Source organism: Nerophis ophidion, linkage group LG23 (genome assembly GCF_033978795.1).
Source record: "Nerophis ophidion isolate RoL-2023_Sa linkage group LG23, RoL_Noph_v1.0, whole genome shotgun sequence".
NCBI lineage: Eukaryota > Metazoa > Chordata > Actinopteri > Syngnathiformes > Syngnathidae > Nerophis > Nerophis ophidion.
Window position 1 is genome coordinate 39,001,567 of NC_084633.1, and position 128,203 is coordinate 39,129,769.

A 128,203-nucleotide genomic window follows, 5' to 3' on the forward strand; every position below is an offset into this window, starting at 1 on the left:
CCTCACCTATGGTCATGAGCTTTGGGTCATGACCGAAAGGATAAGATCACGGGTACAAGCGGCCCAAATGAGTTTCCTCCGCCGTGTGGCGGGTCTCTCCCTTAGAGATAGGGTGAGAAGCTCTGCCATCCGGGAGGAACTCAAAGTAAAGCCGCTGCTCCTCCACATCGAGAGGAGCCAGATGAGGTGGTTCGGGCATCTGGTCAGGATGCCACCCGAACGCCTCCCTAGGGAGGGGTTTAGGGCACGTCCAGCTGGTAGTAGGCCATGGGGAAGACCCAGGACACGTTGGGAAGACTATGTCTCCCGGCTGGCCTGGGAACGCCTCGGGATCCCCCGGGAAGAGCTAGACGAAGTGGCTGGGGAGAGGGAAGTCTGGGTTTCCCTGCTTAGGCTGCTGCCCCCGCGACCCGACCTCGGATAAGCGGAAGATGATGGATGGATGGATGGTTAGTAACCTCAACAAGACTTTGATAGCACAATGACCTTTTATTCTACAAGACCTGAGTTCCATTCTTGGCAACGTCAGTTCCCAATTGTGTTTATTAATGGAAAACAATACACTTATTAAAGTAAAGCATTCCGTATTAATTATTTTTAAGCAGCTACCAGAAATCCACAGCTGGATAATGGAGAGGTTTTGTGAAAAAATATTAAGAAAAAAAGAATCGCATTAAACCAAAAATAAAAATGAACTAAATCTTCTGTGTTCCGTACATCATTGTCCAAGTGACATTTGTCACACCTGGGTTCATGAAGTAGTGTCTGGGTTTTGTTTGGTTTCATGTTGTCTTGTCATTTCCTGTTTTATTTTGAAAGGTTAACTCTCCCTCTCGTTTCAGGTCACTTGCTCTTCCTCCTGTTTCACTGGTCTGATGTCTCTCCTGATTGCCTGATTGTGCCCACCTGTGTCACCCTCCCTCATGTGTAGAAATGTCTGGTCTTCCTCTTGTCTTGTGCCAGAGTATATCGTCTCGCTATGTGTCTCCAGCCTTGTCCACAGCCTTGAACCAAGTTTTGCTAAGTACATTGTGCTATCAAAGTCTTGTTGAGGTTACTAACAACAATCAGTAATCTAACGTTTATGAAATGGACATCAAGTTTGTTGTTTTGATTCAGTTTGTCATCCTTTAATTCTAGTGGCGTCTGCCTCACAATACGAAGTTCCTGCAGTCCTGGGTTCAAATCCAGGCTCGGGATCTTTCTGTGTGGAGTTTGCATGTTCTCCCCGTGAATGCGTGGGTTCCCTCCGGGTACTCCGGCTTCCTCCCACTTCCAAAGACATGCACCTGGGGATAGGCCCCTCCCACTTCCAAAGACATGCACCTGGGGATAGGCCCCTCCCACCTCCAAAGACATGCACCTGGGGATAGGCCCCTCCCACTTCCAAAGACATGCACCTGGGGATAGGCCCCTCCCACCTCCAAAGACATGCACCTGGGGATAGGTTGATTGGCAACACTAAATTGGCCCTAGTGTGTGAATGTGAGTGTGAATGTTGTCTGTCTATCTGTGTTGGCCCTGCGATGAGGTGGCGACTTGTCCAGGGTGTACCCTGCCTTCCGCCCGATTGTAGCTGAGATAGGCGCCAGCGCCCCCCGCGACCCCGAAAGGGAATAAGCGGTAGAAAATGGATGGATGGATGGATGCCTTGCCTTATTTATTGATTTCTTAGTTTCCTCTCAGAAAGTGATTTTGTTTGTTAAAGTTTTTGGTCAAGAATTTTGTGTCTAATTTCAGTGCTTTGCCTTCTTTTTTCCCCTCCTCTTGGAGCGCTTTAGTTTGTAGTTTTTCTCAGCTTTTTATAGCCTACTTTCTGTTAAAAGTTTCTTGTCTCCTCTGCGTGAGTGATTTACCTTTTTTTTAGCTAATCATAAATTGTTGTTCTTTTGTTAGAAGATTTGTGTGTCATTTTGCTATTGCCTTTTTCCTCCCTATGGAGTGATTTTCTGTTTATTGCGTTTTGCCGATGTCTTTTATCATCATAGATTCCATACCCGCTTTGCTTTAATCACTCTGTTCAAAGAGATTTCAAAGTAAACTGTTAAATAAAGCCTGTGTCAATTGTCCCCCTTCTGCACCTGAGTCCTCACTCGCCAAAGTTTAACAACATTAAATTGTCATCTTCCTCTTTATGCCATTTCCTCAAGGTGACAGACAAACATGATACAACCTGTGTTAGGAGCAGAATTCGATGGAACCCAAGGATGCAGAGACGGATTGTTTGTAGACCAAAAAGTTCTTCCTTTATTCTGGGCGGAAGGAGGATGTAGCCACAAAAAAACATAAAGCGATGGTGGAGCCCAAAAACACACCATAAAAACTACTTCGATAAATACAAAAATAAACCAAAAGCGCTAGTAAAGACTAGGAATAATACAGACAGATATGATCAAAAACAAACTAGTAAAGTACAAAAATACATCTCTAGACGAGGCTAGGAAACATACTTCAAGAATGAAGTAAAACAGAAACACAAAATAGCTAAGGAAACGGGCAAACCTGTAAGATGCACGAGCAAAAACACGAGGGTTTAGCACAGGGGCGTTGCCAGACAGATTTCACTGGGGCACGTGCCCCACTGTTGATCTGCAGTGCCCCAGTAAAAATTTCACCAGTAAAAAAAAAACGCTTCAGAGTTTTAAGTCTACATAACATAGACAACAGCGCACATACTACTTAGTATGGTAATTGATCGCAACTGTATTCACTCCACGAAACAATGAGCACATGGCTAATTAATATGGTAATTTATTCAAGTGTGGATCGAGACTTCAGTTGAGAGAGAGAGAGACGATGAGAATAACTGTGTGAGGTAGGTAACGTTAGCCAACAATTTGTTAATTACATTATTTTGATTTTGATTTGACTCAAACTGTAACTCCTAGATGGATTTAAGAAAGTTATTTTCCCGCAGCAGAGAAGAAGCAGCAGGAATGAGAGATGTAAGTGAAGTCCTCGCTAGCTGGGCAACATCATTGTCTTAAGTTGATGCTAAGTTAGCTAACGTTATTCCTTGTATCAAGACAAACATATTCATTTGTTGTACGAGCTGTCGGGGGAATTTCCAATGAACATGAAACATCATGTTGGTTATTGTCTGCTGCTTCTGCATCAATGATGATTTGGAGTCAGCATGTGTGAGTTGAGTGCTTCTCAAATGGTTTATCTTCAGGAAGAAAAACATGTTTCCATATCATCAAGTCGTGAGCCACATTTTTAAATCATTCAAGTTTATTTCACAGAAAAATAGCACAGTAGACTTGTCTTGTTAATCGGTGTGACTTTGACTAAAATAATCTTGTTTTGTCACCAGAAAAATGGCTACAGCTAAAGCATCTGGTTTTGTTTCCAGAAAAAATAGTAACATTTCTGTATTTGTTTTCAGAAAGATGGCTGAAAATATCGGGTTTTGTTGCCCCATTTAGATTTTTTTTAAATACATTTCCATGTCTGTCCCGAGTCCTCCTCCAACTTGTTAGTCGCTTTGCCTTTTGCTAAAATACTCACTAATAGTCACTAGAAAAATGGCGAAAAATATCTGGTTTTGTTGCCACAATTTGATTTTTTTCTCCTTAAACTTTTTTTTTTTCCATGCACACATGTGACTGCGACTCACTGAAAATGACACACAATCCACTTTTATGTCGCGGCCCAGCAGTTGGGAACCACTGGTCAACTGTATAACACTTACTGTAATATTTCCATGTCTGTCCAGAGTGATTGACCACTTTGCAAAAATGAAAAGGAGACGTTACAGTTTACTTCTCAGAAAATGATTCCCTGAACAGACACACAACAGTTGTTCATTTATTCTACTACTGTGGCTTTATTGTTTTGTGTATATTTTATAGTTTTGTGTATCTGAAATAGGATTAGCCACATTGCCATAAACGGAAATTAATCAATCAATCAATCAATGTTTACTTATATAGCCCTAAATCACTAGTGTCTCAAAGGGCTGCACAAACCACCACGACATCCTCAGTAGGCCCACATAAGGGCAAGGAAAACTCACACCCAGTGGGACGTCGGTGACAATGATGACTATGAGAACCTTGGAGAGGAGGAAAGCAATGGATGTCGAGCGGGTCTAACATGATACTGTGAAAGTTCAATCCATAATGGATCCAACACAGTCGCGAGAGTCCAGTCCAAAGCGGATCCAACACAGCAGCGAGAGTCCCGTTCACAGCGGAGCCAGCAGGAAACCATCCCAAGCGTAGGCGGACCAGCAGCGCAGAGATGTCCCCAGCCGATACACAGGCGAGCAGTACATGGCCACCGGATCGGACCGGACCCCCTCCACACGGGAGAGTGGGACATAGAAGAAAAAGAAAAGAAACGGCAGATCAACTGGTCTAAAAAGGGAGTCTATTTAAAGGCTAGAGTATACAAATGAGTTTTAAGGTGAGACTTAAATGCTTCTACTGAGCTAGCATCTCGAACTGTTACCGGGAGGGCATTCCAGAGTACTGGAGCCCGAACGAAAATGCTCTATAGCCCGCAGACTTTTTTTGGGCTTTGGGAATCACTAATAAGCCGGAGTCCTTTGAACGCAGATTTCTTGCCGGGACATATGGTACAATACAATCGGCAAGATAGGATGGAGCTAGACTGTGTAGTATTTTATACGTAAGTAGTAAAACCTTAAAGTCACATCTTAAGTGCACAGGAAGCCAGTACAGGTATATATGTATGTATATATGTATGTATATATGTATATATGTATATACAGTACAGGCGTAATGTGATCAAACTTTCTTGTTCTTGTCAAAAGTCTAGCAGCCGCATTTTGTACCAACTGTAATCTTTTAATGCTAGACATGGGGAGACCCGAAAATAATACGTTACAGTAGTCGAGGCGAGACGTAACAAACGCATGGATAATGATCTCGGCGTCTTTAGTGGACAGAATGATCATGATCATTAAATAATATAAAAGAACCCAGAGATGTAGGGCTGCTTTATTTTTTGTTTTACTTTTGTAGATGTTAAATTTGCAGATGATTACTGCAATATATATTTCAAAAAGATTCATTGCTCTTCCTTTTTGCTTTTACCAGTAGCAGTTTAGAAGTCTGGAGTAAAAAAGTGCACAAGTAGGTCAAATGCATGAGTTAATTTCAGGTGGTTCATCAAAGATCCATACAACATCCTCTGATATGATTTCATAGTTTAAAGCACTATTTATGTATTTTTATGATAAATAAGAGCTAAAAATGTTTTTGCTTGCGCATCTTTGCATACTTACATGAATTATTTGTGCCCCAGGTGTGCCCCAGTATATTATTAGGTCTAGTGACGCCTCTGGTTTAGCAAGTGAAAGGAGAAACAGTCATGCGTGAGGAACAGCAGTTTCCACAAAGTACCGGCGCTTACGGGCCGTAAGCACCCAGTTAATAAAGGCTCTCTAATCAACCTCAGGTGTGTTGGATTGACCAGCGTCAGCTGCACTCCAGACTGTGGATGACAGAGAGAGTCTATCTGATGTGCAAATCCAGTACAACCAAGATCATGAAACTTAAGTTTACCACAACCTGCCTATCATGTCATTCTACCATGTTGGCAAAATACAAACACACAATATATTGACATATATAACACATAAAACATGGAATTAGAAGTGAACAGTACCCATGTTGTTGTACTGGAAACTCATTTCCAAACACAACTTCATCACACACAATACTCCACTATGGAATTGTTCTTATATTCAAATGAGAAACAAATCCATCTTTGTACAGCAATGGTTTGAAAAAAGCATTTGGTCGCTGATGCACGTATTGACTGATAAACATATTTTAATATTTGAAGATTTCATTAAGTACGACCTGCAAATAAAAAATATTACCAAATTTAAAATATTCTAGTTACTGCATCTTTTTTAATTATTTACTATTTCTTCTTCTTCTTCTTTTCTCTGGAAGAAAAAAATACTCATAACTTAAAAGTTTCCATCCTTTCTAAGGCAAAAGAGTTCATTTAAGAAAAAAAAAGAGGGAATTGACAACTTAAAATTATATTTAGGATGTTGTTTTGCAATTAGATACATTTGTTGGTTCTGTGACTGGGAACACAATTAACAGTTTTTTTTAAAGAATGTATGCAAAGTAAATCTCTGTGGGATGATGTACAATATTGGCTTTTGCTAGACATTCCAAACTTTGACTGATATTGATTTTTTTGTTTCGGGATGTTGAAAAAGAAAAAAACCCAAAAATGTTTAAAAGACAATACTGGATTTATTTGATATATCCACAAATGTAAGTTTGTAAAAACAAAATCAGCCTTTCACAAACAATTCAGCCATTTTCTCTCACTTTTATATGGCATAAAGGTCTGGGGACGTACATATAAAACAATCTCAACACAATCATCACATTACAAAAGAGAGTAATAAAAATAATTAATCAAATGGATTATAGAGACCCAACAAATAATTCATAGTCACACATTTTAAAATTGTATAAAAGACAACAGTTCAAATGATCTATAAAGTAAATAATAATATGCTTCCTGAAGTGGTCCAGAAGATGTTTCAGATGTGAAGCAGTACATATGTATATCATATAAAGGTGATAATCTATGGGATTATTAACAATTACAAATACAAACATGTAATACTTCAATATTTCATATGAATAAGTCTAAAATTGCATGACAATTATATATATATATATATACGTACATATATGTGTGTGTGGGTATACATACACACAAAATGTTTTTTGCGTGTAAAATATGTATTTTACTGTTTACTCTCACCTTTTTACTCAAATTGTTCTGTCCATTTTTTAATAAAAGAGCACAATGTTGCATATTAATGCATGTACTTGACTGAAAAAAGCACTAATGTAAAATATCTAATCTATAAATGTAGAAGCATATTAAACAGATTGTTAGACAAACAACAACAATGTCACACATGTTATATGTGCTGATGTTGTTAAAAAGTCCAAATGAAAGTCTGGACAGTTTATTTCAAATCCTGCGGTTTCATTTGCTGCTGCTGTTCTCACCAGCACACTTGTGTTTCTTACACTGGTACTTAGAAGACAATCTTTCACCACACACACTGCAACTCAACACTTTCTCACCTGTGTGTGTTCTCATGTGTGCTACAAGCTTTGATCGCTCACAAAAGCTTCTGTTGCAGATTGAACAGGAATGTCATTTTTCACCAGTGTGTGTTCTCTTGTGTCTTTTCAAACTCTGACTTTCTGTAAAACCTTTACCACAGGTTGAACAGGAAAAAGGTTTTTCACCAGTGTGTGTTCTCACATGTCTTTTCAAATGTTGATTTTGTGCAAAACCTTTACCACAGGTTGAACAGGAAAAAGGTTTTTCACCAGTGTGTGTTCTCATATGTAATTTCAAACATCGACTTTGTGCAAAACCTTTACCGCAGGTTGAACAAGAAAAAGGTTTTTCTCCAGTGTGTGTTGTCATGTGTGCTTTCATATTGTTACTTTTTGCAAAACTTTTACCACAGATTGAACAGACAAAAGGTTTTTCACCAGTGTGTGTTCTCATGTGTACTTTCAAATCATGACTTAGAACAAAACCTTTACCACATTCTGAGCAAGAAAAAGGTTTTTCTCCAGTGTGTGTTCTCATGTGTACTTTCAAACATTGACTTTGTGCAGAACCTTTACCACAGATTGAACAAGAAAAAGGTTTTTCCCCCGTGTGTGTTCTCATGTGTACATTCAAACCGTTACTTTGTGCGAATCCTTTACCACAGATTGAACAGACAAAAGGTTTTTCACCAGTGTGTGTTCTCATGTGTACTTTCAAATCATGACTTTGAAGAAAACCTTTACCACATTCTGAGCAAGAAAAAGGTTTTTCTCCAGTGTGTGTTCTCATGTGTACTTTCAAAAATTGACTTTGTACAGAACCTTTACCACAGATTGAACAAGAAAAAGGTTTTTCTCCAGTGTGTGTTCTCATGTGTACTTTCATACTTTGCCCTCGAGTAAAACATTTACCACAGATTGAACAAGAACAAGTTTTTTTCTCCAATGTGTGTTCTCATGTGTCTTTTCAAACTCTGACTTTCTGTAAAACCTTTACCACAGGTTGAACAAGAAAAAGGTTTTTCACCAGTGTGTGTTCTCATGTGTGCTTTCACATGTTCACTTTGTGTAAAACTTTTACCGCAGGTTGAACAGGAAAAAGGTTTTTCTCCAGTGTGTGTTCTCATGTGTACTTTCAAATAGCTAGGATATTTAAAAGTTTTGTCACAGTGAGAACATGTCAGGCGTGTGTTGTCAGTGTGACATGTTGCATCATCTTTAGAGTCTTCATCATCAGTGTGAGGAGAGTGTGAGGTTGTGTCCTCACTATCTGATAGTGGAGCTAAGAGCTGGTCTGCTTGTGATCCTCCACAGTGGTCTCCATCAGCTTCTGTTGTCATGTGTTGTGTTGAGCTGCTGCTTGGAGGCTCCCCCCCTCCCCTCTCCTCACTTTCACCTTTCACCTCATCATCTTCACTCTTCACAGGGACACCAGTCACTGGGAACTCCAGCAGTCCTTCAAGATGCCCTCCCTCCTGACTGATGCTGTGTTCCTCCTCTTCTTCTTTAATGTGGGGGGTCAGTGAGTCTCCCTCTTCCTTTTTACAGGGAAGGGTCTGTGTCAAAGAGGAAAAAAAGACACCAGAGGGTCTGTGGCGTCTGGTCTTCCTCTTTGATGGATCCTCCTTCACCATCCTGAAGCTACACTCCTGTTTTTCAGGCAGAAGTTGTTCTTCACAGACTTCTGCAGGATACAAAATGACAAACATGCTTGAGAAATGTCCAGATTTGCTCAGTAACATGAGGCATTCGATACGTTTCCATGTACTTAAAAAAAACAAGTTATTATATGAATTGGCCTGAAAACAAACAGACTGTTCTTTACAACATTTAAGACAGCGGCACGCACAATTGCAGCGGCTCATGGCTCTCCTCTTCAGTGTTATTTTTTATTGTTTTTCTACTTTTTTCTTACCTGTGCTTTCACTATCGGTTCTGTGTACACTCAGTACACCCGCTAGACCAGGGGTAGGGAACCTATGGCTCTATGACTGCATCTGGCTCTCAGATAAATCTTAGCTGACATTGCTTAACACGATAAGTAATGAATAATTCCGTTGGTAATCAGTGTCAAAAATAACGTTCAAATTATAAAACATTCTCATGCTTTTTAACCCATCCATCCACACCTGTTGAAGAAGTCGCATTAATGGTATGAAGTATTATATTTATTGTTGGTTAGCTTCAGAATAACAACGTTATTAAAAATACCAAGAGACTTATTATATTAAAAATGTTGGTCTTACTTAAAAATCCACACATTTAGTTGTATTCAGTCTTAAAAAAATAATATATGGCTCTCATGGAAATACTTTTGAAAATATTTGGCTTGTATGGCTCTCTCAGCCAAAAAGGTTCCCGACCCCCGCGCTAGACACTTTTGGATATCGGCGTCCAATACCAGATATCGGTCTCCGGAGACTTTCACTACACGCACAACATCCCAGAAGACATAGCGAGATCGCCGGGCTCTCCGTGGATCGTTATGGGGTCTAGGAGGCGGCGCAGTGGGAGAAGGGAGAGGAAGCAGAAAGGAGGCTGTAGGGCTACGGCTAAAGAAACAACCACACAAGCCACCACTACCGAGCCTGTTTCTCTGCAATGCCAGATCCCTGGTGCATAAAACAGACGGCCTGGAATTACAACTGGCTGGAAATCGCTATGTTCGTGACTGCTGTGTTTTGCTCATCACTGAAATGTGGCTTCACCTGAGGATCCCCGATGCCAGCCTGAAGCTAGCAGGCCGCACTTTGCTCCGCTGGGACAGGACTGTGAAGTCCGGTAAGAGCAGAGGAGCGGGTCTCTGTGTTTAATTGCATGATAACTGCTGTAACAACGGGACAATCATACACCAACACTGTTCCCCAGACCTCGAGTACGTCTGTAAGATGCTCGCCTTTTTTTCTACCGGGAGTGATAACTGTAGTGATCATCACGGCTGTTTACATCCCACCCAACGCCAACGTGAACACAGCGCTCTCTCTCCTGCTGAACACCGTAATTCAGGGGTCTCAAACATGCGGCCCGCGGCCCAATTGCGCCCCGCGAGACGTTATTTTGCGGCCCGCACTTTGATATAACAAGTTAATGTTGGTGCGGCCCAGCGTCATACTTGCCAACGTTCCCAATTTTCCCGGGAGTCCCCTGGATTTCAGGGCATTTATTCTCTCGAAATCCTTGCCGATTTTTACCCTATCTACAATATTCAGGGAGTGCCTTTAGCGCCCTCTACATCCTGTACTGACAGCGTGCAAGCCCAGTTACATGTTGCATCTGACTGTGCAGCACGCACGTATGTCAATGCAAGACATATTTGATCAACAGCTACACAGGTCACACAGAGTGGCTGTAAAAAAATTCCAACACTGCTACAAATATGTGCCAGACTGTGAACCCACACCAAACAAGAATGACAAACACATTTCAGGAGAACATCCGCACCGTAATACAACATAAACACAAGAGACCAAATACCCAGAATCCCATGCAGCCCTGACTCTTCCAGGCTACACTATACACACCCCTGCTACCACCAACCCCCCACGCCTCACCCTCCCTACTTGCGTCGGTTGAGGTGGCGTATATTGTAGCCCGGGAGATTGAAGGCTGCAAGGTGTTTTGGGTATTTGTTCTCTTGTGTTTAAGTAATGTTAGGGTGCGGATGTTCTCCCGAAATGTGTTTGTCATTCTTGTTTGGTGTGGGTTCACAGTGTGGCGCATATTTGTAACAGTGTAAAAGTTGTTTATACAGTCACCCTCAGTGTGACCTGTATGGCTGTTGAGCAAGTACGTCCTGCAGCCGCTAAAGTTGTTCTGCACAAATCTCTCTCAACATTATTCTGAGCTGAAGCTTTGGTTGTGAGATGTAAAACATTTGCGCGATGACAATTTGTAGGGTAGTAGTCCTCATATTGAAGGTGCGTGACTCCCTGGGGGTACGTGAAGGTATGTCAAGGGACAAGTAGGATTTATTAAATATGTGCTGTAAAATAGCAGCGATTCATAATTACTCAATAAATATATTTATTGAATAATACTTCAACAAAATATGAATGTAAGTTCATAAACTGTGGAAAGAAATACAACAATGCAATATTCAGTGTTGACAGCTAGATTCTTTGTGGACATGTTCCATAAATATTGATGTTAAAGATTTCTTTTTTTGTAAATAAATGCTTAGAAGTAAGTTGATGAATCCAGATGGATCTCTATTACAATCCCCAAAGAGGGCACTTTAAGTTGATGATTACTTCTATAAGTGTAGAAATCTTTATTTATTATTGAATTACTTGTTTATTTTTCAACAAGTTTTTTAGTTATTTTTATATCTTTTTTTCCAAATAGTTCAAGAAAGACCACTACAAATGAGCAATATTTTGCACTGTTATACAATTTAATAAATCAGAAACTGATGACATAGTGCTGTATTTTACTTCTTTATCTCTTTGTTTCAACCAAAAATGCTTTGCTCTGATTAGGCGGTACTTGAATTAAAAAAAGGTTCACAGGGGGTACATCAGTGAAAAAAGGTTGAGAACCACTGTTGTAGTTAAAGGCCTACTGAAATGAGATGTTCTTGTTTAAAGGGGGATAGCAGGTCCATGCTGTGTGTCATACTTGATCATTTTGCCATATTGCCATATTTTTGCTGAAAGGATTTAGTAGGGAAAATCGACGATAAAGTTCGCCACTTTTGGTACTTCCTGAAAAAGCCTCGCCTTTACCGGAAGTCGCAGACGATGACGTCACAAGTGTGGGGGCTCCTCACAATTTTCACATTGATTTTAATGGGAGCCTCCAACAAAAACAGCTATTCGGACCGAGAAAACGACAATTTCCCCATTAATTTGAGCGAGGATGAAAAATTTGTCTTTGAGGATATTGATAGCGACGGACTATGAGAAAAAAATAAAAAAACGTGTTAAAAAAAACCCAAACGCGATAGCATTGGGACGTATTCCGATGTTTTTAAACACATTTACTAGGATAATTCAGGGAAATCCCTTATCTTTCTATTGTGTTGCTAGTGTTTTAGTGAGTTTAATATTACCTGATAGTCGGAGGTGTTGTGTTGCCACCATGTCTCACGGGTGTCGACAGCAGCTGTACAGACGACACAAGCTTAGCTGATATCTGGTAAGTGGCGACTTTTTAACCACAATTTTCTTACCGAAACCTGCTGGTTGACATTGGGTTGGGATCCATGTCTGCTTGACCGCGCTCTGATCCATAGTAAAGTTTCAGCTCCGGGAATTTTAAATAAGGAATCACTGTGTGTTTGTGTGGCTAAAGGCTAAAGCTTCCCAACTCCATCTTTCTACTTTGACTTCTCCAATATTAATTGAACAAATGGCAAAAGATTCAGCAACACAGATGTCCAAAATACTGTGTAATTATGCCGTTAAAGCAGACGACTTTTAGCTGTGTGTGTGTGTGCAGCGCTCATATTCATAACAGCCCGCGTACATGTCATCATTACACGACGTTTTATAGACGAAACTCCCGGGAAATTTAAAATTGTAATTTAGTAAACTAAAAAGGCCGTATTGACATGTGTTGCAATGTTAATATTTCATCATTGATATATAAACTATCAGACTGTGTGGTGGCTAGTAGTGGCTTTCAGTAGGCATTTAAAGGCAGTGCAGTCACGGCAGCCCTTAATAATGTAAAAATTGGGACAAATCCGGGAGAATGGTTGCACCGGTAGATTTTCGGGAGGTGCACTGAAATTCAGGAGTCTGCCTGAAAAATGGTGAGGGTTGGCAAGTATGTTGCTAGGGCGGGAAAGCCATTCATAGAAGGTGAATTCATTAAAAAGTGCATGTTGGATTTTTTAAGAAATCTTTTCTTGCGGCCCAGCCTCACCCAGTTTCTGCATCCAGTGGCCCCCAGGTAAATTGAGTTTGAGACCCCTGCCGTAATTGAACAGCAGCGGGTCCACCCGGATGGTGTTCATTATTGCAGGGGACTTTCATAAGGCCGACTTAAAGACTGTACTGCCAAAGTTTTACCAACATGTAAAGTGTTGTAATAGGGGATAGAAAAACTCGGGATCATTTTTACACCAATATCAGGCACGCAAACAGAACCACACCTCTCCCCCATCTCGGCCAGACAGACCATCTTGTCCCTCCTACTCCCCCCTCAGACGCAGAGTCAGACCCACCATAAAGACAGTCACAACCTGGCCTGAAAATGCTCTGTCAGACCTACAGGGCTGTTTTAGCTGAACACACTGGGACTTACACAGGAACTGTACAGGACTATATCAAGTTCTGCATTGGCAATCTGACTGTCGATAAAATCATCCAGGTTTTGCCTAACCGGAAACCCTGGATGACCAGCCAGGTCCGCTCACTCCTCAGGGCCCGCGACGCTGCTTTCAGGTCAGGTGACAGAGCTCTGTACAGGGCTGCTCAAGCTGGCCTGAGGAAAGGAATCCAAAAAACTAAGGCAGACCACAGGATGAGTATAGAGTCCCACCTGTCTAGCAACAACTCACGAGAGGTGTGGAGGAACTTACACCACATCACCAACTCCAGAGCAGACCTGAGTGCGCCGCTAGCAGAGGAGCCAAATAGCTTCTTTGCTCTCTTCGAGACACCACAGCAGCACTCATCTGTTCCAGCCCTGCCCCCATCCCCACCAGGCTCTTCCACACCCCCCCATTGACTGTACAGGAGCATGATGTCAGAGAGGTGCTCCTGGCAGTGAACCCCAGGAAAGCTGCTGGCCCACACGGAGTTCCTGGCAGGGTGTTTAGAGCGTGCGCCCACCAGCTCACCTCCACCTTTATCAGGATCATCAATCTCTCCCTGGCCCAGGCAGTCATCCCGTCCTGCCTGAAATCAGCTATAATATTCCCGATGCCAAAGAAGTCTCCCGTCACCACCCTGAATGATTACCGGCCGGTGGCCCTCACCCCGGTAATCATGAAGTGCTTCGAGAGGTTGCTTATACAGCACATTAAGGACTATCTCTCCCAATATTTTGACCCCTAACAGTTTGCATATCAGGCAAACAGATCCCCTGAGGATGCAATCAATGTGGCTCTCCACTTTGCTCTACACCACCTGGAGCAACAGCAGAGCTACGTCCGGATGCTCTTTGTGGATTACAGTTCTGCCTTTAATACAATAATATTGGACATCCTTATTACAAAATTGGACACTCTCGGCCTCCCCCCCATCACTTGTGCCTGGATTAAACACTTTCTCTCCAAGTGACAAGAGGAATTCTATTCTATTTTATTCACAGGAAAAAAAGACCCCTTTTTATGGCCTAAAATCTATAGTGCGATGAATTCTCTCCCACCTGAGTGCAGCTGGGATAGGTTCCAGTGCCCCCTGTGATGTTAATGTCAGTTACTGATGTATAAACCTGGGGAAAGATTAGGTCGTTTACAGTGTAAATCTGTATTTTGTATTGTTGTCTCTGCTATGGCGCAATCAATGGAATTATTGAGAAATTTCTAGGATGCGTTTATGATTTTTATGAGATTTTGATAGAATTTAATACATTCAAGGGCCAGCGTGGCTCGGTTGGTAGAGCGGCCGTGCCAGCAACTCGACGGTCCCAGGTTCCATCCTAGTCACTACCGTGGAGTCCTTTGGCAAGGTACTTTACCCACCTGCTCCAAGTGTAACTTAGATCATAAGTTTCACTATGTAAAGCGCTCTGAGTCACTACAGAAAAGCACTAAATAAATATATTTCACTTAAAAAGGAACCACACTTTTTTTAATTCATTTTGCCTATCAAGAGCACATGTTTTTTTCTTTTTTATGCATTCAAAATAGTAAATAAATGCGATCAAAAGTAAGTAAGTGAGTTACTAACGTTAACTGTTGCCGGTTAATTTCCACATCTGCTCACTTGTAGCTTGTAGGTTTTCGTCCTGGTCGTGGAACTGTGGACCAGTTCTATACTCTCGGCAGGGTTCCTGAGGGTGCACGGGAGTTTGCCCAACCAGTCTACATGTGCTTTGTGGACTTGGAGAAGGCATTCGACCGTGTCCCTCGGGAAGTCCTGTGGGGAGTGCTCAGAGACTATGGGGTACCGGACTGTCTTATTGTGGCGGTCCGCTCCCTGTACGATCAGTGCCAGTGAGGGTTGGACTCCACCAAGGCTGCCCTTTGTTACCGATTCTGTTCATAACTTTTATGGACAGAATTTCTTGGCGCAGTCAAGGCGATGAGGGGTTCCGGTTTGGTGGCCGCGGGATTAGGTCTCTGCTTTTTGCAGATGATGCGATCCTGATGGCTTCATCTGGCCAGGATCTCCAGCTCTCACTGGATCGGTTAGCAGTCGAGTGTGAAGCGACCGGAATGATAATCAGCACCTGCTAGTCCGAGTCCATGGTTCTCGCCCGGAAAAGGGTGGAGTGCTATCTCCGGGTTGGGGAAGAGACCCTGCCCCAAGTGGAGGAGTTCAAGTACCTAGGAGTCTTGTTCACGAGTGGCTGAAGAGTGGATCGTGAGATCGACAGGCGGATCGGTGCGGCGTCTTCAGTAATGCGGACGTTGTACCGATCCGTTGTCGTGAAGACGGAGCTGAGCCGGAAGGCAAAGCTCTCAATTTATCGGTCGATCTACGTTCCTATCCTCAGCTATGGTCATGAGCTTTGGGTCATGACCGAAAAGATAAGATCACGGGTACAAGCGGCTAAAATGAGTTTCCTCCGCCGTGTGGCGGGTCTCTCCCTTAGAGATAGGGTGAGAAGCTCTGCCATCCGGGAGGAACTCAAAGTAAAGCCGCTGCTCCTCCACATCGAGAGGAGCCAGATGAGGTGGTTCGGGCATCTGGTCAGGATGCCACCTGAACGCCTCCCTACGGAGGTGTTTAGGGCACGTCCAACCGGTAGGAGGCCAGGGGAAGACCCAGGACACGTTGGGAAGACTATGTCACCCGGCTGGCCTGGGAACGGCTCGGGATCCCCCGGGAAGAGCTGGACGAAGTGGCTGGGGAGAGGGAAGTCTGGGCTTCCCTGCTTAGGCTGCTGCCCCCGCGACCCGACCTCGGATAAGCGGAAGAAGATGGATGGATGGGCTCACTTGTAGCCTTTACGCTAAAATAACGTTACCTCTTATGTCAACCAGAACTGCATTAATGTTAGCAAGACTAACGTTACCTAAGCATAGGCAGTGGCTAACGGTAACATTAACGTTAGCCTTTTTGTATGTGTGATAACGTTAACGGTATCTTGTAGCCTACACCACTACAGAGTTTGCAGGTCTATGTAATAAACTAGTGCTTGCAAGATGTGAATTAAGACAATGTTAACGTTATCCTATTTCAGGTGATGACATTCATGACAGCCGGAGTGACCAGGGCAGTGATAGCTCTGTAGCACAGAGCGTTAACAATTTACCATGGCGAGGTATAACCATTTACCATGGCGAGGTATAACAATTTACCATGGCGAGGTATAACCATTTCCCATGGCGAGGTATAACCATTTACCATGGCGAGGTATAACCATTTACCATGGCGAGGTATAACCCTTTACCATGGCGAGGTATAACCATGGCGATGTATAACCATGGCGAGGTATAACCATTTACCATGGCGAGGTATAACCATGGCGAGGTATAACCATTTACCATGGCGAGGTATAACGTTTTACCATGGCGAGGTATAACCATTTACCATGGCGAGGTATAACCATTTACCATGGCGAGGTATAACCATTTACCATGGCGAGGTATAACCATTTACCATGGCGAGGTATATCCATTTTCCATGGCGAGGTATAACCATTTACCATGGCGAGGTATAACCATTTACCACGGCGAGGTATAACCATTTACCATGGCGAGGTATAACCATTTACCATGGCGAGGTATAACCAGTTACCATGGCGAGGTATAACCATTTACCATGGCGAGGTATAACCATTTACCATGGCGAGGTATAACCATTTACCATGGCGAGGTATAACCATTTTCCATGGCGAGGTATAACCATTTACCATGGCGAGGTATAACCATTTACCATGGCGAGGTATAACCATTTACCATGACGAGGTATAACCATTTACCATGGCGAGGTATAACCATTTACCATGGCGAGGTATAACCATTTTCCATGGCGAGGTATAACCATTTACCACGGCGAGGTATAACCATTTACCATGGCGAGGTATAACCATTTACCATGGCGAGGTATAACCATTTACCATGGGGATATAACGCAGAGCGCAGCAAGATGAGTGAGGAGGAGAATAACAACATTGCACGCAAGCTAACAAGAATGATGGTGAAAAATCTCCTCCCCTTCAACTTTAAAACAGATGAAAACGAGTAGGTTAATAATTGTATTTTGCTGGCATGTGATGAATCAAAAAGTAAACACCATTACTCTGAGATTTGTTTTAAATGTAAAGTGCTGTACAATACAAATAAATGAATGCAGGATTTTCCCTGCATGTACTTTTCTTAGGTGGCCCACTTAAAGGGGCAATAACAGTCAATATTTATCGATTAAAAAAAAAAATAATAATAATAAATAAAAGTGAGCTTTTGTCAAACCAAGTAATGTGTGTTTTTTTCCATATAGAACAACCTATCTGGATTCGATGGGAATCGTTCCGATAAGAGGATTCGATAATGGCATCAAAATCGATAATTTCTTAACAAACATCATGCCTATCTATGAGGATGAAGTGATGAAGCCTACTTGGATGAGAGGACAAAGGTCTTGTAAGAGAAAGTGAAGAGTCCAGTTGTGATGGATTGAATGCCCTGAGAATAAAATGATGTGCTTACTTGGACTGTGATGAAGCTGTGAGGACTCAGCTGCTTTGTCTTCATGCTCTTCAGTCTTCACAGAGACAACAGTCAGTGGAAACTTGCTGACATCAGCCTCCTCCTGCCCTAGAAGACACTCTCCCTCCTGACTCATCCACACTTCCTCCTCTTCCTCTTTCATGTGGGGGGGCTGTGGATACTCCTCTTCCTCTTTAATGTGGGGTTGCTGCTGGAGGTCTGTTGGGTAAATAAGTCAATAAGATAAAGAGAGAATATAAATAGTTTTGTACTGACACTGTTAACACAATGACATTATTTGTGGTCTTCCGTGTGTTGTGTTAAAAGTGTGTAGCAAAACAACCAATAAAAAACACAGGAAATACCGCCCTTTTTCCTAAAATGAATTCAAAAGTGGTACAGTGAGTACAAAAATAGACTTGGAAATTTGATGGGTGGCAATTTGAAACGTTTTTATAAGTACGAGACAGTATTGATTGAGGCATTCTTAACTTTACACTCACTGTTTTCCATCCATCCATTTTCTAAGTGTGTAAATATTTTATTTTGTATATGGTCTATGACACCTACAATTTAACTGTTAACTTAACCGCGATCTTGTAATGACAGAGTCATTACCATTAACTTTAATATATTGGAAAACTTTTTTTTTTATTCCAAAATCAATTAAAAATCATTCATGGTATGTTTTTGTCATCATGCAAAGTACTTTGATTGTGGTCATTTTGTTGACTGGGCCAAAAGGAACTTTTACTAAAAACATGTTTTATTATGTGTTTTTTGGAGTATCTCCATCAACAATTCCTCTTTAGGAATTGGAGACCATCTACGACACGCTGAAGGAAAGTCAGTCACCTTTAAGTTCTTTTAATAAATCAAGTGTTGACTACTTTGGTTATTGAACATAAATGTTTACTTTCACCTATTGATGCATGTAGGTCAGAATCAGGAAGTGAAATTATCATTTTAATTAGATTTGATTACAGTATCAAATGTATTTAGTGAGTGTGTGGGTTTTGTGTAAAGATGTTGATACAGGTTTACATCTTCTTGGGGACTGGAACACAGATATGTCCCGAAAGGATGCACCCATTTTTAAAACCTTCACTAAGCTGTGCCACCAACATTGTCTCACTTAGCTCATTAAGCAAACTACCTGTCACACCGCGGTGAGGGATGTCTTGTCTTGCTTTTTTCTGTCTTATGATTTGCATGTTTTAGTATAAAAGTAACTCTCCTCTCATTTCAGGTCACTTGCCTTTCCTTTTGTGTCATCAGTCTGACGTCATCCCTGTTCCCTGATTGTTTCCTCCTGTTCCCTATTACCCTCATGTGTTTTATAAGCCTTGTCCTCCTTTTGTTCTGTGCCAGATTGTTTCATTTACTCGTGCTCTCCAACGTCCATGTCCATGCCTTGCCTTACCTGGCCTCGTCTCGTGTTTACGTTCCTTGATCCTGAATCCCTGTGTTACTATTTTGAGTTTTCCTTTCTTCCTCCTCAGCAGAGTGATTTTGGTTATTTTGTTTATTAAGCCAAAGTGCTAAGTTATCAGTTATTTTTATTCATTCTTCCCTCAAATTTTTGAGTGACATTTTTTGTTAAAATGTATTAGATTAGATAGTGTAGAATTTTTCATAGCTGTTGTTTTTTCATCCTGTTGGAGCGTTTTTTTGTTAATACTTTTTATAGCATATACGGCCAATTGTAGTTTTCCTCCGTTCGGAGTGATTTTCGGTTGTTCCTTTTTTTAGGAATCTTTTTCGCCGATTAGTTTTTGTGGTTATTATATATATTGTTATTCCTTGACTTTGGAGGTGAAAGGAAGTTATCAAAATAAAAGCCTGTCAAAATTCCCTACCCTGCATCTGAGTCCTATCCTTTTTACCAAGCCTTGACACTACCAGGGTGAGTTAGTCCTTTTAAACCATCATAGACCTCGTTGTTACTTCTGACCAGTCTAAGAACACCACAAGTGTGCGGCTTAAGTGATCATTCCATGATTTTCTGTACCTATAAAGAACATAGAACCGAGGATGACGGCTATACAACAACCAAAGCTACAATCTTCAAGACCTAGACTAGAAAGGCTTTTAATGACAAACAGCCAAATTAAGACTCGCCTTGGTGCTTGCAAGTACACATGTGTTTGTGTCAATTCATAACCTCAGAAAAGTAGATAACTTTCCAGCAGAGAAGTAACTAAATCCAAATAAACGTTGAATATATTTTTTAAAGATATCTGGCTTGTATCTTCAGTAGAGATGTTAATCGCTGAGAATTTATCGATAAGATACCCTAAATGATATTCCTTATTGATACCAGTATTTATCGGTACTACATGTAATTTGTGGAAATAAAAAAGTGGAAAAAAGGCTTTTTATATAGCATTTCTATTAGCACAAGAGGTTGAACACCTCAAACATGATGTTCTATAACAGCAGGGAAGTCTTTTATCAACAGCTGTTTATTTGACGTCTTAAAGAAGTCAACTATGTGTGCAGTGCAAGGTGAAATGCAGTTATGTCATCTTCTTGTCAATAACACACACATCAAACTTGTGTTGCTTCCTTATTTGTCATTATTCAAAGCTGATTGTAATGTGTAGCAGCGGCAGCTGAACTCAATGTGACAACGTGTCATAGTTACCTACGTCAGCTGGAATTAAAAATACAAATAGTAGTGCCGTTAGTCCAGAATCTTCACGGTCCTCATAGACAACATAATTTGGAGCCAGTATTAAAAAAAATGGTATTTGGTTTTACATCTCTTATCTTCACCACTAAACCTTTGAAATATGCGGACATATGTGCTGCTAAAGGTAAATAAACAGTAGCCATATTGAATGTTTGCCTTCATTTGACCACGTGAGGTTAGGAGGACGGCCTCTAGGTCACATGGTTACACCCCAGCAATTACACTGTTGATGATGGATTTTTAAATGGTGGTGTTAAAAAGCAAATATATCTCCATCTTTAGTCCTAAATGTGGCCCCCGGATGAACATGTGTCACAAACACTGTATTAGATGATATGTGGATGTTGTGCTTACTTGGACTGTGATGAAGCTTTGAGGACTCAGCTGGTTTGTCTTCATGCTCTTCAATCTTCACGGAGACAACAGTCAGTGGAAACTTGCTGACATCAGCCTCCTCCTGCCCTGCAGGACACTCTCCCTCCTCTTCCTCTTTAAAATAGGGGGGCTGTGGATGTGTGAAACTGTCCCCCTGCTGATGAGGGAGACATTCTTCTTGGTGTTCCATCAGCTGATGGATGTCTACAGGACACAAACAAAAGACATTTTAACTACTACAGGACTGTCTCAGAAAATTATAATATTGTGATAAACTCCTTTATTTTCTGTAATGCAACTAAAGCATGAAAATGTCATACATTCTGGATTCATTACACACCAACTGAAATATTGCAAGCCTTTTATTATTTTAATATTGCTGATAATGGCATACAACTTAAGAAAACTCAAAAATCCTATCTTAAAAAACTAGAATATTTCCTCAGACCAAGTAAAAAAAAAAGATTATTAAGAGCAATGCCTAATCAAACATTTGAAAATGTCAATTAATGGACTCAGTACTCAGTCCTTTTGCACGGATTACAGCATCAATGCGGCGTGGCATGGAGGCAATCAGCCTGTAACATAGCTGATAAATGGTTGTACTTGTAGAGCACTTTTCTACCCCTTTTTAGGGAGCCCAAAGCGCTTTGACACTATTTTCCACATTCACCCATACATTCACACACTGATGGAGGGAGCTGCCATGCAAGGCGCTAACCAGGGCCCATCTGGAGCAAGGGTGAAGTGTCTTGCTCAGGACACAACGGACGTGACTCGGATGGTAGTAGGTGGGGATTGAACCAGTAACCCTCAGATTGCTGGCACGGCCACTCTCCCAACTTCGCCACGCCATCAGCTGAGATGTTATGGATGCCCAGGATGCTTCAATAGCGGCCTTTAGCTCATTTGTATTATTGGGTCTGGTGTCTTTCAGCTTCTTCTTCTTCACAATACCCCACAAATTCTCTATGGGGTTCAGGTCAGGGGAGTTGGCAGGCTAATCGAGGACAGTAATGCCGTGGTCAATACACCAGTCACTGGTGGTTTTGGCACTATGGGCAGGCGCCAGATCATGCTGGAAAATTAAATTCTAATCATATAGCTTTTGCACACATAAATAACTTGTCAAACCTGCCAGCTATCAGGCTAGTTGTACAGCGTCAGTTACCATGGTAACTGACTCAAACTTTGTCTTACCTCTCTTGTTTTTGGAGGTAAAACTCCCGAGCTTTGCATACTCAGGACTTTGCACTTAACCTGCTCTCTGGAATATTCCCCCGGCAACTGTGTGAGTTTTGTGTAAACATGTTGATACACATTGTTACAAACAGCAACCTCTCATAAATATTGTGTGTCTGACAATGTCTCCTTCTTAACAATGTAAAACAATCAGTACATCATCTTCACCTGACAATTCATCTTCCTACAGACAATTTATTGAAGAATAGTGTTAATAATGAAATATAAAGTCAGTAAAGATGTGGGAGTAAGAAGTAAACAAACCTGTTCTGTGTAACACAACTTGATGTTTTTCATGTTGTCGCTCCTTCTCCTCTTTTGTTGGACAAAGTTCCTCATCGTACTTTGCTATGGTTCTTTGGCACATTTTCACACAATCACAACACTTTACACTCACACTTGATCTCTACTTAGTGATGTGTTTTGATCACTTGCGCCTCTCTTTGTTAGCAGCTAACAAGCTAAGCTAACTAGCAAGCTAAGCTAGCTCGAGAAGCATCAAAGTGCGCTCAGACTAATATAACCGGATGCAAACAGTAATTAACGATGTTTACTCTATTTACTAGAGTGTAATAAAGGACATATATGTGTACATGGAGGCACAGATTAAGAACATTGAACTGTGACGACTGCAATAACGTCTTCACCGTCAGACGCCATCTTGCCTCGCCGTGTTTGCTTCGCGCGCATTGATGTCAGATCTCGCGAGAGAAACAAGTAACCAGTCTTTTCCAAATCTCGCGAGAAGAATAAGTACAACCAGCTTTCCACCCCACTATTTACTTATTGAGAAAATAAAAGTAAACCTGTCCATTTCCAATTTTCAAAACAAAGACATAAAACGTATTTTCCTAATAATATTCAAATATTTAACTATGTATTGAAACAACAGTAGCATAAAGAAAGAAAAAAAGAAAAAAAAAAAATATTACACTCATGATATTATTTTTGTCTTGGATGCTAATCGTTTTTATAATATATTTTAGAATGTGGGAGGTTTTCAAGTTCTTTTTAAATTTCCTTTGGCATTATATCTATCTATCTATCTATCTATCTATCTATCTATCTATCTATCTATCTATCTATCTATCTATCTATCTATCTATCTATCTATCTATCTATCCATCCATCTATCCATCTATCTATCTATCTATCTATCCATCTATCTATCTATCTATCTATCTATCTATCTATCTATCTATCTATCTATCTATTTTTTTTTTGCTGCTTGCGCTGTGGAAGGTGGCTGCATCTCCAATAGCTCTGTAGTTGTACATCTTTTAAACCTATCTTTTATCTTTATCTTTTATCTTTAATTATTGTTATTATTTATTAGATCTTATAAACATATATTTTATCTTTTATGTTTTTTATGTTTTCCTTGAAGACAGTGAATCCCTGTACATATCCAATGGATACTTTTGGCAGTTTTAATAGACCAGGAAGCAGCTTTCTTTCTTATTCAAGAGAGGAGCTGCTCAGTCTGAAAACAATGGGACGTACTGGTGTTCGACACTCTATTCCAGCGGAGCTAAGGAAGAATCCTCGGGGCTTCAAAGCGGGAGCTAAGGTAAAGGCTAAGCGTGAGGAAAATCGACGGCGCTACAAACCATCCATTCCTTCCGTCATCATGGGAAATGTGAACTCGCTGCCGATCAAGATCGATGAGCTTCATGGACTGAAAAGCCAATGTGCGTATCTAGAGAGCAGCCTGCTCATCTTCACGGAAACATGGCTAAACCACCTGGTACCGGATGCTAATGTGGACCTGCAGGGATTCACCCTAGTGAGAGCTGACAGAGACACAAAATCATGTGGGAAAAGAAAAGGTGGGGGACTCATCATATATGTTAACAACCGCTGGTGTAACCCAGGACACATCTCTGTGAAGAAAGTCTTTTGTTGCCCGGACCTGTAGCTACTAGCTGTTAGCCTCCGGCCATACTATCTGCCGAGGGAGTTCAGTCACGTGATCTCCCTCTGTGTTTACATTCCCCGAGGGCAGATGCTGCCAATGCATGTGAGATGATCCACGCCATCACATCAAGGCTTTAGACAAAACATCCTGAGGCTTTTTTCATCATTTCTGGGGACTTCAATCATGCTACTTTGGACTCAACATTAGCTGCTTTTTACCAGGCTGTGGATTGTGCCACGAGAAACAACAGGACAATTGACCGACTGTATTCTAATGTCAGGGATGCATACAAGGTCACACCCTTCCCCCCACAAGGGAAGTCTGACCACAATCTTGTTCATTTGCGGCCAAAACACACCCCCATGGTCCAAAGACAGCCTGTTAACACTTGCTATGTGAGGAAGTGGTCCCCTGAATTGGAAGATGCCCTCAGAGACTACAACACCACAGACTGGGACGTGCTGCTTCCACAGGGTGAGGACATTGGTGGGCTGACTCATTGTCTCACAGATTACCTCAACTTCTGTGTGGACGTGATCTGCCCTGCCTCCCTAATAACAAACCCTGGGTAACACAAGAAGGTAAAGCTATCCTCAACAAGAAGAAAGCTGCCTGCAGGAGTGGAGACAGGGAGGCAATGAGAGCAGCACAGCGGGAGGTGAAACACCGCGTGAGGGAGGCTAAGGACAGCTACAAGAAGAAGCTGGAGCAGAAGCTGCAGCAGAACAACGTGAGGGAGGTCCGGGAAGGTGTGAAAACCATCACAGGCCACAAGACAAAGACCAGAGCTGTTGTGGGGACAATAGAGAGGGCCAATGAGATGAACAACTTCTTCAACCGGTTCAACCAGCCCGTGTCCTCCCCACCCCCCACTCCCCATCACAGCCACCCTCTCTTCTGCTCCCCTCAACGCACCCCCCTCCACCACCTCTACGCAGACACTAGTCATCTCTGCGGACCAGGTCAGAGGTCAACTGAGGAAGCTACAACCAAGGAAAGCAGCAGGCCCAGACAAGCTGTGCCTCCGACTCCTGAAGACCTGTGCTGCAGAACTGGGTGAACCACTTCAACAGATCTTCAACCTCAGCCTGCAGCTGGGGAGAGTGCCCACCCTCTGGAAGATGTCATGCATCGTTCCAGTTCCCAAAAAGAACTTCCCCAGTTAGCTGAACGACTACAGACCAGTGGCGTTCACCTTTCATCTAATGAAGACAATGGGGCGGCTCTTTCTCAGCCTCCTCAGACCACAGGTGCAACATGCCCAGGACAGCCTGCAGTTTGCGTACCAGGCAGGCGTTGGTGTGGAGGATGCTATCCTTTACCTGCTGAACCGAGCCCACTCACACCTGGATAAGGGAAATGGCACTGTGAGGATCCTGTTCCTGGACTTCTCGAGTGCCTTTAATACCATCCAGCCCCGCCTCCTTCAGGACAAGCTGGACAGAATGCGAGTGGACCCCTGCCTGGTTGCCTGGATTTCGAACTACCTCACCGACAGGCCACAGTACGTCAGACTGAAGGATTTCACGTCTGACACTGTGATCAGCAGCACCGGAGCACCGCGGGGAACGGTGCTGGCCCCTCTTCTCTTCACCCTGTACACCGCTGACTTCTGCTACAACTCAGAGCTGTGTCACGTCCAGAAGTACGCGGATGACACTGCTATCGTCGGGTGCATCAGGGACGGCAGAGAGGAGGAGTTTCGGAACCTGGTCAGGGACTTTGCTGTCTGGTGCCACACGAACCTCTTGCAGCTCAATCCGTCAAAGACCAAGGAGCTGGTCATTGACTTTGGGAGGTGGAGTCCACGGTCACAACCTATTGTGATCGAGGGAGTTGAGGTACAGACCGTGGACTCATTCAAGTACCTCGGTGTTTGGGTGGACAATAAGCTGGACTGGACTTTTAACACAGACCACCAGTACAAGAAAGAAGTATAGAGAAGTATAGAGCGTTTTCCGTTCGGGCTCCAGTACTCTGGAATGCCCTCCCGGTAACAGTTCGAGATGCTACCTCAGTAGAAGCATTTAAGTCTCATCTTAAAACTCATCTGTATACTCTAGCCTTTAAATAGACCTCCTTTTTAGACCAGTTGATCTGCCGCTTCTTTTCTTTCTCCTATGTCCCCCCCTCCCTTGTGGAGGGGGTCCGGTCCGATGACCATGGATGAAGTACTGACTGTCCAGAGTCGAGACCCAGGATGGACCGCTCGTCGGGACCCAGGATGGACCGCTCGCCTGTATCGGTTGGGGACATCTCTACGCTGCTGATCCGCTTGAGATGGTTTCCTGTGGACGGGACTCTCACTGCTGTCTTGGAGCCACTATGGATTGAACTTTCACAGTATCATGTTAGACCCGCTCGACATCCATTGCTTTCGGTCCCCTAGAGGGGGGGGGTTGCCCACATCTGAGGTCCTCTCCAAGGTTTCTCATAGTCAGCATTGTCACTGGCGTCCCACTGGATGTGAATTCTCCCTGCCCACTGGGTGTGAGTTTTCCTTGCCCTTTTGTGGGTTCTTCCGAGGATGTTGTAGTCGTAATGATTTGTGCAGTCCTTTGAGACATTTGTGATTTGGGGCTATATAAATAAACATTGATTGATTGATTGATTGATTGAAGAAAGGACAGAGCAGGCTGTACTTCCTCAGGAGGCTGCACTCTTTCAACATTTGTAGAAAACTCCTGTGGATGTACTACCAGTCTGTGTTTGCCAGCGTTCTGTTCTACATGGTAGTGTGCTGGGGGGGGGCGGTACATCTAAGAAGGACAGCTCCAGACTTGAGAAACTGATCAGGCGGGCCGGTTCTACAATCGGAATGAAACTGGACTCACTGGTGAGGGTGGCAGAGAAGAGGACTGTTGACAAACTAGTGAGCATCCTGGATGATGCCAGTCACCCTCTGCATAGCATTATCAGTAGCCAGAGGAGCCTGTTCAGTTCTAGACTGCTTCATCCCAAGTGCAGGACTAATAGACTCAAAAACTCCTTTGTCCCACACGCCATTAGACTGTACAACTCCTCTCTGGGGCAGGGGGTGGGGGGTACTAGGATGACAGGGGATGCAAAACAATAACAGTGCAATACATTTTTCATAACATGGTCACTACTGCCTACTTTGTCTTGTTATATTCTTATTTTACTGTTATATTGTTATTCCCATTGTTGCTTTTTTATTTTTTATTCTTATTGTAATATTTCTCTATTTTGTTTCCATTTAAACCCCCATTATTTACTTTTTACTTTTTTAAATTCATCTCAACTCTGTACACTGCTGCTAGAATTTTAATTTTCTCCTGAAGGAATCAATAAAGTACTATCTATCTATCTATCTATCTATCTATCTATCTATCCATCTATCTATCTATCTATCTATCTATCTATCTATCTTCCTGTGCACTTAAGATGTGACTTTAAGGTTTTACTACTTACGTATAAAATACTACACGGTCTAGCTCCATCCTATCTTGCCGATTGTATTGTACCATATGTCCCGGCAAGAAATCTGCGTTCAAAGGACTCCGGCTTGTTAGTGATTCCCAAAGCCCAAAAAAAGTCTGCGGGCTATAGAGCGTTTTCCGTTCGGGCTCCAGTACTCTGGAATGCCCTCCCGGTAACAGTTCGAGATGCCACCTCAGTAGAAGCATTTAAGTCTCACCTTAAAACTCATTTGTATACTCTAGCCTTTAAATAGACTCCCTTTTTAGACCAGTTGATCTGCTGTTTCTTTTCTTTTTCTTCTATGTCCCACTCTCCCCTGTGGAGGGGGTCCGGTCCGATCCGGTGGCCATGTACTGCTTGCCTGTGTATCGGCTGGGGACATCTCTGCGCTGCTGATCCGCCTCGACATCTCTGCGCTGCTGATCCGCCTCCGCTTGGGATGGTTTCCTGCTGGCTCCGCTGTGAACGGGACTCTCGCTGCTGAGTTGGACCCGCTTTGGACTGGACTCTCGCGACTGTGTTGGATCCATTGTGGATTGAACTTTCACAGTATCATGTTAGACCCGCTCGACATCCATTGCTTTCCTCCTCTCTAAGGTTCTCATAATCATTATTGTCACAGACGTCCCACTGGATCATTATTGTCACCGATGTCCCACTGGGTGTGAGTTTTCCTTGCCCTTATGTGGGCCTACCGAGGATGTCGTGGTGGTTTGTGCAGCCCTTTGAGACACTAGTGATCTAGGGCTATATAAGTAAACATTGATTGATTGATTGATTGATATATATATAAATGTATACATATATAATATAGATATATATGCATATTTATAATATATACTTATTTACTGTATATATATATATATATATATATATATATATATATATATATATATATATATATATATATATATATATATATGCATATGCATATACAGGCAGTTTTGTCTGAGTTTTCTTCCTAAGGGGCGCTAGAGCACAATTTTTAGTTTTGAGGTTAGGTTTTTTAATTAAATCGCAATGTTGGCCAGTCCTGATGTGTGTGTCAAATTTGGTGAGTTTTGAAGCATTTTAAGGGGGTCAAATTATAGCTCAAAGCTGCGGAATAATAATAAAGAAAGAAAGAAATAATGAAACACTAGAAATTCAATGGGGTCCTCTGTCCCAAAGGGACATTCGGTCCCTAACAATGTCAACTTCCCAAAGTTAGGTTATGGATATTTATTTATGCACCCCAAACAATGACTAACAATGCTTCATCTACTACACCACATGTATGCGTACATGTATGCACTAAATACAAATAGAGAAACAATAATGGCCAGTGGCCACGTTTAGGCCTTCCCTGTCAAACGCCATTTTGCTTTTTACCCCTTCGTCTTCTTTGGATTTCCAGCAGACTAGTAGAGCATCTTAGGCCTCCACAGCTTCTTAACGCAACTTCTTTGTCCTGTCCAATGGTCCATACTACTGTACATTCTACGTGAACGCCTCCACTTCTCCCAGGGTGGCGAGTCAGAGTACTGCTGAGGCATTGAACTGCAAGTTGACAAAATATCGCCCCCTACCTTGAGGCAGAGGTACTTTCTGCCTAATGGCCTGCCTTTTCCCTGAGGCAACAACCATGCGCCCCCTCGTACGCACACTGTGTGTAGCCGTGGAGGCACCGCCTGTGTCTGCCTCACTTCTCGTATGCTGCGTTGTTTTGATCAGGAAACATGGAATTTCCGCAATTTTGACCATGAAAAATATCGAAATATACAGGAACCACATCAAAATCACATAGAAATTATAAACCAAAAAAGAAGTATTAAAACTTATTTTATTTTATTATTTCGTTTTGGAACATCTCATGGTTAAGCCACCTGGCAGGTGAGGCACAGCCTCACTTGCCTCCCTGACAGCACGCCACTGCTAGAATGACAGTACATATAGTCGACTCAAATATAAAGTATAAAAGATAAAGTCTCTTTAAAATTGATTTGAAAGCAGGTTTATCCAGACTATTGTACCTGCAAAGCATTTGTTAAACAAAAGTAGCATGATCTTAAGCCTTTGCTCGGTTTGAAATGTGAAAGAGTTGGCCATTCCCGTGACATTAATGAGATTTTAAAGGACTTGTTGATGTTAATGTGTTACAAACCTCTTCCTTGTTTATAAGCTACATACAACATCAACTGTTCTTTGTTCATGCACATCATACATATCAAGAAAGTGTTTGGATGTATTCATTTAATCAATGAATTGTTGGTTGCCAAAAAGTGATGCAAAGTAATATTTTGATACAGACACATCTCATCTGTGCATAAATGACTAGAATAACCTGGGCAAACTTTTTAACTGGCAGGCCACATCCATCACACGTAGGCTCGACAGCTCTCTGAAAAAATAAGTAGGAGACATTTTGTTGGCAGGGCCGCCCCAGTTGTCTTCATCTCTACTGGCATGGTGATTTTTCTGTTTGTTTGCTTGTTTTTGCCTTCTTTATTTATGTGTCTCAGAAAAATTGTATGTAAATTATCAAAACAATTTTCCGTTCTCTGAATTCCCAGTGAACAGACGAAAGCTGTCTTTGTTGCGCAAAGCCAAAGGCTTGGAAAGTTACACTGTGTACGATGGGAGGAGACGGGAGAGGTTATTTATTGTCATCCGAGACTTGCCCAAGCTCGATCCAGGACCAGTCCAAGCCCAAGGCATCTTTTTCTTTTGTGTTTATGGCTGTTTACATTTCCCCCATTCCTTTAGAAACAGCTGTTGTTATGTAAACAGGGAATATCCAAATAAAAGAGGCGACGTGAGCCTTTTTCCGTAAGAGCGTGGGTGACACTGTAAGAGGTTACAGGTCAACACGTTTCTCCTCAAATTGAGCAAAATTGAATTCTGTCCCTGTTTATTTCCTTGCCTCCTGTCTTGTTTAGTAGATGTAATCGATGTTTGAACCTGACAATGTGAAAAACATGTTTTACTATTTAACTGAAACCTGTATTTAATTAGACACGTCTTGGAGTAATAAGAACACATGGTCATAAAAACATGATCAAATCATTCATGCTGGAGTGCAAAATCAAATCAGTAAATGTCTTTCATTTTTATCCCATGAGAGGTCGCCACAGCACAACATTCATAATCATTCTGTTGGGAACTCGCATGGCTGCAGTCGTGTGTCCCCGATGATGCAAGAATCCAGGAGAGAGGAGTGAAGGTAAGACGAATTTAATATGGAACTCATAAGAAAACAAATAAAAATAAAGCAGTTGTGCAAAGTAACGTTCTCAACATGATATTATCATCGAGCACTGAGGAGGGCTCGAGTGAAACATAACTAGACACTAGTGTGATTGACAGCAGGTGTGAACCGCTGCCAATCAACGAAAAGAGAAAAAACAACAGTGCTCTGTGAATAAAACAGGAAATACAACAAAATAAGAGCACCGAACAGGAAGTAATTACAAAAACACGAAAAACTAACAGAAATGAAGTGACAGGTTGTCACAGATTCAGATCAAAGTTGACCTTCCCATCCTGACCTGGAATCGTACCCACACCCACTGTCAAACATACCATTCCACTACTAGCATCAACAGAAGAACAGATGAATTATGTTATTTGATTCTCTTAAATTTGCTGTGATTTCCACTAAATATTGTATTTTAATAAAGAGCTCTGTCCTTCATTCATTCTCTTTGACAAACTATTTTTGATTGTCACTTTTCGGACACGGTTAAGGCTTAATTAAGATCATTTGATACTTGTTTTGCATGACTGCAAGCTAAAAGTGTTATCATGTGTGCAATGACAAAGCACCTCCAAAACAGAATTGTATTTGACACGTTTTTACTGAATAAAACACCCAGAATGTACATGAAACATTGTACTCATAAATCACTGAATATCAACAGTATATGAACGGCCTACCTTGTTTACTTCCCAAATGACATCCTCGGCATATCTGGCAATGAAGCAAAAATAGGACAATTGTTGCGTTCTGACCCGTTCTTCCTTCGGTCAACGCCCCCAGGTTCTTTTATGACTCATAAGCTGGTTTTGAATCAATCAGAGACAGAGGTTGCTCATTTTGATATTTTATAACCAAAGCGCCTTGGGAGCTCAATCTAGATACAACATTTCAAAGGCACGGTCCAAATTGGTCTAATCCTAAAATGGCAGTTTCTCCCTCCTCACTCCCTCTCACCCGCCCCTCTTCTTCTCCTCCCTATCTTGGACAGTTGAGATAACAGATTATTATGTTTTCATTCCAACATTCCAAATTCAAGGTCTATGTAAAAGGCTCACACTTTAGCTGTTCTAAAATCTGACAAGGAAATAAAAAGACAACCAAATCCAATACTATGCAAAAACAGCAAATATTTTCAAAAAATATCAATCAATCAATCAATCAATGTTTATTTATATAGCCCCAAATCACAAATGTCTCAAAGGACTGCACAAATCATTACGACTACAACATCCTCGGAAGAACCCACAAAAGGGCAAGGAAAACTCACACCCAGTGGGCAGGGAGAATTCACATCCAGTGGGACGCCAGTGACAATGCTGACTATGAGAAACCTTGGAGAGGACCTCAGATGTGGGCAACCCCCCCCCCCCCTCTAGGGGACCGAAAGCAATGGATGTCGAGCGGGTCTAACATGATACTGTGAAAGTTCAATCCATAGTGGCTCCAAGACAGCAGTGAGAGTCCCGTCCACAGGAAACCATCTCAAGCGGATCAGCAGCGTAGAGATGTCCCCAACCGATACAGGCGAGCGGTCCATCCTGGGTCCCGACGAGCGGTCCATCCTGGGTCTCGACTCTGGACAGTCAGTACTTCATCCATGGTCATCGGACCGGACCCCCTCCACAAGGGAGGGGGGGACATAGGAGAAAGAAAAGAAGCGGCAGATCAACTGGTCTAAAAAGGAGGTCTATTTAAAGGCTAGAGTATACAGATGAGTTTTAAGATGAGACTTAAATGCTTCTACTGAGGTAGCATCTCGAACTGTTACCGGGAGGGCATTCCAGAGTACTGGAGCCCGAACGGAAAACGCTCTATAGCCCGCAGACTTTTTTTGAGCTCTAGGAATCACTAATAAGCCGGAGTTTTTTGAACGCAGATTTCTTGCCGGGACATATGGTACAATACAATCGGCAAGATAGGCCTGAGCTAGACCGTGTAGTATTTTATACGTAAGTAGTAAAACCTTAAAGTCACATCTTAAGTGCACAGGCAGCCAGTGCAGGTGAGCCAGTACAGGTATATATGTATGTATATATGTATATAAAGGTATATACAGTACAGGCGTAATATGATCAAACTTTCTTGTTCTTGTCAAAAGTCTAGCAGCCGCATTTTGTACCAACTGTAATCTTTTAATGCTAGACATGGGGAGACCCGAAAATAATACGTTACAGTAATCGAGACGAGACGTAACAAACGCATGGATAATGATCTCGGCGTCTTTAGTGGACAAAATATATAATATATAAATGTTTTTCAACGCTTTGTCATAAAAATCTTGTCTCACTGTGCCCCTCTGTCAGACTACCAGGTAGGGTTGGCTACCGAATTCAGTACTTTTGTAGGTAATGACCGAAATCCCTCGGTACTATCAATTCACGTAAAATCAAAGGGTGCCATAGTTGGATACCTGTGTTGCATGTGACGTCGTGTCTGCTTTCAGACTAAACACGGGCTCACGTAAACAATCACTCAAGCAGCACTCAGGCCGGACTCAGCCAAACTCCCTCTAAGTCACCTTGCCATTTTCAACACCAACACAAGTGTTCATAAAAAAAACTCTCACACGTATTTCTATTTCAAAATGCGCTAGCTTAATGCTAATTGACATAGGATTTGCCATAGACAAGCTTCTGTTAGCATGAGCGATTTTAGATGGTGATTTAATAAGACTCCGGCTTATTAGTGATTCCTAGAGCTCAAAAAAAGTCTGCGGGCTATAGAGCGTTTTCCGTTCGGGCTCCAGTACTCTGGAATGCCCTCCCGGTAACAGTTCGAGATGCTACCTCAGTAGAAGCATTTAAGTCTCATCTTAAAACTCATCTGTATACTCTAGCCTTTAAATAGACCTCCTTTTTAGACCAGTTGATCTGCCGCTTCTTTTCTTTCTCCTATGTCCCCCCCTCCCTTGTGGAGGGGGTCCGGTCCGATGACCATGGATGAAGTACTGACTGTCCAGAGTCGAGACCCAGGATGGACCGCTCGTCGGGACCCAGGATGGACCGCTCGCCTGTATCGGTTGGGGACATCTCTACGCTGCTGATCCGCTTGAGATGGTTTCCTGTGGACGGGACTCTCACTGCTGTCTTGGAGCCACTATGGATTGAACTTTCACAGTATCATGTTAGACCCGCTCGACATCCATTGCTTTCGGCCCCCTAGAGGGGGGGGGTTGCCCACATCTGAGGTCCTCTCCAAGGTTTCTCATAGTCAGCATTGTCACTGGCGTCCCACTGGATGTGAATTCTCCCTGCCCACTGGGTGTGAGTTTTCCTTGCCCTTTTGTGGGTTCTTCCGAGGATGTTGTAGTCGTAATGATTTGTGCAGTCCTTTGAGACATTTGTGATTTGGGGCTATATAAATAAACATTGATTGATTGATTGATTGATTTCAACACCTTTGAATTTGATAAAGGAAACCACAACCAAGATTATATTTAGAATTTTACATTTTTGTGTAATGAGGACAATACTTACAGTATTGACACTTTGTAGGGCACAACCTAACACATTGATCTTCCTGAAAAAAGCTACTTTCCAGTTTGACAACGTAGCATAAATAGTTATACAGTGCTTGGAAGTGCAAGTGCATTGCAAAAGAGACTAATGTCATCAGAAAACAAGATCCAACAACTGGACAGCAGTTCTCGGTTGGGGACATCTCTACGCTGCTGATCCGCTTGAGATGGTTTCCTGTGGACGGGACTCTCACTGCTGTCTTGGAGCCACTATGGATTGAACTTTCACAGTATCATGTTAGACCCGCTCGACATCCATTGCTTTCGGTCCCCTAGAGGGGGGGGGGGGGGGGGGTTGCCCACATCTGAGGTCCTCTCCAAGGTTTCTCATAGTCAGCATTGTCACTGGCGTCCCACTGAATGTGAATTCTCCCTGCCCACTGGGTGTGAGTTTTCCTTGCCCTTTTGTGGGTTCTTCCGAGGATGTTGTAGTCGTAATGATTTGTGCAGTCCTTTGAGACATTTGTGATTTGGGGCTATATAAATAAACATTGATTGATTGATTGATTGATTTCAACACCTTTGAATTTGATAAAGGAAACCACAACTAAGATTATATTTAGAATTTTACATTTTTGTGTAATGAGGACAATACTTACAGTATTGACACTTTGTAGGGCACAACCTAACACATTGATCTTCCTGAAAAAAGCTACTTTCCAGTTTGACAACGTAGCATAAATAGTTATACAGTGCTTGGAAGGGCAAGTGCATTGCAAAAGAGACTAATGTCATCAGAAAACAAGATCTAACAACTGGACAGCAGTTCTCATAATCATCATTCTTTAAATGTTACATAAAAACAATTAACATCAACATACAAAAGTACTGAAAAATGGTACTAGTGGTTAGAGCAGGGGTAGGGAACCTATGGGTCTAGAGCCAGATGTGGCTCCTTTGATGACTGCATCTGGCTCTCAGATAAATCTGAGCTGACATTGCTTAACACGATACGTAATGAATAATTCCACTTGTAATCACAGTGTTAAAAATAATGTTCAAAATATAAAACATTCCCATGCATTTTTAATCCATCCATCTGTTTTCTACCACACCTGTTCAAGAAGTTGTGTTAATGGTAAGAAGTTATTTATTTATTATTGGTTAGTGTGGGGCTTGCCCTCCTGGGGGTTCTTCAGACCCCCAAGCACCGACATGAGAGCCTGTTTCAGGGTTACAATATTGTTTTATTTTTCAATAAGTCTCTCAGTTGCTTTCCAGCAATTGTATTTCCAGCCCCAACCCAGTCTCTCCTCCTGGCTGCTGCTTATAACAGAGCGACAGGTGATTAGATAACAAGGCCCAGGTGGGCCATCTACGCACCTGCCGCTGCAGGCCCGCAGGCCACGCCCCTCCACAGTTAGCTTCAGAATAAAAATGTTATTACAAAGAATAAGAGACCTATTATACTCTACAAATGTTGGTCTTACTTAAAAATGCAGGTGTTTAATTGTGTTCATTGTTAAAAAAAATATCATATGGCTCTTACGGTAATACATTTTAAAATATTTGGCTTTTTGGCTCTCTCAGCCAAAAAGGTTCCCGACCCCTGGGTTAGAGTGTCCGCCCTGAGATCAGTAGGTTGTGAGTTCAAACCCTGGTCGAGTCATACCAAAGACTATAAAAAAATGGGAGCCATTACCTCCCTGCTTGGCACTCAGCATCAAGGGTTGGCATTGGGGGTTAAATCACCATAAAATGATTCCCGGGCGCGGGACCGCTGCTGCTCACTGCTCCCCTCACCTCCCAGTGGGTGATCAAAGGGTGATGGGTCAAATGCAGAGAATAATTTCGCCACACCTAGTGTGTGTGTGACAATCATTGCTACTTTAACTTTACTTTAAAATATTTGCAAAAATGATGATGAGATGCGACACGAGGTGATATTCACTGATAAGCAGCTGTCCATTGGGTTGAAAAGGAAAGAAGAAATCCTTGTCAATGTGATGACACATGAGCCCTAAATGATGACATCACAACTACACGGACACAAAGATGAACATCAACATGATTCACTGGCAAAATATTGTTGGAAAATGCAGCTTGAAGTTGTTTTCTCAGCCACGAACAGCCAAAGAAGACACCATTTAAGACGAGGAGCAATTTGTGCAGATGTGAAAGAAATGTGCAAGTGTGATGAGGTCCCTCAGCGATGGAGACATCTCTCTGTGTTCCAGTGCACAAAGCATCCTGGAGGAAGAAGATGACTCAGCACATTCCCAACACAAGCAGGTGCGGATGTTAGCATGTGGCAGAGTCAACATCATCTTCACAGCAAGTCAGAAGAACATTTGGAAGTGCGGGAAAAAGCAAAGTCCTCGCTCAGCCTTCAGCCTTCAGGTCTCTCTGAGAGCTGCTTACCACCGTCACCTAGCTGGCGGAGCACAAAAGCTGCTCATGCTAAGCCAACACCTCACTCTGGTGAAGGACGTCCATCCAGAAGCTGCATCTTCACTCATATCACATCTTTTCAGCTGGGAATTCTGCTCTTTTACTTCCTGACTAGTCTAAGACTGAGTCTCCAAACAGGTTCAGCTTGGCTTCAAGGCTCATGTGCAAGCAGCCCTCCTGTGTCTTAGTCAGGTACATCCATCCATCCATCCATCATCTTCCGCTTATCCGAGGTCGGGTCGCGGGGGCAACAGCCTAAGCAGGGAAGCCCAGACTTCCCTCTCCCCAGCCACTTCGTCTAGCTCTTCCCGGGGGATCCCGAGGCGTTCCCAGGCCAGCCGGGAGACATAGTCTTCCCAACGTGTCCTTGGTCTTCCCCGTGGCCTCCTACCGGTTGGACGTGCCCTAAACACCTCCCTAGGGAGGCGTTCGGGTGGCATCCTGACCAGATGCCCGAACCACCTCATCTGGCTCCTCTCCATGTGGAGGAGCAGCGGCTTTACTTTGAGTTCCTCCCGGATGGCAGAGCTTCTCACCCTATCTCTAAGGGAGAGACCCGCCACACGGCGGAGGAAACTCATTTGGGCCGCTTGTACCCGTGATCTTATCCTTTCGGTCATGACCCAAAGCTCATGACCATAGGTGAGGATGGGAACGTAAATCGACCGGTAAATTGAGAGCTTTGCCTTCCGGCTCAGCTCCTTCTTCAATCAATCAATCAATCAATGTTTATTTATATAGCCCCAAATCACAAATGTCTCAAAGGACTGCACAAATCATTACGACTACAACATCCTCGGAAGAACCCACAAAAGGGCAAGGAAAACTCACACCCAGTGGGCAGGGAGAATTCACATTCAGTGGGACGCCAGTGACAATGCTGACTATGAGAAACCTTGGAGAGGACCTCAGATGTGGGCAACCCCCCCCCTCTAGGGGACCGAAAGCAATGGATGTCGAGCGGGTCTAACATGATACTGTGAAAGTTCAATCCATAGTGGCTCCAAGACAGCAGTGAGAGTCCCGTCCACAGGAAACCATCTCAAGCGGATCAGCAGCGTAGAGATGTCCCCAACCGATACAGGCGAGCGGTCCATCCTGGGTCCCGACGAGCGGTCCATCCTGGGTCTCGACTCTGGACAGTCAGTACTTCATCCATGGTCATCGGACCGGACCCCCTCCACAAGGGAGGGGGGGACATAGGAGAAAGAAAAGAAAAGAAGCGGCAGATCAACTGGTCTAAAAAGGAGGTCTATTTAAAGGCTAGAGTATACAGATGCACAACGGATCGGTACAACGTCCGCATTACTGAAGACGCCGCACCGATCCGCCTGTCGATCTCACCATCCACTCTTCCCTCACTCGTGAACAAGACTTGGGGCAGGGTCTCCTCCCCAACCCTAGTCAGGTACAGTCGTGGTCAAAAGTTTACATACACTTGTAAAGAACATCATGTCATGGCTGTCTTGAGTTTCCAATACTTTCTACAACTCTTGTTTTTTTTTGTGATGTAGTGATTGGAGCACATACTTGTTGCTCACAAAAAACGTTCATGAAATTTGGTTCTTTTATGAATGTATTATGGATCTACTGAAAATGTGAGCAAATGTGCTGCATGGGTCAAAAGTATACATACAGCGATGTTCATACTTGCTTACATGACCCTTGGTAAGTTTCACTGCAATAGGGCGCTTTTGGTAGCCATCCACAAGCTTATGGCAAGCTTCCGGTTGAATTGGTGCAGTTCATCTAAATTTGTTGGTTTTCTGACATAGACTTGTTTCTTCAGCATTGTCCACACATTTAAGTCTGGACTTTGGGAAAGCCATTCTAAAACCTTCATTCCAGCCTGATTTAGCCATTCCTTTACCACTTTTGACGTGTGTTAGGGGTCATTGTCCTGTTGGAACACCCAACTGCGCCCAAGACCCAACCTCCGGGCTGATGAGTTGCTTTTCTGACATGGACTTGTTTCTTCAGCATTGTCCACACCTTTAAGTCAGGACTTTGGGAAAGTCATTCTAAAACCTTCATTCTAGCCTGATTTAGCCATTCCTTTACCACTTTTGACGTGTGTTAGGGGTCATTATCCTGTTGGAACACCCAACTGTGCCCAAGACCAAACTGCAGGGCGCAATGTTTTAAGTTGTCCTGAATAATTTGTAGTAATCCTTCTTTTGCATTGTCCCATTTACTCTCTAAAATGCAGCAGTGCCATTGGCCGCAAAACAGGCCCAGAGCATAATACTACCACCACCATACTTTACGGTAGGAATGGTGTTTCTGGGATTAAAGGCCTCACTTTTTGTCTTCCAAACATATTGCTGGGTATTGTGGCCAAACAGCTTCATTTTTGTTTCATCTGACCACAGAACTTTCCTCCAGGAGGTCTTATCGTTGTCCATGTGATGTCAGTTGAATCAAAAATTGGCAACACAAACACAGCCGGTGTTTCTTTGTTTTTTGTGAAGCTTTAATATGGAGCAGAGCGGTCAAGCGAACATGTTTCTCTACCACTTGTCAACCAGCAAGTTTTTGGATGAGAAAATTGTGATATTAAGTCGGCTCTTACCGGACACTTGAGCGGAGTTTGCGTCCTCCTGCAGCTGTCAAAGAGGCAGCTACGACTGTTTTTGCTCCTCCATGGCTTCCCTCAGAAACACTGGCGGTCACCGCCGCCCTCCAACTTTAAGGTATGACTTTATAATCTCACTAAAACACTAGTATCAATCAATCAATCAATCAATGTTTACTTATATAGCCCTAAATCACTAGTGTCTCAAAGGGCTGCACAAACCACCACGACATCCTCGGTAGGCCCACATAAGGGCAAGGAAAACTCACACCCAGTGGGACATCGGTGACAATAATGACCCAGTGGGACGTATATTGACCCAGTGGGACGTCGGTGACAATGATGACTATGAGAACCTTGGAGAGGAGGAAAGCAATGGATGTCGAGCGGGTCTAACATGATAGTAACACAATAAGCAGATAAGGGATTTTCCAGAAATATCCTAGTAAATATGTCTAATAACATCTGAATAGCTACCACTGCCGTCGCCTTTTTTCTTTTCTTCTAGTGCTTCACTCCAACTTTCCTCATCCACGAATCTTTCATCATCGCTCAAATTAATGGAGAAATCGTTGTTTTATCGGTCCGAATCGCTCTTGCTGCTGGTGGCCATGATTATGAACAATGTTCAGATGTGAGGAGCTACACAACCCGTGACGTCACGTGCACATCGTCTGCTACTTCCGGTACAGGTAAGGCTTTTTTATTAGCGACCAAAAGTTGCGAACTTTATCGTGGATGTTCTCTACTAAATCCTTTCAGCAAAAATATGGCAATCATGCGAAATGATCAAGTATGACACATAGAATGGACCTGCTATCCCCGTTTAAATAAGAAAGTCTCATGTCAGTGGGGGTAGGGGGGGGGGGTTGTTTACATGTTTAGTGTATACAATTTAATTAAACAGCCGTTTAATGTATGAATATTAAATACCTGTTTGTTGTATGAATATTAAATATATATTTAATGTATAAATAGTAAAAACATATTTATAGTATTAATATTAAATACATGTTTGGTGTATAAATTAAATATATGTTCAGTGTATCATTATTTAATACATGTTTGGTGGATAAATATCAAATTTGTGTTTAGTGTATGAATATAAGTGTATGAGAAACCTAACTCATGTAAAACATAAATAAATAAAAATAAAAAAAGGAAAAAGGTCGATAGGGCTAGGTGATTAAATTATATTAATATGTATTCCAAAACATCAATAAAAAAAATTATTCTGAAAAAATCCCCAAAGGGCTGGGCCGTTAAACTATATCAATTTAATAGCATGACACATAGATAGAAAAAAATAGAAAAAAATTTGAAAAAAGCCGATAATGCTGGGCGATTAAACGATGTCACTATATATTGCAAAAGACATCAAACTGAAATCAATGAAAAAAAACAGTCATTTGAAAATAAAAACCCGTAGGGCTGGGCTGTAAAACAATATAATATATATAATGATAGACACATAACTGATGGGGGGGGGGGGGGGGGGGGGGGGTTGGTGGTGGGGGCGCGATAGCGAGAGAGAGAGAACCAGACTTATGAAAAGGGAACGTCCGCCCTCCTGTGGACTTCTGCCGCAACTGCACACATAAAGAAATACATTACTTCCAAGTGTGCCTTATTTAGTGTCCCAGACTTCCTTTACATGTTTCGTGTATAAATATTCATTAAACAACTGTTATATATATTAATATTAAATACTTGTTTAGTGTATAAATATTAAATACCTGATTAGTCTATAATATTAAATACATGTTTAGTGTATGAATATTAAATACTTGTTTAGTGTATAAATATTAAATACCTGATTAGTCTATAATATTAAATACATGTTTAGTGTATTAATATTAAATACATGTTTAGTGTATAAATATTAAATACATGTTTGTTGTATGAATATTAAATACATGTTTAGCGTATACATTAAATATGTGTTTATTGTATTATTATTTAATACATGTTTAGTGTATTATTATTCAATACATGTTTAGTGGATGAATATCAATTCATATTTAGTGTATGCAAGGGAGTAGGTCTGATTTTGAGATTGGTGGGGACACAAAAGTGCTCCAAGGCAGCACTCTGAAAGTTGACTTTTTTTTTTTTTTTTACATTAGCAATCATAATTTCACGTCATGCTTCCAAAAAAATATGTTGATGCATGACAGATGCATGAAGGACAATGACCATAGAACTTGATGGTACAGTTACTGCCTGAGCAAAAAGGCTTTTACTAAATATGAATATTACTTCATATTAATTAATTATATTTTAGCATTGTAAAATCACATGACCATCTAGTGAGGGTTTGTTGTATTTCCACCACTTTGGTATTTTCAAACCGTTGCTCACTTCTACACAAATACATGAAACTAAAAAATAATTTCAAAAATAAAACGGAAATGTGAAATCCGGCGATCTGATTGGCTGTTAACCGTGGTTTAAATATTCTAAAGCCGTATCACTGCGTAGGCTATCACTCCGCCTCAGGCATGAATGGAAGTTGTTGTCATGTATCCATGACAACGGACCGTTGCAGTCCGTAGTAAAAGACAGCTGATGTTTTTACGATGTTAAAAAACGGACTAAAGTAGTTGAATTCACATGTTTAAGGTTAACTTTCACCTCCGGGGAGGGTTAACAATGGTAAAGGGGACTAAGCATTGACTTTCACCTGAAAAAAAGCGGAGGAAAAGACGATAGGACGACATTTGAGGAAACGTGACGCCGGAAGTAAATGCGTCATCCCATAGCTTGTGTTTGTAAATTTAAAAAAATATATATATAATACAGCGTTAACAAAACGTCTGTATTTTTATAATACAGCGTTATATTTTTATAATATAACGTTAACAAAACGTCTGTATTAATCATGACGCCGGAAGTAAATGGGGGGGGGGAAGGTTTTTGTAGGGGGGAAGAAATTTGGCGTGACACACTGCCTCTCGTCCGCTCGCTAGCAACTAGCATGTAGGCTATAAATGTAAGTTTCTTAATGCCCGTCCTATCTTTTGTGCCTTTAAAAAAGCTCTGGAACTTTACATTAAAACGCTCTCTACCTCTAACAACAAAAAAAGCTGTGAAAACGATGATGCTGTGTTCCAAATTTAAGTTGTTTGATGAATCTGAATAAGCCTACGGCTTTGCATTTTGTTTATTATATATATATTTTTTTTGTATTCTATTTTTATTATTTTGAACATACAACCCCCTGGTGCTGTTTTGTACTGTTTTCATAATGTTTTATATTGTTGTTTGACTTACTGTTTGTAATTGTTGAAATTTATAAATAATCCTTTAAAAAAAAAACAGAAGGAGTGACAGCGGGTACAGCCAATCACACGTAAGTTAGCATGAAACCAGCAACCAATCAGGGAGCGATATTTAGGTTAGAGGCGGGACTTCTAGCAGAGACCGACATTTAACCCTTTCTGTGCTATAATCATTGACTAAACATTACGGGCAGCGCTTGTATTGATAGTGACTACACAGTAGCGGCTGGATATTGGTAGGGACGTGTCCTTAGCGTCCCTACCCAATTCTACGCCCTTGAGTGTATGAATGACCAGATTTACGGAAAGGGAACGTGCGCCCTCCTGTGGACTTCTGCCGCAATTGCACACAAAGAAATTAATTCTTTCCGAGTGCGCCTTATTTAGAGAATGATAGACACATGTTTACTGTATGAATATTAATTATGTGTTTAGTATATGAATATTAAATATATGTTTAGTGCATGAATATTAAATACATGTTTAGTGTATAAATATTAAATACATGGGTAGTATATGAAAATTAAATATATGTTTAGTGTACAAATATCAAAGGCCTACTGAAAGCCACTACTAGTTTATATATCAATGATGAAATATTAACATTGCAACACATGCCAATACTGCCTTTTTAGTTTACTAAATTGCAATTTTAAATTTCGCGCGATCCTGCTGAAAACGTGGCGGTATGATGACGCTTATGATGACGCTTATGATGACGTCACGGATTGTAGCGGACATTTTGATCCAGTACCGATCCCAGCTAAAAGTCGTCTGCTTTAATCGCATAATTACACAGTATTCTGGACATCAGTGTTGCTGAATCTTTTGCAATTTGTTCAATTAATAATGGAGACGTCTAAGAAGAAAGATGTAGGTGGGAAACGGTGTATTGCAGCTGCCTTCAGCAACACAAACACAGCCGGTGTTTCCTTGTTTACATTCCCGAAGGTGAAGCTTAACTATGGAACAGAGCGGTCAAGCGAACATGGTTCTCTACCACATATCAACCGGCATGTTTCGGTGGGAAAATGGTGGCAATAAGTCGGCTCTTACCGTAGACATGAGCAAAGAGTTTGCGTCATTCTTCCTGCAGCTGCGGACTATTTTGCCTCCTCCCAACGGTCGCCCCCGACCGTTGGATGCTCACACGGTGGAGGAGGGGGGAAAAAAATAATCTATGCCATGCTGCCTTGCCTCGTCGAGAAACGTGACTTCCCACGGAGACACTGGCGGTCACCACACCCGTGGCTGCACCCCTCCGACTTTCAGGTATGACCATATAATCTCACTAAAACACTAGTAACACAATAAGCAGATAAGGGATTTTCCAGAATGATCCTAGTGTAACAAAGAGTTCAGGGTGTCCCAAGTTAACAGAGAGTGTGAGGAGGAGGAGGGGGAGATTTGTCCCTTCAGCGTTACCGTGGGGCTGTGACGTAGGGTGTGTGGTTGAGGAGAGAGAGGTGTAAAGGACTTCACATTAAAGAAGTGGTGGCTACTGGACCTGCTCTAATGTCTCCCCTTTATTATTTTATTATAGAAGTACACTGTATAGGCCAACCCAGGACATTCGGCTACACTAGTAAATGTGTCTAATAACATCTGAATCGCTCCCACTGCCCTCGTCTTTTTTTTTTCTTTTCTAGTCCTTCACTCTCACTTTCCTCATCCACAAATCTTTCGTCCTCGCTCAAATTAATGGGGAAATCGTCGCTTTCTAGGTCCGAATCGCTCCTGCTGCTGGTGGTCATGATTATAAACAATGTTCAGATGTGAGGAGCTCTACAACCCGTGACATCACGCGCACATCGTCTGCTACTTCCGCTACAAGCAAGGCTTTTTTATTAGCCACCAAAAGTTGCAAACTTTATCGTGGATGTTCTCTACTAAATCCTTCCTGCAAAAATATGGCAATATGGTGAAATGATGAAGTATGACACATGGAATGGACCTGCTATCCCCCTTTAAATAAGAACATCTCATGTCAGTAGGCCTTTAAAGGAATTATTATTAAAGGGAGAGAGTATAAATTGGCCGGATGCGGATGACATTTTAGTCTTCCTCTGGCACCCAACATACTCTCGTCCTGAATTAATACAATCATTTGTTTGTTTGTTTTTTACATTTTGTTATATTTGGGGGGGGGGGCGCTCTTTGGGTCGTCATCTTTGGGAAATAAACAAACATATTTTTTTGACCTTTAGGCCAGACTATAGATGTATGATGTATGCAAACATGATGTCATGGATAACAATGTCTGATGCTGGATGTCAATAATAATAATAATTAAAGCTGCAAGCAGCGTTGGTCGGGTCCGCCTTTGGCTGCTGCCCCCGAGACCCACGGCCGGATAAGCGTTAGAAGACGCCTTGGAGCCACTATTTTGAGAATCTAATGCATTGTGAAAGTAATGCAGTTGTTGTATTGAAGTGAAAATATCAAACTTCCTGTTGATTTTTGCCAAAGTATGTTAATTATTAAAATGTAGGTCTAAGTGAGACCTACATAGTGTTTTTTGTTTCATGTCTCTCTGACATTCCTACCGGAAGTTACAAGCAGTTTTGGCTGTGTTTTCTTCCTAGGAGCAGTTTGTCCGTGTTGTATTCCTAGGGAGGCGGTAGAGCGCAATTTTGAGTTTTGAGGTTAGGTCTTTTCATCAAATCGCAATTTTTGCCAGACCTGATGTGTGTGTCAAGTTTGGTGAGTTTAGAAGCATTTTAAGGGGGTCAAATAACAGCTCAAAGAGGCAAAAATGACATTTTTTGGGAGACTTTGCACAGGGGTTCTTTGAAGGCGCGTAAAATCAAAACCTGAGAACTTATCAAAACTCTGTTCTATACTTTTAATCAGAAAGGTTCAATATCCCTCCTGTGCGAGTTTGAAGCCAAAACAACAAACGCACTCAGAGGAGATAATGTTTGAAGAAAGGTGACCGGTTTTTACAAAACTTTTGTTTTGAAGGGGGGATTGCAAACTTCATGTTGATTTTTTTGGGGGGTTGTCGATCTATGAAATGTAGGTCTAAGCGAGACCTACATAGAGGTTTTTTTTCATGTCTCTCCGACATTCTTACCGGAAGTTACAAGCAATTTTGTCTGTGTTTTCTTCCTAGGAGCAGTTTTTTCAGTGTTTTATTTAAAAATAGCGCTAGAGCGCAATTTTGAGTTTTGGGGTTTGGTTTTTTCATTAGATCGCAATATTCGCCAGTCCTTATGTGTGAGCCAAGTTTGGTGACTTTTGAAGCATTTTAAAAAGGGGTCGAATTACAGCGCAAAGAGGCAAAAATTGCATTTTTTGCGAAAATTTTATTTTGAAGGGGGTTTTGCCAACTTCCTGTAGATTTTTGCTGAAAGAAGTGAGTGTATGAAAATTGGGTCTAAGTCAGACCTACATAGGAGTTTTTGTTTCATGTCGCTATGACATTCCTAACAGAAGTTACATGCAGTTTTGTCTGTAATTTTTTCCTAGGGGGCGCTCGAGCGCAATTTTCATTTTGGGGGATTGGTTGCTTAATATGTTGGGAAGGTTTGCTATACCGACGTGTGTCAAATTTGGTGAGTTTTGAAGCATGTTAAGGGGGTCAAATTACAGCGCGTAGGTGCGGAATAATAATAAAACACAGCAGTTTCAATAGGGTCCTTGGCCCATGGCAAAGGACTCCACAGGAGTCCTTTGCCATGGGCCAAGGACCCTAATAATAATAATTTTTAGGTAAAAAAATGATGTAAATGAAATAGTAGTAGTTGTGTTGATAGAAGTAGTGGTGACTTCTCTCTCATGTGGAGGCTACACTCCACATGAGAGAAGTCAGAAGTGAGAAGAAGATATTGTCAATCCTGCTTTGGGGTGAAAGTGTGCTGACATGACACTAGATTGCTTCTCCCTCATTATCCAGCCTGTCAATCTTGGCTCAGCTCATTCCTCAAAGTCCATTTCTCACATCTGGTTACACCAGGCCGTTGTGTCAGTGTTCTCCGCTGTTTAGTGTTTTACTTCCTGTCCCGTGCTTTTATTTTGGCGGCTCTTCTGGTTTTGGTGGTGTTTTCCCATGGCTGCTTCACTTCTGTCCCCCAGCGTTTCCCCTCACCTTTTTTCCGCTTGCAATCAGGACTATTTAAATAATCCTCTTGCTACCTTCGTTGTTCACTTGGGACGATCGACTATACTTTTTGACAGCAAGCTCTGGTACGCACGTACTTTGTGGACGCCGTCTGCTCCACATTTTATGTGAGCCTTTTGCTATGTTTCAGCAGTTTTATTTTCTTCATAGGTCCCTGTTGCTTTCGGTTTTTGTTCTTTTATCAATAAATATCCCTTTTTTTACTGCACGCTGCCACCTCGTTCGTCTGCATCTTCAAAATCACTAAAGGATTTTAACTAGCATTCCCAGTTTCCAGGTTTTGGTGAACTCTTGTGAAATATCCACTGTCATGTTACTTTTTATCGTTAATCACTTAGTAAATAAAGAAAATATTTACTGGGTCCTGCTACTAGTTCACTTTTTGTGGTGTCATTTTTATACCTGTTAAGGAAAGTATTTGTTCTAATTATATAAGTAATCCTCCATATTGGCAGCCATAGTGATTCATTTATTGAGTGGAGCAATACAATTTGGATCTGACAAAAAAGTAAACAGAAATGCTGTCTTCCTCGCTGATAAAACATGATAACAACATGCATCTGCTAGCTCACCATCGCCCCCACTTCTCAGTGTGGCGAGTTGGAGTACTACAAGAGGAGCTCTAATACAGTGCTTAAAGCTGTATTTGTAGTCTAATTATCGAGGAATAATGAGGTCACACTTATATTAAAACATTAATGCTAAGGTTTCTTCCAGTAGTGGACCGATAACGTCTGATGATGATGTGTATGTGCAAGTGAACAAATGGATCCACAAGGGACAACAACCCTTTCCACAGACTACACACACATCATAAACATCAATCTTAGAAGCCTCCAACAATATATTTGAAGAAGACTTTAGGATTAAAAGTGAAGATGTGAGGTGAAATAAGTACAAATGCAGCAATAAAAACAAGCAAGTCCACTCACGATGGCTCTAAAGTTCAGTGATGTGTTGCTAACTTCAGCCTTTTTCTTCTTTGTTGATGTTTTGCAGTAGTTAACATCCATGATGCAACAATGCTGCTCATCTACCAGAGTACACGTTATGTTAATTTTATTCATTCATTCTTTCAATTGGATAATAATATCAACAAAATGCAATCGAAAAAATGTATGAATTTATAAGACCCAAAAGAAAAACAAATTTAAATAAGATGTCCTGTCTTTAAACAACAAAAAAATAAAATAAAATAGTAGCTACATATATAATATTTAATAAATGCACATAACTTAAAAAGTGATTCCAGGACAACATATAACAGTAGAAGATGAGCAGCACTACATACAACATCAAATATACATTCATATTAAACATGCTGTGTTTTTTAAGTACATTTAGCACAATCACTGTTTAAAGGCCTACTGAAATGAGATTTTCTTATTTAAACGGGGATAGCAGGTCCATTCTATGTGTCAAACTTGATCATTTCGCGACATTTTTTTCTGAAAGGATTTAGTAGAGAACATCCACGATAAAGTACGCAACTTTTGGTGCTGACAAAAAAGCTTTGCCTGTACCGGAAGTCGCAGACGATGACGTCACAAGTGTGAGGGCTCCTCACGTTCTCACATTGTTTATAATGGGAGCCTCCAACAAAAAGTGCTATTCGGACCGAAAAAACAGCAATTTCCCCATTAATTTGAGCGAGGATGAAAGATTCGCGTTTGAGGATATTGATAGCGACGGACTAGAAAAAAAAAGTAAAAAAAAACAAAAAAAAAACCCTGATTGCATTGGGACGGATTCAGATGTTTTTAGAGACATTTACTAGGGTAATTCTGGGAAATACCGTATCTTTCTATTGTGTTGCTAGTGTTTTAGTGAGTTTAACAGTACCTGATAGTCGGAGGTGTGTGTCCACGGGCGACTTTATGGACGACAAGCTCAGCTGATCTCCGGTAAGAAGCGACTTTTTACCACAATTTCCTCACCGAAAACTGCTGGTTGACATTTGGTCGGGATCCATGTTGGCTTGACCGCGCTCTGATCCATAGTAAAGTTTCATCTCCAGGAATTTTGAAAAAGGAATCACCGTGTGTTTGTGTGGCTAAAGGCTAAAGCTTCCCAACTCCATCTTTCTACTTTGACTTCTCCAATATTAATTGAACAAATTGCAAAAGATTCAGCAACACAGATGTCCAAAATACTGTCTAATTATGCCGTTAAAGCAGACGACTTTTAGCTGTGTGTGTGTGCAGCGCTCATATTCATAACAGCCCGTGACGTCAAGCGTACATGTCATCATTACGCGATGTTTTCAACAGGATACTTTGCAGGAAATTTAAAATTGCAATTTAGTAAACTAAAGCGGGCGTATTGGCATGTGTTGCAATGTTAATATTTCATCATTGATATATAAACTATCAGACTGTGTGGTGGCTAGTAGTGGCTTTCAGTAGGCCTTTAAGTGTCTTTAAATCCCTGCAGCTTTCGTCACTGTTACACACTTGTGTTTACTGACCTGACACTTAAACTTGAAAGTTTTATCACACACTGTGCAACTAAATGGTTTCTCTCCAGTGTGCATTCTCATGTGTAACATACTTTCATTCTTCGTGTTGAATCTTTTAACACACGCTGAGCAAGAAAAAGGTTTCTTTCCAGTGTGTGTTCTCATGTGTCTGGTCATGTTTTGCTTTTTGGAGAAACTCCTCTTACAAACAGAGCAAGTAAAAGGTTTATCACCAGTATGTGTTCTCATGTGTAATATCATTTCATTCTTAGTGTTGAATCTTTTAGCACAAGCTGAGCAAGGAAAAGGTTTTTCTCCAGTGTGTGTTCTCATGTGTGTGGTCATGTGATTATTTCTGGAGAAACTCTTCTTACAAACAGAGCAAGTAAAAGGTTTCTCTCCAGTGTGTGTGCTCATGTGTCTGGTCATGCATTGCTTTGTGGAGAAACTCTTCTTACAAACAGAGCAAGTAAAAGGTTTCTCTCCAGTATGTACTCTCATGTGTCTTGTAAAATTAGTCTTCAGTCTAAATGGTTTCCCACATTCAGAGCAGTCAAAGTGTTTTTTGTTAGTGTGATGTCTCGTATCACCTTTAGAGTCATTTTTCCTCTCCAAAGGTTTTTGGATGTGGTCACTGTGATCAGAAGAGTCTGACATCACGTGGTCCATGTCTGACAGTGGAGCAAAGATGCTGTCTGGTTCTGACTTGATATCTTCACAATGCTCTCCATCAGCTTCTGTGATGTGTTGACTTACAAGCTCCGCCCCTCTGTTCTCCTCACTTTGACTGTGAAGAAGCTGTAAGGACTGAGCTTCATATTCATCATGAAGCTGCTCCTCTTTAATGTGGGAGGGGGCCTGTAGCTCCTTCTGTCCCACACTGGAGCTCCACTCCTGCTGCTTGGAGGGAATATCTTCATGACTCTCTGCTGACACCTGCTGGACGTCTGCAGAACACACAACACAAATGAGGTGTTACTGTATTGAAGTTTGCAGTATTCAAACTATTCACATGTGAGCTAGGCCAAATAGACAGTGATAGGCAGGCAACCTGGAAAATGTAGTAAGCTAAGCTACAAGTTACTCTCCATTAAATGTAGCTAAGCTATCCTCAGAGAATTGTAGCTAGCTACACTACACGCTACACCGCAAAAGCAGCGTAAAAATACCTATCATCTCAAAAAGGTAAATTCCCAAACAAAATGAAAATAGCTAAAGTTGCACCAATTTAGAAAAATGGAGACAAACACCAATTTACAAATTATAGACCTGTTTCTTTACTTCCACAATTTTCTAAAATCATTACAAAACTGTCCAATAACAGATTGGAGAGTTATGACCAATGCAATAAATAGTGTGGGAAGCTGAATTTTCCTTGCTTATTTCTGTACTCCATGACACACCATATTTACTCTTCCTCTCGTCCACAGTATGGAGCGCAGTTGGCGCGAGGCAGGAGCACACACCTGAGGTTGATTAAGGGGGGGTCTATTTAACCTGGGTGCCGGCGCTCGCAACTTTGTGTCTCACTGCTGACTGCTCGCATGCGTACCTTTCTTCGGCTCACTAGCAAACTTTCGTTTGACTCGTGCTTCTCGCAGGTTTGCTTGTTTTTCTCTAGCCTTGTCTAGCTCCTTTAGTTTGTTTGTGTTACTTCTTTCAGGAAGTCTTTTTCCTAGCCTCGTCTAGCGTTTTATTTTGGTACTTAGCTCCTCTGTTTTACTTTTTCCAAACAGTATTTTTACCTGGCTGTGTCCAGCGCTTTTTGGTAGCAACTATTTCAGTTCTTTCATTGTGTGTTTTTGTGCTCCACCATCGCCTTGTGTTTTGTATACGGCAACCTTCTGTCCAAATAAAGGAAGAACTTTGCTTTGCTACCAAACATGTCTCTGCATCCTTGGGATCCACACTTTCTGCACATAACAGATAGTAAAAAAATATGCGGCAGCAGTGTTTATGGATCCAACTAAAGCATTTCACACACTTAAACACAAAATTGTGATAAAAAAACTAGAACGGTATGGCATCAGAGGGCTGGTCTTAAAATGGATTAGAAGTTATTTAACCAACAGGAAACAATACGTGAAACTAGGTGAACACACTTCTACAACACTAAATATATCCTGTGGTGTACCTCAGGGATCAATACTAGGACCAAAATGGTTCAATCATTATATAAATGACATTTGTAAAGTTATAAAATATTTGAAATTAGTATTATTTGCGGATGACACGACGGTCTTTTGTTCAGGAGAGAACACACAGAAGATAGTACAAATAATAACAGAAGAAATTATTAAATTAAAAATATGGTTTAAAAAAAACAGACTATCTTTGAATCTTAGTAAAACTAAAATAATGCTATTTGGTAACAATAGAAGAGAAAGTCAAACACAATTACAAATAGACGGAATAGAAATTGAAAGAGTAAATGAAACCAAATTTGTTGGTATAATGATTGATGATAAAATGAACTGGAAATCTCATATAAAAAATATACAACATAAAGTAGCAAGAAACACGTCAATAATGAATAAAGCAAAATATGTTCTGGACCAAAAATCCCTTCATATTCTCTACTGCTCACTAGTGTTACATATCTGAGTTGTTGTGCAGAAAAATGGGGAAATAACTACAAAAGTACACTTCATTCATTAACTGTGTTACAAAAAAGATCAGTTAGAATAATACATCATGTTGGATATAGAGAACATTCAAACACTTTATTTATTCAATCAAAAATACTGAAATTCCACAACATAGTGAATTTGCAAACAACTAAAACTATACACAAAGTAAACTATAACCTGCTAGCCAAGAATGTACAAAAAATATTCTAAAAAAAGAAGAGAAATATAATCCTCTAGACAAATGTAATTGAAAACATTTGTACGCACATACAACACTTCAGACCTTCAGTATATCAGGATGTGGAATTAAATGATGGAATGGATTAAGCAAAACAATCAAAGAATGTACTAATATGATCCACTTCAAGAAACTCTTCAAACTTCAAGTATTTACAAAATAGAAAGAAGAAGAACCATGATAATAAACTTTCTGAATTTATTTCATCCATCCATTTATTTTCTAGATGCTCTTACTCATCTCACCATATGAAATGTAACTTACTTCACAGAGAATTATTATTATTTATTTTTATTGTGATTACTTATGGAGTATATTGTCAATAAATTGAGAACAGGAAATGAACAAATGTTTTAGCAACTGTTATGTAAAAGAAAAGGGGTAGGATTAAATAAACTCTGCTTCTTCCTACTCCTTTTACAACATGTTGAAAAGACAAACTGCAAATTGTGATGTGTCATGTTTTATGTGTGATGTATCATGTTGTATACATGCATGTGTGATGTATCATGTTGTATGCATGCATGTGTGATGTATCATGTTGTATGTGTGATGTATCATGTTGTATGTGTGATGTATCATGTTGTATGCATGCATGTGTGATGTATCATGTTGTATGCATGCATGTGTGATGTATCATGTTGTATGCATGCATGTGTGATGTATCATGTTGTATGCATGCATGTGTGATGTATCATGTTGTATGTGTGATGTATCATGTTGTATGCATGCATGTGTGATGTATCATGTTGTATGCATGCATGTGTGATGTATCATGTTGTATGCATGCATGTGTGATGTATCATGTTGTATGCATGCATGTGTGATGTATCATGTTGTATGCATGCATGTGTGATGTATCATGTTGTATGCATGCATGTGTGATGTATCATGTTGTATGTATGCATGTGTGATGTATCATGTTGTATGCATGCATGTGTGATGTATCATGTTGTATGCATGCATGTGTGATGTATCATGTTGTATGTGTGATGTATCATGTTGTATGCATGCATGTGTGATGTATCATGTTGTATGCATGCATGTGTGATGTATCATGTTGTATGCATGCATGTGTGATGTATCATGTTGTATGCATGCATGTGTGATGTATCATGTTGTATGCATGCATGTGTGATGTATCATGTTGTATGCATGCATGTGTGATGTATCATGTTGTATGTATGCATGTGTGATGTATCATGTTGTATGCATGCATGTGTGATGTATCATGTTGTATGTGTGATGTATCATGTTGTATGCATGCATGTGTGATGTATCATGTTGTATGCATGCATGTGTGATGTATCATGTTGTATGCATGCATGTGTGATGTATCATGTTGTATGCATGCATGTGTGATATATCATGTTGTATGTGTGATGTATCATGTTGTATGCATGCATGTGTGATGTATCATGTTGTATGCACGCATGTGTGATGTATCATGTTGTATGCATGCATGTGTGATGGATCATGTTGTATGCATGCATGTGTTATGTATCATGTTGTATGCATGCATGTGTGATGTATTATGTTGTATGCATGCATGTGTGATGTATCATGTTGTATGCATGCATGTGTGATGTATCATGTTGTATGCATGCATGTGTGATGTATCATGTTGTATGCATGCATGTGTGATGTATCATGTTGTATGCATGCATGTGTGATGTATCATGTTGTATGCATGCATGTGTGATGTATCATGTTGTATGCATGCATGTGTGATGTATCATGTTGTATGCATGCATGTGTGATGTATCATGTTGTATGCATGCATGTGTGATGTATCATGTTGTATGCATGCATGTGTGATGTATCATGTTGTATGCATGCATGTGTGATGTATCATGTTGTATGTGTGATGTATCATGTTGTATGCATGCATGTGTGATGTGTCATGTTGTATGTGTGATGTATCATGTTGTATGTGTGATGTATCATGTTGTATGCGTGATGTATCATGTTGTATGCATGCATGTGTGATGTATCATGTTGTATGCATGCATGTGTGATGTATCATGTTGTATGCATGCATGTGTGATGTATCATGTTGTATGCATGCATGTGTGATGTATCATGTTGTATGCATGCATGTGTGATGTATCATGTTGTATGCATGCATGTGTTATGTATCATGTTGTATGCATGCATGTGTGATATATCATGTTGTATGCATGCATGTGTGATGTATCATGTTGTATGCATGCATGTGTGATGTATCATGTTGTATGTGTGATGTATCATGTTGTATGCATGCATGTGTGATGTGTCATGTTGTATGTGTGATGTATCATGTTGTATGCGTGATGTATCATGTTGTATGCATGCATGTGTGATGTATCATGTTGTATGCATGCATGTGTGATGTATCATGTTGTATGCATGCATGTGTGATGTATCATGTTGTATGCATGCATGTGTGATGTATCATGTTGTATGCATGCATGTGTGATGTATCATGTTGTATGCATGCATGTGTGATGTATCATGTTGTATGCATGCATGTGTGATATATCATGTTGTATGTGTGATGTATCATGTTGTATGCATGCATGTGTGATGTATCATGTTGTATGTGTGATGTATCATGTTGTATGCATGCATGTGTGATGTATCATGTTGTATGCATGCATGCATGTGTGATGTATCATGTAGTATGCATGCATGTGTGATGTATCATGTAGTATGCATGCATGTGTGATGTATCATGTTGTATGCATGCATGTGTGATGTATCATGTTGTATGCATGCATGGGTGATGTATCATGTTGTATGCTTGCATGTTCCAAATAAACTCAAACTCAACTCAACTAATACTTGGTCGATATTCAAGCCTCAAAATGCAAATAAAGTATTGTTGGCCTTTTTTGGATGGTTAGAGAGGACCTCCCATTGGCTCCATTGCAAGTGGACTTTTATTTACATTTATGAGTTAGAATTAGGATATATGGAATATACTCCATATATTGTGGGTTTGTCTCTGTGCGATATAGAAAATGACTATATTGTTAGTATGTAGTATAAGTTCTCACGCAGTTGCTTTTAGCCGCGGGCATTACACTACATCCTCTTCTCACTCTTTCTTGTCTCTCCTTCTCACAGAGACATAAAACAAGCGCACCTTCTTACGTACGTCACATACTGTCGCGCGTGCAACGTCATACGCCCTCGCAGAACAGACAGGTAGCGGCATGGTAACGTTAGCTGTGGTGCAAACGGAGTGGTGCTAGTGGTAATGTGAGAGAAAGAAGGTGCTAATCTGGTAACAAATGAAGGAATAATTAATTCCCAAGAAAACGGCACAGGGTCCATCGTCTGGCGGTGGTTTGGCTTCAAGCGGGAAGATGTTGAACAGACAACCGTAATATGTCAAGTATGCGGCAAAAGCGTTGCTACAAAAAGTAGCAGCACTGCTAATGTGTAGCATTAGTTGAAAAGAATGAGGAGTGCTTGAAACTCTGCATGTCAACATCTCAGTTTGGTGCCACACCTGCAAAATGCCCAAGCAACCTGTGGAGAGGCGGAGCCGGCAGTCAGACAGCGAGGCAGGGCACACCAGAGCCCGTTGCAAGATGGCAGCGAGGAGGCTTAGACGGCAAGCAAGTGGTGAGGCGGAAGGCGCCGGGATTTACGCTGCAAATATTATCAGGTGAGTAGATCGCCCAGCTGGGCACGATTAAACAATCCTGTCACGTTGTATCAAAGGGCGGCAGCTGTGGACGTGAGGATAAGAGGCGGAGAGAAAAGAAGGAGCTAGAGGGAAGCTGACGCTGAGCGAGAGAGACTGAGAGCTCAAGGAAGAAGACGACGCAAGAAGCTGAAAAGCCTGGGGGGACGAGCGAGCAGGGAAGGGGAAGGCTGAAAAGCAGCCCGGCAAGAGACGTTCTTATTGAAAAATAAAGAAGTCTAAACCTGCTCGACAGAATTTCCTTCCTTGGTGGTACGTGGAACCCGCATGACAGCAAGCAACTGTCACACAGTCATTTCCACATCAACAACATATGAAAAAAATAGTCAACAACAGAAGGAGATAACGTCCACAGGAACCTACCACATAGTGAAGGACGAACACTATTTGATTTCCTATCATGCAGCTCATTTTTATTTGACACTTATTGAAATATCTTGTGTGACATCATGCACAAAAGTGCACTTTATTTGTTTTCAACTATATTAGTGGCGTTCTGTACAAAACGTACACTTTAATTTAGTGTTGTTTTGATATGTCATCTTAGTGACATCATGCACAAAAGTGCACTCATAGCTTGTTTTAAAATGTCTCTGACAATCTTGCACTTTCTGTTTTGGAAATGACATGAATGTTTGTGCCACTGTGCCAATAACTGTTTCATAAATACACTTTTAGTTGTGGTTTCCCTCTCTGCATGAAAGTTTAAAAGTAGCATATATGAATGCAGTATGAAGAAGAATGTTTGAATGTAGACACATAGAATCATCATACTGCTGTCATTATATGCATCAAGTGTTCATTCAAGCCTAAGGCAAAATATCCACATATATATGCTGTATCGTGACATTGAGATATTAATAAAAAGCCATATCGCCCAGCCCTAGTTAGAATGTGATTTGTTTTATTTATATATATCCACCATCATGTCTTTTATAATGATTGTCAACGATGGAAAATTTTCCCCCAAAACTGCAGTTCCCCTCTAAATTCCAGTGATTATATTTAAGACTTGAAGTGTATGAGCATGAAGTGATGAAACCTACTTGGATGAGAGGACAAAGGTCTTGTAAGAGAAAGTGAAGAGTCCAGTTGTGATGGATTGAATGCCCTGAGAATAAAATGATGTGCTTACTTGGACTGTGATGAAGCTGTGAGGACTCAGCTGCTTTGTCTTCATGCTCTTCAGTCTTCACAGAGACAACAGTCAGTGGAAACTTGCTGACATCAGCCTCCTCCTGCCCTAGAAGACACTCTCCCTCCTGACTCATCCACACTTCCTCCTCTTCCTCTTTCATGTGGGGGTGCTGTGGATCCTCCTCTTCCTCTTTAATGTGGGGGGGCTGCTGGACGTCTGTTGGGTACATAAGTAAATAAGAGAGAATATAAATAGTTTTGGACTGACACTGTTAACACATTTACATTATTTGTGTTCTGAACGTATGTAGCAAAACAACCAATAAAAACATGGGAAATACCTACAGGATTCCTAAAAAATAATTCAAAAGTGGTACAGTGAGTACAAATACAGACTTGGAAATTTGATGAGGTGCAATTTGAAAAGTTTTTAAAAGTACGAGGCAGCATTGATTGAAGCATTCTTAACTTCACTGATTTAAGGTGTGTAAACATTTTATTCTGTATGCGGTCTATTACACCTACTCTTTATCTCTAAACTTAACCATAATATTATAATGACTTTGTCATTACCATAACTTCAATATCAAGAAAATTTAAAAAAAAACCTAATTCTAAAATCACTTAAAAAAAACATTTATGGTATGTTTTTGTCATTATATAAAATACATTTTGGTTGTCATTTTGTCTGCTGGGCCAAAAGGAACTTGTACCAAAACATGTTTTACTATGTGCTGTTTTATGTCTAATGATGATGTCTCGTTGACATTATCATTAGACATTTACAAGAAAATAAAAAAAGAACAATAGTGTCACAGTGGCTTACACTTGCATGGCATCTCATAAGCTAGACAACACACTGTGTCCAATGTTTTCACAAAGATAAAATAAGTCATATTTTTGGTTTGTTTAATAGTTAAAACAAATGTACATTATTGCAACCAGTTGATAAAACATTGTCCTTTACAATTATAAAGTTAAAGTTAAAGTACCAATGATTGTCACACACACACTAGGCATGGCGAAATTTGTCCTCTGCATTTGACCCATCACCCTTGCTCACCCCCTGGGAGGTGAGGGGAGCAGTGAGCAGCAGCGGTGCCGCGCCCGGGAATCGTTTGTGGCGATTTAACCCCCAATTCCAACCCTTGATGCTGAGTGCCAAGCAGGGAGGTAATGGCTCCCATTTTTATAGTCTTTGGTATGACTCGGCCGGGGTTTGAACTACCAACCTACCCATCTCAGGGAGGACACTCTAACCATATATAAAAGCTTTTTAAATAAAATCTACTACTCTGCTAGCATGTCAGCCGACTGGGGTAGATCCTGCTGAAATCTATGTATTGAATGAATACAGAATCCTTTTGAATCGGAAAAATATTGATTTTGAATGGAGAATCGCGTTGAATCGAAAAAATCGATTTGTAATCTAATCGCGACCCCAAGAATCGATATTGAATGGAATCGTGGGACACCCAAAGATTCGCAGCCCAAGTGTCATTATAGTCCTCACTTGAAACTGGGTCTGGAATCCTTTCCTCCAATTTTGGTCTTCCATGTTCTTCTTGTAGTTTCCATCATATATTGATGATCACTAATGTAGGTTATAAGTAGACCACTTGTAGTGTTATTATCTAAATCATTGGTAAAAATATAATCAATAAGCGTGGCTCAGTGTCCTGTGATTCTGCTTGGCTTTGTGATTTTAGGATACAAACAGATTTTACACAGTCATCAATGGACTTTTGTTAGTTAGGGTTCAAAAAGTCAATATTAAAGTCACCACATAAGAATATTATTTTTTGACCATTGTCCATGTAATTTGCATTGATCCAATCTTCAAATGTGTCTATACTTGACTTAAGTGATCTATATATACAACTGATTACTATATTTTTGCTTATTTCCTGACATATTTAATTGGTTATACATTCTACAAAACCCAAAACAGTGAAGTTGGCACGCTGTGTAAATGGTAAATAAAAACAGATTCCAATAATTTGCAAATCCTTTTCAACTTATATTCAATTGAATAGACTGCAAAAAACAGATATTTATATATATATATATATTCATATATATATATATATATATATATCAGTGACGTGCAGTGAGGTTCATGGCTGGTGAGGCACTGACTTCATCACAGTCAGATTTATAAACATATGAACCCTAAACAGTATGTTATTCACCATTTGATTGGCAGCAGTTATGTTTAAAGGCTCATTAGGGACGGTGTGGCGCAGTGGGAGAGTGGCCGTGCGGAACCCGAGGGTCACTGGTTCAATTCCCACCTAGTACCAACCTTGTCACGTCCGTTGTGTCCTTGAGCAAGACACTTCACCCTTGCTCCTGATGGGTGCTGGTTAGCACCTTGCATGGTAGCTCCCTCCATCAGTGTATGAATGTGTGTGAATGGGTAAATGTGGAAGTAGTGTCAAAGCGCTTTGAGTACCTTGAAGGTAGAAAAGCGCTATACAAGTACAACCCATTTATCATTTATCATTTATAATGTTCGAACTTGAAAACTTTGTTATTTTTTGCAAATATTAGCTCTTTTGAAATTTGATGCCTGCAACATGTTTCAAAAAAGCTGGTACAAGTAGCAATAAAGACTGATAAAGTTGAGGAATGCACATCAAACACTTATTTGGGACATCCCACAGGTGTGCAGGCTAATTGGGAACAGGTGGGTGCCATGATTGGCTATAAAAGCAGCTTCCATGAAATGCTCACTCATTCACAAACAAGGATGGAGCGAGGGTCACCACTTTGTAAAAAATGTGTGAGCAAATTGTCGACCAGCATAAGAACAACATTTCTCAACGAGCTATTACAAGGAATTAATGGATTTCACCATCTACAGTCGGTAATATCATCAGAAGGTTCAGAGAATCTGGAGAAATCACTGCACGTAAGCCATGATATTACCGACCTTCTATCCGTCAGGCTGTACTGCATTAAAAACATACATCAGTGTGTAAAGAATATCACCACATAGGCTCAGGAACACTTAAAAAAAAACACTGTCGGTAACTACAGTTTGGCGCTACATCTGTAAGTGCAAGTTAAAACTCTACTATGCAAAGCCAAAGTCATTTATCAACAACACCTAGAAACGTTCCCAGCTTCGCTGAGCCCGAACTCATCTAAGATGGACTGATGCAAAGTGGAAAAGTGGTCTGTATTCTGACGAGTCCACCTTTAAATTGTTTTTGGAAACTGTGGATTTTGTGTCCTCCGGACCAAAGAAGAAAAGAACCATCCAGACTGTTTCGCAGAAGTTGAAAAGCCAGCATGGTTGATGGTATGGGGGTGTATTAGTACCCTAGGCATGGGTAACTTACACATCTGTGAAGGCACAATAAATGCTGAAAGGTCCATACAGGTTTTGAAGCAACATATTTTGTCATCCAAGCAACGTTATGATGGACGCCCCTGCTTATTTCAGCAAGACAATGCCACACCACGTGCTATAACAGCGTGGCTTCTTAGTAAAATAGTGTGGGTACTAGACTGGCCTGCCTGTAGTCCAGACCTGTCTCCCATTGAAAATATGTGGTGCATTATGAAGCCTGAAATACCACAACAGAGACCCCGGACTGTTGAACGACTTAAGCTGTACATCAAGCAAGAATGGGAAAGAATTCCACCTGAAAAGCTTCAAAAATTGGTCTTATCAGTTCCCAAACGTTTACTGAGTGTTGTTAAAAGAAACACAGTGGTAAAAATGCCCCTGGGATAACTTTTTTGTGATGTGTTGCTGCAATTAAATTCTACGTTCATGATTATTTGCAAAAAAAAAAAAAAAAAAGTTTCTCGGTTCGGACATTAATAGAATATAATAGAATAGAATAGAAAGTACTTTATTGATCCCTGGGGGAAATTCAGCACCACTGTTCGCGCACAATAAACAATAATAATAATAAATAATCTATAACATATATTACAAACCCCGTTTCCATTTGAGTTGGGAAATTGTGTTAGATGTAAATATAAACAGAATACAATGATTTGCAAATCCTTTTCAACCCATATTCATTTGAATGCACTACAAAGACAACATATTTGATGTTCAAACTCATAAACTTTATTTGTTTTTGCAAATAATAATTAACTTAGAATTTCATGGCTGCAACACATGCCAAAGTAGTTGGGAAAGGGCATGTTCACCACTGTGTTACGTCACCTTTTCTTCGAACAACACTCAATAAATGTTTGGGAACTGAGGAAACTAATTGTTGAAGCTTTGAAAGTGGAATTCTTTCCCATTCTTGTTTTATGTAGAGCTTCAGTCCTTCAACAGTCCGGGGTCTCCGCTGTCATATTTTAGGCTTCATAATGCGCCACACATTTTCCATGGGAGACAAGTCTGGACCGCAGGCGGGCCAGGAAAGTACCCACACTCTTTTTTTATGAAGCCACGCTGTTGTTACACTTGTCTTGCTGAAATAAGCAGGGGCGTCCATGATAACGTTGCTTGGATGACAACATATGTTGCTCCAAAACCTGTATGGACCTTTCAGCATTAATGGTGCCTTCAGAGATGTGTAAGTTACCCATGCCTTGGGCACTAATGCATCCCCATACCATCACACATGCTGGCTTTTCAACTTTGCACCTATAACAATCCGAATGGTTATTTTCCTCTTTGTTCCGGAGGACACCACGTCCTCTGTTTCCAAATATAATTTGAAACGTGGACTCGTCAGACCACAGAACACCTTTCCACTTTGCATCAGTCCATCTTAGATGAGCTCGGCCCAGCCAAGTCGGCTGTGTTTCAGGATGTTGTTGATAAATGGCTTTGGCTTTGCATAGTAGAGTTTTAACTTGCACTTACAGATGTAGCGACCAACTGTAGTTACTGAAAGTGGTTTTATGAAGTATTCCTGAGCCCATGTGGTGATATCCTTTATACACTGATGTCGTTTTTTGATGCAGTACCGCCTGAGGGATCAAAGGTCTGTAATATCATCGCTTACGTGCAGTGATTTCTCCAGATTCTCTGAACTTTTTGATGATTTTACGGACCGTAGATGGTAAAATCCCTAAATTCCTTGCAATAGCTCGTTGAGAAATGTTGTTCTAAAACTGTTCGACAATTTGCTTACAAAGTGGTGACCCTCACCCCATCCTTGTTTGTGAATTACTTAGTATTTAATGGAAGCTGCTTTTATACCCCATCATGGCACCCACCTGTTCCAAATTAGCTTGCAAACCTGTGGGATGTTTCACATAAGTGTTTGATGAGCATTCCTCAACTTTATCAGTATTTATTGCCACCTTTACCAACTTCTTTGTCACGTGTTGCTGGCATCAAATTCTAAAGTTAATGATTATTTGCAAAAAAAAAAAAATGTTTATGAGTTTGAACATCAAATATGTTGTCTTTGTAGCATATTCAACTGAATATGGGTTGAAAAGGATTTGCAAATCATTGTATTCTGTTTATATTTACATTTAAAACAATTTCCCAACTCATATGGAAACGAGGTTTGTAAAAAAAAAAAAAGCACCTTACACAAGCATAATGTACTTATTGATGCATTTACACAATTATTATGCTTTGACCCAAAGTACGGGTCAAAATTGTCCAAAGATTTATTGCACAAATAAATGTGAGCAATTCTGCATTTAATGAACAAACTGGAAAATAACATTTGCCTTGATGCCCTTCTAACTTGCTGTGGTGCCCTTAAGTATGAGCCCTCCTTTAAGGCAACACTTGTCTTGACCTTAAAAAGTACAAATTTGAGGCCTGTCGATGATGTGCCTTTTTCCCCATCCATCCTCTACTGCTTGTCCCTTTTGGACTCACAGGCGGGCGGAAGGCGGGGCACACCCTGGAAATTTCCATAAAACCTTTACATTATTTATTTAAATCGTATCCTAATCAAAATTGTATCCTCAAGTTTGTGGCTATTATAAGACATATTTTCAGAGGATATGCATTTTTACAGCATGTTTTAAAGAGATAGCGATTAAAAAATGACTTCAGGTTATATAATATTGATCAACGGCGTGGCGCAGTGGGAGAGTGGCCGTGCGCAACCCGAGGGTCACTGGTTCAAATCCCACCTAGAACCAACCTCGTCACGTCCGTTGTGTCCTGAGCAAGACACTTCACCCTTGCTCCTGATGGGTGCTGGTTGGCGCCTTGCATGGCAGCTCCCTCCATCAGTGTGTGAATGTGTGTGTGAATGGGTAAATGTGGAAGTAGTGTCAAAGCGCTTTGAGTACCTTGAAGGTAGAAAAGCGCTATACAAGTACAACCCATTTATTATTATAACTAATTCTTATTTAGGGGGCTTAGTGAGCGGAATAGAGGCGCTCCCATTGACTCCAAAAATAAATGTAGGATAGTTAAGATTTTGCTGAGGTTTCTTTAGAACTTAGAATGCATAAAAAATAAAACAAAAAACATGTTATTGTCTTATATAAGTATTGTGAATGATAGGCAAAGTTAAAAAAAATCTGATCCCCTTTGATATGTTTTCTACATCCTGTGAACAGGTTCATGCTGTGGTAAAAGTAAGAAAATTAATGCATTTTGGGAATATGCAAATTTCAGCAAAAATGGCTGGCAAACGTTTTGAAACCTGGTTAAAGATACACGAGCCAGAAAGGCATGTGTATGTTGTCAAATGATGGTAGAATTAGCTTTATTATTTGGGTTTAGGGGGCCCCTTCATGGTGTCGGCCCCCGGCCCAACTCTGACTTGTTCCACCACTGACAGTTTATTGTACAAACGGACTGGGATATGTAACTCATCTTCAGTAGTTACATTCCACAGAACACCGACAACCACGTGGTTGCAAGTAGGAGATGGAATGCATCATCCTCACAAGACAAATAAATGATAAATGGGTTGTACTTGTATAGCGCTTTTCTACCTTCAAGGTACTCAAAGCGCTTTGACACTACTTCCACATTTACCCATTCACACACACATTCACACACTGATGGCGGGAGCTGCCATGCAAGGCGCCAACCAGCACCCATCAGGAGCAAGGGTGAAGTGTCTTGCTCAGGACACAACGGACGTGACGAGGTTGGTACTAGGTGGGATTTGAACCAGTGACCCTCGGGTTGCGCAAGGCCACTCTCCCACTGCGCCACAACACAACTTATTATACACAATAAGGTTAGTGTTATTAATGAGATATAAAGTTAGTAAAGATGTGAGAGTAAGAAGTCAACAAACCTCTTCTGTGTAACACAACTTGATGTTTCTTGAAAACAGCGTCCAGTAGTTGATGTTGTCGCTCCTTCTCCTCTTTTGTTGGACAAAGTTCCTCCTCATACTTTGCTATCGTTCTTTCGCACATTTTCACACAATCACAACACTTTACTCTCACACTTGATCTCTACTTAGCGATGTGTTGATAACGTCCGCGTCTCTTTGATAGCAGCTAACAAGCTAAGCTAACAAGCTAAGCTAACTAACAAGCAAAGATAGCACGAGAAGCGGCACAGTGCTTCTAGCGCACCCAGACGACTTTGTCCTAAAATGAAGAATCAAATATGTATTTTATACGCCGTAAATATTTCAAACTGAAGAACAAATAATAAGACTGACTTATTAGCGTCCTGCTCGCGGCTTTCTGCGTGGATGTGCTTTCACGACAGTTAGCACACTTGACGTTACAAGGCAGTAATGCTATGTTCTGCCGCCTTCCGTTTACGCCGGAAGCTGGGAATGACGTCACAGCCGAGTGGACGAAGAGAAAACACAGACGCTATTGCAACCTCATTGTTTTATTGGCTAAGTTTTATATTCATAAAAGTAAGTTTCTTAATACCCGTCCTATCTTTTGTGCCTTTAAAAAAGTTCTGGAACTTTACATTAAAACGCTCTCTACCTCTAACAACAAAAAAGCTGTGAAAACGATGATGCTGTGTTCCAAATTTAAGTTGTTTGATGAATCTGAATAAGCCTACGGCTTTGCATTTTGTTTATTATATATATATATTTTTGTATTCTATTTTTATTATTTTGAACTTACAACCCCCTGGCGCTGTTTTGTACTGTTTTCATAATGTTTTATAATGTTGTTTGACTTACTGTTTGTAATTGTTGAAATTTAGAAATAAACCTTTAAAAAAAAAAAAATAATAATAATAATAAAAAAAACAAAAAAAACACAGACGCTAATGCAAAAAAGCTGTGAAAACGATGATGCTGTGTTCCAAATTTAAGTTGTTTGATGAATCTGAATAAGCCTACGGCTTTGCATTTTGTTTATTATTTATATATATATATATATATATATATATATATATATATATATATATATATATATATATATTTTTGTATTCTATTTTTATTATTTTGAACTTACAACCCCCTGGCGCTGTTTTGTACTGTTTTCATAATGTTTTATAATGTTTTATATTGTTGTTTGACTTATTGTTTGTAATTTTTTAAATTTATAAACAAACCTTTGAAAAAAATGGTAAAACTTGGATGTTGTTTTTGAAACATATGTAACAATATGGCTGACAGTTGTTATAACTGTTATGCTGTAGGAAATGTGAAACATTTTATTTTTGGAATGTGGTACTATACATATATTTTCACAAGGTGTATGGATGTTATATTATTAAAGGTAGCAACCTATAAAAAAAAAAAAAAAAAAACACAGCTATTGCAAGCGATTTCCGGAGTATAGATATAATAAGAGTTCTAGATAGGCACCGTCAGTATACGACAATTCATTTTCACTGCATCACAGCTACATGAATGATGTTTACATTAAAACTGCGTGAAAATCAGTCAAGTATTGAGAACGTGATCCTGTCACGAGATGTAGATGGTGACCGCCGTAAGATGGCGGCCATGCGGCTCGTCAGTGGCATCTCTATAGAAGATATTGCCTGCTGTCACTGTCACCATGCTTTTATTTGCTGGAATATTTATTCGAATAACAATTTGACATAAAAGAGTGTCTTGTTTATCAAAATAAATTCAAAGTATATCAAACAAAGCTTTAATGATGGAGTTCAATGGCGCCCCCGTGCGACATTCATTGCAATTGTAACACAGGTCATTTATTATCTCAACTGCTTATTGTCTTACTACTCTTCTTATTTTTTATGTCTTTGTATTTTAATGTCATCTTATCTCATTTATTGCATTTACACATTATTTAATGTGGCTCTTTATTTTGATGATTTTATTATTCTAAGTTTAGTACTGTGATTTTTTTTTTTTTTTTATGGTTACTGAACGTCACATGTCACAGCAGACGTCCAGGCTGAGGCACGTGTGTGTAGTCCAAGGATGTCCAAAGTGCGGCCCGGAGGCCATTTGCGGCCCGCAGGTCATTTTTAACGGCCCCAAGGCACATTCTAAAAATATGATTAAATAAAATATTTTGCATGCAACCTGGGGATAGGCCCCTCCCACCTCCAAGGACATGCACCTGGGGATAGGCCCCTCCCACCTCCAAAGACACGCACCTGGGGATAGGCCCCTCCCACCTCCAAAGACATGCACCTGGGGATAGGCCCCTCCCACCTCCAAAGACATGCACCTGGGGATAGGCCCCTCCCACCTCCAAAGACATGCACCTGGGGATAGGTTGATTGGCAACACTAAATGGTCCCTAGTGTGTTTGTTGACTGTCTGTCTGTCTGTGTTGGCCCTGTGATGAGGTGGCAACTTGTCCAGGGTGTACGCTTCCTTACACGCGATTGTAGCTGAGATAGACTCCAGCGCCCCTGTCACCCCAAAGGGAATAAGCGGTAAAAAATGGATGGATGGATGGATGGATGTTGCATATTTTGCGTTTGCAGTATAAAAAAAACAAGCATTTTTTTTTTTAAGAAGAACTGAAACAAACAAACAAAAAACATAAACGACAATAACACTTAGAATTGACAAAGAGATCTGAAGTTGATCTCGAGACTATTGTGTTAAAAGTAAACAGTAAAAAAATATATAATTTATTGTCCAACAGTTTCGTGATAATCCTGTTGGATCCCCAATCATTTTTGTGTGATATATATATATTTTTTAAGTGTCACTGCTAAAAAAACAAAAAAAACAATTAATATCAATGTTGTTATGTGTTATTGACGTCTTTAAGGCTCCAATTATTATATAATCTAAAATGTTCCACATTTTATTGGATGAAAATATTGCATATTTTGTTTTTGTTTTCCACAAAAAACAGGGTTTTCTTTGACAACAATAGCATACAACTTAAAATTTTAAAAACCGTTATATTGAAAGAAAGACCTAATGTGGATCTAGAGATTTAAACCTTGAATAACAATAAAAAATAATACTACTGAATAATAACACATTTTTGATATTTTTTTGATCAAAATCATTTGTACTGAGTGGAGGCTTGAATGTGTATTTATTATACATATATTGCAGGGGTGTCCAAAGTGTTGCCCGGGGGCCATTTGCGGCCCGCTGCTAATCCTTTACCGGCCCGCCACACATTCTGCAAAAATTGCAAAATTGATAGCATTGCAAAAATAAAAATAAAAACATTTTAAAAAAAGTGTAATGAGGTGAAATCTAAAGAGAAAAAGTGGCAATGTTGACACAAAGCTGCCATGCAGGCAGTTTTTTTTCCTTTTGTCTTTGTTTTCTTTTTTTTCCATTGCTCAAAAAAAAGGGACAAAAAAATCAATGTTATAGAATTATTGCTTAAAAATTGACTGAATGTCTGACGACAAACAAAAATAGAACTTTTGTATTAGTACATGTTAGTACATTCTTTGTACAGCAGATGGCGCCCTTGTATTGTGCAAATAATCAAAGAGGAAGACAAACGACATGAAGTCTTGTGACTGACATCGTGGGGCAGTGGAGGAGTGGCCGTGCGCAACCTGAGGGTCCCTGGTTCAATCCCCACCTAGTGCCAACCTTGTGTTGTGTCCTGAGCAAGACACTTCACCCTTGCTCCTGACGGGTGCTGGTTAGCGCCTTGCATGGCAGCTCCCTCCATCAGTGGGTAAATGTGGAAGTAGTGTCAAAGCGCTTTGAGTACCTTGAAGTTAGAAAAGCGCTATACAAGTACAACCCATTCATCATTTATTTACTGGATCACACTTGGGAAAGTTCTGCATCATAATAAAGTACATTCAATACTTATTGGAATTCCCTTTTAAAAGATTTCAAAATGCAAAACTTGCCAAAAAGTAATTTTGAGTAATAAACAAAATGTAATGAACTTAAATATGATCTATTTAATTAAAATAACGGAGATGTATGTTTTTTTCATTCCAGAAAAGATGTGTCAGTAAGTAAATATTTTCCACATCACTTTATGTTAAGTGTCATAATGTTTAATTATGGGCTGATTCCAGCTTTTAAAAAAGATATTGCAACAAGTCAACGATACTGAATAAGTTGCAATATATTTTTTACATTTTTCCAATTTCGATGCAGCAACTATAAACCAGAAAATATGTGTCAATAATTTAGAAGATACTGCAAGTCACATTTTTGCTGGCATCATGTTGTAATTTAGGGGTTATATTTAACATAAAGTCTATTTTTTAACACGTTAAGAGTATTTAAAATGCTTGATTTACCGGACAAATATTTTTCACATATTTCTGAACAATATAACAATACATAATATAAGACTACTAGATATTGTAACAATATAAGCAATCAATACAATTTATTATATCGGTTTTTAAAAAAAATTTAAAGCACGAGACATCTCGCGAGAGCAGAGCAACGCTGTCTCGTAACGTCAAGTGTGCCAACTGTCGTAAAAGCAGACGGAAGAAGGACAAAGAAGTGAAGGCGGGCGCTAATAAGTCAGTGTTGTTATCTGTTCGCTATGATGTCAATATTTATGTTGTAAAGAGACATATTTGATTATTTATTTCAGATTAGAACGTCTCGGTCCGCGAGAATGTTTGCGTTGCTTAGCTAGTCAGGACTGTAAAGCTGAGAAGCGTCACGTGCTAGTTAGCTTGGCTTGTTAGCTTAGCGTGTTAGCTGCTAACAAAGAGTGAAGTGAAGTGAATTATATTTATATAGCGCTTTTTCTCTAGTGACTCAAAGCGCTCTACATAGTGAAACCCAATATCTAAGTTACATTTAAACAACATCGCTAAGTAGACATCAAATGTGAGTGTAAAATGTTGTGATTGTGTGAAAATGTGCCAAAGAACCATAGCAAAATTACGAGGAGGAACTTTCTAGAACAAAAGAGGAGGACAATCAACTACTGGACGCTGTTTCCAAGAAACATCAAGTTGTGTTACACAGAACAGGTTTGTTGACTTCTTACTCTCACATCTTTAATAACTTCATATGTGATTATTAACACTATTCTTAAACATATTGTGTACAAGAAGGTAAATTATCTTGTGGGGATGATGCACTGCCTACAACTAGTACTTTTTTAAATGTTTTATACTTTGAAATACATTGCCTCTCAATTTATAACGTGTAAATATTAAGAAGCTTACGGAATATGTTTTCTTGTTCTTATTATTATCCCACAGATATTATTACATGTCAAATTTAGAAGAAAATAGCCCAGCATGTTTAAAAGAGATCAAATAAAAAGACTACAGGGTATATTATGTTAATCAACTCATTCTAAATTGGATGTTATTTTAGAATAGAATAGAGTTTTATTGTCATTATTGCAATGAACAGGTTCAAAGAACAACGAAATTGGAGCAGCTCCTCCTAAGGTGCATATACAATATGGTAGAATAAATTAAAATAAATAAATAAAAAATAAAAAAAAAAAAAAAAAAAAGATAGAGATGACAGATGTATCTATGTATACATACATAAAACATTATTTCACATTGTAGTCCAAAAAAATAGAAAAACATTTAAACATTACACATGAGGACATGATGGACATATGGACACTCAGTGCCTGTTTAGTGCTACTATGGCTCTTGGGTAAAAGCTATTTTTTAGTCTATTGGTGCTCGCTTTTAGCACCCTGTAGCGTCTGCCTGAGGGTAGCAGTTCCAGGTGGCTGTGCCCGGGGTGGAATGGGTCTTTCAGGATGCTCTGTGCTTTCCTGAGACAGCGGGAGCTGTACAGGTCAGCCAGGGGGGAGAGGGGGCATCCGATTAACTTCTGGGCGGTCTTTATGACTCTCTGGAGCGCCGTTCTCTCTGCGGCCGTGCAGCTGCTGAACCACACGCAGATGCAGTAGGTCAGGATGCTCTCAATGGAGCACCGGTAGAAGGACACCAGCAGTTCCTGTGAGAGGTGGTTGTTCCTGAGTATTCTCAGGAAGTGCAGTCTCTGGTGTGCCTTCTTGATGGTAGCCGTGGTGTTGGTGCTCCAGGATAGGTCGTTGGCCAGGTGGACTCCCAGGGAGCGGAAGTCGGAGACCCTCTCCACACAGTCACCACTGATGATCAGGGGCAGGATGTCCATTTTTTTCCTCCTGAAGTCTATGACCAGCTCCTTGGTCTTGGAGGTGTTCAGGGCCAGGTTGTTGACTTTGCACCAATCCGACAGCTTCTCCACCTCATCCCGATATGCAGCCTCGTCTCCCTCCGAGATGAGCCCCACTACAGTGGTGTCATCCGCAAATTTGATGATGGAGTTGCTGGAGTGGGCAGGTGTGCAGTTGTATGTGTAGATGGAGTAGAGAAGGGGGCTCAGCACGCAGCCTTGTGGAGAGCCGGTACTGAGGTGCAGGCTTGATGACATGTGGCCACCCAACTGCACCCTCTGGGGGCGGTTGGATAAGAAGTCCTTAATCCACATGCAGATGGAGTTCGAGAGACCCAGGTCTGACAGTATTTTAGAATGCTTAAGGGCAGTTCCCCTCTAATAATTTTGATTGACGGAACAGTTTGATGATTGATAGGCGGGACCTTTTTAATTGGCTATTGTCTACTGACGTGCAGGAATTCAGAACACTCGATGTTACCACAGACAAATAAATATAAATTCTCAGATGAAACAGTCTTGAGAGCCAATTATAATTTAACTAGATAGTCCAAGTTAATGTAAACTTTTCAACTATTCAACATCATCATTGCCAAATGCTTACAGTTATATGTGTGTTTATATATCTTATATAGAATAACCATATGGGGTCAGACATGGGCATTATATATTTTGGGGCATTAAAAAAGCATTAAATTGTATTTGCTGATACTTGTAGAAACCCTGATGTAATGATGCTAACATTTTAAAAGGGCAATTTCGATTTATCAATCAATCAATCAATCAATGTTTATTTATATAGCCCCAAATCACAAATGTCTCAAAGGACTGCACAAATCATTACGACTACAACATCCTCGGAAGAACCCACAAAAGGGCAAGGAAAACTCACACCCAGTGGGCAGGGAGAATTCACATTCAGTGGGACGCCAGTGACAATGCTGACTATGAGAAACCTTAGAGAGGACCTCAGATGTGGGCAACCCCCCCCCCTCTAGGGGACCGAAAGCAATGGATGTCGAGCGGGTCTAACATGATACTGTGAAAGTTCAATCCATAGTGGCTCCAAGACAGCAGTGAGAGTCCCGTCCACAGGAAACCATCTCAAGCGGATCAGCAGCGTAGAGATGTCCCCAACCGATACAGGCGAGCGGTCCATCCTGGGTCCCGACGAGCGGTCCATCCTGGGTCTTGACTCTGGACAGTCAGTACTTCATCCATGGTCATCGGACCGGACCCCCTCCACAAGGGAGGGGGGGACATAGGAGAAAGAAAAGAAGCGGCAGATCAACTGGTCTAAAAAGGAGGTCTATTTAAAGGCTAGAGTATACAGATGAGTTTTAAGATGAGACTTAAATGCTTCTACTGAGGTAGCATCTCGAACTGTTACCGGGAGGGCATTCCAGAGTACTGGAGCCCGATGATTTGTAATTAAAAAAAAAAATCTCCAGAAATAAAATTTTGTATTTCAACTATTTTCCCTCAAAGAAGCTTTGAGGCTATAATGTGTGTGTTTTTATTACTCGATTATTTGAGCAAATAAATCAATGGATTACTTGATTACTAAGATAATGGATAGTTGCAGCACTAATTATATGTGATCATGTGGGATCTCTTTGTGCAGCCCTTTGAGACACTCGTGATTTAGGGCTGTATAAGTAAACATTGATTGATTGATTGATTGATTGATTGATTCATGAAAACGAGACCGTTTAGCCACACAATATTTATAAGAGGTTTATGTCAGTGGCATGTAGACTTTTTTGAAGCAGTGTAACATGTCATCTGGTCTGGTTTTATTATTTAAGTATGGAAAGTCTGGAATCTATACCAAAATGTGTGTCGATTCTTTTCGGTACTTTTTGATACTTTTCTAAATAAAGAGGACCATAAAAAAATGTATTACTGGCTTATTTAAACAAAAAAAATATTAGGGTACATTAAACATATGTTTATTATTGCAAGTTTGTCCTTAAATAAAATAGTGAACATATGAGACAACTTGTCTTTAGTAGTAAGTAAGCAAACAAAGACTCTTAATTAGTCTGCTGACATATGCAGTAACATATTGTCTTTTATATTCTATTATTTTGTCAAAATTATTAAGGACAACTGGTAGAAAATGAATTATTAATCTACTTGTTCATTTAATGTTAATATCTGCTTGCTTTATATTTTAATATGTTCTATCTACACTTCTGTTCGAATGTAATAATCACCTATTCTTCTGTTGCTTGATACTTTACATTAGTTTTGGATGATACCACAAATTAGTGTATCAATCCGATACCAAGTAGTTCCAGGATCATACATTGGTCATATTCAAAGTCCTCATGTGTCCAGGGATATATTTCCTGACTTTATAAACATAATATGAAATAAAAAAAACTATAGAAGATTTTTAGATGATAATAGTTATTGATGTAATCATAGTATCAACGAGATACATCCCTGTACTTGGTATCACTGCAGTGGATGTTAGGTGTAGATCCACCAATGGGCAGTTCAAATACCAGTTGAATACTTTAAAATATTACACAGTGTGCCTTTAAGAGTTTGCGTTTGTTTTTATTTGGAACATGCATGCATACAACATGATACATCACACATGCATGCATACAACATGATACATCACACATGCGTGCATACAACATGATACATCACACATGCGTGCTTACAACATGATACATCACACATGCATGCATACAACATGATACATCACACATGCGTGCATACAACATGATACATCACACATGCATGCATACAACATGATACATCACACATCACATGTACAATATGATACATCACACATGCATGCATACAACATGATACATCACACATGCATGCATACAACATGATACATCACACATGCATGCATACAACATGATACATCACACATGCACGCATACAACATGATACATCACACATGCATGCATACAACATGATACATCACACATGCATACAACATGATACATCACACATGCATGCATACAACATGATACATCACACATGCATGCATACAACATGATACATCACACATGCGTGCATACAACATGATACATCACACATACAACATGATACATCACACATGCATGCATACAACATGATACATCACACATGCATGCATACAACATGATACATCACACATGCATGCATACAACATGATACATCACACATGCGTGCATACAACATGATACATCACACATGCGTGCATACAACATGATACATCACACATGCGTGCATACAACATGATACATCACACATGCGTGCATACAACATGATACATCACACATGCGTTCATACAACATGATACATCACACATGCATGCATACAACATGATACATCACACATGCACGCATACAACATGATACATCACACATGCATGCATACAACATGATACATCACACATGCATGCATACAACATGATACATCACACATGCATGCATACAACATGATACATCACACATGCATGCATGCAACATGATACATCACACATGCATGCATACAACATGATACACCACACATGCATGCATACAACTTGATACATCACACATGCATGCATACAACATGATACATCACACATGCATGCATACAACATGATGCATCACACATGCGTGCATACAAGATGATACATCACACATGCATGCATACAACATGATACATCACACATGCATGCATACAACATGATACATCACACATGCATGCATACAACATGATACATCACACATGCATGCATACAACATGATACATCACACATGCATGCATACAACATGATACATCACACATGCGTGCATACAACATGATACATCACACATGCATGCATACAACATGATACATCACACATGCGTGCATACAACATGATACATCACACATGCATGCATACAACATGATACATCACACATGCATGCATACAACATGATATATCACACATGCATGCATACAACATGATACATCACACATGCATGCATACAACATGATACATCACACATGCATGCATACAACATGATACATCACACATGCATGCATACAACATGGTACATCACACATGCATGCATACAACATGATACATCACACATGCGTGCATACAACATGATACATCACACATGCATGCATACAACATGATATATCACACATGCATGCATACAACATGATACATCACACATGCAAGCATACAACATGATACATCACACATGCATGCATACAACATGATACATCACACATGCGTGCATACAACATGATACATCACACATGCATGCATACAACATGATACATCACACATGCGTGCATACAACATGATACATCACATATGCGTGCATACAACATGATACATCACACATACAACATGATACATCACACATGCATGCATACACCATGATACTTCACACATGCGTGCATGCAACATGATACATCACACATACAACATGATACATCACACATGCATGCATACAACATGATACATCACACATGCATGCATACAACATGATACATCACACATGCGTGCATACAGCATGATACATCACACATGCATGCATACAGCATGATACATCACACATGCATGCATACAACATGATACATCACACATGCGTGCATGCAACATGATACATCACACATACAACATGATACATCACACATGCATGCATAAAACATGATACATCACACATGCGTGCATACAACATGATACATCACAAATACAACGATACATCACACATGCATGCATACAACATGATACATCACACATGCATGCATACAACATGATACATCACATGATGATGCAAAATACTCCATAACTAATAACATTAAAAATAAAGTGAGTTACATTTCATATGGTGATATAAATAAGAGTATCTAGGAAATAAATGGATGGATGAAATAAATTCAGAATGTTTATCATGTTTCTTCTTCTTTCTACTTTGTAAACACTTGAAGTTTGAAGCGTTTCTTGAAGTGGATCATATTAGTACATTCTTTGATTGCTTTGCTTAATCCATTCCATCATTTAATTACACATCCTGATATACTGAAGGTCTGAAGTGTTGTACGTAGAAAATGTTTTAAATTAAATTTTTCTGGAATATTATATGTATCCTAAAAGTTTTTGCAGAACTACAAAAAATGACCTGGACTGAGTAGAACTAGAATACTACATAAACTTATAGTTAATAGGTTTCTTAACTAAACTGCCAACAAATTTAAAGTGCACATAAAAAACAGCTTCACCTCTTTAGTCATAATGTTTGCGCTTAAGAAACTTCTCTGACTTCTTGTGTTTGTTTGATGTTGTCGTAACTGCCACGATTGGTTTAAAAGTGTATTACAACTTGGTACCATACCGAGTGTATTACAACTTGGTACCATACCGAGTGTATTACAACTTAGTACCATACAGACCAAGGGTATTACAACTTAGTACCATACAGACCAAGTGTATTACAACTTGGTACCATACCGAGTGTATTACAACTTAGTACCATACAGACCAAGGGTATTACAACTTAGTACCATACCGAGTGTATTACAACGTAGTACCATACCAAGTGTATTACAACTTAGTACCATTCAGACCAAGTGTATTACAACTTAGTACCATACCAAGTGTATTACAACTTAATACCATACAGACCAAGTGTATTACAACTTAGTACCATACCGAGTGTATTACAACTTAGTACCATACAGACCAAGTGTATTACAACTTAGTACCATACCGAGTGTATTACAACGTAGTACCATACCAAGTGTATTACAACTTAGTACCATTCAGACCAAGTGTATTACAACTTAGTACCATACCAAGTGTATTACAACTTAATACCATACAGACCAAGTGTATTACAACTTAGTACCATACCAAGTGTATTACAAGTTAGTACCATACCAAGTGTATTACAACTTAGTACCATACAGACCAAGGGTATTACAACTTAGAACCATACAGACCAAGTGTATTACAACTTAGTACCATACCAAGTGTATTACAACTTAGTACCATACAGACCAAGGGTATTACAACTTAGAACCATACAGACCAAGTGTATTACAACTTAGTACCATACAGACCTAGTGTATTACAACTTAGTACCATACAGACCAAGTGTATTACAAGTTAGTACCATACAGACCAAGTGTATTACAACTTAGTACCATACAGACCAAGTGTATTACAAGTTAGTACCATACAGACCAAGGGTATTACAACTTAGTACCATACAGACCAAGGGTATTACAACTTAGTACCATACCAAGTGTATTACAAGTTAGTACCATACAGACCAAGTGTATTACAACTTAGTACCATACAGACCAAGTGTATTACAACTTAGTACCATACAGACCAAGTGTATTACAACTTAGTACCATACAGACCAAGTGTATTACAACTTAGTACCATACAGACCAAGTGTATTACAAGTTAGTACCATACAGACCAAGGGTATTACAACTTAGTACCATACAGACCAAGGGTATTACAACTTAGTACCATACAGACCAAGTGTATTACAACTTAGTACCATACAGACCAAGTGTATTACAACTTAGTACCATACAGACCAAGTGTATTACAAGTTAGTACCATACAGACCAAGTGTATTACAAGTTAGTACCATACAGACCAAGGGTATTACAACTTAGTACCATACAGACCAAGGGTATTACAACTTAGTACCATACAGACCAAGGGTATTACAACTTAGTACCATACAGACCAAGGGTATTACAACTTAGTACCATACAGACCAAGTGTATTACAACTTAGTACCATACCAAGTGTATTACAACTTAATACCATACAGACCAAGTGTATTACAACTTAGTACCATACCAAGTGTATTACAAGTTAGTACCATACCAAGTGTATTACAACTTAGTACCATACAGACCAAGGGTATTACAACTTAGAACCATACAGACCAAGTGTATTACAACTTAGTACCATACCAAGTGTATTACAACTTAGTACCATACAGACCAAGGGTATTACAACTTAGAACCATACAGACCAAGTGTATTACAACTTAGTACCATACAGACCTAGTGTATTACAACTTAGTACCATACAGACCAAGTGTATTACAAGTTAGTACCATACAGACCAAGTGTATTACAACTTAGTACCATACAGACCAAGTGTATTACAAGTTAGTACCATACAGACCAAGGGTATTACAACTTAGTACCATACAGACCAAGGGTATTACAACTTAGTACCATACCAAGTGTATTACAACTTAGTACCATACAGACCAAGTGTATTACAACTTAGTACCATACAGACCAAGTGTATTACAACTTAGTACCATACAGACCAAGTGTATTACAAGTTAGTACCATACAGACCAAGTGTATTACAACTTAGTACCATACAGACCAAGTGTATTACAACTTAGTACCATACAGACCAAGTGTATTACAAGTTAGTACCATACAGACCAAGGGTATTACAACTTAGTACCATACAGACCAAGGGTATTACAACTTAGTACCATACAGACCAAGTGTATTACAACTTAGTACCATACCAAGTGTATTACAACTTAGTACCATACAGACCACAGCTGGAAACAGATATTTTTTTAAACTTAGTATAATCATATGTGGCTGGACATGGGCATTGATTATTTGAAGTGGTATTAAAAATGGCATTAATTAATAGACAGAAACATTATATTTGCTGATACTTGTAGAAACCCAGCTGCTGCCCGTTAACAAAAAGTTCCACCTCCTCTCTGTAGTGCTTCTCCTTGTCGTCATGTTTGAGACCCACCACTGTTGTGTCTTCCACATACCTAACCAAGTGGTTTGTGTTGTACTGAGCACAACAGTCATGGGTCATCAGGGTGTAAAAAGTAGGAGGCTGAGCTCAGCATAATGGTGTCTGATCTGTTATTCCCTCTCCGTACAAATAATTAAAAAGTCCTTTATTTAGTTTTGCAGGGCTGTGTTCAGTCCTAGTGAGCCCATTCTGTTGATCAGGTGCTGTGGGATTATGGTATTATAGTCCAAACTGAAATCCACAAGCAGCTTTCGGACCAAATACTGATAAAGTTGAGGAATGCTCATCAAACACTTATATGGAACATCCCACAAGTGTGCAGGCTAATTGGGAACAGGTGGGTGCCATGATTGGGTATAAAAGCAGCTTCCATGAAATGCTAAGTGATTCACAAACAAGGATGGGGCGAGGGTCACCATTTTGTAAGCAAATTGTCGAACAGTTTTAGAACAACATTTCTCAACGAGCTATTGCAAGGAATTTAGGGATTTTGCCATCTACGGTCCGTAAAATCATCAAAAGGTTCAGAGAATCTGGAGAAACACTGCATGTAAGCAATGATATCACGGACCTTTGATCTCTCAGGCGGTACTGCATCAAAAACTGACATAGGTGTGTAAAGGATATCACCACATGGGCTCAGGAACACTTCATAAAACCACTGTCAGTAACTACAGTTGGTCGCTACATCTGTAAGTGCAAGTTAAAACTCTACTATGCAAAGCCAACCCCATTAGCTCACCTAAGATGGACTGATGGAAAGTGGAAAGGTGTTCTGTGGTCTGACGAGTCCACATTTCAAATTATATTTGGAAACAGAGGACGTGGACTCCTCCAAAACAAAGAGGAAAATAACCATCCGGATTGTTATAGGTGCAAAGTTGAAAAGCCAGCATGTGTGATGGTATGGGGGTGTATTAGTGCCCAAGGCATGGGTAACTTACACATCTGTGAAGGCACCATTAATGCTGAATGGTCCATACAGGTTTTGGAGCAACATGTGTTGTCATCCAAGCAACGTTATCGTGGACGCCCCTGCTTATTTAAGCAAAACAGGTGTTACAACAGCGTGGCTTCGTAAAAAAAAGAGTGCAGGTACTTTCCTGGCCCGCCTGCAGTCCAGACCTGTCTCCCATGAAAAATGTGTGGTGCATTATGAAGCATAAAATACGACAGCGGAGACCCCGGACTGTTGAAGGACTGAAGCTCTACATAAAACAAGAATGGGAAAGAATTCCACTTTCAAAACTTCAACAATTAGTTTCTTCAGTTCCCAAACGTTTATTGAGTGTTGTTAAAAGAAAAGATGATGTAACACAGTGGTGAACATGCCCTTTCCCAACTACTTTGGCACGTGTTGCAGTCATAAAATTCCACATATGTGGTCCTCTCCAAGGTTCTCATAGTCATCATTGTCACTGGCGTCCCACTGGGTGTGAGTTTTCCTTGCCCTTATGTGGGTTCTTCCGAAAAGATGTCGTAGTCCTCGTGGTTTGTACAGTCCTTTGAGACATTTGTGATTTAGGACTGTATAAATAAACATCGATTGATGACATCTAACACAATTTCCCCACTCATATGGAAACGGGGTTTGTAATATATGTTATATATTATTTTTTATTATTATTGTTTATTGTGAGCAAACAGTGGTGCTGAATTTCACCCAGGGATCAATAAAGAACTTTCTATTCTATTCTATTCTATTCATGTCCGAACAGAGAAACTTTTTTTTTGCAAATAATCATGAATTTAGAATTTAATTGCAGCAACACATCACAAAAAAGTTATCCCAGGGGCATTTTTACCACTGTGTTTCTTTTAACAACACTCAGTAAACGTTTGGGAACTGATAAGACCAATTTTTGAAGCTTTTCAGGTGGAATTCTTTCCCATTCTTGCTTGATGTACAGCTTAAGTCGTTCAACAGTCCGGGGTCTCTGTTGTGGTATTTCAGGCTTCATAATGCACCACATATTTTCAATGGGAGACAGGTCTGGACTACAGGCAGGCCAGTCTAGTACCCACACTATTTTACTAAGAAGCCACGCTGTTGTAGCACGTGGTGTGGCATTGTCTTGCTGAAATAAGCAGGGGCGTCCATCATAACGTTGCTTGGATGACAAAATATGTTGCTCCAAAACCTGTATGGACCTTTCAGCATTTATTGTGCCTTCACAGATGTGTAAGTTACCCATGCCTTGGGCACTAATACACCCCCATACCATCACACATGCTGGCTTTTCAACTTTGCGAAACAGTCTGGATGGTTCTTTTCTTCTTTGGTCCGAAAGACACAAAATCCACAGTTTTCAAAAACAATTTGAAAGGGGGACTCGTCAGAATACAGACCACTTTTCCACTTTGCATCAGTCCATCTTGGATGAGTTCGGGCCCAGGGAAGCTGGCAACGTTTCTGGGTGTTGTTGATGAATGACTTTCGCTTTGCATAGTAGAGTTTTAACTTGCACTTACAGATTTAGCGACTAACTGTAGTCACTGACAGTGTTTTTTTAAAGTGTTCCTGAGCCCATGTGGTGATATCCTTTACACACTGGTGTAGGTTTTTGATGCAGTACCGCCTGACGGATAATAAGTCGGTAATATCATGGCTTACGTGCAGTGATTTCTCCAGATTCTCTGAACCTTTTGATGATATTACCGACTGTAGATGGTGAAATCCATTAATTCCTTGTAATAGCTCGTTGAGAAATGTTGTTCTTATGCTGGTCGACAATTTGCTCACACATTTTTTACAAAGTGGTGACCCTCGCTCCATCCTTGTTTGTGAATGAGTGAGCATTTCATGGAAGCTGCTTTTATAGCCAATCATGGCACCCACCTGTTCCCAATTAGCCTGCACACCTGTGGGATGTTCCACATAAGTGTTTGATGAGCGTTCCTCAACTTTATCAGTCTTTATTGCCACTCGTGCCAGCTTTTTTGAAACATGTTGCAGGCATCAAATTTCAAAAGAGCTAATATTTACAAAAAATAACGTTTTCAAGTTTGAACATTAAATATCTTGTTTTTGCAGTCTATTCAATTGAATATAAGTTGAAAAGGATTTGCAAATAATTGTATTCTGTTTATATTTACCATTTACACAGCGTGCCAACTTCACTGTTTTGGGTTTTGTAGAATGTATAACCATTGAAATATGTCAGGAAATAAGCAAAAATATAGTAATCAGTTGTATATATAGATCACTTAAGTCAAGTATATAAAAATTTGAAGATTGGATCAATGCAAATTACATGGACAATGGTCAAAAAATAATGTTCTTATGTGGTGACTTTAATATTGACTTTTTGAACCCTAACCAACAAAAGTCCATTGATGACTGTGTAACATCTGTTTGTATCCTAAAATCACAAAGCCAAGCAGAATCACAGGACACTGAGCCACGCTTATTGATTATATTTTTACCAATGATTTAGATAACAACACTACAAGTGGTCTACTTATAACCTACATTAGTGATCATCAATATATGATGGAAACTACAAGAAGAAGAACATGGAAGACAAAGAGACATTTTGAAGACTCGGCACAGAGAAGAGAATGATTGCTTTAAAAATGAGCTGGAAAAGCAAAATTGGGACAATGTGTCCAATGACAATGATGTTGAAGAATATCAATATTTTTTTAAACACGTTCATAAAACTTTGACAAACATTGTCCATGGAAACTACTCAGTAGAAAGCAGGGTGAGAAGAATCTATAATGGATGACAAAAAGATAAAAACATGCTTGTATTACGAATACATTATAGTTTGTGGAAAATGTATAACACAAATAGCTACAGAGGCAGAAAATAAGTTCAAAAAGTATCAAAACAAGCTAACTAGCATACTACGAACATGTAGAACATAAAATTACAGTCAATTATTAGACAGAAACATAAACAATATGAGAACAACAAGAGGCATCCTCAATAGAATTATTAAAAAAGGCACTAAGAAGGGGCGGTTTAGCTCGGTTGGTAGAGCGGCCGTGCCAGCAACTTGAGGGTTGCAGGTTCGATTCCCGCATCCGCCATCCTAGTCACTGCCGTTGTGTCCTTGGGCAGGACACTTTGCCCACCTGCTCCCAGTGCCACCCACACTGGTTTGAATGTAACTTAGATATTGGGTTTCACTATGTAAAGCGCTTTGAGTCACTAGAGAAAAAGCGCTATATAAATATAATTCACTTCACTTCACTTCACTCATACTTCTCAGACAGAAACAAAAATAATGACAACATGAAGAAAGTGGTTGAAAGCATCAATAATTATTTTGTAAATACTGGACCAAAATTGGAGGAAAGGATTCCAGACCCAGTTTCAAGTGAGGACTATAACGACACTTGGGCTGCGAATCTTTGGGTGTCCCCCGATTCCATTCAATATCGATTTTTGGGGTCGCGATTAGATTACAAATCGATTTTTTCGATTCAACGCGATTCTCGATTCAAAATCAATATTTTTCCGATTCAAAAGGATTCTGTATTCATTCAGTACATAGATTTCAGCAGGATCTACCCCAGTCTGCTGACATGCTAGCAGAGTAGTAGATTTTATTTAAAAAAGCTTTTATATATGGTTAGAGTGTCTTCCCTGAGATGGGTAGGTTGGGAGTTCAAACCCGGGCCGAGTCATACCAAAGACTATAAAAATGGGAGCCATTACCTCCCTGCTTGGCACTCAGCATCAAGGGTTGGAATTGGGGGTTAGATCACCATAAATGATTCCCGGGCGCGGCACCGCTGCTGCTCACTGCTCCCCTCACCTCCCCGGGGGTGAGCAAGGGTGATGGGTCAAATGCAGAGGACAAATTTCGCCATGCCTAGTGTGTGTGTGACAATCATTGGTACTTTAACTTTAACTTTATAATTGTAAAGGACAATGTTTTATCAACTGGTTGCAATAATGTAAATTTGTTTTAACTATTAAAGGAACCAAAAATATGACTTATTTTATCTTTGTGAAAACATTGGACACAGTGTGTTGTCAAGCTTATGAGATGCCATGCAAGTGTAAGCCACTGTGACACTATTGTTCTTTTTTTATTTTTTTGTAAATGTCTAATGATATTGTCAATGAGACATCATCATTAGACATAAAACAGCACATGGTAAAACATGTTTTGGTACAAGTTCCTTTTGGCCCAGCAGACGAAATGACCACCAAAATGTATTTTGCATAATGACAAAAACATACCATAAATGTTTTTTAAGTGATTTTGGAATTAGTTTTTTTTTTTAATTTCCTTGATATTGAAGTTATGGTAATGAAAAAGTCATTATAATATTATGGTTAAGTTTAGAGATAAAGAGTAGGTGTAATAGACAGAATAAAATGTTTACACACTTTACATCAGTGAAGTCAAGAATGCCTCAATCAATGCTGCCTCGTACTTTTAAAAACTTTTCAAATTGCCCCTCATCAAATTTCCAAGTCTGTTTTTGTACTCACTGTACCACTTTTGAATTATTTTTTAGGAATCGAGTAGGTATTTCCTGTGTTTTTATTGGTTGTTTTGCTACACAGGTTCAGAACACAAATAATGTAAATGTGTTAAAAGTGTCAGTCCAAAACTATTTATATTCTCTCTTATATACTTATTTACCCAACAGACGTCCAGCAGCCCCCCCCACATTAAAGAGGAAGAGGAGGATCCACAGCCCCCCCACATGAAAGAGGAAGAGGAGGAAGTGTGGATGAGTCAGGAGGGAGAGTGTCTTCTAGGGCAGGAGGAGGCTGATGTCAGCAAGTTTCCACTGACTGTTGTCTCTGTGAAGACTGAAGAGCATGAAGACAAAGCAGCTGAGTCCTCACAGCTTCATCACAGTCCAAGTAAGCACATCATTTTATTCTCAGGGCATTCAATCCATCACAACTGGACTCTTCACTTTCTCTTACAAGACCTTTGTCCTCTCTAAAGATGCGCGGATTGCGGACACAATCGCGGAGTCTGCGGATAAACCGCGGGTCGGGCGGTTGACATGAGAAAAAAATTGATTTCAAATAGATTCGGGCGGGTGGCGGTTGAACCAATTCGGAAATATATATACATACATAGTTAAATGTTGTTACCCACATACGAAAAAGGAGCAGCACTCTTTGAAACAGTCAGTTGTTCATCAGGCACAGCAGCACAAAAAAACACAACACAGCAGAAGAAGAAGAAAAACAGAAAAAGACAAGTGGCGCAAGTGAGCGCTCCTTCAGCACAGCAGGCCACATTTTAGAGGCCAGGCGCTCTCGCCTGAATCCTGGCTCTGCAGATGACATTTTATTCCTGCATAGTGCTAACAAACACAAAAGTAAGTAGACATACGCTTGGATATGTTAAAGCAGGGGCGCTCACACTTTTTCTGCAGGCCAGCTACTTTTCAATTGACCAAGTCGAGGAGATCTACCTCATTCCTATTTATAATTTATATTTATTTATTTATGAAAGAGACATTTTTGTTAACAAGTTAATGGTGTTTAATGATAATACAAGCATGTTTAACACACATAGATTCCTTTCTTTCATGAAGACAAGAATATAAGTTGGTGTATTACCTGATTCTGATGACTTGCATTGATTGGAATCAGACAGTGGTGCTGATAACGTCCGCATTTTCAAATGGAGGGAAAAAAAAGTCCTCCTTTCTGTCCAATACCACATGAAAGTGGTTGGATTTGGCATCTCATTTGTCCAACTTGCATACTCGTTTTTAAACACTTTGTTATGAGAGTAGCATATGTGTGTGGCCCTTTAATGTCTGGCAGCAGGTGAGTGACGTCAGTGAGAGTGCGGGTGGGCAAGCAAGTGAGAAAGCGGTCGCTGAGGGCGGGGGAGAAATACATTGGCATCAAACTCCGTAGCTTGCTAGCTTGTGCACGCTAGCTTTCTGAGACTCTTATTTTGTTAGCACAGGCAGGATGAAACAGGTCTTTTATGGTGAAGACAGGAACTGTGCTGTCGGTCTTTAGAGTTTTGACAGTAGGTACGGAGTCTCTAGAAATAAAATGTGTTTCTCTGCGTCCGCCCTGTTAGTGATTTTTTTCTTAAATATGAGCTCGCAGCAGCCAGCGTCATCTCACAAGATCCTCGGGTGCCGAGAATGTCAAACAACTGACGAAAGTGAAGTCTTGGTATGATTGATGATTGTATATTTTTTAATGCCTGGCTTGAGATGGACTGACACACCCTCCGAGATCGACGTAATGCCCACCCCCGCGTTAAAGGAATTAGTCTACGTTACCTATACCAAAAAAGCCCATGTCCAACCCATTTTGAGTTCGGTCAGCTGAATAATTTTGATGGTTAGGTGTTGTTTGGGCGCACTACAATGCAAAGGAATTAAGGCAATTGCGTTGTTTATTGTTTTTTTATTATTTATTTGTGATATACTACAGTGTGTTAATTATTTGGCCTCGCTTTCCAGTGAAGCACATCTCCGATTGGCTACAATGTCATTAAGACTATTTAGCCTGCTTTGTTTGTCGCGACCGTCTAATTTCATTATAATTCAAGTTTGATGATAAAGTGCAGTCTGATGGGTTTGATTTAACCCCCTTCAGCTATTTGCCTTGGCCAATAAGTTGCAGGTAATTTATTATTATTATTTATTCAATGTATTTTTGTTTCAATAGGGATGACACATATGTGATTATATAATTTGAGTTTGTGCGCGTGATTGACAGCCTAAGGCTTATGAGGCACATTTTTTATTTAGTTTTTTATTTCAACTTAAAAACTTATGAGCCTATGTCTATGCCTACAACATAGGCGATGTGTTTATCTTTATTTTCCTGCCTGTCGTTGACTATGGAGATTGTCTGATATTTTGTCATGGCTGCAGATTAATCAATAAAAGTTCATCTTTGTCACAACATTGTTCACAGTTTCACTGTGCACCCCGCCCTCGTCCCTATTTCAGCATTATAACGTTAACAAGTTAATATTCTTTGAAATAAATTCAGAATTTTTTTTTTTTTACCAAACGAAAATATAAGCCTAGTCTTTCTAAAACATTTTTTTAACTTCTTAAAAGCATCGTTCTGCTTGCTGCAACTGCGCACACAAAGTTTGAGTTACATACTCCTGATCTGAGGTCATTGGCAACAATAGTCAACACTTTCTTAATGGAAATGACAATAATATTATAATAATGATAAGTAATATTATCACGCATTAATATCTCTTAGCCACTAAAGCGTGGCCAAGAGTTATTAATGCCTGACGCGCATTGAATGTCTACTGCTGCATTGGATCAGTCTCCTTTCTTTAACAGGCAAAAGCTTTCTGGCTTCACTAATGCCTTGCATCGTCTATATTAGATATATATCAACAGGCGGGTGGCGGGCGCGTGTGGTTTTTATTAAATGTTGGTTCGGGTGGCTGGCGGGTGGATGAGGACATCACACATGCATGCATACAACATGATACATCACACATGCATGCATACAACATGATACATCACACATGCATGCATACAACATGATACATCACACATGCATGCATACAACATGATACATCACACATGCATGCATACAACATGATACATCACACATACATGCATACAACATGATACATCACACATACAACATGATACATCACACATGCATGCATACAACATGATACATCACACATGCATGCATACAACATGATACATCACACATGCATGCATACAACATGATACATCACACATGCATGCATACAACATGATACATCACACATGCATGCATACAACATGATACATCACACATGCATGCATACAACATGATACATCACACATGCATGCATACAACATGATACATCACACATGCATGCATACAACATGATACATCACACATGCATGCATACAACATGATACATCACACATGCATGCATACAACATGATACATCACACATGCATGCATACAACATGATACATCACACATGCATGCATACAACATGATACATCACACATGCATGCATACAACATGATACATCACACATGCATGCATGCATACAACATGATACATCACACATACAACGTGATACATCACACATGCGTGCATACATCATGATACATCACACATGCATGCATACAACATGATACATCACACATACAACGTGATACATCACACATGCATGCATACCACATGATACATCACACATGCGTGCATACAACATGATACATCACATATGCATGCATACAACATGATACATCACACATACAACGTGATACATCACACATGCATGCATACAACATGATACATCACACATGCGGGCATACAACATGATACATCACACATGCATGCATACAACATGATACATCACACATGCATGCATACAACATGATACATCACACATGCATGCATACATCATGATACATCACACATGCATGCATACAACATGATACATCACACATACATGCATACAACATGATACATCACACATGCATGCATACAACATGATACATCACACATGCATGCATACAACATGATACATCACACATGCATGCATACAACATGATACATCACACATGCATGCATACAACATGATACATCACACATGCATGCATACAACATGATACATCACACATGCATGCATACATCATGATACATCACACATGCATGCATACATCATGATACATCACACATGCATGCATACAACATGATACATCACACATGCATGCATACAACATGATACATCACACATGCATACAACATGATACATCACATACAACGTGATACATCACACATACAACATGATACATCACACATACAACATGATACATCACACATACAACATGATACATCACACATGCATGCATACAACATGATACATCACACATACAACATGATACATCACACATACAACATGATACATCACACATACAACATGATACATCACACATGCATGCATACAACATGATACATCACACATACAACATGATACATCACACATACAACATGATACATCACACATACAACATGATACATCACACATGCATGCATACAACATGATACATCACACATACAACATGATACATCACACATGCATGCATACAACATGATACATCACACATACAACATGATACATCACACATGCATGCATACAACATGATACATCACACATACAACATGATACATCACACATACAACATGATACATCACACATACAACATGATACATCACACATGCATGCATACAACATGATACTTCACACATACAACATGATACATCACACATACAACATGATACATCACACATACAACATGACACATCACAATTTGCAGTTTGTCTTTTCAACATGTTGTAAAAGGAGTAGGAAGAAGCAGAGTTTATTTAATCCTACCCCTTTTCTTTTACATAACGGTTGCTAAAACTTTTGTTCACTTCCAGTTCTCAATTTATTGACAATATACTCCATAAGTAATCACAATGAAAATAAATAATAATAATTCTCTGTGAAGTAAGTTACATTTCATATGGTGAGATGAGTAAGAGCATCTAGAAAATGAATGGATGGATGAAATAAATTCAGAAAGTTTATTATCATGGTTCTTCTTCTTTCTATTTTGTAAACACTTGAAGTCTGAAGAGTTTCTTGAAGTGGATCATATTAGTACATTGTTTAATTGTTTTGCTTAATCCATTCCATCATTTAATTCCACATCCTGATATACTGAAGGTCTGAAGTGTTGTACGTGCGTACAAATGTTTTCAATTACATTTTTCAAGAAGATTATATTTCTCCCCTTTTGTTGACAATAATTTTTGTACATTCTTGGCTAGCAGGTTATAGTTTACTTTGTGTATAGTTTTAGTTGTTTGCAAATTCACTATGTTGTGGAATTTCAGTATTTTTGATTGAATAAATAAAGGGTTTGAATGTTCTCTATATCCAACATGATGTATTATTATAACTGATCTTTTTTGTAACACAGTTAATGAATGAAGTGTACTTTTGTAGTTATTTCCCCATTTTTCTGCACAACAACTCAGATATGTAACACTAGTGAGGAGTAGAGAATATGAAGGGATTTTTGGTCCAGAACATATTTTGCTTTATTCATTATTGACGTGTTTCTTGCTACTTTATGTTGTATATTTTTTATGTGAGATTTCCAGTGCATTTTATCATCAATCATTATACCTACAAATTTAGTTTCATTTACTCTTTCAATTTCTATTCCGTCTATTTGTAATTGTGTTTGACTTTCTCTTCTATTGTTACCAAATAGCATTATTTTAGTTTTACTAAGATTCAAAGATAGTCTGTTTTTTTTAAACCATATTTTTAATTTAATAATTTATTCTGTTATTATTTGTACTATCTTCTGTGTGTTCTCTCCTGAACAAAACACTATTGTATCATCCGCAAATAATACTAACTTTAAATCTTTTGTAACTTTACAAATTTCATTTATACAAAGATTGAACCATTTTGGTCCTAGTATTGATCCCTGAGGTACACCACAGGATATATTTAGTGTTGTAGAAGTGTGTTTGTCCAGCTTCACGTATTGTTTCCTGTTGGTCAAATAACTTCTTATCCAGTTTAAGACCAGCCCTCTGATGCCATACTATTCTTGTTTTTTGATTAAAATATTGTGATTAATTGTGTCAAATGCTTTAGTTAGATCCATAAACACTGCTGCCGCATATTTTTTACTATCTATTGCATTGGTAATTTCTTCTGTCATTTCAATTACAGCCATCGAAGTTGAAATATTAGCTCTGTATCCATATTGGTTCTCATCTAATATTCTATGTTGGTTTGTTGAACTCTAATCTGTTGTTGGACAGTTTTTCAATGATTTAAAAAAATTGTGGAAGTAAAGAAACAGGTCTATAATTTGTAAATTGGTGTTTGTCTACAGTCTTATAAATTGGTGCAACTTTAGCTATTTTCATTTTGTTTTTGAATTTCCCTGTTTGAGATGACAGGTATTTTTACGCTGCTTTTGCAGTGTAGCGTGTAGTGTAGCTAGCTACAATTCTCTGAGATAGCTTAGCTACATTTAATGGAGAGTAACTTGTAGCTTAGCTTACTACATTTTCCAGGTTGCCTGCCTATCACTGTCTATTTGGCCTAGCTCACATGTGAATAGTTTGAATACTGCAAACTTCAATACAGTAACACCTCATTTGTGTTGTATGTTCTGCAGACGTCCAGCAGGTGTCAGCAGAGAGTCATGAAGAGATTCCCTCCAAGCAGCAGGAGTGGAGCTCCAGTGTGGGACAGAAGGAGCTACAGACCCCCTCCCACATTAAAGAGGAGCAGCTTCATGATGAAGATGAAGCTCAGTCCTTACAGCTTCATCACAGTCAAAGTGAGGAGAACAGAGGGGCGGAGCTTGTAAGTCAACACATCACAGAAGCTGATGGAGAGCATTGTGAAGATATCAAGTCAGAACCAGACAGCATCTTTGCTCCACTGTCAGACATGGACCACATGATGTCAGACTCTTCTGATCACAGTGACCACATCCAAAAACCTTTGGAGAGGAAAAATGACTCTAAAGGTGATACGAGACATCACACTAACAACAAACACTTTGACTGCTCTCAATGTGGGAAGTCATTTAGATGGAAGAGTCATTTTACAAGACACATAATAATACATAATGAAGAGAAACCTTTTGCTTGCTCTGTTTGCAAGAAGAGTTTCGCCACAAAGCTTAACATGACCAGACACATGAGCACACACACTGGAGAGAAACCTTTTGCCTGCTCAGCTTGTGATAAAAGATTCAACACTCAGTATGAAGTTATAATACACATGAGAACACATACTGGAGAGAAACCTTTTACTTGCTCTGTTTGCAAGAAGAGTTTCTCCATAAAGCATCACATGACCACACACATGAGAACACATACTGGAGAGAAACATTTTGCTTGCTCATTTTGTGATAAAAGATTCAACACTAAGTTTGAAAGTATATCGCACATGAGAAGACATACTGGAGAGAAACCTTTTCTGTGTTCTGTTTGTAAGAAGAGTTTCTCCACAAAGCAAAACATGACCACACACATGAGAACACACACTGGAGAGAAACCGTTTGTGTGATAAAACACTCAGGTATCAGGTCAGTGAGCACAAGTGTGTAAGAGTCATGGAAGCTGCAGGGATTTAAAAACACTTAAACAGTGATTGTGCTAAATGTACTTAAAAACACAGCATGTTTAATATGAATGTATATTTAAATAATAAATAAATGGGTTGTACTTGTATAGCGCTTTTCTACCTTCAAGGTACTCAAAGCGCTTTGACACCACTTCCACATTTACCCATTCACACACACATTCACACACTGATGGAGGGAGCTGCCATGCAAGGCGCCAACCAGCACCCATCAGGAGCAAGGGTGAAGTGTCTTGCTCAGGACACAACGGACGTGACGAGGTTGGTTCTAGGTGGGATTTGAACCAGTGACCCTCGGGTTGCGCACGGCCACTCTCCCACTGCGCCACGCCGGTTGATGTTGTATGTAGTGCTTCTCATCTTCTACTGTTATATGTTGTCCAGAAATTACTTTTTAAGTTGTGCGCATTTATTAAATATTATATATGTAGGTACTAGTGTATTTGTTTCTCGTCTTTCAAGAAAGGACATCTTATTATTTTAATTTGGGTTTTCTTTGTCTCTTATAAATCCACACATTTTTTTCAATTGCATTTTGTTGATGTTATTGTCCAATTGAAAGAATGAATAAATAAAATTGTTAACTAAATGTGGACTTTGGTAGATGAGCAGCATTGTTGCATCATGGATGTTAACTACTGCAAAACATCAACAAAGAAGAAAAAGGCTGAAGTTAGCAACACATCACTGAACTTTAGAGCCATCGTGAGTGGACTTGCTTGTTTTTATTGCTGCATTTGTACTTATTTCACTTCACTTTTAGTCCTAAAGTCTTCTTCAAATATATTGTTGGAGGCTTCTAAGATTGATGTTTATGATGTGTGTGTAGTCTGTGGAAAGGGTTGTTGTCCCTTGTGGATCCATTTGTTCACTTGCACATACACATCTTCATCATCATCATCATCATCATCATCATCATCATCATCATCATCAGACGTTATCGGTCCACTACTGGATGAAACCTTAGCATTAATGTTTTAATATAAGTGTGACTTCATTATTTCTTGATAATCAGACTACGAATACAGATTTAAGCACTGTATTAGAGCTCCTCTTGTAGTACTCCAACTCGCTACACTGAGAAGTGGGGGCGATGGTGAGCTGGCAGATGCATGTTGCTATCATGTTTTATCAGCGAGGAAGACAGCATTTGTGTTTACTTTTTTGTCAGATCCAAGTTTTATTGCTCTGCTGAATAAATGAATCACTATGGCTGCCAATATGGAGGATTATTTATATATTTAAGAACAAATACTTTCCTTAAATGGGAACATTATCAGCAGCCCTATGCAAGTGTCAATATATACCTTGATGTTGCAGAAAAAAGACCGTATATTTTTTTAACCGATTTCCAAACTCTAAATTGGTGAATTTTGGCAAATTAAGCGCCTTTCTGTTTATCGCGCTGGAGGCGATGACGTCAGAATGTGACGTCGCCGAGGTAACACACCCGCCATATTCATTTTCACATTACAAACACCGGGTCTCAGCTCTGTTATTTTCCGTTTTTTCGACTATTTTCTGGAACCTTGGAGACATCATGCCTCGTCGGTGTGTTGTCGGAGGGTGTAACAACACTAACAGGGAGGGATTCAAGTTGCACCACTGGCCCGAAGATGCCAAAGTGTCTGCCGCCAGACCCCCATTGAATGTGCTGGAGTTTCTCCACATTTTACCGGCGATGACAGACATGGCACAGAGATGTATGGATAACCTGCGGATGCATTTGCAACGATAAAGTCAACGAAATCACAAAGGTATGTTTTGTTGATGTTAACTTATGTGCTAATCAGACATATTTGGTCGCGGCGTGACTGCCAGCTAATCGATGCTAACATGCTATTTAGGCTAGCTACATGTACATTTGAAACTATATTACATTTCCTCCCACCCACATTTAATGTGAAAAAAACACCAATCGACGGATTTAAGTTGCTCCAGTGTCACGAGATGCGAAAGTCCTGATCGTTTGGTCCGCACATTTTACCGGTGATGCTAACGCTGCTATTCGGCCATGCTATGGCCCACTTCATTAGGTACACCCATGCTATGGCCGAATAGCGTCAATAGCTATTCGTTCAATAGTTTCAGTTTCTTCTTCAACTTCATTTTCGCTATCTGCCTCCATACTCCGACCATCTGTTTAAATACATGCGTAATCTGATGAATCGCTTAAGTCGCTGAAATCCGAGTCTGAATCCGAGCTAATGTCGCTATATCTTGCTGTGCTATTCGCCATTGTTTGTTTACATTGGCAGCACTGTGTGACGTCACACTAGGAAAATAGACAGTAGCTTTGAGAGAGCGAAAATCAAGCACTTTAAAGCTTTTTTCAAGGATATTCCGGGACGGTTAAAATTTTGAAAAAAACTTCAACAAATAAAATAAGCCACTGAGAACTGATTTTTATTGGTTTTAACCCTTTTGAAATTGTGATAATGTTCCCCTTTAACAGGTAGCAAAATGACACCACAAAAAGTGAACTAGCAGCAGGACCCAGTAAATATTTTATTAATTTACCAATTAATTAACTATAAAGAGTAACATGACAGTGAATATTTCACAAGAGTTCACCAAAAACTGGAAATTCCAGCCCTGAAAAGTCCCCAACAGGGCAGACCTTGGTTACATTTGAAAAAGTGAGCCTCTAACAACTAGAGCTGAAATAACTCAGTTGGGAGAGCATCAGACTGAAGATCTCATGTTCCCCGGTTCAAAAGAAAGAAAGAGTAAACAAAATCAAATTTTTGGGTGTGATCTTGGACCAAAGGATCTGCTGGAAGTCACACATTACATACATCAAAGGGAAGTTGGCCAGAAGTATTGCTGTCCTGGGTAAAACAAGGCACATTCTTAATCAAAAAACATTACACACTCTTTATTGTACACTTGTTTTACCATATTTGAGTTACTGTCTAGAAGTTTGGGGAAATACATATAGGACGAACATCCAACCACTATTCATAATGCAAAAAAGGGCCATCAGACTGATACATAACACAGGACCCCGAGAACACACTAATGGATTATTTATAAAAACATTTGATTTAAAACTACCAGATCTCATCCAACTCAAGACTGCCCAAATGATTTATAAAGCAAGTAAAGATTTACTTCCAACAGGGTTACAGAGAAGATTTTTACAAAGAGAAGGGAATTATAATTTAAGAGGAGAACTACTTTTTAAGATCCAATATTGTAGAACAACGCAGAAACGAATGAGTATAACAATAGCAGGGGTTAAAATATGGAACTGTTTAAAGGATGAAATAAAACACAGCACCAACATAAACCAGTTTAAAAAGCTTTTTAAATCATTTATCATTAGTAAATATAAGAAAGAAGAGCAAACATTGTTTTAGAAAGACAATAATATATATGTATATAAATACAATGTATGATTTCATAATTATACATATAGGTTATATTAAAATGTATATATTACCACTTTATATGGAATTTAAATGAATTGTGTATGTATAATGTATGTATGTATGTGTGTATGTGTGTATGTATATGTATATATATATATATGTGTGTGTATGTATGTATGTGTATATGTATATATATATATGTGTGTATGTATGTATGTGTATATGTATATATATATATGTGTGTGTATGTATGTGTATATATATATATATATATAAGTGTACAAATGTATATGTTTGATTTAAATGTTAAACTATGTATATGAGACGTGTGCTACATATATGTTGCTTATATATTGTTTAAAAAAAAAAAAAAAAGTAATATAAGTGAAGCATGTTTTAGATTTTATATATTTTGAAGCTTGTTCTTGTTGTGATGGGGTAGGTTTATATAAGCGTTGCTTCAACCTACACCCTTTCGGCTCAATCATTGCTCAAATGAGTGTTTTTTTTTTTTTGTTTTTTTTTGTTTTTTGTTTTTCTTTTCTTGTTGTTGTTCTTTGTTTTATGTGAAATACATTGATTGATTGATTGATTGATAAACCTTGGTTTCAGCACAACTCTTCCCTGGTTTATGTTACTAATGTGGCTTCTGTGGTTCTTTCACTACTGAAATGGTCTCTCTGGAAAGTCAGCTTGCGGCCAGGAATCTTAGCATCAGTTGGCACACAACTCTCCGTCATTTTTAATTTGGACAACCGTTATGTTGTTTAACGGTGTATCTTTACTCCTGCCAATGTTTGGTATTTAAGTGACGCTTACATCGGGCTGTTTCAAACACAAATTTGTTGCCTTAAGGGTTTGTCTTGGACTGTATAAGTTGAAAGTGAGAGTAATAAAGCTGTGCTCAGTGTGATGTGAAGGTGCATCTAACACACTTACAGCAAAATATTAACCACAACCTTTTCATACAGATACACTGTCTAACAATTTGAGTTTAAAGTATTGCGTTTAATCCTTCAGATAATCGCATTAACGCTCTGCCACCTGAACTAAAGCGGATGTGAGGGATGTTTTTGGTTTCAGTTTTTTAAATGAAATAGAGAAAAAGCAATCACTGTTGAAAACTATTTGAATTTAATACAAGTTAAAAGGACTACTACCAGGGGTCAAAGGGATGTATTTTAAGAAGTGTAAGGAGATTAACATCAGCCATTAGGGACTTGAACCCTGGACCCTCAGATTTAAAGGCTGATACTCTGCCGACTGAGCTACCCAAGCCCCCGTCAATTCTGATTTGTCCAACGTCTGAGATAACATCCATATTGGCAATCTCAGGTGAAGGTGAATTAGTCAGCATGTTCAGTGACAAGCTGGGAACTGTCAAAGCTCCATCCATCCATCCATTTTCTACCGCTTATTACCTTTGGGGTGGCGGGGGGGGCGCTGGTGCCTATCTCAGCTACAATCGGGCGGGAGACGGGGTACACCCTGGACAAGTCGACTGTCAAAGCTCAAACTTGCCAATTGCTTGAACACAAAGCTCATTTTTGACAGTCAAGCCAGTTTTAAATCCTCATCAACAAAGAAGGTTTTGACCCAAAAAGAAGCTCCTCTCCCGAAGTTGCCAACTCTGAGCTGGATTTAACTTGGATGCTCCCCAGAATTTTGCCAGAAGCATTTTGCTTTAATTTTTAGTGGAGGTTAGCTGCAACAGGTAGAGCTGGTGAAGGCCCAGGCTGCAACAAATAGAAGGTCACCAGATTATAAAATGAGAATCAGCACCTCCAAGTCCGAGTCCATGGTTCTCGCCCGGAAAAGGGTGGAATGCCATCTCCGGGTTGGGGAGGAGACCCTGCCCCAAGTGGAGGAGTTCAAGTACCTAGGAGTCTTGTTCACGAGTGAGGGAAGAGTGGATCGTGAGATCGACAGGCGGATCGGTGCGGCGTCTTCAGTAATGCGGACGTTGTACCGATCCGTTGTGGTGAAGAAGGAGCTGAGCCGGAAGGCAAAGCTCTCAATTTACCGGTCGATCTACGTTCCCATCCTCACCTATGGTCATGAGCTTTGGGTCATGACCGAAAGGATAAGATCACGCGTACAAGCGGCCGAAATGAGTTTCCTCCGCCGTGTGGCGGGGCTCTCCCTTAGAGATAGGGTGAGAAGCTCTGCCATCCGGGAGGAACTCAACGTAAAGCCGCTGCTCCTCCACATGGAGAGGAGCCAGATGAGGTGGTTCGGGCATCTGGTCAGGATGCCACCCGAACGCCTCCCTAGGGAGGTGTTTAGGGCACGTCCAGCCGGTAGGAGGCCACGGGGAAGACCCAGGACACGTTGGGAAGACTATGTCTACCGGCTGGCCTGGGAACGCCTCGGGATCCCCCGGGAAGAGCTAGACGAAGTGGCTGGGGAGAGGGAAGTCTGGGTTTCCCTGCTTAGGCTGTTGCCCCCGCGACCCGACCTCGGATAAGCGGAAGATGATGGATGGATGGATGGAATACAATAACAGTCACTAGAAAGACAAGGCTTCCTAAACTGGAAGCAAATATAATTTTTTACAAGGTCTTATAAGAGATTTGATGAAGAGTGTTTTTTGATGAAATATCCCGTTTAAATTGGAAGGAGGTGTGCAGTGAGGAAGACCCTCAGGCTGCACTGGATTTATTTATGTTAATGTACATGAGTGTTGTGGATAAGCATGCCCCTTTGAAAAAGTTTTCAGTCAAAACTAAGTCTGCCCCATGGATTGATAATGGACTTGGGAGTTTAATGACAGAAAGAGACATGGCTAAGAAAGCTTTAGTCAACTCAGGTTTAATTGTTGACAGGCATGAGTATTGTTCCTCAAGAAAGCAGCTCACAAGGGAATATTACAAACAGAGGTTATAAGATGTAAGATATGATAGCAAAAACCTCTGGAATGTTTTGAATGAAATCATGGGTAGAAAGAACAAAGTCTGTACACCTTTTATGGAATCAAATGGGTTGGTACTCACTAAACCAAGTGACATTGCAAATCATTTAAATAGCTTGGCTCCTTCCTACTTCTTTTCGGACATGATGTAATGTTAAATGATATGAAATTGTCTGATGTATTATGTTGTAAGTTTGTTCCATCCTTCAATCTATTTCCATGCCGCGTATACCCTTTTGGGTCGCGAGGGGCGCTGGGGCCTATCTCAGCTATAAATGGGCGGAAGGCGGGGTACACCCTGGACAAGTCACCACCTCATCACAGGGCCAACACAGATGGACAGACAATATTCACACACTAGGGACCATTTAGTGTTGCCAATCAACCTATGCCCAGGTGCATGTCTTTGGAGGTGGGAGGGGCCTATCCCCAGGTGCATGACTTTGGAGGTGGGAGGAGCCTATCCCCAGGTGCATGCCTTTGGAGGTGGGAGGGGCCTATCCCCAGGTGCATGACTTTGGAGGTGGGAGGGGCCTATCCCCAGGTGCATGTCTTTGGAGGTGGGAGGGGCCTATCCCCAGGTGCATGTCTTTGGAGGTGGGAGGGGCCTATCCCCAGGTGCATGCCTTTGGAGGTGGGAGGGGCTTATCCCCAGGTGCATGTCTTTGGAGGTGGGAGGAAGCCGGAGTACCCAGAGGGAACCCACGCAGTCACGGGGAGAACATGCAAACTCCACACAGAATGATCCCGAGCCCAGGATTGAACCCAGGACTACTCAGGACCTTCGTATTGTGAGGCAGACGCACTAACCCCTCTGCCACCGTGAAGCCCGTAAGTATGTTCATGTTCGAAATAAACTAAAGAAAGAAAGTATTGATCGATTGACTGAGATTATAATGCAGTTTTACCAAGGGATAAAGTAACAGCACAAAGCACACATCAGTCATATTAAATGATGCATCAAGGACAATACTGTAATGACATCAAATAGATATTTTTAATTTCGCCAGAGTACCTGGTTGGTTTCACATCTTGTTCGACCACTTACCAGAGGGAACAAAACAACAATTTTTTTGTCGTAGTGGTTTGTGCAGCCCTTTGAGACACTCGTGATTTAGGGCTATATACTAAGTAAACATTGATTGATTGATTGAAAAATCATCATCAAAAAAGTACAGCTTGAAGAAAAGGTATGGGGCCATGACCCAGATTCAAACCGGGGTTGCTGCGGCCACAACACAGAGTACTAACCACTATACAACCACGGCTGTGACAAACTATCCTGACTGATGATGTTTTTCCTTCCCTGTTCATGTTCATAGACAGAATAGTCACATCTAGTTTGAATGCTAGTGACCAAGCCCCAACAATTTTTACTCTAACAAGAGGAAGGCGTGCTCAGGCAAGATTTGTATTATTTCACCTTTTTCCTCACACGTTTAATTCTGATTGAATATCCGGAGTATAACTACAGATACAACTTCCAGTTATCTATTCACAATAATAAAAAGACAAATAATGCATGTTCCAGTTAGTAGATATTTATTTTAACTGCAAAAAAACACTCCTGAAGAAATGGCACTGAATTTGGTTTCAGTTCAAATAACGAAAAACAGTGAGCTCGCCAAGAGTCTAAACTAGAATCTTCTGATCTGTAGTCAGACGTGTTATCCATTGTGCAACTAGCCCCATGTGAAGATGGGTTTTACTGTAGTACAGGTTGTATATTGTAAACATCTTACTCCAAAGGCACATACAGTTTACATGAGGCTTACCACCAACACAGGTCTTTACTGACTGCTTATGTTGGACTTTATAATCTATCCATCCATCCATCATCTTCCGCTTTTCCGAGGTCGGGTCGCGGGGGCAACAGCCTAAACAGGGAAACCCAGACTTCCCTATCTCCAGCCACTTCGTCTAGCTCTTCCCGGGGATCCCGAGGCCTTCCCAGGCCAGCCGGGAGACATAGTCTTCCCAACGTGTCCTGGGTCTTCCCCGTGGCCTCCTACCGGTTGGACGTGCCCTAAACACCTCCCTAGGGAGGCGTTCGGGTGGCATCCTGACCAGATGCCCGAGCCACCTCATCTGGCTCCTCTCCATGTGGAGGAGCAGCGGCTTTACTTTGAGTTCCTCCCGGATGACAGAGCTTCTCACCCTATCTCTAAGGGAGAGACCCAAACTCATTTGGGCCGCTTGTACCTGTGATCTTATCTTTTCGGTCATGACCCAAAGCTCATGACCATAGGTGAGGATGGGAACGTAGATCGACCGGTAAATTGAGAGCTTTGCCTTCCGGCTCAGCTCCTTCTTCACCACAACGGATCGGTACAACGTCCGCATTACTGAAGACGCCGCACCGATCCGCCTGTCGATCTCACGATCCACTCTTCCCTCACTCGTGAACAAGACTCCTAGGTACTTGAACTCCTCCACTTGGGGCAGGGTCTCCTCCCCAACCCGGAGATGGCACTCCACCCTTTTCCGGGCGAGAACCATGGACTCGGACTTGGAGGTGCTGATTCTCATTCCGGTCGCTTCACACTCGGCTGCGAACCGATCCAGTGAGAGCTGAAGATCCCGGTCGGATGAAGCCATCAGGACCACATCATCTGCAAAAAGCAGAGACCTAATCCTGCGGTTACCAAACCGGAACCCCCTCAACGCCTTGACTGCGCCTAGAAATTCTGTCCATAAAAGTTATGAACAGAATCGGTGACAATGGACAGCCTCGGAAATGTGTTCGACTTACTGCCGGCAATGCGGACCAAGCTCTGGCACTGATCGTACAGGGAACGGACCGCCACAATAAGACAGTCCGATACCCCATACTCTCTGAGCACTCCCCACAGGACTTCCCGAGGGACACGGTCGAATGCCTTCTCCAAGTCCACAAAGCACATGTAGACTGGTTGGGCAAACTCCCATGCACCCTCAAGAACACTGCCGAGAGTATAGAGCTGGTCCACAGTTCCGCGACCAGGACGAAAACCACACTGTTCCTCCTGAATCCGAGGTTCGACTATCCGACGTAGCTTCCTCTCCAGTACACCTGAATAAACCTTACCGGGAAGGCTGAGGAGTGAGATCCCACGATAGTTGGAACACACCCTCCGGTCCCCCTTCTTAAAGAGAGGAACCACCACCCCGGTCTGCCAATCCAGAGGTACCGCCCCGATGTCCACGCGATGCTGCAAAGTCTTGTCAACCAAGACAGCCCCACAGCATCCAGAGCCTTAAGGAACTCCGGGCGGATCTCGTCCACCCCTGGGGCCTTGCCACCGAGGAGCTTTTTAACTACCTCAGCGACCTCAGCCCCAGAAATATGAAAGTCCACCACAGATTCCCCAGGCACTGCTTCCTCATAGGAAGACGTGTTGGTGGGATTGAGGAGGTCTTCGAAGTATTCCTTCCACCTATCCACAACATCCGCAGTCGAGGTCAGCAGAACACCATCCGCACCATACACGGTGTTGATAGTGCACTGCTTCCCCTTCCTGAGGCGGCGTAAGGTGGTCCAGAATCGCTTCGAAGCCGTCCGGAAGTCGTTTTCCATGGCTTCCCCGAACTCCTCCCATGTCCGAGTTTTTGCCTCCGCGACCGCTGAAGCTGCACACCGCTTGGCCTGTCGGTACCTGTCCACTGCCTCCGGAGTCCTATGAGCCAAAAGGACCCGATAGGACTCCTTCTTCAGCTTGACGGCATCCCTCACCGCTGGTGTCCACGAAGGGGTTTTAGGATTGCCGCCCCGACAAGCACCAACTACCTTGCGGCCACAGCTCCGATCTGCCGCCTCGACAATAGAGGTGCGGAACATGGTCCACTCGGACTCAATGTCCAGCACCTCCCTCGTGACATGTTCAAAGTTCCTCCGGAGGTGGGAATTGAAACTTTGTCTGACAGGAGACTCTGCCAGACGTTCCCAGCAGACCCTCACAGTGCGTTTGGGCCTGCCAGGTCTGTCCGGCATCCTCCCCCACCATCGCAGCCAACTCACCACCAGGTGGTGATCGGTAGAAAGCTCCGCCCCTCTCTTCACCCGAGTGTCCAAAACATGAGGCCGCAAATCCGATGACACAACTACAAAGTCGATCATGGAACTGCGGCCTAGGGTGTCCTGGTGCCAAGTGCACATATGGACACCCTTATGTTTGAACATGGTGTTTGTTATGGACAAACTGTGACGAGCACAGAAGTCCAATAACAAAACACCACTCGGGTTCAGATCCGGGCGGCCATTCTTCCCAATCACGCCTCTCCAGGTTTCACTGTCGTTGCCAACGTGAGCGTTGAAGTCTCCCAGTAGGACAAGGGAATCACCCGGGGGAGCACTCTCCAGTACTCCCTCGAGTGTACCCAAAAAGGGTGGGTACTCTGAACTGTTGCTTGGTGCGTAAGCACAAACAACAGTCAGGACCCGTCCCCCCACCCGAAGGCGGAGGGAGGCTACCCTTTCGTCCACCGGGTTGAACTCCACGTACAGGCTTTGAGCCGGGGGAAAACAAGAATTGCCACCCCAGCCCGTCGCCTCTCACTGCCGGCAACGCCAGAGTGGAAGAGAGTCCAATCCCTCTCGAGAGAAGTGGTTCCAGAGCCCTTGCTGTGCGTCGAAGTGAGTCCGACTATATCCAGCCGGAATTTCTCGACTTCGCGCACTAGCTCAGGCTCTTTCCCCCCCAGTGACGTGACGTTCCACGTCCCAAGAGCTAGCTTCTGTAGCCGAGGATCGGACCGCCAAGTGCCCTGCCTTCGGCTGTCGCCCAGCTCACAATGCACCCGACCTCTATGGCCCCTGCTATGGGTGGTGATCCCATTGGAGGGATGACCCACGTTGCCTCTTCGGGCTGTGCCCGGCCGGGCCCCATGGGAACAGGCCCGGCCACCAGGCGCTCGCCATCGTGCCCCACCTCCGGGCCTGGCTCCAGAGGGGGGCCCCGGTGACCCGCGTCCGGGCGAGGGAAATCTGGGTCCATGGTATATATATATATATATATATATATATATATACCATGGACCATATACCATATACATATATATGTATATATATATATATATATATCCATCCATCCATCCATTTTCTACCGCTTATTCCCTTAATCGTGATTAACTGCATTGTATACGCAAAGCCCAATAATGAATTCAAAAGTAGTGTGTAGTGCACCTTTATTGGAATATTCTCCCACATGAACAAAAGCGCCAAAACATTTGTTGTGCAAACAGAATTTAAATCAGTCCTTGTTAAAGAGTAGCAGTTAAATAGCATATTTTATGAAAAATCAACTCAAAAAATGTAAATACAAACATTTAAGCTTATTGCCACTGCCAGGGTATTTAAGTTATCCTGTTTGTTATGGAAAATAAATATAATCTACATACAAATCTCTGAGCCACAATCATAACATCTGAACAGGCAATTTCTGAGGTAACAGCATAATTTTTTTTTTATCAGGGATCTTATGTTTAAAAAACCTATATTATAGGTAGTGGGCTGTTTTAGGGAATTTTTGATCAAATTATACGTAGTAGCAATATTAATAATGTTGTGTTTATTCTGCGTAGTGCACTTAAAATAATTATGACCATATCTAGGAATTCATATGATGGGAATTTTCCGATTGTTTGCTTGGTGCTTTGATAAACTGAACGCATATACATGGTACTATATTGTGATGTTATGAGCCAGGGAATAAAAGAACTACCCTACCCAGCATGCAACAGGAGTGACGAGCATGCGCGGTAGCCCGGTATAGGTTGGGTCGCCATGACGGCATCTTGTATGTTGTGATATGCACGCTCTGAAAGTAAACGTTAAGAACTCAGCCAACACTCCTGGTCTGCATTATTCATAAATAGACAGACAACACAAATACTCTGCTGCTTCACAAGCCGCTGGATGTAGCTGGCAAAGTATTCCCACGCTAGCTAGCCGGTCTAGCAAGCACGCGTCATTCACTCCAAAACGGCCCGATCTATCCACATCCAGAATTGTCTGGCGGTCGTAAGTGATCCCGGAGTGACCACGCTGTAAGCCGGCCATGACATTTGCAGAATTGTCCGGTATTTTTGCCAAATGTTCCATATTTACCAAGAGCCCCTCGACGCCGAAGTACATCCGGGCGACGCCATCTTGTTAAGAAAAGGCGTTAACAAAATAAAAGCATGTAAACAACATACGCAAATGTGCGATAAAATAATTGTCGGCGTTAATAGATTGATGAGTTAACTCGTAATTAACGCATTCATTTGCCCACCCCTAATATATATATATATATATATATATATATATATATATGTATACATATATATATATATATATATATATGTATGTATATACATATATATATATATCAATCAATCAATCAATCAATGTTTACTTATATAGCCCTAAATCACTAGTGTCTCAAAGGGCTGCACAAACCACCACGACATCCTCGGTAGGCCCACATAAGGGCAAGGAAAACTCACACCCAGTGGGACATCGGTGACAATAATGACTATATATATATATATATATATATAATGCTAAAGGAATTTTAAAAAAAGACCATGAACACCTCCCACATTCTAAAATACATTATAAAAACGATTAGCATCAAAGACAAAAATAATCTGAGTGTAATATTAATATTTATTTTTATATTTTTTTAAATTTTCTTTCCTTATGCTGCTGTTGTTTCAATTCATTGTTAAATATTTGAATATTTTTACGAAAATGAGTTGTATGTCTTTTTTTCGAAAATGTAAAATGGACACGTTTACTTTTATTTTCAGAATGTTGAAATAGTTGTACCGGGGATGGGGGGGAAAGAGGTTGTTACTTGTTTCTCTCGCGAGGCCTGGAAAAGAGGTTGTTACTTGTTTCTCTCGCGAGATCTGACAACACTGCGCGCGAAGCAAACACGGCGAGGATAAAGCAAGATGACGTCTGACGGTTATTGCAGTCACAGTTCAATGTTCTTAATCTGTGCCTCCATGTACACATATATGTCCTTTATTACACTCTAGTAAAGAGAGTAAACATCGTTAATAACTGTTTGCATCCGGTTATATTAGTCTGAGCGCACTTTGATGCTTCTCGAGCTAGCTTAGCTTGCTAGTTAGCTTAGCTTGCTAGTTAGCTTAGCTTGTTAGCTGCTAACAAAGAGAGGCGGAAGTGATCAAAACACATCACTAAGTAGAGATCAAGTGTGAGTGTAAAGTGTTGTGATTGTGTGAAAATGTGCCAAAGAACCACAGCAAAGTACGAGGAGGAACTTTGTCCAACAAAAGAGGAGAAGGAGCGACAACAACAAAAACATCAAGTTGTGTTACACAGAACAGGTTTGTTTACTTCTTACTCCCACATCTTTACTGACTTTATATTTCATTATTAACACTATTCTTCAATAAATTGTCTGTAGGAAGATGAATTGTCAGGTGAAGATGATGCACTGATTGTTTTACATTGTTAAGAAGGAGACATTGTCAGACACACAATATTTATGAGAGGTTGATGTTTGTAACAATGTGTATCAACATGTTTACACAAAACTCACACAGTCGCCGGGGGAATATTCCAGAGAGCAGGTTAAGTGCAAAGTCCTGAGTATGTAAAGCTTGAGAGTTTTACCTCCAAAAATAAAAGAGGTAAGACAAAGCCAGAGTCAGTTACCATGGTAACTGATGCTGTAAAACTAGCCTGCTAGCTGACAGGTTTGACAAGTTATATATGTGTCAAAGCTATTATTTTCTTCATATTGGTGCAACCATTAACCTACTACAACACCTACAGCCGAGTCATACCAAAAACTATAAAAATGGGACCCATTACCTCACTAAGGGTGATCAAGGGTGATGGGCCAAATGAAGACAATAATCTTGCCACCCCAAGTGTGTGTGTGACAATCATTGATACTTTAACTTTTTAACGTGGGAGTGATTGTCAAAAAAACAAAGCCTGCTCTAAAGATGACATCTTGATCTCATACCATCTCAAACCACTTGGCCGTTCATTATTAAGTGAAATGTCTTAAAGTCGCTTAAATTTGTTTTTAACCAAGCATTTTTTTGGCCCAGCCAACAAAATGACCTCAAAAAAGTATTTGGCATGATGACAAAAACATACAATTTAAGTGATTTTGGAATTAGATTTTTTATTTCCATGATATTGAAGTTATGGTAATGACCATACTATTAAAATATTATGATTAAGTTTGGACATAAAGTTTAGGTGTCATAGATAAAATATTACACACTTTAGATCAGTGAGTGTAAAGTTAAGAATGTCTCAATCAATGCTGCCTGGTACTTATAAAAAAAAAATTAAAATTGCCCCCCATCACATTTCCAAGTATGTTTTTGTACTCACTGTACTCACTTTTGAATTAATTTTAGTGGCTGGGACAAAAGGAAGTATTTCCTGTGTTTTTATTGGTTGTTTTGCTACACACTTTTAACACAACACATGAAAGAACACAAATAATGTAATTTTGTTAACAGTGTCAGTACAAAACTATTTATATTCTCTCTTTATCTTATTGACTTATTTACCCAACAGACCTCCAGCAGCCCCCCCACATTAAAGAGGAAGAGGAGGATCCACAGCCCCCCCACATGAAAGAGGAAGAGGAGGAAGTGTGGATGAGTCAGGAGGGAGAGTGTCTTCTAGGGCAGGAGGAGGCTGATGTCAGCAAGTTTCCACTGACTGTTGTCTCTGTGAAGACTGAAGAGCATGAAGACAAAGCAGCTGAGTCCTCACAGCTTCATCACAGTCCAAGTAAGCACATCATTTTATTCTCAGGGCATTCAATCCATCACAACTGGACTCTTCACTTTCTCTTACAAGACCTTTGTCCTCTCATCCAAGTAGGCTTCATCACTTCATGCTCATACACTTCAAGTCTTAAATATAATCATTTGAATTTAGAGGGAAACTGCAGTTTTTAGGGGGAATTTGGTCCATCGTTCACAATCATTATAAATGACATTACGATTGATGTATATATATATTTAAATAACATTTTAACTCATAAATGTAAATAAAAGTCCACTTGCAATGGAGCCAATGGGAGGTCCTCTATAAGCATCTAAAAAACGCCAACAATACTGCATTTGCATTTTGTGGCTTGAATACCAACCAAGTATTAGTGATATTGTTATTATAAGTGCTAACGCAGACAAAGTATTTATAGCTTGTGTGTCTATGTTGACATCACCGGCTGGTGAGCTCCTTCCTCGCCGTTGCTGTTGAAACATTATTCCAGATCATGAATCGTGCTTCTCACCTGGATAGTAGAAGGATGACGACGTACTCTGACAGCTTGGTACCCTTTGACAGCCAATTTAGACCTGGCAATTGCGAACAACACAAAAAGACGCTTAACTTCACCCTCCTTTTCCATGCGACGATTGAGTCATTCCTCATCTAAACGAGAATATAACTAGATTCTATCAATCTCTCTAGTGACAGAAGACCCTGTACAGTATGTGATGTTTGTATTATGTTTGTTGGCTCTCAGGAAGTCTGCAGTGTTTAATATTATGAAATCTTGTTAAAAATAAAAAGCGAACGTTGTGATCCGTTTTTGAAATTACTGCTCTAATGAGCAAATATACTTAAATATAACATATTTTTTAAAATGTACTTGTTACTAAATGACATATATAGCTACTGCGTGTACATAACACCTTAATGGAGGTGTTTGGATGCTTTTTAAGTTCTTTTTAGGCAGAATAAAGCGACTCTAATAGCCTCTATTGTAAGCAGACTTTTGATCGCATGTATTTTCTATTCAGAATAAATAAAGAATAAAAAATCTCTGTTCTTGATAGGCAAAATAAATACAATTTTAATTCACTTTTAAGTGAAGTGAAGTATATTTATTCAGCGATTTTTTTTTCTAGTGATTCAGAGCACTTAACATAGTGAAACCCATTATTTAAATTACAAACCCCGTTTCCATATGAGTTGGGAAATTGTGTTAGATGTAAATATAAATAAATGCAAATCCTTTTCAACCCATATTCAGTTGAATATGCTACAAAGACAACATATTTGATGTTCAAACTCATAAACATATTTTTTTTTTGCAAATAATCATTAACTTTAGAATTTGATGCCAGCAACACGTGACAAAGCAGTTTGGAAAGGTGGCAATAAATACTGATAAAGTTGTGGAATGCTCATCAAACACTTATTTGGAACATCCCACAGGTGTGCAGGCTAATTGGGAACAGGTGGGTGCCATGATTGGGTATAAAAACAGCTTCCCAAAAAATGCTCAGTCTTTCACAAGAAAGGATGGGGCGAGGTACACCCGTTTGTCCACAACTGCGTGAGCAAATAGTCAAACAGTTTAAGAACAACGTTTCTCAAAGTGCAATTGTAAGACATTTAGGGATTTTAACATCTACGCTCCATAATATCATCACACAATTCAGAAAATCTGGAGAAATCACTTCACGTAAGCAGCATGGCCGGAAACCAACGTTGAATGACCGTGACCTTCAATCCCTCAGATGGCACTGTATAAAAAACCGACATCAATCTCTAAAGGATATCACCACATGGGCTCAGGAACACTTCAGAAAACCACTGTCACTAAATACAGTTTGTCGCTACATTTGTAAGTGCAAGTTAAAGCTCTACTATGCAAAGCGAAAGCCATTTATCAACAACACCCAGGAACGCTGCCGGCTTCTCTGGGCCCGATATCATCTGAGATGGACTGATGCAAAGTGGAAAAGTGTTCTGTGAAATATTTGATTGTGTCATCTGGACCAAAAAGGAAGCGAACCATCCAGACTGTTATCGACACCAAGTTCAAAAGCCAGCATCTGTGATGGTATGGGGGTGTATTAGTGCCCAAGGCATGGGTAACTTACACATCTGAGAAGGCACCATAAAGCGTGGCTTTGTAGTAAAAGAGTGCGGGTACATTCCTGGCCCGCCTGCAGTCCAGACCTGTCTCCCATGGAAAATGTGTGGTGCATTAATAAGCGTATAATACCACAGCGGAGACCCCGGACTGTTGAAGGACTGAAGCTCTACATAAAACAAGAATGGGAAAGAATTCCACTTTCAAAGCTTCAACAATTAGTTTCCTCAGTTCTCAAACGTTTATTTTGAGTGTTGTTAAAAGAAAAGGTGATGTAACACAGTGGTGAACATGCCCTTTCCCAACTACTTTGGCACGTGTTGCAGCCATGAAATTGTAAGTTAATTATCATTTGCAAAAAAAAATTGTTTATGAGTTTGAACATCAAATATCTTGTCTTTGTAGTGCATTCAATTGAATATGGGAAGAAGAGGATTTGCAAATCATTGTATTGCATTTATATATCAATTTAACACAATTTCCCAACTGATATAGAAACGGGGTTTGTATATTTTTTTGTGATTAAAAAAAAGAAGTAATTTTCAGCAAGTTGCGAACAAACACTTTAGTGCTTGCTGTCATTATGATTGGCTAAAACACCTCTGTAACAGAGCCTAGGAATGTTTTCTGTTGACTACCCATGTTCTTCTTTAGTTACATTATTCTGTTCTATGAATCTTCTTTCGATTCTCATTCCGGTCGCTTCACACTCGGCTGCGAACCGATCCAGCGAGAGCTGAAGATCCCGGTCAGATGAAGCCATCAGGACCACATCATCTGCAAAAAGCAGAGACCTAATCCTGCGGTTACCAAACCGGAACCCCTCAACGCCTTGACTGCGCCTAGAAATTCTGTCCATAAAAGTTATGAACAGAATGGGTGACTCGCAGCCGAGTGTGAAGCGACCGGAATGAGAATCAGCACCTCCAAGTCCGAGTCCATGGTTCTCGCCCGGAAAAGGGTGGAGTGCCATCTCCGGGTTGGGGAGGAGACCCTGCCCCAAGTGGAGGAGTTCAAGTACCTAGGAGTCTTGTTCACGAGTGAGGGAAGAGTGGATCGTGAGATCGACAGGCGGATCGGTGCGGCGTCTTCAGTAATGCGGACGTTGTATCGATCCGTTGTGGGGAAGAAGGAGCTGAGCCGGAAGGCAAAGCTCTCAATTTACCGGTCGATCTACGTTCCCATCCTCACCTATGGTCATGAGCTTTGGGTCATGACCGAAAGGATAAGATCACGGGTACAAGCGGCCGAAATGAGTTTCCTCCGCCGTGTGGCGGGTCTCTCCCTTAGAGATAGGGTGAGAAGCTCTGCCATCCGGGAGGAACTCAAAGTAAAGCCGCTGCTCCTCCACATCGAGAGGAGCCAGATGAGGTGGTTCGGGCATCTGGTCAGGATGCCACCCGAACGCCTCCCTAGGGAGGTGTTTAGGGCACGTCCAGCCGGTAGGAGGCCACGGGGAAGACCCAGGACACGTTGGGAAGACTATGTCTCCCGGCTGGCCTGGGAACGCCTCGGGATCCCCCGGGAAGAGCTAGACGAAGTGGCTGGGGAGAGGGAAGTCTGGGCTTCCCTGCTTAGGCTGCTGCCCCCGCGACCCGACCTCGGATAAGCGGAAGATGATGGATGATGGATGGAATCTTCTTTCATTTGCATGACAGATTGTTTACTTTCACTGGACAAGGCTACTCCACTCACATAATAAATGTCATTTTCCTGTTAATAATCAAATATAAAGTTAGTAAAGATGTGAGAATAAGAAGTCAACAAACCTGTTCTGTGTAACACAACTGGATGTTTCTTGAAAACAGCGTCCAGTAGTTGATTGTCCTCCTCTTTTGTTCTAGAAAGTTCCGCCTCGTATTCTGCTATCGTTCTTTCTAACACTACAAATATTTCTTCAACGGCAACAGTTAGTGGCTGATCCACCAACGCTCTCTACATTTGTAATGTGGACATTTTCACACGATCACAACAGTTACATTTTAGGACTAGATAGAACAATCCCATGATACAAGATAACCGGAGTAGAGGGGAAATAATAGGCTACATCCTTCAGAGCTGCTTCAGAAGGTGTTGGACCTGGTTGGGTGGGATTGCAAGATGGGGGACAGAGAGGAATGGTTGTCAGCTTCATTGGGGTCATCAGGTGGGCACCCTCCTTCACTGGCGTTTCAACACAACAACACCTGGTGTCCCAGGTGAGCCCCCCTCTGCTTTTAACCAATTATGTGACGTAGGTCTTACTAGATCAATCAATCAATCAATCAATCAATCAATGTTTACTTATATAGCCCTAAATCACTAGTGTCTCAAAGGGCTGCACAAACCACTACGACATCATCGGTAGGCCCACATAAGGGCAAGGAAAACTCACACCCAGTGGGACATCGGTGACAATAATGACCCAGTGGGACATCGGTGACAATAATGACCCAGTGGGACGTCGGTGACAATGATGACTATGAGAACCTTGGAGAGGAGGAAAGCAATGGATGTCGAGCGGGTCTAACATGATACTGTGAAAGTTCGATCCATAATGGATCCAACACAGTCGCGAGAGTCCAGTCCAAAGCGGATCCAACACAGCAGCAAGAGTCCCGTTCACAGCGGAGCCAGCAGGAAACCATCCCAAGCGGAGGCGGATCAGCAGCGCAGAGATGTCCCCAGCCGATACACAGGCAAGCAGTACATGGCCACCGGATCGGACCGGACCCCCTCCACAAAGGAGAGTGGGACATAGGAGAAAAAGGTGAAAAAGAAAAAGATCTCCAGATGGTGTCTCTCCTCTTCACCCACAGCCACCGATGCTCCTGAGAGGGCTCTGATGGTGTTTCGCAGGGTTTGGCTTGGAACTCCAATGTCCTTAAGCAGCCTGATGGTTGTCCGACCCACAAAACCTCTGCAGCCACTGGGCAGACCTTGGCTTTCCATCCATTCTGCTCAGCATCAGCTGCCAGTTCTGTGTACTTAAGGCTTTTGCGTTCGAATGCCTCCTCCACAGCAGCCTCCCAGGAAACCCTGAGTTCTATTATATACACAATATGCAGTGAGGAGGACCAGAGCACAAGGTCTGAGGTTTGATCTGGCTATCTCTGAAAGAAAGCAGAGCTTTTGATCAAGATCCACCGCCATTTTCCAGTCAGGAGCTGTTCCGAGCTGGCCTATGTCTGGTATATGGCCTTTGGTGGACTCTGCACCTTCTCGGATGAACTCTCTTGTGGCTGTAGGATGTACTTTTGTCGGGGGAAGGGCATTGATCTTCACTCTTCTGGCCTCTAACGTGGCTGCTAGACACTTCAGAACCTGGTTGTGCCGCCAGGTGTAGCGCCCTTGTGACAGACTTTACTCTCACCCTTGATCTCTACTTAGCGATGTGTTGATAACTTCTGTGTCTTCTTTTAGCAGCTAACAAGCTAAGCTAACTAGCGAGCTAAGCAAACTAACAAGCAAAGATACCACGAGAAGCGGCACAGTGCTTCTAGCGCATCTAGACGATTGTATCCCTAAATAAAGAATCAAAGATGTACTTTATATGACGTAAATATTTCAAAGTGGAGAACAAATAATAGGACTGACTTATTAGCGTCCTGCTCGCGTGGATGTGCTTTCACGACAGTTAGCACACTTGACGTTACAAGGCAGTACTGCTCTGTTCTGCTGCCTTCCATTTATGCCGGAAGCTGGGAATGACGTCACAGCCGAGTGGACGAAGAGAAAACACAGAGGCTATTGTCTCATGAATGTATCTTCAAGACACTTGACAAATTTGGCTTCGGCATTTTTTTCTGCAGAACAATGAAGACTTTGTTTTGCAATGGTAATAGCTCCATAAAGCTCAAATCTGCTACATAGCATTCTATTTTAGTTACATTATTGGGTTTACAACCCCCTGGCGCTGATTTGTTCTGTATTTGTACTTCAATCAATCAATCAATGTTTACTTATATAGCCCTAAATCACTAGTGTCTCAAAGGGCTGCACAAACCACCACGACATCCTCGGTAGGCCCACATAAGGGCAAGGAAAACTCACACCCAGTGGGACATTGGTGACAATAATGACCCAGTGGGACGTCGGTGACAATGATGACTATGAGAACCTTAGAGAGGAGGAAAGCAATGGATGTCGAGCAGGTCTAACATGATACTGTGAAAGTTCAATCCACAATGGATACAACACAGTCGCGAGAGTCCAGTCCAAACACAGCAGCGAGAGTCCCGTTCACAGCGGAGCCAGCAGGAAACCATCCCAAGGGTAGCGGACCAGCAGCGCAGAGATGTCCCCAGCCGATACACAGAGGGACATAGAAGAAAAAGAAAAGAAACGGCAGATCAACTGGTCTAAAAAGGGAGTCTATTTAAAGGCTAGAGTATACAAATGAGTTTTAAGGTGAGACTTAAATGCTTCTACTGAGGTGGCATCTCGAACTGTTACCGGGAGGGCATTCCAGAGTACTGGAGCCCGAACGGAAAATGCTCTATAGCCCGCAGACTTTTTTTGGGCTTTGGGAATCACTAATAAGCCGGAGTCCTTTGAACGCAGATTTCTTGCCGGGACATATGGTACAATACAATCGGCAAGATAGGATGGAGCTAGACCGTGTAGTATTTTATACGTAAGTAGTAAAACCTTAAAGTCACATCTTAAGTGCACAGGAAGCCAGTGCAGGTGAGCCAGTACAGGTATATATGTATGTATATATGTATATAAAGGTATATACAGTATAGGTATATATGTATGTATATATGTACATAAAGGTATATACAGTATAGGTATATATGTATGTATATATGTATATAAAGGTATATACAGTACAGGAGTAATGTGATCAAACTTTCTTGTTCTTTTCAAAAGTCTAGCAGCCGCATTTTGTACCAACTGTAATCTTTTAATGCTAGACATGGGGAGACCCGAAAATAATACGTTACAGTAGTCGAGGCGAGACGTAACAAACGCATGGATAATGATCTCAGCGTCTTTAGTGGACAGAATGGAGCGAATTTTAGCGATGTTACGGAGATGAAAGAAGGCCGTTTTAGTAACGCTTTTAATGTGTGCCTCAAAGGAGAGAGTTGGATCAAAGATAATACCCAGATTCTTTACCGTGTCGCCTTGTTTAATTGTTTGGTTACTTATTTTGATTATTATTATTTATCGATTATTTGTAAATGTTGCAGTTTTATAAATAAAGGTTTATAAAAAAAAGTAAGGGCTTCACGGTGGAAGAGGGGTTAGTGCGTCTGCCTCACAATACGAAGGTCCTGCAGTCCTGGGTTCAAATCCAGGCTCGGGATCTTTCTGTGTGGAGTTTGCATGTTCTCCCCGTGAATGCGTGGGTTCCCTCCGGGTACTCCGGCTTCCTCCCACTTCCAAAGACATGCACCTGGGGATAGGTTGATTGGCAACACTAAATGGTCCCTAGTGTGTGAATGTGAGTGTGAATGTTGTCTGTCTATCTGTGTTGGCCTTGTGATGAGGTGGCGACTTGTCCAGGGTGTACCCCGCCTTCCGCCCAATTGTAGCTGAGATAGGCGCCAGCGCCCCCCGCAACCCCAAAAGGGAATAAGCGGTAGAAAATGGATGGATGGATGGAAAAAAAAGTAAGGCGGCAGAACAGAGCAGTACTGCCTTGTAACGTCAAGTGTGCTAACTGTCGTGAAAGCACATCCACGCAGAAAGCCGCGAGTATGACACTAATAAGTCAGTCTTATTATTTGTTCTCCAGTTGGAAATATTTACGTCGTATAAAATACATCTTTGATTCTTTAGTAAAGGATAAAGTCGTCTCGATGCGCTAGAAGCACTGTGCCGCTTCTCGTGCTATCTTTGCTTGTTACTTAGCTTAGCACGCTAGTTAGCTTAGCTTGTTAGCTGCTAACAGAAGACACAGAAGTCATCAACACATCGCTAAGTAGAGATCAAGTGTGAGTGTAAAGTGTTTGTGTGGAAATGTCTACATTACAAATGTTGAGAGCGTTGGTGGATCAGTGAATGTTGAAGAAATATTTGTAGTGTTAGAAAGAACGATAGCAGAATACGAGGCGGAACTTTCTAGAACAAAAGAGGAGAACAATCAACTACTGGACGCTGTTTTCAAGAAACATCAAGTTGTGTTACGCAGAACAGGTTTGTGGACTTCTTACTCTCACATCTTTACTAACTTTATATTTGATTAATAACAAGAACATGACATTTGGAATATATAATATAATCACAATGACCAGTGGTGGAACAAGTCAGAGCCGGGCCGGGGGCGCCCCCCATGATGAGGCCCCCTAAACCTAAATAATAAAGCTAATTCTAACATCATCTTATAACACACACATGCCTCTCTGGGTTTACCGCCAACAATCTTGAACCAGGTTTTAAAAAGTTTCCCTGCCATCCATTTTTGCTGAAATTTGCATTTTCCTAACATGCATTTCTGTTCTCACTTTCACCACAGCATCAGCCCGTTCACAGGATGTAGAACAATTATCAAAGGGGATCAGATCTTTTTTAACTTTGCCTACCATTCACATCCCTAATGTAAGAGAATAACATGTTTTTATTGTTTTATGCATTCTAACTTGTAAACAAATGTTCACAAAACCTTAACTATCCTAATTGTAACAACGGAGTCAATGGGAGCGCCTCTATTCCGCTCACTAAGCCCCCTAAATAAGAATTAGTTGATCAATATAATATACCCAGAATGCTATCTCTTTAAAACATGCTGTAAAAATGCATATCCTCAGGAAATATGCCTTATAATAGCCACAAACTTGAGGATACAATTTTAATTAGGATAACATTTTAAAAATAGTTTAACGGTTTTATGGAATTTTCCAGCGTGTACGCCGCCTTCCGCCCGCCTGTTTTATTGATTGATTGAGACTTATTAGTAGATCGCACAGTACAGTACATATTCCGCACAATTGACCACTAAATGGTAACACCATTCGGGTGATTCTTAAACAAGTTTTTCAACTTGTTTAAGTCGGAGTCCACGTTAATCAATTCATGATAAATGAAAAGGCACAAGAGGTAGAAAATGGATGGATGGAAGACGATACATCACAATACAACCATACAGGATAAACGTTGGCTTTTGCGCTGCTAGCTTAATGCTAACATACAATGGACGACCACATTGACAGGCTAACAAAAAATAGCATTGTGATCGTTTTAAAGGTCTACAAAGGTTTAACAAATAGGAGTTTACTTGAACAAAACTAACACAAAACAACAGATGCATTTTTACTTCCATACTCATAATCCCGGGGCTTCACGGTGGCAGAGGGGTTAGTGCGTCTGCCTCACAATACGAAGGTTCTGCAGTCCTGGGTTCAAATCCAGGCTCGGGATCTTTCCTTGTGGAGTTTGCATGTTCTCCCCGTGAATGCGTGGGTTCCCTCCGGATACTCCGGCTTCCTCCCACTTCCAAAGACATGCACCTGGGGATAGGCCCCTCCCACTTCCAAAGACATGCACCTGGGGATAGGCCCCTCCCACCTCCAAAGACATGCACCTGGGGATAGGCCCCTCCCACTTCCAAAGACATGCACCTGGGGATAGGCCCCTCCCACCTCCAAAGACATGCACCTGGGGATAGGTTGATTGGCAACACTAAATGGTCCCTAGTGTGTGAATGTGAGTGTGAATGTTGTCTGTCTATCTGTGTTGGCCCTGCGATGAGGTGGCGACTTGTCCAGGGTGTACCCCGCCTTCCGCCCGATTGTAGCTGAGATAGGCGCCAGCGCCCCCCGCGACCCCAAAAGGGAATAAGCGGTAGAAAATGGATGGATGGATGGACTTATAATCCCCAAACTGTGTAGAATCTAAACTTTGTACGACAAGGCCATTATGTTCATCAAACCTTCAAACTCTGATTTAGTATGGGACATAAAAAAATAGTTTCCACTCACAAAGACCCCCAACATCCAGATTTTTAACCGCTGATTTGTATTTTTGATGTTCAGTTGGCCGACTAGAGGAATTAGTTGTCTAACTTTATCTTCTTACATCACATGTTCAACCATCCTCCATTGCAGCAAATACATTACATTGCTTACAAGTAATATTATCACTGAAGGACAGTAGAAGAAGGCTAAACATGTTACACACAAAGGACGGGCAGGCTAATAGCTAAGCTAGCCACTAAACAGCTTGAAACAAGAATAAATAATTGCTTAGTAATCTTTCCTTTTCAAAATGAATTGGCATGTTTTCAAAATTCAACCATTTACACATTTTTCAACCTATTCAAACCATTCCACGTTCAATATATTCCACTAATCCGGGACATTCAATCTATTATTTTTCCAAGTTCACAAAAATTCTAGGAATTCCCATTTTTTCAAACTCTTTCTTGGCCCTTTTTCCTGGGGACGACTCCTTCCACATTTTACAACCGTTCCATCGTCAATCAGTACAAAAATGTTTTTAATTTTTCGAACTTGGAAAAATTCCCGGTTTTTACGAAATTCCAGGAATTCCATAATACCATTTCTCAATTAAAAATGTTACTACTTCAACATTTCTCGACCGATTTGGAAAAAGTCCAACACTCACCGTTCAGAACATTCACAATTTTCCCCAAAAATCTCGCTTTTCTCGAAATTCCCAAATTTCCATGAAATTTCCATGAAATTCCCATTGAAATTAATGAAATCAAAGTTCAACAACTCCCACATTTTTCATCCGATTCAAAGCGTTCCAACTTCAAAATATTCAGCCTGTCCAGGTACTGTGTGCTCCCTTTCAACACTTATTTAAAAATATTCCCGGATTTCCTAAAATTCCCAGTTTTTAGGGACATTTTTCCCATTCAAAATGAATTACTTCCACAATCCCCACATTTTTCAACGCATTCAAAGCATTCCACCTTCAGCACATTCCATTCATCTCGGAATTTCAAACTACCATTTTTCCACATTCAACAAATTTCCAGGAATTCCGTTATTTTCTAACCTTATTTCCAACCCTCTATACTGCAATGACTCCTTTCACATTGGTCAACCCATTTCAATTGTTCCCCAATTGTTAGTCAGGACAAAAAAAAAGAAGTTGCTTTAAGAACTTGAAAAATTCCTGGTTTTCAGGAAATTCAGTAATACCATTTTTCAATTAAAAAACTGTTACTACTTGTACATTTTTTGACAGATTTAAACAATTCCAACACTAACCAATTCAACTTGTTCATGCTCTTCATCCTTTTCAAAAAAATCCCGCTTTTCCCCAAATTCCCAAACTTCCAGGAAGTTACCAATGATATGAAGCTATTCAAACCATTCCAACATCAACATATTCCAATCATCCTAGACATTCAAACTAACATGTTCCCAAGTTTTAAACCAAATGACAGTTTTCCTGGAAATTCAAACTATTCTTACATTCATACTACAGTCTGTCAGCATTTCAGTTCAACTTCAGTATTGGAGCATTCACACACAATTCCTTCAGAAATAGCTTCATCTACTTATTATTATTATTATTATTATAATTAAATGTAGCTTACCACATTGAATGTGTGGACTGCATGAATGATGCCTTCTCAGTTCTCACTCTAACGCAATTTGAGTGTCTAGAAACGTACTAAATTAATCTAATCCATTATTGCTATTATTAATAAGGTAAACAAGTTATCTTTTGAGGGAGTAGTCAGTAATCTGATTACTTCATCCCGGTTAAATTGTGGTGAGACTATCTAAATGAAAGCAAAACAGATGTCATCTTTTTTGGCCAACATGTTGACTATGCTCATGCTTTTTTAGTGTGACATGTCTCTAAAGATGAACGTGAAAATGACAGTAATTATAGTCCACCAGCAGGGGGAGCTCATTACTAGTACTACTGCGTGGAGGCTGGCATGTGGTACATTATTTCCTGTGTGTGTATGACTTATTCAGAAGGAGAACAGCACACTTTCATGTATGGCGTCTACCATTAAAGGCCTACTGAAACCAACTACTACCGATTATGCAGTCTGATAGTTTATACATCAATGATGAAATATTATCATTGCAACACATGCCAATACGGCCAATTTAGTTCACTAAATTACAATTTTAAATCTCTGTTGAAGGAATAATGACGCGTATTTGTGACATTATTGCTTGTAGCGGACATATAAAGCTGGACTTTTCTAAAGAATGTTGGTTTTCTTCTGTATCGTTAGACGTCGAAGAAGAACCTCTACCTCATAAGCAGGAGGAGGAACCACAGTTCCCCAACATACACGAGGAAGAAGAGGTACCACATTCCCAACACATCAAAGAGGAAAGAGAGGAGCCACAGCCCCCCCACATTAAAGAGGAAGACGAGACGCCACAGACCCACCGTGTTAAGCTGACCCTTCACATTAAAGGGCAAGCGGAGGACCCACTGATCTTACACATCAAAAAGGAAGAGGACCCACTGACCCCTCACTTTAAGGAGCAAGAGAACCCGCTGACCCCTCACATTAAAGAGGAAGAGGAGGAGCAAGAGGCGGTGCACATTAAAGAGGAAGAGGAGGAAGAGGGCATCAGTCAGCCTAAATGGTTGGAGGAGTTCCCAGTGACTGGTGTCCCTGTGAAGAGTGAAGATGATGAGGTGAAAGGTGAAAGTGAGGAGAGGGGAGGGGGGGAGCCTCCAAGCAGCAGCTCAACACAACACATGACAACAGAAGCTGATGGAGACCACTGTGGAGGATCACAAGCAGACCAGCTCTTAGCTCCACTATCAGATAGTGAGGACACAACCTCACACTCTCCTCACACTGATGATGAAGACTCTAAAGATGATGCAACATGTCACACTGACAACACTCACTTCACATGTTCTACCTGTCACAAAACTTTTAAATACCATAGTCGTCTAAAAACACACATAAGAACACACACCGGAGAAAAACCTTATATCTGTTCAATCTGTGATAAAGGTTTTACAGAAAGTCAACATTTGAAAGTACACATGAAAAGACACGCTGGTGAAAAATCACATTCCTGTTCAATCTGTAGCAAATATTTTGTAGAAAATCAAGATTTGAAAGTACACAAGAGAACACACACGGGTGAAAAACCTTTTTCTTGTTCTACCTGTGGTAAAGGTTTTACAGACAGTCCGACTTTGAAAAGACACAAGAGAATACACACTGGTGAAAAACCTTTTTCCTGTTCAATCTGCAACAGAAGCTTTTGTGAACGATCAAAACTTGCAAGACACATGAGAACACACACTGGTGAAAAACCTTATCCCTGTTCAACCTGTGGTAAAGGTTTTACACAAAGTCAACATTTGAAAAGACACATGAGAACACACACTGGGGAAAAATCACATTCCTGTTCAATCTGCGACAGAAGCTTTTGTGAGCGATCAAAGCTTGTAGCACACATGAGAACACACACAGGTGAGAAAGTGTGGAGTTGCAGTGTGTGTGGTGAAAGATTGTCTTCTAAGTACCAGTGTAAGAAACACAAGTGTGCTGGTGAGAACAGCAGCAGCAAATGAAACTGCAGGATTTGAAATAAACTGTCCAGACTTTCATTTGGACTTTCTAACAACATCAGCACATATAACATGTGTGACATTGTTGTTGTTTGTCTAACAATCTGTTTAATATGCTTCTGCATTTATAGCTGAGATATTTTATTACATTGTTTTTTTTCAGTCAAATACATGCATCAATATGCAACATTGTGTACTTTTGTTAAAAAATGAACAGAACAATTTGACTGAAAAGGTGAGAGTAAACAGTACAATACATTTTTTTACATTTAATAAACATTTTATGTGTATACATAATACAATTACAAATACGGCACCGATCACGGCTTAAGGTCTTCAGCTTTAATCGCATAATTACACAGTATTCCGGACATCCGTGTTGCTGAATCTTTTGCAATTTGTTCATTTAATAATGGAGACGTCAAAGAAGAAAGATGTAGGTGGGAAGCGGCGTATTGCAGCTGCCTTTGGCAACACAAACACAGCCGGTGTTTCCTTGTTTACATTCCCGAAGGTGAAGCTTTACTATGGAACAGAGCGGTCAAGCGAACATGTCAACCGGCAGGTTTAGGTGATAAAATTGTGGTAATGGGTCGGCTCTTACCGTAGACATGAGGGGAGCTTGCGTCCTCCTGCAGCTGCGGACTCTCTTACCTCCTCCCACCGGAGACACTGGCGGTTATCACACCCCTCCGACTTTCAGGTACCATATAATCTCACTAAAACACTAGTAACACGTTTGTTCTGTAAAAATGTTTTTTTTGTGCCTTTATGGTTTTTAAGTTATTCTTTAATAAATCACCCCAAACTGAAACCAGACTTTTGTGCTGCAAACATTTACCAACCGGCATAGCTCGGTTGGTAGAGCGGCCGTGCCGGCAACTTGAGGGTTGCGGGTTCGATTCCCGCTTCCGCCATCCTAGTCACTGCCGTTGTGTTCTTGGGCAAGACACTTTACCCACCTGCTCCCGGTGCCACCCACGCTGGTTTAAATGTGACTTAGATATTGGGTTTCACTATGTAAAGCGCTTTGAGTCACTAGAGAAAAGCGCTATACAAATATAATTCACTTCACTTCACTACAATTTTAGACTTATTCATAATACTGTTTTATGTATGTTTTTGTAATATTGAAGTATTACATGTTTGTATTTGTAATTGTTAATAATCCCTTAGATTATCACCTTTATATGATATACATATGTACTGCTTCACATCTGAAACACTTCAGGAAGCATATTATTTACTTTATACATCATTTGAACAGTTGTCTTTTATACAATTTTAAAATGTGACTTTATGAATCATTTGTTGGGTCTCTATTCATCCATTTTATTAATTATTTGTATTACTCTCTTTTGTAATATGATGATTGTGTTGTGATTATTTTATATGTATGTACCCAGAACTTTATGCAATATAAATATTAAATGAAATGTCCGAATTGTTTGCGGAAGGATGTTTTGTTTTTTTTTACAAACATACATTTGTGGATAAAACAACAATTCCCATTATTGTGTTTTAAACATTTTGTATGTTGTTTTTTGTAACATCCCCCAAAACAATATCAATTTTATCCACTAAGTTAATCGCTTTTGATGTTGGTAAGCTAACAACTGTTGTTTTGTCGAAGCTTGGTATTTTAACAATTGCACATTTGAAATGTTTCTTTAGGCCTCCTAGTGCTGATGCTTTTGTATCTGAAGGAGTTATGTGAGATTTTTGACAGGATATCAGGAGGGAATAGAGAAATCTATTTACTGGGTGATTTGAATGTTGACTATCTGGGACAGGAGTGTACAGTCAAAAATGATTTACTATCCATTTTAAATGCTTGCAATGGTGATGATCTGTGGTCTAGATCAGTGGTCCCCAACCACCAGGCCGTGGCCCGATTGGACCTGGGCCGCAGAAGAATTTTTTATTCATTTTTATTTTAAAAAAAAAAAAATATATATATATATATATATATATATATATATATATATATATATATATATATGTGTATATGGACATCGGGGGCGGTACCTCTGGATTGGCAGACCGGGGTGGTGGTTCCTCTCTTTAAGAAGGGGGGCCGGAGGGTGTGTTCCAACTATGGTGGGATCACAGTCCTCAGCCTTCCCGGTAAGGTTTATTGAGGTGTACTGGAGAGGAGGCTACGTCGGATAGTCGAACCTCGGATTTCAGGAGGAACAGTGTGGTTTTCGTCCTGGTCGTGGAACTGTGGACCAGCTCTATACTCTCGGCAGGGTTCTTGAGGGTGCATGGGAGTTTGCCCAACCAGTCTACATGTGCTTTGTGGACTTGGAGAAGGCATTCGACCGTGTCCCTCGGGAAGTCCTGTGGGGAGTGCTCAGAGAGTATGGGGTATCGGACTGTCTTATTGTGGCGGTCCACTCCCTGTATGATCAGGGCCAGAGCTTGGTCCGCATTGCCGGCAGTAAGTCGGACACATTTCCAGTGAGGGTTGGACTCCGCCAAGGCTGTCCTTTGTCACCGATTCTGTTCTTAACTTTTATGGACAGAATTTCTAGGCGCAGTCAAGGCGTTGAGGGGTTCCGGTTTGGTGGCCGCGGGATTAGGTCTCTGCTTTTTGCAGATGATGTGGTCCTGATGGCTTCATCTGACCGGGATCTTCAGCTCTCGCTGGATCGGTTCGCAGCCGAGTGTGAAGCGACCGGAATGAGAATCAGCACCTCCAAGTCCGAGTCCATGGTTCTCGCCCGGAAAAGGGTGGAGTGCCATCTCCGGGTTGGGGAGGAGACCCTGCCCCAAGTGGAGGAGTTCAAGTACCTAGGAGTCTTGTTCACGAGTGAGGGAAGAGTGGATCATGAGATCGACAGGCGGATCGGTGCGGCGTCTTCAGTAATGCGGACGTTGTACCGATCCGTTGTGGTGAAGAAGGAGCTGAGCCGGAAGGCAAAGCTCTCAATTTACCGGTCGATCTACGTTCCCATCCTCACCTATGGTCATGAGCTTTGGGTCATGACCGAAAGGAAAAGATCACGGGTACAAGCGGCCGAAATGAGTTTCCTCTGCCGTGTGGCGGGTCTCTCCCTTAGAGATAGGGTGAGAAGCTCTGCCATCCGGGAGGAACTCAAAGTGAAGCCGCTGCTCCTCCACATCGAGAGGAGCCAGATGAGGTGGTTCGGGCATCTGGTCAGGATGCCACCCGAACGCCTCCCTAGGGAGGTGTTTAGGGCACGTCCAGCCGGTAGGAGGCCACGGGGAAGACCCAGGACACGTTGGGAAGACTATGTCTCCCGGCTGGCCTGGGAACGCCACGGGATCCCCCGGGAAGAGCTAGACGAAGTGCCTGGGGAGAGGGAAGTCTGGGTTTCCCTGCTTAGGCTGTTGCCCCCGCGACCCGACCTCGGATAAGCGGAAGATGATGGATGGATGTTTACTGTATGATTATTAAATATATGATTAGTATATAATTAAATATATGTTTAGTGTATAAATATTAAATACATGTTTACTGTATGAATATTAAATGTATGATTAGTATATAATTAAATATATGTTTAGTATGTGATTATTAAATACATGTTTAGTGTATAATTATTAAATACATGTTTTTTTGTATTAATATTAAATACATGTTTAGTGTATGAATATTTAATACATGTTTAGTGTATAATTATTTAATACATGTTTGGTGGATGAATATCAAATTCCTGTTTAGTGAATGAATGACCAGATTTATGAAGTGGGAATGTGCGCCCTCCAGTGGACTTCTAACGCAATTGCACACAAATAAATACATTATTTCCGAGTGCGCCTTATTGGGAGAATAATAAATACACGTTTACTGTATGAATGTTAAATATATGATCAGTATACAAACACTAAATATATTTTTAGTATATGATTATTAAATACATGTTTAGTGTATAAATATTAAATACATGTTTAGTGTATGAATATTAAATACATGTTTAGTGTATAAATATTAAATACATGTTTAGTGTATAAATATTAAATGCATGTTTAGTGTATAATTAAATATATGTTTAGTATACATGTATTCAATATTTATACACTAAACATGTACTTAGTACATGTTTAGTGTATAAATATTGAATACATGTTTAGTGTATTAATATTAAATACATGTTTAGTGTATTAATATTAAATACATGTTTAGTGTATTAATAGTAAATATACAATTAGTATATAATTAAATATATGTTTAGTATACATGTATTCAATATTTATACACTAAACATGTACTTAGTACATGTTTAGTGTATAAATATTGAATACATGTTCAGTGTATGAATATTAAATACATGTTTAGTTTATGGATATTAAATATATGATTAGTATATAATTAAATACATGTTTAGTATATGAATATTAAATACATGTTCAGTGTATGAATATTAAATACATGTTTAGTGTATTAATATTAAATACATGTTTAGTGTATAAATATTAAATACATGTTTAGTGTATTAATATTAAATACATGTTTAGTGTATTAATATTAAATACATGTTTAGTGTATAAATATTAAATACATGTTTAGTGCATAAATATTAAATTTATGTTTAGTGTATACATATTAAATACATGTTTAGTGTATAAATATTAAATTAATGTTTAGTGTATAAATATTAAATACATGTTTAGTGTATGAATATTAAATATACAATTAGTATATAATTAAATATATGTTTAGTATACATGTATTCAATATTTATACACTAAACATGTTAAATATATATTTAGTGTATAAATATTAAACATCGTTTTCTACATGTTTAGTGTATAAATATTAAATACATGTTTAGTGTATGAATATTAAATACATGTTTAGTGTATAAATATTAAATACATGTTTAGTGTATGAATATTAAATACATGTTTAGTGTATGGATATTAAATACATGTTTAGTGTATAAATATTAAATACATGTTTAGTGTATTAATATTAAATACATGTTTAGTGTATTAATATTAAATACATGTTTAGTGTATGAATATTAAATATATGATTAGTATGTAATTAAATACATGTTTAGTATATGATTATTAAATACATGTTTACTGTATGGATATTAAATATATGATTAGTATATAATTAAATACATGTTTAGTATATGATTAGTAAATACATGTTTAGTGCATAAATATTACATTTATGTTTAGTGTATGAATATTAAATACATGTTTAGTGCATAAATATGACATTTATGTTTAGTGTATAAATATTAAATACATGTTTAGTGTATAAATATTAAATACATGTTTGGTGGATGAATATCAAATTCCTGTATAGTGTATGAATGACCAGACTTATGAAGAGGGAATGTGCGCCCTCCTGTGGACTTCTGCTGCAATTGCACACAAATCAATTATTTATTTCCGAGTGCGTCTTATTTAGAAAATAATAAATACATGTTTAGTGTATGAATATTAAATAAATGTTTAGCAGAGGTGGGTAGAGTAGCCAGAAATTGTACTCAAGTAAGAGTACTGTTACTTTAGAGATTTATTACTTGAGTAAAAGTAAAAAGTATGTTGTAAAAAAACTACTCAAGTACTGAGTAACTGATGAGTAACCTGATTACGGCAACAAATAATGCACAAAAACCTAAAAATAGCAACGAGCAAATTCAGAGCCAGGAATATCTCTTAAGCAACTAAAACAATAATATATATTAAATAACAATACATTAAAATAAAATAAAAAAATGGCACATTGAGCCACAATAACTTAACAGCACCATAACCTCAGTAGGCATTCATTGATTGATTAAAACTAGTATTATTAGATCACACAGTACAGTACATATTCCGTACAATTGACCACTAAATGGTAACACCCCAATAAGTTGTTCAACTTGTTTAAGTCGGGTCATGTGACCGCCTGGCTCTGTTTGATTGGTCCAACGTCACCAGTGACTGCATGTGATTGGTGAAACGCAGGCATGAGTGGATTCTACTTTGAAAAACCAAAACAAACATTAATAGATCGATTAAAAAAAAGTAGCGAGCTGAATGTAGATAAATGGAACGGAGTAAAAGTAGCGTTTCTTCTCTATAAATATACTCAAGTAAAAGTAAAAGTATGTTGCATAAAAACTACTCGTAGAAGTACAATTTATCCCAAAAGTTCCTCAAGTAAATGTAACGGAGTAAATGTAGCGCGTTACTACCCACCTCTGCTCGCTGTGTACAATAAAAACAAAGGAATACTTATATATGCACGTTGAGAATAATACATGAATGAATGCTTCATTTCAAAGAATAAATAATAAAAGTAATAAGTAACAGAATGTGTGACCATTAAATATCTGAATGTGAATAAATGAAAAGAGAATGTTATTACTAAATGTATGTTTAATTTACATGTTGTACATGAACGTTAGGTAACAAATAGGTGAATGTACTGCAATTTAATAATGAGTGTTATTTTCAGCAAGGTACTCGTGTTGTACTTTGATGTTCTCCTACTTCCAAGTGACTTTGTCAAGTGCTAGTAAAAGAAGAGATGATGCAGTACTTGAAGTCTTTACTTTTGTCCTGAGATGAAGATCAACTTCATGAAGACACCTTATCAATGTCAACATGACCAAAGTAGGCGTGGCCACACAGAAAGAAGGAGGGGGGCGGAGCCTCTTTCATTTTCTGATGGTAAGTTGGCCCTGTGATGAGATGGCGACTTGTCCAGGGTGTATCCCGACTTCCGCCCGATTGTAGCTGAGATAGGCACCAGCGCCCCCCGCGGCCCCAAAGGGAATAAGCGGTAGGAAATGGATGGATGAATGAAGTTCCTGGTAAAAGCTGTTACACATTATATGCCTTGAGCTCTTACTTTGAAGGCCCTAAGAGCGGAAGTGGTGACACGATGAGTGGAGCGGAGATGTTTATATATGTCGCCTATACTGTATAAAAGTACAAAATAACAAACACCGAGGGAGGCTCCAGTTTTACACGAGGACCACTTTATTTCCTTTCTTTCAAAAACCTCCGCTCCACTCAACCTCTCACCACTTCCGCTCTTAAAGACTTCAAAATAAGAGCGCGAGGCAAATATTGTATAACAGCTTATAACAGGTACTTAACATCACAAAGAGGCAAGCCCATAAAATAGGTTGCATTATTTTGTGGTTTTATATAGTATAGGCGACATATATAAACCATTGGTTACATTTTTTTGCTATTGTTTTGTGTGTTGTGAGGCTCTGTATATTTGGGGGGACAGGTTAATATGTTTTTGTTTTTGTTTTAACTGCCTGTGTTGTTTTTGCACTTATCCTGTTATTTGTGTTGAAACGAGGACGTTTCTTTTTGTAAGAGGGGAGGTATGTAACCTATTTTTATGGGCTTGCCTCTTTGTGATGTTAAGTTCCTGTTAGAAGCTCTTCTACAGTGTATGCCTTGGAGTCTTATTTTGAAGGCCCTTGGAGCGGAAAGGGTGAGAGGTTGAGTGGAGCGGAGCTTTTTGAAAGAAAGTAAATAAAGTCGTCCTAAATAAAGTGTAAAACTGCAGCCTCTTTGTTATTTTGTACTTTTATACAGTATAGGCGACATATATAAACTCTCACTTACAATAACAAAGTTTTCCACGAGGGCCACTTTATTTCAAACTTTTTTTTTTAAATGTTTATTTACAAATTTCAACAATAACAAACAGATGAGAAACAATAATCAAAATAGTTCAAAAACAGTATAAAACATTACAAAAAAATATAAAAAACAGTCCAAACAGCGCCAGGGGGTTGTAAATTCAAAGTAACAAAAATAGAATACAAAAAAATATATAAATAATAACCAAGTGCTCATTCAGATTCATTAAATGACTTAAATTTGGAACACAGTGTCATCGTTTTCAACTTTATTTCAAACCTTTTTTTTTTTTTTTATACATTTCCACAATTACAAACAGTAAGTCCAACAACAATATAAAACATTACAAAACATTATAAAAACAGTCCAAACAGCGCCAGGGGGTTGTAAATTCAAAGTAACAAAAATAGAATACAAATATATATATATATATATATATATATATATATAATAACCAAGTCCAAATTAATTAAGCCATAGGCTCATTCAGATTAATTAAATAACTTAAATTTGGAACACAGTGTCATCGTTTTCAACTTCATTTCAAACCTTTTTTTTATTTATTTATACATTTCCACAATTACAAACAGTAAGTCCAACAACAATATAAAACATTGCAAAACATTATAAAAACAGTCCAAACAGCGCCAGGGGGTTGTAAATTCAAAATAACAAAAATAGAATACAAATAAATGAATACATAATAAACAAAGTACAAAGCCATAGGCTCATTCAGATTCATCAAATAACTTAAATTAGGAACACAGCATCATCGTTTTCAACTTTTTTTAAAACCTTTCTCTGCCCGCGTCACACAAGTGACGTCACTGTTTGGAGATCCATATAGCACACCGTGATTGGTGGATTCCTTCAGCTCCGCCCACAACGCTGTCAAGCACCATTCATAT

At 40.3% G+C, this 128,203-nt stretch overlaps 2 protein-coding genes and 1 long non-coding RNA gene across 11 annotated transcripts; 2 read left to right on the forward strand and 1 right to left on the reverse strand.

Annotated features, from left to right (window-relative positions):
• Nucleotides 1-7,812: 7,812 nt before the first annotated feature.
• On the reverse strand, nt 7,813-64,470 carry LOC133541240 (zinc finger protein OZF-like). 3 transcript variants are annotated; one of them, XM_061884505.1, is made up of 5 exons: nt 64,012-64,457; nt 56,802-57,020; nt 17,851-18,069; nt 12,133-12,185; nt 8,694-8,766 (listed from the first exon to the last, which is right to left on the reverse strand). In XM_061884505.1, the coding sequence occupies exons 1-5, from the start codon at nt 64,133-64,135 to the stop codon at nt 8,710-8,712; spliced, it is 672 nt and encodes a 223-aa protein (XP_061740489.1). In that variant the 5' UTR covers nt 64,136-64,457; the 3' UTR covers nt 8,694-8,709. The 3 variants fall into 3 exon arrangements, with proteins under 3 accessions (XP_061740487.1, XP_061740489.1, XP_061740488.1); XM_061884503.1 differs by lacking the exon at nt 12,133-12,185 and having other exon boundaries at nt 7,813-8,766; nt 64,012-64,448; XM_061884504.1 differs by lacking the exons at nt 8,694-8,766; nt 12,133-12,185; nt 17,851-18,069 and adding an exon at nt 47,004-50,051 and having other exon boundaries at nt 64,012-64,470.
• Nucleotides 42,186-55,893, forward strand: LOC133541241 (uncharacterized). The gene is made up of 3 exons (XR_009803813.1): nt 42,186-42,234; nt 55,456-55,584; nt 55,684-55,893. It is a non-coding gene; the product is annotated as an uncharacterized LOC133541241 (long non-coding RNA).
• Nucleotides 64,471-68,515: 4,045 nt separating the features above from the next.
• Nucleotides 68,516-121,155, forward strand: LOC133541238 (zinc finger protein 771-like). Of its 7 annotated transcripts, none has more exons than XM_061884493.1 (5): nt 68,516-68,597; nt 68,955-69,059; nt 83,606-83,825; nt 105,923-106,141; nt 118,402-121,155. In XM_061884493.1, the coding sequence occupies exons 3-5, from the start codon at nt 83,663-83,665 to the stop codon at nt 119,712-119,714; spliced, it is 1,695 nt and encodes a 564-aa protein (XP_061740477.1). In that variant the 5' UTR covers nt 68,516-68,597; nt 68,955-69,059; nt 83,606-83,662; the 3' UTR covers nt 119,715-121,155. The 7 variants fall into 7 exon arrangements, with proteins under 7 accessions (XP_061740477.1, XP_061740484.1, XP_061740478.1 ...); XM_061884494.1 differs by having other exon boundaries at nt 68,517-68,597; nt 68,989-69,059; XM_061884500.1 differs by lacking the exon at nt 83,606-83,825.
• The last annotated feature ends 7,048 nt before the right edge of the window (nt 121,156-128,203 follow it).

Bases quoted from the DNA above. Each gene is read 5' to 3' on its own strand.
- LOC133541240 (XM_061884503.1), bottom strand. From the start codon at position 64,135: ATGTGCGAAAGAACGATAGCAAAGTATGAGGAGGAACTTTGTCCAACA. The intron at 57,021-64,011 runs GTTTGTTGACTT...TGTACCCAACAG, and splicing joins AGTTGTGTTACACAGAAGAG to ACGTCCAGCAGCCCCCCCAC. The intron at 18,070-56,801 runs GTAAGCACATCA...TTTACCCAACAG, and splicing joins ACAGCTTCATCACAGTCCAA to ACCTCCAGCAGCAACCCCAC.
- LOC133541238 (XM_061884493.1), top strand. From the start codon at position 83,663: ATGAAAGAGGAAGAGGAGGAAGTGTGGATGAGTCAGGAGGGAGAGTGT. The intron at 83,826-105,922 runs GTAAGCACATCA...TTTACCCAACAG, and splicing joins ACAGCTTCATCACAGTCCAA to ACCTCCAGCAGCCCCCCCAC. The intron at 106,142-118,401 runs GTAAGCACATCA...CTGTATCGTTAG, and splicing joins ACAGCTTCATCACAGTCCAA to ACGTCGAAGAAGAACCTCTA.